This window comes from Ranitomeya imitator, chromosome 3, assembly GCF_032444005.1.
Source record: "Ranitomeya imitator isolate aRanImi1 chromosome 3, aRanImi1.pri, whole genome shotgun sequence".
Classification (NCBI taxonomy): Eukaryota; Metazoa; Chordata; class Amphibia; order Anura; family Dendrobatidae; genus Ranitomeya; species Ranitomeya imitator.
Genome location: NC_091284.1, coordinates 662,749,287 through 662,893,465, shown reverse-complemented (window position 1 = coordinate 662,893,465; position 144,179 = coordinate 662,749,287). Strand labels below are relative to the sequence as shown.

Genomic DNA, 144,179 nt, shown 5'->3' with positions numbered 1-144,179 from the left:
GAAAGTAGACCCCCTAAGGAACTTATCTAGAGGTGTGGTGAGCACTTTGACCCACCAAGTGCTTCACAGACGTTTATAATGCAGAACCGTAAAAAAAAAAATCATATTTTTTCACAAAAGTCATCTTTTTCCCACAATATTTTATTTCCCCAAGGATAAGATAAGAAATTGGACCCCAATAGTTGTTGATTAATTTGTCCTGAGTACGCTGATACCACATATGTGGGGGTAAACCACTGTTTGGGCGCAAGGGAGAGCTCGGAAGGGAAGGAGCGCCGTTTGACTTTTCAATGCAAAATTGACAGGAATTGAGATAGGACGCCATGTTGCATTTGGAGAGCCCCTGATGTGCCTAAACAGTGGAAACCCCCTACAAGTGACACCATTTTGGAAAGTAGACCCCGTAGGGAACTTATCTGGATGTGTGGTGAGCACTTTGACCCACCAAGAGCTTCACAGAAGTTTATAATGCAGAGCCGTAAAAATAAAACAAAAATTTTTTCCCACAAAAATTATTTTCTATCCCCCAGTTTTGTATTTTCCCGAGGGTAACAGGTGAAATTGGACCCCCAAAGTTGTTGTCCAATTTGTTCTGAGTACGCTGATACCCCATATGTGGGGGGGAACCACCGTTTGAGCACATGGCAGAGCTCAGAAGGGAAGGAGCATCATTTGGAATGCAGACTTAGATGGATTGGTCTGCAGGCGTCACATTGCGTTTGCAGAGTCCCTAATGTACCTAAACAGTAGAAACCCCCCACAAGTGACCCCATATTGGAAACTAGACCCCCCAAGGAACTTATCTAGATGTGTTGTGAGAACTTTGAATCCCCAAGTGTTTCACTACAGTTTATAACGCAGAGCCGAGAAAATAAAAAATCTTTTTTTTCCCACAAAATTTATTTTTTAGCCCCCAGTTTTGTATTTTCCCAAGGGTAACAGGATAAATTGGACCCCAAAAGTTGTTGTCCAATTTGTCCTGAGTACGCTGATACCCCATATGTTGGGGTAAACCCCTGTTTGAGAGGGTTCGGAAGGGAAGGAGCACTGTTTTACTTTTTCAACGCAGAATTGGCTGGAATTGAGATCGGACGCCATGTTGCGTTTGGAGATCCCCTGATGTGCCTAAACAGTGGAAACCCCCCAATTATAACTGAAACCCTAATCCAAACACACCCCTAACCCTAATCCCAACGGTAACCCTAACCACACCCCTAACCCAGACACACCCTGTTAGGACTGGCGGAACGCACCAAGTACAAGATGAAATGGAACTAGGTGCGTTCGCAGTCCGAGGTCCACCGTGCAGGTAAAAACCCTGCTGCTAGTAAGACGGACTATATGGCGGTACTACAAGTATACACGCACGGGTTAACTGCACCCTGCGTGAAGGAAGCGATCCTGTTGCGTCACAGGACCGCGGTACCGCACATAGAGCGCGAGCAATAAGTCAGCGAACTCAACCCCAACTAGGATTGAAGTCCGATTAGACACTTGCTGGCACAACACAGCAACTGGGTGTGTAAGGAAACTAAATAATAATATAAAGGCACAAGAGTGCATGCGGTGCCGCACAGACGGACGCCACTAACCACCCAGGCTTTGGTCAGGAAAGCACAGAGCAAGCGCACGGCGCCGTACAGGCGGACACAGCAACTGGTAGCTGTAATGTGTGTTACGTGCTGTTGGATAAGTCGGGCGCTAGATAGCAAACATACAACTTCCGCGAACAGACATTCAATAGGGAGGGTATTTAAAGAGCGACTTTCACTCACAACACACACACATATTTACAAGACAATACTAGCACATGGCCGTGCGGTCATGCGCAGTTTATATAGCTGCAGCACAGGAAACAGCTACAGAAGTTTTGCCCTTTCAGGACCTGCCAAAAGGACTAATGGGATGTGCTGCAGTACCTGAGCATGTGACCCTCGATCTCCAACAGGAGATCTTGCCCTGGGCATGCTCAGTGTGTGCAAATAAGGACTTAGATCCAGAAACGTTCACTCGCCGCTGCCCAGCACTGGCTTCAATGGCAGAAGCAGGAAAAGCAGCAGTAACTCTTCGCACAGAGTCAGACTGAGCGAGACGCTGGGATCGACGTCCCTGCTGAGCAGACTCCACTGCGGCTGGAGGAGAATGGGAGACCGCAGCGGAGACGGATCAAGATTCCCCCTGTGCAGCAGAGGAAACTCGACTCCTAACATTACCCCCCCTCCTAGGGCCCCCCCTCCTTGGGCCTCGCTACGTTCGAAGGCAGCAATGAGCTGCGGGGCCCGAATGTGCTCAACAGGCTCCCAGGACCTGTCCTCGGGGCCATAACCCTTCCAGTCTACCAAATAAATTTTTTTGCCACGTACCACCTTGCACCCCAAAATAGCGTTCACCTCATAATCGTCCGTAGACGATCCCGATGTCCCAGCAGATGACTCGGAGAACCGGGACATATACACGGGTTTCAAGAGGGACACATGAAAGGTGTCGGTGATACCCAGGCGTGGCGGAAGGGCCAAACGATAGACCACAGGATTAACCTGCTCGAAGACCTTGAATGGGCCCAAGTAGCGAGGAGCAAATTTAGTGGACTCAACTCGCAGCCTGATGTTACGGGCGGAGAGCCACACCAAGTCGCCAGGAGCAAAGGTCGGAGCGGGGCGCCGATGAGCATCGGCGGAGGACCTCATTCTCTCCTTAGAGGCCCGAATGGCATCCTGAGTGCGGTCCCAAATATCCCGTGCCTCCACAGCCCAGTCTGCCACCCTGGAGTCTGCGGAAGACACGGGCATAGGCACAGGTACCCGTGGATGCTGACCATAGTTGAGGAGGAATGGGGTTTGTCCAGTGGAGTCGGCTACGGCATTGTTCAGTGCAAACTCTGCCCATGATAGCAAAGATGCCCAGTCATCCTGCCTGGCTGAAACAAAATGTCGCAGGTATGTGACCAAGGTCTGGTTGGCCCTCTCTACCAACCCATTCGTCTCGGGATGATATGCGGAAGAGAGATTTAACTCAATGCTGAGAAGACGACAAAGCTCTCTCCAGAACCGAGACGCAAGCTGGGGACCCCGGTCACTGACAATTTTGTCTGGCATGCCGTGTAGGCGGAAGATGTGTCTTATGAACAACGCTGCCAAGCCCGTGCAGAACGTAACCGTGGGAGCGGCGCCAAATGCACCATTTTCGAGAAATGATCGGTAATAACCCAAATGACCGTAGAGCCGCGAGACTTGGGCAAACCCACTACAAAGTCCATCCCGACCATCTCCCAGGGCCTGTCTGCCACCGGCAAGGGATAGAGTAACCCAGATGGCCGTTGTCGAGGAGACTTATTTTTGGCGCATGAGACACATGCCAGAACATAATCTCTGACATCTCGGACCATATGCGGCCACCAGTATGTCCTCGCCAGTAGCTCAGATGTCCTCTTTGTCCCAAAGTGTCCACCCACCCTGGACGAATGAGCCCAAGAGAGAACCTCCGGTCGCAAATTAATGGGCACAAAAGTCTTGCCCAGAGGCATAGACTCTAGCGAAACCGGCGCTACAGTTCTCAGGCTCTCGGAAGGGACAATACGCCGAGGCTCCTCTTCCTCCTCCTCAGTTGACATAAGGGAGTGAGAGAGAGCGTCAGCACGGATATTCTTCTCCCCGGTGAGAAAATGAAGGGAAAAGTGGAACCGAGAGAAGAATAGGGACCATCTGGCCTGGCGAGAATTTAGCCGCTGGGCTGTCTGCAAATAGACCAAATTTTGTGGTCCGTGTAAACTTGGAAGGGAAACCGCGCATCTTCCTGAAGGTGTCTCCACTCCGAAAAGGCCAACTTCATTGCTAGCAACTCCCTGTCCCCGATGGAGTACTTTCTCTCCGCTGGCGTGAAGGTCTTAGAGAAGAAGAAGCATGGATGCTTCCGACCTTGAGCATCCTTTTGATAGAGGACTGCTCCAGCACCAACGGACGAGGCATCCACCTCCATTAGGAATGGCTTATCCACATCGGGACGATGTAAGTTGGGAGCGCTAGCAAAGTGGGACTTAATAGAAGTGAAGGCCTTGGAGACCTCTTCCGACCACAATTTGGGATTCGCTCCCTTCTTGGTGAGGGCTACCAAGGGAGCTACCAGAGTTGAGAAGTGGGGAATGAACTGGCGGTAATAGTTTATGAACCCCATAAAGCGCTGCACCGCTTTAAGAGAATGGGGCTCTTGCCAATCCATCACAGCCTGTAGTTTGCCAGGATCCATAGCCAATCCCTGGGCGGAGATGATATAGCCCAGGAAAGGTAAAGACTCCTGCTCAAACATACACTTCTCCAACTTTGCATAAAGAGAGTTTGCCCGTAGGAGGTCGAAGACTCTGCCAACATCTCTCCGGTGGGAGTCAATATCTGGAGAAAAGATGAGAATATCATCCAGATAGACTACAACTGAGGTGGAAAGCATATCCCGGAAGATGTCGTGGACAAAGTCTTGGAAAACGGCTGGGGCATTACAGAGCCCGAAGGGCATTACCAGATACTCATAGTGCCCATCTCTGGTGTTAAACGCCGTTTTCCATTCGTCCCCCTCACGGATGCGAATCAGGTTGTAAGCACCCTGCAGATCTAGTTTAGTAAACACCCTTGCTCCCCGAAGCCTATCGAAAAGCTCAGATGTCAAGGGCAAAGGATACTTGTTCTTAACGGTGATAGCGTTAAGACCCCTGTAGTCTATGCATGGACGTAGTTCCCCATTCTTCTTCTGCACGAAGAAGAACCCTGCCCCAGCAGGTGACACCGACTTCCTGATGAACCCTCTTGCCAGATTCTCTTGAATGTACTGAGACATTGCCTCCGTCTCCGGGAGAGATAATGGATAGACTCGACCCCGGGGAGGCTCAGCACCAGGCAAGAGATCAATAGGACAGTCATAGGGGCGATGGGGCGGAAGGGTCTCCGCCGCCTTTTTGGAGAACACGTCTGCATAAGACCAATATTGCTTGGGGAGAGAGGATAGATCTGCGGGTACCTCTGTAGTAGCAACCTGAACGCACTCTCGGTGACACCTACCCCCACAAGATTCACCCCATCCCAGAATTCTGCCTGAGGACCACTCGATGTGAGGAGAGTGGTACCGTAGCCAAGGTATCCCCAACAGGACCTCATCATTTCCCTCAGGAATGATGAGCAGAGATATAATCTCCTGATGGGATGGCGACATGGACAGAGTAAAAGGGATGGTCTGATGTGTTATCTGTGAGGGCAGTGTCGACCCATTCACCACTCGTACCGTTACTGGTTGAGCTAGCATAACCAGGGGTATTGCATGACGTTGGGCGAAGGCAGAAGACATAAAATTGCCCTCCGCCCCAGAATCCACACAGAGCTCTACCGAGTGGCAGAATGAGCCAATAATAATTGTCCCCTTAAAGGATAATTTGGAGGCAAACGTCGCCGTGTCTAGTGCACCTCCACCTACTACCACTAGACGCTGACGTTTCCTCGTCCGCTGGGAACATCTGGTGGCAAGATGTCCTGACTGCTGGCACACATGACAAACCTGGAGTGCACGAGCGGTCCGGGACTTAGATCCCGCTCGTGACACTACCATAGGCTCATGGGACTCAGGGGCCTAGACTGGAGATTCCAAAGGTTTGGCGAAGGTGGGAGCCAGCCGAAACCTCTGCCTACACTGGGCTCGCTCTAACCTCCGCTCGTGAAAACGGAGGTCAATACGAGTGGATACTGTTATTAATTCCTCCAGTGTGGCGGGAATCTCCCTAGTGACCAGAGCGTCCTTAACGTGGTCAGCCAGCCCCCTCCAAAATATAGGAATAAGGGCTTTATACGACCACTCCAGCTCAGATGCTAGGGTGCGGAAGTGTACGGCAAAATGGCTGACCAAGGATGAGCCCTGAGTCAATGCCAACAGTTGGAGCGCCATATCATGGGTGACACGAGGTCCTAAAAGACCTGTTTCAGAGTGCTCAGGAATAACGGAGCACTCTGCACCACATGATCGCCACGCTCCCACAGCGGCGTAGCCCACTGCAACGCCCTGTCCGACAGGAGAGACACGATAAACCCCACCTTTGCCCGCTCTGTAGGGAAACGAGAGGCCAGAAGCTCGAGATGTATAGAGCACTGACTCACGAAACCCCTACAAGACTTAAGGTCACCAGAAAATTTCTCTGGTAGCGGGAGGCGAGATAGAGTCGGAACAGGGGTGGCAGTGGACAAGGTAGCTGCAGCCACGCTAGCAGCCTGAACAGCGACAGCAGTGACATCCACAGCTGAGGTTGAACGCTCTAGAGCCGCCAACCTTCCCTCCAGCTGCTGGATGTACCGCTGTAAACGCTGATCGTCCGCCATTTACTAGCCAGACCTTGGCGCTAGTATTATGTTAGGACTGGCGGAACGCACCAAGTACAAGATGAAATGGAACTAGGTGCGTTCGCAGTCCGAGGTCCACCGTGCAGGTAAAAACCCTGCTGTTAGTAAGACGGACTATATGGCGGTACCACAAGTATACACGCACGGGTTAACTGCACCCTGCGTGAAGGAAGCGATCCTGTTGCGTCACAGGACCGCGGTACCGCACATAGAGCGCGAGCAATAAGTCAGCGAACTCAACCCCAACTAGGATTGAAGTCCGATTAGACTCTTGCTGGCACAACACAGCAACTGGGTGTGTAAGGAAACTAAATAATAATATAAAGGCACAAGAGTGCGTGCGGTGCCGCACAGACGGACGCCACTAACCACCCAGGCTTGGGTCAGGAAAGCGCAGAGCAAGCGCACGGCGCCGTACAGGTGGACACAGCAACTGGTAGCTGTAATGTGTGTTACGTGCTGTTGGATAAGTCGGGCGCTAGATAGCAAACATACACCTTCCGCGAACAGACATTCAATAGGGAGGGTATTTAAAGAGCGACTTTCACTCACAACACACACACATATTTACAAGACAATACTAGCGCATGGCCGTGCGGTCATGCGCAGTTTATATAGCTGCAGCACAGGAAACAGCTACAGAAGTTTTGCCCTTTCAGGACCTGCCAAAAGGACCAATGGGATGTGCTGCAGTACCTGAGCATGTGACCCTCGATCTCCAACAGGAGATCTTGCCCTGGGCATGCTCAGTGTGTGCAAATAAGGACTTAGATCCAGAAACGTCCACTCGCCGCTGCCCAGCACTGGCTTCAATGGCAGAAGCAGGAAAAGCAGCAGTAACTCTTCGCACAGAGTCAGACTGAGCGAGACGCTGGGATCGACGTCCCTGCTGAGCAGACTCCACTGCGGCTGGAGGAGAATGGGAGACCGCAGCGGAGACGGATCGAGATTCCCCCTGTGCAGCAGAGGAAACTTGACTCCTAACACACCCCTAACCCTAATCCCAATCGTAAATGTAATCCAAACCCTAACCCTAACTTTAGCCCCAAACCTAACTGTAGCCTTAACCCTCACCCTAGCCCTAACCCTAACCCTAATGGGAAAATGGAAATAAATACATTTTTTTAATTTTTTAATTTTTCCCTAACTAAGGGGGTGATGAAGGGGGTTTGATTTACTTTTATGGCGGGTTTTTAGCGGATTTTTATGATTGGCAGCCGTCACACACTGACAGACGCTTTTTATTGCAAAAAATATCTTTTGCATTACCACATTTTGAGAGCTATAATCTTTCCATATTCGAGTCCACAGAGTCATGTGAGGTCTTGTTTTTTGCGGGACGAGTTGATGTTTTTATTGGTAACATTTTCAGGTACGTGACATTTTTTGATCGCTTTTCATTCCGATTTTTGTGAGGCAGAATGACCGAAAACCAGCTATTCATGAACTTCTTTTGGGGGAGGCGTTTATACCGTTCCGCGTTTGGTAAAATGGATAAAGCAGTTTTATTCTTCGGGTCAGTCCGATTACAGCGATATCTCACTTATATTTTTTATGTTTTGGTGCTTTTATACAATAAAAACTATTTTACAGAAAAAATAATTATTTTTGCATCGCTTTATTCTGAGAACTATAACTTTTTTATTTTTTTGCTGATGATGCTGTGTGGCAGCTCATTTTTTGCGGGACAAGATGATGTTTTCAGCGGTACCATGGTTATTTATATCTGTCTTTTTGATCGCGTGTTATTCCACTTTTTGTTCGGCGGTATGAGAATAAAGCGTTGTTTTTTGCCTCGTTTTTTTTTTTTTTACGGTGTTCACTGAAGGGGTTAAATAGTGATATAGTTTTATAGGTGGGGTCGTTACGGATGCGGCGATACTAAATATGTGTACTTTTATTGTTTTTTTTATTTAGATAAAGAAATGTATTTATGGGAATAATATACATATTTTTTTTCATTATTTGGGATTTTTTTTTTTTTTTACACATTTGGAATTTTTTTTTTTACTTTTTTACTTTGTCCCAGGGGGGGACATCACAGATCGATGATCTGACAGTTTGCACAGCACTCTGTCAGATCACCGATCTTACTTACAACACTGCAGACTTACCAAGCGCCTGCTCTGAGCAGTCACTTGGTAAGCCACCTCCCTCCCTGCAGGACCCGGATGCCGCGGCCATCTTGGATCCGGGCCTGGAGCAGGGAGGGAGGTAGGGAGACCCTCACAGCAACGCGATCACATCGCGTTGCTTCGGGGGTCTCAGGTAAGCTCGCAGGGAGCCCCCTCCCTGTGCGACGCTTCCCTATACCGCCGGCACACCGCGATCATGTTTGATCGCGGTGTGCCGGGGGTTAATGTGCCGGGGGCAGTCCGTGACCGTTCCTGGCACATTGTGCCAGATGTCAGCTGCGATAGGCAGCTGACACCCGGCCGTGATCGGCCGCGCTCCCCCCGTGAGCGCGGCCGATCGCTATGATGTGCTATCCCGTCGAGGGTCAGATAGGCCCAGGGCACCTCGACGGGATAGTACGTCTAAGGTCAGAGAGGGGTTAAAGGGACAAAGACCAATAAAAATTGAGGAGAGAAGTGCAAAAGAGGAAAGGGGGAGGAGGTACAAAAAGTAATAAATAACCAGTAAGATAGTGAACACAAAATGCAACTATGCTATAAAATATTAAAAACCAAAATAGAAATAAAATATAATATATAGTGTAAGAATAACATGATAAATAGTGTTGAGCGATACCGTCCGATACTTGAAAGTATCGGTATCGGATAGTATCGGCCGATATCCGAAAAATATCGGATATCGCCGATACCGATATCCGATACCAATACAAGTCAATGGGACATCAAGTATCGGAAGGTATTCTCATGGTTCCCAGGGTCTGAAGGAGAGGAAACTCTCCTTCAGGCCCTGGGATCCATAGGGATGTGTAAAATAAAGAATTAAAATAAAAAATATTGATATATTTACCTCTCCGGCGGCCCCTGAACTCAGCGCGGGTAACCGGCAGGCTTCGTTGTTCAAAATCAGCGCTTTTAGGACCTGAGAATCACGTCCCGGCTTCTGATTGGTCGCGGGCCGCCCATGTGACCGCCACGCGACCAATCACAAGCCGTGACGTCACCGCAAGCTATTAACGCGCTCATTTTTAAAAATGAGCGCGTTAATGGCTTTCAAAGACGTAGCGGCTTGTGATTGGTCGCGGCCACGCGACCAATCACAAGCCGCGACGTCACCGCAAGCTATTAACGCGCTCATTTTTAAAAATGAGCGCGTTAATGGCTTTCAAAGACGTAGCGGCTTGTGATTGGTCGCGGCCACGCGACCAATCACAAGCCGCGACGTCACCGCAAGCTATTAACGCGCTCATTTTTAAAAATGAGCGCGTTAATGGCTTTCAAAGACGTAGCGGCTTGTGATTGGTCGCGGCCACGCGACCAATCACAAGCCGCGACGTTACCGCAAGCTATTAACGCGCTCATTTTTAAAAATGAGCGCGTTAATGGCTTTCAAAGACGTAGCGGCTTGTGATTGGTCGCGGCCACGCGACCAATCACAAGCCGCGACGTCACCGCAAGCTATTATCGCGCTCATTTTTAAAAATGAACGCGGTAATGACTTTCAAAGACGTAGCGGCTTGTGATTGGTCGCGGCCACGCGACCAATCACAAGCCGCTACGTCTTTGAAAGCCATTAACGCGCTCATTTTTAAAAATGAGCGCGTTAATAGCTTGCGGTGACGTCGCGGCTTGTGATTGGTCGCGTGGCCGCGACCAATCACAAGCCGCTACGTCTTTGAAAGCCATTAACGCGCTCATTTTTAAAAATGAGCGCGTTAATAGCTTGCGATGACGTCGCGGCTTGTGATTCGTCGCGTGGCGGTCACATGGGCGGCCCGCGACCAATCAGAAGCCGGGACGTGATTCTCAGGTCCTAAAAGCGCTGATTTTGAACAACGAAGCCTGCCGGTTACCCGCGCTGAGTCCAGGGGCCGCCGGAGAGGTAAATATATCAATATTTTTTATTTTAATTCTTTATTTTACACATCTCTATGTATCCGATACCGATACCCGATACCACAAAAGTATCGGATCTCGGTATCGGAATTCCGATACCGCAAGTATCGGCCGATACCCGATACTTGCGGTATTGGAATGCTCAACACTAATGATAAACAACCATAATACACAGTTTAAAAAAAACTAAAAAAATCAGAAGTATATGTAAAATAAGATAAATGTCACATTATTTAGCAAAATATTTAGAATTGAGAGTCCTCAGTGGTTGAGCTCAATTCTAAATATTTTTCTATCCACTGGCTAACACGGTACCAAGATATATTTCTTTCCTGTACATTATTTAGCCACATTTTCTATTGTGAGATTAAGTCCCTCAGGGGAGAGAGCGCCCAATTTAAAAATCCAAAAGCTCTCCCTATTGATTAATCTCCCATACCGATCAGGAACATTATCAGGTATGTAATCAATAATAATAAGTGCCTCAAAAAGTGCCTCAAAAAAGTGCCTCAAAAGCCCCCATAAAGAGGTTTGCAAAGCTGGGGGCAAATCTCGTCCACATTGCACAACCTTTCAACTGTCTGTAAGCAGCATTCTCAAATGAGAATATATTGTTGTTTAACCCCTCTGTGACCTTAGACGTACTATCCCGTCGAGGTGCCCTGGGCTTATCTGACCCTGGACGGGATAGTACGTCATAGCCGATCGGCCGCGCTCACGGGGGGAGCGCGGCCGATCGCGGCCGGGTGTCAGCTGCTTATCGCAGCTGACATCTGGCACTATGTGCCAGGAGCGGTCACGGACCGCCCCCGGCACATTAACCCCTGGCACACCGCGATCAAAGATGATCGCGATGTGCCGGCGGTGCAGGGAAGCACCGCGCAGGGAGGGGGCTCCCTGCGGGCTTCCCTGAGCCCCCCGCAGCAACGCGATGTGATCGCGTTGCTGCGAGGGTCTCCTCACCTCCCTCCCTGCTCGAGCCCCGGATCCAAGATGGCCGCGGATCCGGGTCCTGCAGGGAGGGAGGTGGCTTCACAGAGCATGCTCAGAGCAGGCACTGTGAAGCCTGCAGCGCTGCATGTCAGATCAGTGATCTGACAGAGTGCTGTGCAAACTGTCAGATCACTGATCTGTGATGTCCCCCCCTGGGACAAAGTAAAAAAGTAAAAAAAAAATTTTCCAAATGTGTAAAAAAAAATAAAAAAAATATTCCAAAATAATGAAAAAAAAAAAAAATATTATTCCCATAAATACATTTCTTCATCTAAATAAAAAAAAAAAACAATAAAAGTACACATATTTAGTATCGCCGCGTCCGTAACGGCCCGACCTATAAAACTGGCCCACTAGTTAACCCCTTCAGTAAACACCGTAAGAAAAAAAAAAAAAAAGAGGCAAAAAACAACGCTTTATTATCATACCGCCGAACAAAAAGTGGAATAACACGCGATCAAAAGGACAGATATAAATAACCATGGTACCGCTGAAAGCGTCATATTGTCCCGCAAAAAAAGAGCCACCATACAGCATCATCAGCAAAAAAATAAAAAAGTTATAGTCCTGAGAATAAAGCGATGCAAAAATAATTATTTTTTCTGTAAAATAGTTTTTATCGTATAAAAGCGCCAAACCATAAAAAAATGATATAAATGAGGTATCGCTGTAATCGTACTGACCCGAAGAATAAAACTGATTTATCAATTTTACCAAACGCGGAACGGTATAAACGCCTCCCCCAATAGAAATTCATGAATTGCTGGCTTTTGGTCATTCTTCCTCACAAAAATCGGAATAAAAAGCGATCAAAAAATGTCACGTGCCCAAAAATGTTTTCAATAAAAACGTCAACTCGTCCCGCAAAAAACAAGACCTCACATGACTCTGTGGACCAAAATATGGAAAAATTATAGCTCTCAAAATGTGGTATTGCAAAAAATATTTTTTGCAATAAAAAGGGTCTTTCAGTGTGTGACGGCTGCCAATCATAAAAATCCGCTAAAAAACTCGCTATAAAAGTAAATCAAACCCCCCTTCATCACCCCCTTAGTTAGGGAAAAATAAAAAAAAATGTATTTATTTCCATTTTCCCATTAGGGCTAGGGTTAGGGCTAGGGTTAGGGCTAGGGCTAGGGTTAGGGCTAGGGTTAGGGCTAGGGTTAGGGCTAGGGTTAGGGCTAGGGTTAGGGCTAGGGCTAGGGTTAGGGTTAGGGCTAGGGTTAGGGCTAGGGTTAGGGCTAGGGTTAGGGTTAGGGCTAGGGTTAGGGCTAGGGTTAGGGCTAGGGTTAGGGCTAGGGCTAGGGTTAGGGCTAGGGTTAGGGCTAGGGTTAGGGCTAGGGTTAGGGTTGGGGCTGCAGTTAGGGTTGGGGCTAAAGTTAGGGTTAGGGTTTAGATTACATTTACAGTTGGGAATAGGGTTGGGATTAGGGTTAGGGGTGTGTCAGGGTTAGAGGTGTGGTTAGGGTTATCGTTGGAATTAGGGTTAGGGGTGTGTTTAGATTAGGGTTTCAGTTATAATTGGGGGGTTTCCACTGTTTCGGCACATCAGGGGCTCTCCAAACACGACATGGCGTCCGATCTCAATTCCAGCCAATTCTGCGTTGAAAAAGTAAAACAGTGCTCCTTCCCTTCCGAGCTCTCCTGTGTGCCCAAACAGGGGTTTACCCCAACATATGGGGTATCAGCGTACTCAGGACAAATTGGACAACAACTTTTGTGGACCAATTTCTCCTGTTACCCTTGGGAAAATACAAAACTGGGGGCTAAAAAATAATTTTTGTGGGAAAACAAAAAGATTTTTTATTTTCACGGCTCTGCGTTATAAACTGTAGTGAAACACTTGGGGGTTCAAAGTTCTCACAACACATCTAGATAAGTTCATTGAGGGGTCTAGTTTCCAATATGGGGTCACTTGTGGGGGGTTTCTACTGTTTAGGTACATTAGGGGCTCTGCAAACGCAATGTGACGCCTGCAGACCAATCCATCTAAGTCTGCATTCCAAATGATGCTCCTTCCCTTCCGAGCCCTCCCATGCGCCCAAACGGTGGTTCCCCCCCACATATCGGGTATCAGCGTACTCAGGACAAATTGGACAACAACATTTAGGGTCCAATTTCTCCTGCTAACCTTGGAAAAATACAAAACTGGGGGCTAAAATATAATTTTTGTGGAAAAAAAAATAATTTTTATTTGCATGGCTCTGCGTTATAAACTGTAGTGAAATACTTGGGGGTTCAAAGCTCTCACAACACATCAAGATGAGTTCCTTAGGGGGTCTACTTTCCAAAATGGTGTCACTTGTGGGGGGTTTCTACTGTTTAGGTACATTAGGGGCTCTGCAAACGCAATGTGACGCCTGCAGACCATTCCATCTAAGTCTGCATTCCAAATGGCGCTCCTTCCCTTCCGAACCCTCCCATGCGCCCAAACGGTGGTTCCCCCCCACATATGGGGTATCAGCGTACTCAGGACAAATTGGACAACAACTTTTGGGGTCCAATTTCTCCTGTTACCCTAGGGAAAATACAAAACTGGGGGCTAAAAAATAATTTTTGTGGGAAAAAAATTTTGTTTTATTTTTATGGCTCTGCATTATAAACTTCTGTGAAGCCCTTGGTGGGTCAAAGTGCTCACCACACATCCAGATAAGTTCCTTAGGGGGTCTACTTTCCAAAATGGTGTCACTTGTGGGAGGTTTCAATGTTTAGGCACATCAGTGGCTCTCCAAACGCAACATGGCGTCCCATCTCAATTCCTGTCAATTTTGCATTGAAAAGTCAAACGGCGCTCCTTCCCTTCCGAGCTCTCCCATGCGCCCAAACAGTGGTTTACTGCCACATATGGGGTATCAGCGTACTCGGGACAAATTGGACAACAACTTTTGAGGTCCAATTTCTTCTCTTACCCTTGGAAAAATAAAAAATTGGGGGCAAAAATATAATTTTTGTGAAAAAATATGATTTTTTATTTTTACGGTTCTGCATTATAAACTTCTGTGAAGCACTTGGTGGGTCAAAGTGCTCACCACACCTCTAGATAAGTTCCTTAGGGGGTCTACTTTCCAAAATGGTGTCACTTGTGGGGGGTTTCAATGTTTAGGCACATCAGTGGCTCTCCAAACGCAACATGGCGTCCCATCTCAATTTCTGTCAATTTTGCATTGAAAAGTCAAACTGCGCTCCTTCCCTTCCGAGCTCTCCCATGCGCCCAAACAGTGGTTTACTGCCACATATGGGGTATCAGCGTACTCAGGACAAATTGGACAACAACTTTTGAGGTCCAATTTCTTCTCTTACCCTTGGAAAAATAAAAAATTGGGGGCAAAAATATAATTTTTGTGAAAAAATATGATTTTTTATTTTTACGGTTCTGCATTATAAACTTCTGTGAAGCACTTGGTGGGTCAAAGTGCTCACCACACATCCAGATAAGTTCCTTAGGGGGTCTACTTTCCAAAATGGTGTCACTTGTGGGGGGTTTCAATGTTTAGGCACATCAGTGGCTCTCCAAACGCAACATGGCGTCCCATCTCAATTCCTGTCAATTTTGCATTGAAAAGTCAAATAGCGCTCCTTCCCTTCCGAGCTCTCCCATGCGCCCAAACAGTGGTTTACTGCCACATATGGGGTATCAGCGTACTCAGGACAAATTGGACAACAACTTTTTGGGTCCAATTTCTCCTGTTACCCTTGGTAAAATAAAACAAATTGGAGCTGAAATAAATTTTTTGTGTAAAAAAGTTAAATGTTCATTTTTATTTAAACATTCCAAAAATTCCTATTAAACACCTGAAGGGTTAATAAACTTTTTGAATGTGGTTTTGAGCACCTTGAGGGGTGCAGTTTTTAGAATGGTGTCACACTTGGGCATTTTCTATCATATAGACCCCTCAAAATGACTTCAAATGAGACGTGGTCCCTAAAATAAAATGGTGTTGTAAAAATGAGAAATTGCTGGTCAACTTTTAACCCTTATAACTCCCTAACAAAAAAAAAAATTGGTTCCAAAATTATGCTGATGTAAAGGAGACATGTGGGAAATGTTACTTATTAAGTATTTTGTGTGACATATCTCTGTGATTTAATTGCATAAAAATTCAAAGTTTGAAAATTGCGAAATTTTCAAAATTTTCGCCAAATTTCCGTTTTTTTCACAAATAAATGCAGGTACTATCAAAGAAATTTTACCACTATCATGAAGTACAATATGTCACGAGAAAACAATGTCAGAATCACCAGGATCCGTTGAAGCGTTTCGGAGTTATAACCTCATAAATGGACAGTGGTCAGAATTGTAAAAATTGGCCTGGTCATTAACGTGCAAACCACCCTTGGGGGTAAAGGGGTTAAAATAAATTTAATGGCGTTAAGCAAAAATTCTTGCTGTGTGGGGGGCACGTCCTCATCATGGAGTAGAGATTGTTTAGTTGTTTCCAAACCACGGTCATGAGGTATGTTGCTATAAAGAGCTTGAACATCCATAGTTATCAGAATACAATCAGGATGGGCGGGCAAGGAGTGGAGAAGGTTAATTACCTGGGACGAATCCTTTAAATAGGAGTCTAGCTCAATAACATACCTCTCAAGGAAAAGATCCAAATAATGAGAAAGGTTACTGGTTATAGAACCGATACGAGAGATTATGGGGTGTCCGGGGGGGGATTTATTGGGTCCTTATGGATCTTAGGAAGAAAATAAAAGAAAGGAACCTTAAAATGAGGGATGTTACGAAATTTAAATTCCCATCTGTTCAGGATGCCAAGAAATAGAGTGTTCTTTATAAAATTATTATATTCCCCGAAGATGGATATAGAAGGATCAGGTTCGACTCTTTCATAATACTCCTGATCACTCAAAATTCTCAGACCTTCATTTTATATACCAAATCCAATCCATGATGACTACCCCCCCTCCCTTATCAACACTCTTTATTATAATATCCTTATTGTCCCTAAGGGAATTTATAGCTAATTTTTCTGCTATGGTAAGGTTAGTATTCCTTTTTTTATTGAACGATAAAGAGCGGACATCATTCAGAATGAGATGTTGGAAAGTTTCTATATGAGAGCCCCTATAATGAAGGGGGTAAAAATTACTGGATAATATTTGTGTATTAACATGTAAATAGGGATCCTCTATATTAACGAGTGAAGGGGGGTCTGATTAGTGGTTTTGTTTCTTTCTTCCAATAAAAAAATGACGCCGGATAGTCAATTTGCGCACAAATTCATTGAGATCCATGAAGAGATTTAGGCTGTGTGCACACGTTGCTGTTTTTTCGCGATTTTTTCGCATTTTTTCCCAATAAAAACGCTATAAAACCGCAAAAAAACAGCGTACAATAAGCATCCCATTATTTAGAATGAATTCCGCATGTTTTGTGCACATGATGCGTTTTTTTCCGTGACAAAAACGCATCGCGGTAAAAAACGCAGCATGTTTATTAATTTTGCGGGGTTTTTGCGGATTTCCCACTACAAAATGCATTGGGAAATGTCGGGAAAAAAAACGCATCAAAAACGCTGCAAAATCGCATGCAGATTTCTTGCAGAAAATTTCAGGGTTTTCTCAGGAATTTTCTGCGAGAAATCCTGAACGTGTGCACATAGCCTAAATGTGTTAACTGGGGCATCAGGACAAAAGGAGAGGCCGTGTTCCAGCAGAGATTTTTCCTCATTTGTTAGATTGTAACTGGACAAATTAAAAATTCCCAATTTTGAAGTAGTATTAATATTCAGATTGCTTTGGTTTTCTTCGTCGTTTGCTCTGACAGTGGGGTGGTATTTCTTAAATGATTTTCCTCTACCTCTGCGGTCTCGTTGTCTTTTTCTTTTTATTTTCGGTGGTCGTCCCAGGGCAATCTGAAAAAACGGAGTAATTTTGGCGTTTTTTGATGGGCCAACCGTTAATGAGGGATGAGACCCATTGGATGACATGGGACATGAAACAAAAGTATCAATGGAAGATGAAATGCTTATATTATTTGGTAATGAACTTACTGATTCTATTGTTGAAATTATTGGGAGTGGAGGGAGAGGAGGCTCCACAGGAAAAGGGGGGGATGAAGTAGGTAACGGATTTGTTGTTACAATAATCTGTGGGGAATAAGTGTTGTCGTAAGTAGTTATTTGAGAAAGACCCAGCAACTCCAAAGATTCTTGGGATTGTGTGGATGTAACATTAACCAAATCTTGCTTAGGTTTAACTCCGATAGGAGATACATGGGAAATGTGTTGTAAAAGATCATAGTTAGATGAAGTGGTGACAACAGTATTAGATGTTGAGGGCAATCCAGTACATAAAAGTGGGTTTTTAAAAATTAATAAGGATTTTATTGTAAAAAAATAGAAATTTAAAAAAAATCTGCTAAATGAAGTTTTAATGTTTACAATGTCAGTTGTTACTACTGTCCGTGTAAATGAGCAATAAAAATATCTTGATCATGAATTAACCTATTTGTTTATACATATGCATGTAATATATGTTTCTCTGAGTTTAAATTCACTTGCGCTAGATTAGTCACAGAAGTCTCAGTGAATGAAAATTTGTTCCATCTATCATATGAATGTAAATGTTAAATTTATCTTTGCAGCAAATATTCCACATGTGAAAAAATGTAATGTTTTGTACGTTTAGTGTAAATCGAAATTTGCCAGGTCTGTGATTGGACAATGTCGCAATATGAATAAAACCAATTTCGTTAAAAAGTCTGCACATTGATAATAATAATGGCACACTGAAACCATTAAAGAAGCTCTTCCATGAAGATTTTTAAAAAATAAATATTTCAATAAATATCTGTATCCAGTGTAGTGTGAATGTGCTAGGATATCCCCCCCCTCCCCCCCCCGTGGTGCCTTCCCTGGGATCCAGAGCAGTTCCGCTTCTCTTTTCAGTGACACCACTACTCTTTAGACTATGCAGCAAACATTATGCATGAGCCAGAAGTCTCTTTCAGGGCATAGACATCCGTGTAAATTGGTCCGACATTAGACCGCAATGTACAGACTGGCCGCGGGTCTCCTGGCACAAACGTGGCGTGACAGAAATATATGAAGCTGTTACGCTTGGGTCAGGAGACTCATGGCCAACCTGTGTATTGCAATCCAGTCTCAGACCAATTTGCATGGACATCTGAGAAGAGGACCAGTGCGGCACTGGATCCCAGAGAAGCAACCCAACTGCAATGTCCAGCTATCGCCCCATATCACTGCTCCAGTTTGCTTCAAAACTCCTTGAGCAGCATGTCCGTGCTCAACTTTCCTCCCATCACTCATCTTACTCTCTCCTTGACAACCTCCAATCTGGCTTCCGCCCCCACCACTCCACCGAAACTGCCCTGACAAAAATTACTAATGACTTAAGGTACCTTCACACATAACGATATTGTTAACGATATCGTTGCTTTTTGTGACGTAGCAACGATATCGTTAATAAAATCGTTATGTGTGACAGCGACCAACGATCAGGCCCCTGCTGGGAGATCGTTGGTCGCTGAAGAAAGTCCAGAACTTTATTTCATCGCTGGACTCCCTGCGATGTCTTCACTGGTAACCAGGGTAAACATCCTCCTGTACTGGCTGTGAGCGTCGGTCAGCCGGAAAGCAGAGCGGTGACGTCACCGCTCTGCTTTCCGGCCGCTGTGCTCACAGCCAGTACAGGAGGAGTGCAGAGCACAGTGCCGGGGACAGTCAGCAGTAGGTAAGTATGTACTGTTTGTTTTTTTTACTTTTAGGATGGTAACCAGGGTAAACATCGGGTTACTAAGCGCGGCCCTGCGCTTAGTTACCCGATGTTTACCCTGGTTACCGGCATCGTTGGTCGCTGGAGAGCGGTCTGTGTGACAGCTCTCCAGCGACCAAACAGCGACGCTGCAGCGATCCAGATCGTTGTCGGTATCGCTGCAGCGTCGCTTAATGTGAAGGGGCCTTTACTCACAGCCAAAACTAACAGAGTTCTCCATCCTCCACCTTCTCGACCTGTCCTCTGCCTTCGACACAGTCGACCACTGCCTACTGCTAAAGATTATTTCTTCCCTTGGCATCAAAGACTTTGCCCTGTCCTGGATTGCTTCATACCTTTCCGACTGCACATTTAGCATTTCCCACTCCCACACTACCTCCTCCTCCGCCCTCTCTCTGTTGGAGACCTCAAGGTTCTGTTCTAGGGCCCCTGCTTTTTCCATATATACCCTTGGCCTTGGGCAACTCATAAAGTCCTATGGCTTCCAGTACTACCTGTATGCGGCCGACACTCAGATCTACCTCTCTGGCCCAGATGTCATCTCTCTGCTGTCCAGAATCCCGTAGTGTCTATCAGCCATATCCTCCTTCACCTCTCGCTTCCTAAAACTCAATGTAGACAAAACCAAACTCATCATCTTTCCCCCATTTCGCATATCCCCCCTACCTGATCTATCTATTATGGTAAACGGCATCACACTCTCTCCCGCACCTGAAATCCGCTGCCTCGGGGTAACTCTCGACTCTGCCCTGTCCTTCAAACCGCACGTCCAAATTCTTGCCACCACCTGTCGCCTCCAACTCAAAAATATTGCCAAAATTCATCCCTTCCTCAACCCACAATCTATCAAAACTCTTGTGCATGCCCACATCATCTCCCGCCATCATCATTACTCCAACACCCTCCTCTGTGGCCTCCGCGCTAACTCCCTTGCACCGCTCCAGTCTGTCCTCAACTCTGCTGCCCACTAATCCACCTCTCTCCTCGCTACTCCCCTGCTTCTCCCCTCTGCAACTCCCTCCACTGGCTCCCAATTCCCCAACGAATCCAGTTCAAACTACTAACACTGATCTATAAAGCCATCCACCACCTGTCCCCTCCCTATATCTCTGAATTAATCTCCCAATATTTTCCTTCACGTAATCTCCGATCATCCCAAGACCTCGATCCTCACACAACCACCTCCAAGATTTCTCCCGAATATCCCCCATCCTCTGGAAATCCACGCCTCAACACATCCGATTATCCACCACCCTCGGATCCTTCAGACGGAACCTGAAAACCTATCTCTTCAGGAAAGCCTACAATAACCATTCTGCCACACCACCACCCGATCTGCCGCCTCACCACCACCAGAGCTGCCGCCTCACCACCACCAGAGCTGCCACCTCACCACCACCAGAGCTGCCGCACCCCCGACCTTCTGTCTCTTCCCCATTATTGAATAGAATGTAAGTCCCCAAGGATAAGATCTTCTCCCCTCTGTACCAGTCTGTCATTGTAAATTTGTTTACTGTAAAAGATATCTATAACTCTGTACATAACCCCTTTCTCACGTACAGCACCATAGAATTAATGGTGCTATATAAATAATAATAATAATAATAACACACTAACACTACACTACATGCACATATACACAGATTTGTTTAAGAAGAAAACCTTAATTTTTAGTGCTTCTTAAATAGACATATTGCCTTATCTAATAATTTAGTTCATGATTTGCTGGTTGAGTCGCACTAAAAAACTCCACTGTCTTTAGACATTTACTTGCACATCCTGCTGATCTCACTGCCATCAATCTGCTATCTTCTACCCATCCTACCTATCTGTGTAAACTAGGGTCCCCAACCTGTAGCTCAAGAGCCACATGTGGCTTGTGGGCCCGTGATGTGTGGCTCACGGCTGTTTGTTTGGTCTAGTAGCATCAGGTGTAGCAAACAGCTATTAAGAGCAGATCTCTAGATGGTGACTTTTGTGTAGCCATGCACAGAAGAGCAGATCTGTATGAGGATAAGATCGGAAATCCTGGAGCTTGGCACACTGCCTTATATCAGTAATGGAGGCTCTGGGTGTCAATACTAGGGTTGAGCGACCTTCACTTTTATAGGATCGGGTCGGGTTTCACGAAACCCGACTTTTGGAAAAGTCGGGTCGAGTGAAATCGGCCGATCCTATAAAAAAGTCGGGGTCGGGGTCGGCCGAAACTCGAAACCCAATGCAGTGCATTGGGTTTCCATGGTTCCCAGGGTCTGAAGGAGCGGAAACTCTCCTTCAGGCCCTGGGATCCATATTTAAGTGTAAAATATAGAATTAAAATAAAAAATATCCTTATACTTACCCTCTGACTCGCCCTGGTACTAACCGGGAACCTTCCTTCCTTAGAATCAGCCTTCCAGGACCTTCGGTGACGTCGTGGGTGACGTCGCGGCTTGTGATTGGCCGCGCGGCCGCCCATGTGACCGCTCGTGCGGCCAATCACAAGCCGCGACGTCACCCGCGACGTCACCGAAGGTCCTGGAAGGGCTGATTCTTAGGAAGGAAGGCTGTCGGAAGGAAGCAGGGCGCTTCCGAGGGTGAGTATATTCCTATTAGGTATATACTCACCCTCGGAAGCGCCCTGCTTCCTTCCGACAGCCTTCCTTCCTAAGAATCAACCCTTCCAGGACCTTCGGTGACGTCGCAGGTGACGTCGCGGCTTGTGATTGGCCGCGCGAGCGGTCACATGGGCGGCCGCGCGGCCAATCACAAGCCGCGATGTCACCGCGACGTCACGGCAAGGTCCTAGAAGCACGGATTCGAAGGAGGAAGGCTGCCGGTTAGTACCAGGGCGCGTCAGAGGGTAAGTATTGCAATATTTTTTATTTTAATTCTATATTTTACACTTTAATCTGAATTCCGATACCAATTCCCGATATCTTAAACATATCGGGAATCGGGATCGGAATTCCGATTCCAGATTCAAAAGATCGCCGACTTCATGGCCGACCCCACACTGGGGTCGGGTCGGGTTTCATGAAACCCGACCTTGCCAAAAGTCGGCGACTTTTGAACAATTTCGACCCGTTTCGCTCAACCCTAGTCAATACTGTTAGTGGGGCAGGAGCTGGATGTGGCTCTCGACCCTCTCTTAGAGCTTTATTTGGCTCTCAAGGTCAGAAAGGTTGGGGACCGCTGGTGTAAGAAGTCTAGTTCAGACCAAACATCCTGGATCAAAATCCATATGGTGCAAACACAGGCACAAGAGCTGGTTCTATAGCTCTTTACCACTGTTGATTAAATAAATCTACTTGTCAATGATCCGTCTGTGCACATGTTGCCCAAGTCTGATGTTCTAGATCTAAATGCTTTTCTGTTTCCTAAACACCTGCTTACCAGAGGAGCCATTATTTATGTTCTGCGAGGTCCCAGTGTATATGTCCTATACATGATATAAACAGATGTATCACATGAAGATAATGAATATCTTGTGGCAGTAATGGAGACGTATTTCCTATACTTAATTCTGCCTGAATAATACATAAACATTAATTAAAGTCTGGGTCATAGATATCCTGCTGTGCAACAAACTATTACTGTGTGTGTCTGGAAAGTGCAGCTGTATAGCAGACCCATTTACAGGGAAAATTAAGTGCGCTACTGTGACATTTGTCCCACTGAGAGCTGTTCTGTGCTTAATAACTCAAATAAGCAGTTCTCACAAGGTTGTGATGATATGATCCATTACGTGGTCACTGGCAGTGTAAGGGTATGTTCACAAGACATTATTTCGGGTGTTTTTGGAGTGGGTCCGCTCCAAAGTAAAGGCACTTTACAAAAATACTTGAGAGACTCTTCCTATTCATTGCTATTTGAAAACAACTTTGTTTTACGCTCAGGTTTTTGAACGGCTTGTAAAGGGAACCTGTCACCACATTTGACCAATGTAAACTCTTAATATTGGTTATAGGATGTTTTGCCCCGAGCAGTTCGCCCCCGGGTACATTTTGACCATGCACATTTTGTCCCCCATCATTTGGCCCCCAGGATGATACTTACCGGTCACAGCTGCAGCTCCTTGGGTCACTGAATGCAGTCTAGCGGTTCCCCGTGACGTCAGATGGAAACAGTTGATTTAACATGTCACAAAAGTGCAGCACTCTGTACAGTACTTATGTGAAATGTGGATTGATGATGGATGGGAACTCATGAACCACAAGGACAAACTGGCGAAACATCCAAACACAAAAGTCTTGGGGCAAAACAGAGTACAAGGGCGAAACATCCAAATCCCCTTTATTTGCATACAGGTTGTAGAATGCTGAAAAAAAGTCCTTCCTGTATGCCTCCTATCAGATGCCTTGTTGCTGAGAAATCATCTTTTATTACAGTAAGTGACCTCTTTCAGGCTCTGGGGAGAATGGTGCCTGGATATAACTCTGCCTCCAGAGCTTATTTTACACTAAGGGACATTACCAATGAGACAAGTAACTAACACAGAACAGAAGAACTGACGCTTGTCTTCTTGAAAACACATTTTTTTGCTTCTCTCTCAGCTTTGCTGTATTGCAACAATATTTCAACCCTGTCTGCTTGTTAGATGTAAGCTGAGAGGAACCTGCAGATGTGTCAGGTATAATCACACACAGCTCTGCAGGAAGATCAGGAGAGCAGAGAGTGGCCATTACACATCACACTGTTAACTCCCCCTTCATCCAAAATAATCTCTGGAGGCAGAGTTATCTTCCAGACAGCATCCTCCCCAGAGCCTGAAAGAGGTCATTTATGTAAAGTGATAAAAGATGATTTCTCAGCAACAAGGCATCTGATATGAGACACACAGGGAGGACTTTTTTCAGCAGTCTATAACCTGTATGACCATATTAATAGTTGAGATCGTTCAAATGTGATGACAGATTCCCTTTAATCATTTTAGGTTTCCAAAACACCAAGTGGTTAGGCCAGTTTCACATTAGCGTTTTGAGGAGCTGCGGAGGCTGCAGACTTCCTCCGTGATGCCCCGCCCTCGGCCGCACCTCCGCCTACTTCTGCATGCGGCCTGCGTACCTATCTTTAATATTAGGTATGCAGGTCGTGCGGCTGTATGCGAATGCTTCCGCATGCGTCGTTTTGACGATGCGGCGACCAGCGTAGGACGCAGCTGGTTGCAATTTCTTTTTTTCTCGGCATCGTCAAAACAACGCATGCGGAAGCATCAGCATACAGCCGCACGACCTACGTACCTAATGTTAAAGATAGGTACGCAGGCCGCATACAGGCCGCATGCAGAAGTAGGCCTGAATGTAAAAAAAAGATAGTGACAGCAGTGATCTTTTGGCAAAAACAGATGTGATTGTAGTTGATGAGTACATTTACTATTCTAGCCCCCATCTATGAAGAAGAATTGTACAGCAGTATACTTGACACAATGGACATGAAAGTTGCCAAACATTATATTTAATCACGAAAGGTTCAATATAGATGGCATAGAAAATTTATCCTTGACCACCTATGATTTTTTTTACAGAATAACTACTTTGTTTTTACGACTAAGACACCCCTGACATTGATCTGCTTCTGGACTCGTTGGAGGATGCCATAGAGGTAGACTTAAAGGCAAATCTGTTAGCAGGTTTTTGCCATGTAATCTTAGGACTGCATGACGTAGAGGCTACAGCGGCCGCCCTTTTCACTTATCCAGTATCACTTACAAAATGGCGGCCCCTATGGTCTTCGGTGGGAGGGTTTTAGGCAGACGCGCACGCGCCCTCTATCTTTTGCTCTTGACTTCCTGGGCGGTTATCAATAGGAGCTACACACACATAATTTGTGACGTCACCTGGCGGATTTCCGCCCCATGTGTGTGTTGCCCTGACGACCGCCGGGTACAATGGAGCTTGATTCTGGGTGTGTGCGCGCCATTATGCCTGATTACACTTGCTGTATGTGCCCTATTTTAACTCCTGTGAGAGCGGTTAACAAACAGACCCCTTTTTGAAAAAGCAGACCGCGAAACGTGCGTCAGGGGGGCTGCGTGTGGAACTTGGAAAGACATCCATACACGATGGGTAAGCTACTTGGTACTTATGAATGGTAATATCTTTGCACTGTGGCACTTTAACTAATAATTTAACTATGGGAGATTGTGGCATTTGTCACATGAAATCCTTATACTAGTGATCTTGTACTAGCAGCCCCAGGGATGTGATATATACTTTTCTTTCTGTTTCGCCGCTACCATCTGTTTCCTCCTCACTTTATCCTGTGCCATATATGTATTTACTGATGTAATGTTCTCAGAATATTGTTGATTAATAAAAAACGTATATTTTTAAATATGTGTATTGGGATCTATATACTCCGTTTTTTTGTTTTATATATATTGGGGAGTATCCTAGGCTGTCCCAGAGATTTCGGCAAAAATATTGGGAGAGATATATTTATTTTCTTTCGGCCAAAAATTTATGTTAATTTTTGTGAGTTTTGTGTGGAGACTGGTTCAAAGTTGCAATGTACAGGCAAAGGATCTAAGAAATATAATCTTGGGTAAGGAATACCAACTTGAAGTACTGAGTAAAGCACACAAACATTCATTGAAATCTGGCAGAATAGAATAGTCCCCTGTAAAAAGAGCCAATGAAACTAGACAAATCTGATTAATTGGCACATTTGATAAACAGAAGAATGTGGTTAAAAGGATACCTACAAAATACTGGATAATATTAAAAACAGACCCAGATGTCAGAGGAGTTACTTTCTAACATCCGTCAGTGACTTTTAGAAAGTGAGAGCCCATCTTTACAATGCACATGGTTGGATCAGAAAATCAGTGGTATATTTAAATGTGGAACATGTAAAGCAGGGGTGGGAACTTCCCACCCCACCCCTGCTTTACATGTTCCACATTTAAAGATATAATTGATTTTATGATCCAATCATGTGCATTTAAAGATGGGCTCTCCCTTTCCCTCCCTTTTCCTCTCCCTTTTTTCTGCCAAGGGCCATATGGAATTTTATATTAGCTTTCCGGGGCCGTAAAAAAATATTAACTTATGACCCTTTAAGAAGATTAATGCTGCATGATGCACCAGTAAAAATAGGCTCTGTGACTTTAAGAATCCATTCTTCATAAATGAAACAAGATGTGTCTCCTTATGTGTCACACATCACATGGCCAGCTAGGGTTGTTAACTGTTACAATGACATTTCCAAGTGAATGCATTTGTAGTGGTTGAAAGCAATGTTAAAGTTGAAAAATGCTTCAAAAACGCTGCGTCTGAACTAAGCCAAAGTGGGGGAAGAAATTTTTGGTCTGGGGTTAAATATTTGGCCATACAGGCAAGTCATTAACCTGCAAATGATGTACCTTGACATATTTCCAAGCAAATCCCGTTTTGGTTTCGTTCTAATGTGTTTTTTGTGGCACCGGGAAAAATGGCATGAATCTCAGAAAAAAATGACTAAAGCTGTGAACTAGGAGTCAGGAATGCTTCCAGGGGCGATCCCCATGATGTCCCTGTGTCAGTTGAGCAGTGTTTCCATCATTTTCAGACGTTTTTAGACCTTTAGAGGACCCCTTGGGGGGATCACGATAAAAATACTCGGGTCTCCCATAGACTTACATTGGGCTCGTTGATCTGGCCGAGTACCCAAGTATTCCAATCTGCTCGACCCGAGCAACGAGCACCCGAGCATTTTAGTACTCGCTCATCACTATTGTTTGTTATTTTTATTCTGAGACAGGAGACATTGGCTTCTTTGGACTGGGTGATGACATAAATATGGTTTAATTTAGATTAACTAAAGGAGCCTGTTATGACCTGGTGGTAAGGACGATAATGGACCTGGTGGTTAAGAGCACACGGAACGACCTGATAGTTACTAATAATATAGGACGAGCTCTGAGACGTGGGAACTCTGCTGACCGCAATCCCTAATCCTATCACACACACTAGAAATAGCCGTGGATTGCTCCTAACGCTCCCTATGCAACTCGACACAGCCTAAGAAACTAGCTAGCCCTAGAGATAGAAAAATAAAGCCTACCTTGCCTCAGAGAAATTCCCCAAAGGAAAAGGCAGCCCCCCACATATAATGACTGTGAGTAAAGATGAAAATTACAAACACAGAGATGAAATAGATTTAGCAAAGTGAGGCCCGACTTACTGAACAGACAGAGGATAGGAAAGGTAACTTTGCGGTCAGCACAAAAAACTACAAAAAGACCACGCAGAGGGCGCAAAAAGACCCTCCGCACCGACTCACGGTGCGGAGGCGCTCCCTCTGCGTCCCAGAGCTTCCAGCAAGCAAGACAAAATAAAAATAGCAAGCTGGACAGAAAAATAGCAAACCAGAGAAAAGCAAGCAGGAACTTAGCTTCTGCTGGGAAGACAGGTCACAAGAAAGATCCAGGAGAGAACAAGACCATTACTGGAACATTGACAGGTGGCATGGAGCAAAGATCTAAGTGGAGTTAAATAGAGCAGCCAGCTAACGAATTAACCTCGTCACCTGTGGAAGGAAACTCAGAAGCAGCAGCTCCACTCACAACCACCAGAGGAAGCCCATGGACAGAACCAGCCAAAGTACCATTCATGACCACAGGAGGGAGCTTGACAACAGAATTCACAACAGTACCCCCCCTTGAGGAGGGGTCACCGAACCCTCACCAGAGCCCCCAGGCCGACCAGGACGAGCCAAATGAAAGGCACGAACCAGATCGGCAGCATGAACATCGGAGGCAAAGACCCAGGAATTATCTTCCTGACCATAACCCTTCCACTTGACCAGGTACTGGAGTTTCCGTCTCGAAATACGAGAATCCAAAATCTTCTCCACCACATACTCACATACTCCAACTCCCCCTCAACCAACACCGGGGCAGGAGGATCAACGGATGGAACCACAGGCGCCACGTATCTCCACAACAATGACCTATGGAATACATTATGGATGGCAAAAGAAGCTGGAAGGGTCAAACGAAACGACACAGGATTGAGAACCTCAGAAATCTTATACGGACCAATGAAACGAGGCTTAAACTTAGGAGAGGAAACCTTCATAGGAACATAACGAGACGACAACCAAACCAAATCCCCAACGCGAAGTCGGGGACCCACACAGCGCCGGCGGTTAGCGAAACGTTGAGCATTCTCCTGGGACAATGTCAAATTGTCTACCACATGAGTCCAAATCTGCTGCAACCTATCCACCACAGTATCTACACCAGGACAGTCCGAAGACTCAACCTGCCCTGAAGAGAAACGAGGATGGAAACCAGAATTGCAGAAAAACGGCGAAACCAAAGTAGCCGAGCTGGCCCGATTATTAAGGGCGAACTCAGCCAAAGGCAAAAAGGACACCCAATCATCCTGATCAGCAGAAACAAAGCATCTCAGAAATGTTTCCAAAGTCTGATTAGTTCGTTCGGTTTGGCCATTTGTCTGAGGATGGAAAGCCGAGGAAAAAGACAAATCGATGCCCATCCTAGCACAAAAGGCTCACCAAAACCTCGAAACAAACTGGGAACCTCTGTCCGAAACGATGTTCTCCGGAATGCCATGTAAACGAACCACATGCTGGAAAAACAATGGCACCAAATCAGAGGAGGAAGGCAATTTAGACAAGGGTACCAAATGGACCATCTTAGAGAAGTGATCAAAAACCACCCAAATGACCGACATCTTTTGAGAGACAGGGAGATCCGAAATAAAATCCATAGAGATATGCGACCAGGGCCTCTTCGGGACTGGCAAGGGCAAAAGCAACCCACTGGCACGAGAACAGCAGGGCTTAGCCCGAGCACAAGTCCCACAGGACTGCACAAAAGAACGCACATCCCGCGACAAAGATGGCCACCAAAAGGATCTAGCCACCAAATCTCTGGTACCAAAGATTCCAGGATGACCAGCCAACACCGAACAATGAACCTCAGAGATAACTCTACTAGTCCATTTATCAGGGACAAACAGTTTCTCCGCTGGGCAACGGTCAGGTCTATCAGCCTGAAATTTTTGCAGCACCCGCCGCAAATCAGGGGAGATGGCAGACAAAATTACCCCCTCTTTGAGAATACCCGCCGGCTCAGGAACACCCGGAGAGTCGGGCACAATACTCCTTGACAGGGCATCAGCCTTCACATTCTTAGAGCCTGGAAGGTACGAAACCACAAAATCAAAACGGGAGAAAAATAGCGACCAACGAGCCTGTCTAGGATTTAACCGTTTGGCAGACTCGAGATAAGTCAAATTCTTGTGATCCGTCAAGACCACCACGCGATGCTTGGCTCCTTCAAACCAATGACGCCACTCCTCGAATGCCCACTTCATGGCCAACAACTCTCGATTGCCAACATCATAATTATGCTCAGCAGGCGAAAACTTTCTAGAAAAGAAGGCACATGGTTTCATTACCGAGCCATCAGAACTTCTTTGCGACAAAACAGCCCCTGCTCCAATCTCAGAAGCATCAACCTCGACCTGAAACGGAAGCGAAACATCTGGCTGGCACAACACAGGGGCCGAAGAAAAACGACGCTTCAACTCCTGAAAAGCCTCCACAGCCGCAGAAGACCAATTGACCACATCAGCACCCTTCTTGGTCAAATCAGTCAACGGTTTAGCAACACTAGAAAAATTACTGATGAAGCGACGATAAAAATTAGCAAAGCCCAGGAACTTTTGCAGACTCTTCACAGATGTCGGCAGAGTCCAATCATAAATGGCCTGGACTTTAACAGGGTCCATCTCGATAGTAGAAGGGGAAAAAATGAAACCCAAAAATGAAACCTTCTGAACTCCAAAGAGACACTTTGACCCCATCACAAACAAAGAATTCGCACGAAGGACCTGGAACACCATTATGACCTGCTTCACGTGAGACTCCCAATCATCCGAGAAGACCAAAATATCATCCAAATATACAATCAGGAATTTATCCAGGTACTCTCAGAAGATGTCATGCATAAAGGACTGAAATACTGATGGAGCATTGGAAAGCCCGAATGGCATAACCAGGTACTCAAAATGGCCCTCGGGCGTATTAAATGCTGTTTTCCATTCATCGCCCTGTTTAATACGCACAAGATTATACGCACCACGAAGATCTATCTTGGTGAACCAACTAGCCCCCTTAATCCGAGCAAATAAATCCGACAGCAGCGGCAAAGGGTACTGAAATTTGACTGTGATCTTATTAAGAAGGCGGTAATCAATACAAGGTCTCAAAGAACCATCCTTCTTGGCCACAAAAAAGAACCCTGCTCCCAATGGTGACGACGACGGGCGAATATGACCCTTCTCCAAGGATTCCTTTACATAACTTCGCATAGCGGCGTGCTCTGGCACAGATAAATTGAACAGTCGGCCCTTAGGAAACTTACTACCAGGAATCAAATTGATAGCACAATCGCAATCCCTATGAGGAGGTAGGGCACTGGATTTGGGCTCATCAAATACATCCCGCTAATCCGACAAAAACTCCGGGACTTCAGAAGGGGTGGATGACGAAATAGACAAAAATGGAACATCACCATGTACCCTCTGACAACCCCAGCTGGACACAGACATAGATTTCCAATCCAATACTGGATTATGGACCTGTAGCCATGGCAACCCCAAAACGACCACATCATGCAGATTATGCAACACCAAAAAGCGAATATCCTCCTGATGTGCAGGAGCCATGCACATGGTCAATTGGGTCCAGTACTGAGGCTTATTCTTGGCCAAAGGCGTAGCATCAATTCCTCTCAATGGAATAGGATACTGCAAGGGCTCCAAGAAAAAACCACAGCGCCTAGCAAACTCCAAGTCCATCAAATTCAGGGCAGCGCCTGAATCCACAAATGCCATAACAGAATAGGATGACAAAGAGCAAATCAGAGTAATGGACAAAAGAAATTTCGACTGTACCGTACCAATGGTGGCAGACCTAGCGAAACGCTTAGTGCGCTTAGGACAATCGGAGATAGCATGAGTGGAATCACCACAGTAAAACACAGCCCATTCCGACATCTGTGTTCTTGCCGTTCAGCTCTGGTCAAAGTCCTATCACATTGTATAGGCTCAGGTCTATGCTCAGATAATACCGCCAAATGGTGCACAGCTTTACGCTCACGCAAGCGCCGATCGATCTGAATGGCCAAAGACATAGACTCATTCAGACCAGCAGGCATGGGAAATCCCACCATGACATCCTTAAGGGCTTCAGAGAGACCCTTTCTGAAAATTGCTGCCAGGGCACATTCATTCCACTGAGTGAGTACAGACCACTTCCTAAACTTCTGACAATACATCTCTACCTCATCCTGACCCTGACACAGAGCCAGCAAGATTTTCTCTGCCTTATCCACTGAATTAGGTTCATCATAAAGCAATCCGAGCGCCAGAAAAAACGCATCAACATCACGCAATGCCGGATCTCCTGGCGCAAGGGAAAATGCCCAGTCTTGAGGGTCGCCACGTAACAAAGAAATAATGATTTTCACTTGTTGAACAGGGTGACCTGAGGAGCGAGGTTTCAAAGCAAGAAACAATTTACAATTATTTTTGAAATTCAGAAACTTAGATCTATCCCCAAAAAACAAATCAGGAATTGGAATCCTAGGCTCTAACATCGGATTCTGAACCACAAAATCTTGAATGTTTTGTACCCTTGCAGTGAGATTATCCATACAAGAGGACAGACCTTGAATGTTCATATCTACACCTGTATCCAGAACCACCCAGAGGTAAAGGGGAAAAGAGAGACAAAACACACTGCAAAGAAAAAAAAATGGTCTCAGCACTTCTCTTATCCCTCTATTGAGATGCATTAATACTTTGGGCCACCTGTACTGTTATGACCTGGTGGTAAGGACAATAATGGACCTGGTGGTTAAGAGCACACGGAACGACCTGATAGTTACTAATAATATAGGACGAGCTCTGAGACGTGGGAACTCTGTTGACCGCAATCCCTAATCCTATCACACACACTAGAAATAGCCGTGGATTGCTCCTAACGCTCCCTATGCAACTCGACACAGCCTAAGAAACTAGCTAGCCCTAGAGATAGAAAAATAAAGCCTACCTTGCCTCAGAGAAATTCCCCAAAGGAAAAGGCAGCCCCCCACATATAATGACTGTGAGTAAAGATGAAAATTACAAACACAGAGATGAAATAGATTTAGCAAAGTGAGGCCCGACTTACTGAACAGACTGAGGATAGGAAAGGTAACTTTGCGGTCAGCACAAAAAACTACAAAAAGACCACGCAGAGGGCGCAAAAAGACCCTCCGCACCGACTCACGGTGCGGAGGCGCTCCCTCTGCGTCCCAGAGCTTCCAGCAAGCAAGACAAAATAAAAATAGCAAGCTGGACAGAAAAATAGCAAACCAGAGAAAAGCAAGCAGGAACTTAGCTTCTGCTGGGAAGACAGGTCACAAGAACGATCCAGGAGAGAACAATACCAATACTGGAACATTGACAGGTGGCATGGAGCAAAGATCTAAGTGGAGTTAAATAGAGCAGCCAGCTAACGAATTAACCTCGTCACCTGTGGAAGGAAACTCAGAAGCAGCAGCTCCACTCACAACCACCAGAGGAAGCCCATGGACAGAACCAGCCGAAGTACCATTCATGACCACAGGAGGGAGCTTGACAACAGAATTCAAAACAGGAGCCTGTGTCATTCTTTCAATTAAAGGACTATATTCTGAGTGTGTGATTTTTTATACAATATGACAATGTGGTTAGTTATGGGGGACTCTTATAGATGCCTTTCCATTACTAACCTCTGGACTTGATGTTACCTGACAATACAAAGGTGACATCAACCCCCCATTATAGCCCCACGTGCAACCACAATGGGGCAAGTGGGAAGAGTGAGGCTAAGTGTCCGATTTGGCAAATCTTGTGGCTGCGCTATTTCTGGGGCAGCTGATGATTTCAGTTTGGGAGGAGACAATATCCATGGCTCCTTCCTAGGCTATTAATATCAGCCCACAACTGTCTGCCTAGCCTTTGCTGGTTATTAAATATAGGAGGACCCTACATTATTTTTTTGTGGTGGTTCCCCCATTTTAATGGCCGGGAAAGGCGAAGTATACAGCTGTGAGCTGATATTAATTGCCTGGGAAGCTTTATGAATATTGTCTCTTTCCTAGAATATCAACCCCCAGCTATTGGCTTTCCTTCTGCTGTTGAATGGCAGAGTGTCTAATGTCAAAATTGCGGCCTTACATCAGTCCAGTACTGGCATTGCAAAGCAAGAGAAACAGCTGCTAAGAACGCAGGTGACCTTACTGTTCTTGTTGACGATTAAAAAAGTAATTGAAAAAAAAACACGTGTAGTCCCCCACAATATTCATAATCAGAAGAAGGAAAGCCAATGGCTTGGGGCTGATGTAAATATTCTGGGAAAGAGACAATATTCATAAAACTTGACAGGCAATTAATATCAGCTCACAACTGTAGCACACACTGATCAGTGTCTCTTGTGGATGGCAGGCTATATAGTCACATTATTCAACAATGCAGCCTGCCATCTACTGTAGATGTAGCAGAGCTAGACCCTTCACAAGACAAATGGATTATTATCTTCTCAGCGGACAGGTAAGGAATGTTGTGCTTTATTATTTTAATTCTGTTACAGGAGACCATGGCTTCTGTGGGCTGGGTGATGATGTGAGTATGGGTTAATTTAGTTTCTTTAAATGAGTCTGTCATTCTTTCAATTAAATTACTTTATTCTGATTATGTGTTTATTTACAATATAACTATAGGATTAGTAATGGATAGATGGTTTATAGATGCCTCTCCATTACTAACCCATGGGCTTGATGTCACCTGACAATGCAAAGGTGACGTCAACCCCACAAATATGAACCCCATTTTTCACCGCTACAGGGCAAGTGGGAAGAGCAGTGCAAAGCGTCATAATTGGGGCAACTCTTATATCCTCTTTTTCCGGGGAAGCTATGAACTGCTATTTTTAGGCTGAGGGGACCAGTATCCATGGCCCCTTATCAGCGTGGGAATGCCAACCTCCAGCTGTGTGCTTTAGCTTGGCTGGTTGTCAGAAATGGAGGGGACATCACACTGTTTTTTTTATTATGTACTTAAATAATTAAAAACTACAGCATCGGGAGCCTTCTATTCTTGATAACCAGCCTTGTGAAGCTGAAAGCTGACTGTTGCAGCCCACAGCTGTCAGTTTTGCCTGGCTGGTTATCAAAAATAGAGGTAAAACCCAAGGTTTTTTTTTACTTAATTATTTATAGCGCAGCCGGAGGCTGATGAACACTCCCATCAGCTGCCACCTGCCCTCACTGTTAACAGTTGAATACAACTCTCAACATTGTCCCCTGCTAGTGCTGATCACACCACGAGCAGGGGTCTGTGATATGAGCTCTCTTCACTTCAGCACCCGGTGCTGGGGAGCAGTGCGAATAGTATTGCTGATTCTCACAGGGATGTGTGCACATCATGCTGGAAACACTGACATCTGAAAGCTCGTAGTGAACTCGTTCATTTACCGAACTTTGGCTGACTTTTGATGATTTTTAGAAAAAATGCTTGGGAATTCTAACATGAATTCGAAAGAGCTATGTTCTTGCAGAATTTGAGATTTTCAAATGTTTTTCAAACACGTTCGCTCTTCTCTACCCATAAGTTGATATAGGTCGAGGATAAGTGAAAGTGGCTAAGTATTTTTAACTGTAATTTTGTTTAATTCACGGAAATCGAGGCAAGGATGGAGACCACCATCCTTCTTTTTAACGAAGAGGAACCTAGCCATCACAGACTAGGAAGAAGAACAGATATGACTCTTCTGTAAACTTTTGTTTACATAGTCTTTCATGGCCATACCTTCAGGTTCCGCCAAATTGTATAGGCAAGTTTTCGGCATTAGAGGCAAAGATTTATAGCACAATCACAAGAATGATGGGGAGGTATTATCTCTGCCTCTCACTCCGAGAACACATATTTGAAGTTTTTCAGGTACACTGGTAGACCCTCCAGACTACCAGGGCAAATTTGTAAAAACGAGGACATTTTTCATGACAATTGGGGCCCCACACAATATCTTTCCGACACTAGTCTTTAACAGAATGTAAAGCGCAAATGGGGTCTTAACCAAGTAGGCAGAATTGGTAAACATATAAGATATGCTTACCTGGTGTGGTTGTCCCGAACAATTAGTCTGTTTATTATAATGACCACATGAAATTACGATGTTACTTTAATGCCATTTTACATGATATCACATGCAGAAAATGCAGAATACTCAGAAGAATGTGAGTACAAAGGTAGGGATTTCACCATGATGTTTCCACAGATCCAGTTCACAAACTTTGAATTTCAGTTTTCAAGACAGTTGTATTTTTCCCTCTTGAATCCAATGAACCATAAACCACAGTGAAATTATGGTAGAAAATATCATAGACTTAACAGTTTTGGTCTTTTTTCATTTTTAGTAGTGGAAATCCCCTTTAATCATTGAGAACAAGTCTCAGTAGCTAGTGGCTGTAGCATTATATTTAATCATTGTAAGGTTGATATGTAGAAATTTCCACCATTATGCCATCTGGTCATGGTGCAAAGATAAGCATACAATAAAATAAGGCTCATATACATCTTCTATCCATGCTATTTTACTCAGTTTAGTACATTTGCTGTGCCTCATTAACTCATTTTCTGCCTTCAGGCAAGATGCATAAGAATTCATTTTTTTTCATTTCTGCTTTTCTGTAATGAGTCACAGATAAAACAAATTATATGAATGTATTGTTGAAGATGTCATTTGATACATTATTATTTTAAAGAAATTATTAACTTCCATTTTATTGTCATTTGAAATGTCAGTTTCGATGACAAACATGGAATATTACCTATTCTAAATCTAGCTGTTTTTTAATATGCAACATAATTAATACCTTGTATGCTTATCCACATAGACACTGGAGAAGCAGACAGTTAGGGAGCAAACTTCATTGGTTGGATTATTCAAACTATAGAACGCTTGGAATATATTTTCCAGAATTGTGTTTCTTCCCTCAAAATGATGTGCCTGGAAAATTAAAAAGAAAATGTCAGAAATGTGCCTACTTTTTAACACCCCTTCACAACTGGGCGAATTTCCTTTTTTTGTTTTTTTCCTTCTCTTCTTCCAAGAGCCATGATTTTTTTATTTTCCCATCCACCTAACCATTTGAGGGCTTGTTTTTGAGGCACAAGTTGAACTTTTGAATACCACTATAAATTTTATCATGTGATGCACTAGACAGTGGGAAAAAAGTCTAAGTGGTTGAAATTGCAAAAAAATGTACCATTTTACAATTGTTTTTTTTTTACATATATATATATATATATATATATATATATATATATATATATATATATATATATACCATGGTCACTATATGGTAAAACTGACCTGACAATATGATATTCCAGGTCAGTACGATTACATGGATAAACATTAATGTGTTGCCATTTTACTTGACCCATAAAGGTCTCAATTTGTGGGATATGCAAGGAACATTCATTAAAGATTTCCCCTGACCCACTCCTTATGTACTGAGAGCAATGAAACTTGGCACAGTTATTAGTCTTTCTTTACATAGGTGCCACCTATGGACACACATTTCTCCCATCTCTTTAAGCAACTGTTAGCAACTTGCTTATAGAAGTCGACAGGTTGCTCCAAAAGCCATGTTGTGACTTCAGAAATCAGAATCTCATCATTGTGAACTCATGCATTGTCTTGCAGAAGCCGGACAGGTTTGGTGAGCATGCCACGTCTCTTGGTTTTGATGGCTTCCTGCAATTTACACAGCAGTGAAGCATAGTATGACATAGTGATCATGGTACACTTTGCTAGGAAATCCATCAATGCAATGGTCCCAAAATAATGTGAGCATGACCTTGCCTGTCGAGGGTTGGGCAAATTCCTTCTTTGGAGGCGGTGAGTCATGATACTTGCATCGACTGGACTTTAGTCTCAGGATCATAGTGATAGACCCAGCTTTTATCCTGTGTGATCCAGTCTGTTGAAAAAGTCCTCCTAGTTTCCACGGCATATCACCAATGGAGCCTGAGAGCATTCGACTCGTTCCTGCATCTGGAAAGGTGTGAGCAGCCAGGGAACCAAGCCAGCAGATACCTTATCCATGATTTTTTCCTTGGACCCCACACTAATCTTGACATTTTCAGGTAGGTGGCGAATGGTTATGCGTAAATTTTCCAAAATGGCACTTGCTGTATGGTGTGTTCATCATGAATTGGCCAAATTATGCGCTAAGCATCTCCATTTTTTCTTATTATCCAGAGCAGTAATGTTATTCATATTTCATATATTACATATGTACATGCTTTAGCACTACAGAGCGCAACTTTATTAGTTTGTTAAATAACAATTTGGACAGGTCCGTATTTTTACAATCATGTTTTTACATTGATGTGTTGATAATGTATTATTACTGAATTATTTTGTTGTTTGATTTAACACACACAATCATTGCCACTGGACAGGTGTACAGGTGGATGTTGCTCACCTGAATTTAAGGAAGCAGTAATATGCCTTTGCACAAGTAAACCTGTAGAAGCATGGTAGTAATTGTGAAACAGCCTTAATCCAGTTTTCACACTCCACTCCCTACTGCCCACCACTCCTATCGATGTCTTTGACAAATTAAAGGACTGTTTTAATTAAGCCACTGGTGACTGAGTACCACTTTTCTTCCTTTTTCCTTTTCACCACATGCAATTGCAATAATATGACTACTACATGCATGAACCAGCACATGCGCAATCAACATGCCTTAGTTTCGGAATCACTGAGCTAAAATGCGGACTAGCGGGCCATCCCATGAACCACTTATTCTGCTTTTTCCTCTTCCGCTACCGTGCTGTTATGACCTGGTGGTCAGGACAATAATGGACCTGGTGGTTAAGAGCACACGGAATGACCTGATAGTTACTGATAATAAAGGACGAGCTCTGGGACGTGGGAACTCTGCTGAACGCAATCCCTAATCCTATCACACACACTAGAAATAGCCGTGGATTGCTCCTAACGCTCCCTATGCAACTCGGCACAGCCTAAGGAACTAGCTAGCCCTGAAGATAGAAAAATAAAGCCTACCTTGCCTCAGAGAAATTCCCCAAAGGAAAAGGCAGCCCCCACATATAATGACTGTGAGTAAAGATGAAAATACAAACACAGAGATGAAATAGATTTAGCAAAGTGAGGCCCGACTTACTGAACAGACTGACGATAGGAAAGGTTGCTTTGTGGTCAGCACAAAAACCTACAAAAAGACCACGCAGAGGGCGCAAAAAGACCCTCCGCACCGACTCATGGTGCAGAGGCGCTCCTTCTGCGTCCCAGAGCTTCCAGCAAGCAAGACAACAATAAAAATAGCAAGCTGGACAGAAAAATAGCAAACCAAAGAAAATACAAGCAGGAACTTAGCTTCTGCTGGGAAGACAGGTCACAAGAACGATCCAGGAGTGAACTAGACCAATACTGGAACATTGACAGGTGGCATGGAGCAAAGATCTAAGTGGAGTTAAATAGAGCAGCCAGCTAACGAATTAACCTCGTCGCCTGGGAAGGAAACTCAGAAACACCCACCAGAGGAAGTCCATGGACAGAACCAGCCGAAGTACCATTCATGACCACAGGAGGGAGCCCGACAACAGAATTCACAACAGTACCCCCCCTTGAGGAGGGGTCACCGAACCCTCACCAGAGCCCCCAGGCCGACCAGGATGAGCCAAATGAAAGGCACGAACCAGATCGGCAGCATGAACATCAGAGGCAAAAACGCAGGAATTATCTTCCTGAGCATAACTCTTCCACTTGACCAGGAACTGGAGTTTCCGTCTCGAAATACGAGAATCCAAAATCTTCTCCACCACATACTCCAACTCCCCCTCAACCAACACCGGGGCAGGAGGATCAAAGAATGGAACCACAGGCACCACGTATCTCCGCAATAACGACCTATGGAACACATTATGGATGGCAAAAGAAGCAGGAAGGGCCAAACGAAATGACACAGGATTGATAACCTCAGAAATCTTATACGGACCAATGAAACGAGGCTTAAACTTAGGAGAGGAAACCTTCATAGGAACATAACGAGACGACAACCAAACCAAATCCCCAACACGAAGTCGGGGACCCACACAGCGCCGGCGGTTAGCGAAACGTTGAGCCTTCTCCTGGGATAATGTCAAATTGTCCACCACATGAGTCCAAATCTGCTGCAACCTATCCACCACAGTATCTACACCAGGACAGTCCGAAGACTCAACCTGCCCTGAAGAGAAACAAGGATGGAAACCAGAATTGCAGAAAAACGGCGAAACCAAAGTAGCCGAGCTGGCCCGATTATTACGGCAAAAAGGACACCCAATCATCCTGCTCAGCAGAAACAAAGCATCTCAGATATGTTTCCAAAGTTTGATTAGTTTGTTCGGTTTGGCCATTTGTCTGAGGATGGAAAGCCGAGGAAAAAGACAAATCAATGCCCATCCTAGCACAAAAGGATCGCCAAAACCTCGAAACAAACTGGGAACCTCTGTCAGAAACGATGTTCTCCGGGATACCATGTAAACGAACCACATGCTGGAAAAATAATGGCACCAAATCAGAGGAGAAAGGCAATTTAGACAAAGGTACCAAATGGACCATCTTAGAAAAGCGATCACAAACCACCCAAATGACCGACATCTTTTGAGAGACGGGGAGATCCGAAATAAAATCCATAGAAATATGCATCCAGGGCCTCTTCGGGACCGGCAAGGGCAAAAGCAACCCACTGGCACGAGAACAGCAGGGCTTAGCCCAAGCACAAGTCCCACAGGACTGCACAAAAGAACGCACATCCGGTGACAAAGACGGCCACCAAAAGGATCTAGCCACCAAATCTCTGGTACCAAAGATTCCAGGATGCCCAGCCAACACTGAACAATGAATCTCAGAGATAACTCTACTAGTCCATCTATCAGGGACAAACAGTTTCTCCGCTGGGTCTATCAGTCTATCAGCCTGAAATTTTTGCAGCACCCGCCGCAAATCAGGGGAGATGGCAGACAAAATTACCCCCTCTTTGAGAATACCCGCCGGCTCAGGAACACCCGGAGAGTCAGGCACAAAACTCTTTGACAGGGCATCAGCCTTCACATTCTTAGAGCCTGGAAGGTACGAAACCACAAAATCAAAACGGGAGAAAAATAACAACCATCGAGCCTGTCTCAGATTCAACCGTTTGGCAGACTCAAGATAAGTCAAATTCTTGTGATCTGTCAAGACCACCACGCGATGCTTGGCTCCTTCAAGCCAATGACACCACTCCTCGAATGCCCACTTCATGGCCAACAACTCTCGATTACCAACATCATAATTACGCTCAGCAGGCGAAAACTTTCTAGAAAAGAAAGCACATGGCTTCATCACCGAGCCATCAGAACTTCTTTGCGACAAAACAGCCCCTGCTCCAATCTCAGAAGCATCAACCTCAACCTGAAACGGGAGCGAAACATCTGGCTGGCACAACACAGGGGCAGAAGAAAAACGACGCTTCAACTCCTGAAAAGCCTCTACAGCTGCAGAAGACCAATTGACCACATCAGCACCCTTCTTGGTCAAATCAGTCAACGGTTTAGCAACAGTAGAAAAATTAGCGATGAAGCGCCGATAAAAATTAGCAAAGCCCAGGAACTTTTGCAGGCTCTTCACAGATGTCGGCTGAGTCCAATCATAAATGGCCTGGACTTTAACAGGGTCCATCTCGATAGTAGAAGGGGAAAAAATGAAACCCAAAAATGAAACCTTCTGAACTCCAAAGAGACAATTTGACCCCTTCACAAACAAGGAATTCGCACGAAGGACCTGGAACACCATTCTGACCTGCTTCACATGAGACTCCCAATCATCCAAAAAGACCAAAATATCATCCAAATACACAATCAGGAATTTATCCAGGTACTCTCGGAAGATGTCATGCATAAAGGACTGAAATACTGATGGAGCATTGGAAAGCCCGAATGGCATAACCAGGTACTCAAAATGGCCCTCGGGCGTATTAAATGCTGTTTTCCATTCATCGCCTTGTTTAATACGCACAAGATTATACGTCCCTCGAAGATCTATCTTGGTGAACCAACTAGCCCCTTTAATACAAGCAAACAAATCAGAAAGCAACGGCAAAGGATACTGAAATTTGACTGTAATTTTATTAAGAAGGCGGTAATCAATACAAGGTCTCAAAGAACCATCCTTCTTGGCCACAAAAAAAAACCCTGCTCCTAACGGTGATGACGACGGGCGAATATGGCCTTTCTCCAAGGATTCCTTTATATAACTCGGCAGAGCGGCGTGTTCTGGCACAGATAAATTGAACAATCGGCCCTTAGGAAACTTACTACCAGGAATCAAATTAATTGCACAATCGCAATCCCTATGAGGAGGTAGGGCACTGGCTTTGGGCTCATCAAATACATCCCGATAATCCGACAAAAACTCTGGAACTTCAGAAGGAGTGGAAGACGAAATAGACAAAAATGGAACATCACCATGTACCCCCTGGCAACCCCAGCTGGACACAGACATAGATTTCCAGTCCAATACTGGATTATGAACCTGTAGCCATGGCAACCCCAAAACGACCACATCATGCAGATTATGCAACACCAAAAAGCGAATATCCTCCTGATGTGCAGGAGCCATGCACATGGTCAATTGGGTCCAGTACTGAGGCTTATTCTTGGCCAAAGGCGTAGCATCAATTCCTCTCAATGGAATAGGATACTGCAAGGGCTCCAAGAAAAAACCACAGCGCCTAGCATACTCCAAGTCCATCAAATTCAGGGCAGCGCCTGAATCCACAAATGCCATAACAGAATAGGATGACAAAGAGCAAATCAGAGTAACGGACAATAGAAATTTAGACTGTACCGTACCAATGGTGGCAGACCTAGCGAACCGCTTAGTGCACTTAGGACAATTGGAGATAACATGAGTGGAATCACCACAGTAAAAACATAGCCCATTCCGACGTCTGTGTTCTTGCTGTTCAGCTCTGGTCAAAGTCCTATCACATTGCATAGGCTCAGGCCCATGCTCAGATAGTACCGCCAAATGGTGCACAGCTTTACGCTCACGCAAGCATCGATCGATCTGAATGGCCAAAGACATAGACTCATTCAGACCAGCAGGCATGGGAAACCCCACCATGACATCCTTAAGGGCTTCAGAGAGACCCTTTCTGAAGATTGCTGCCAGGGCACATTCATTCCACTGAGTGAGCACAGACCACTTTCTAAACTTCTGACAATATATCTCCGCTTCATCCTGACCCTGACACAGAGCCAGCAAGATTTTCTCTGCCTGATCCACTGAATTAGGTTCATCATAAAGCAATCCATGCGCCAGGAAAAACGCATCAACATCACGCAATGCCGGATCTCCTGGCGCAAGGGAAAATGCCCAGTCTTGAGGGTCACCGCGTAACAAAGAAATAACAATCTTTACTTGTTGAACAGGGTCACCTGAGGAGCGCGGTTTCAAGGCAAGAAACAATTTACAATTATTTTTGAAATTCAAGAACTTAGATCTATCACCAAAAAACAAATCAGGAATTGGAATCCTAGGTTGTGACATCGGATTCTGAACCACAAAATCTTGAATGTTTTGTACCCTTGTAGTGAGATTATCCATCCAAGAGGACAGACCTTGAATGTCCATGTTTACACCTGTGTCCTGAACCACCCAGAGGTAAAGGGGAAAAGAGAGACAAAACACACTGCAAAGAAAAAAAAATGGTCTCAGAACTTCTCTTATCCCTCTATTGAGATGCATTAGTACTTTGGGCCACCTGTACTGTTATGACCTGGTGGTCAGGACAATAATGGACCTGGTGGTTAAGAACACACGGAATGACCTGATAGTTACTGATAATAAAGGACAAGCTCTGGGACGTGGGAACTCTGCTGAACGCAATCCCTAATCCTATCACACACACTAGAAATAGCCATGGATTGCTCCTAACGCTCCCTATGCAACTCGGCACAGCCTAAGGAACTAGCTAGCCCTGAAGATAGAAAAATAAAGCCTACCTTGCCTCAGAGAAATTCCCCAAAGGAAAAGGCAGCCCCCCACATATAATGACTGTGAGTAAAGATGAAAATACAAACACAGAGATGAAATAGATTTAGCAAAGTGAGGCCCGACTTACTGAACAGACTGAGGATAGGAAAGGTTGCTTTGCGGTCAGCACAAAAACCTACAAAAAGACCACGCAGAGGGCGCAAAAAGACCCTCCGCACCGACTCACGGTGCGGAGGCGCTCCCTCTGCGTCCCAGAGCTTCCAGCAAGCAAGACTACAATAAAAATAGCAAGCTGGACAGAAAAATAGCAAACCAAAGAAAATACAAGCAGGAACTTAGCTTCTGCTGGGAAGACAGGTCACAAGAACGATCCAGGAGTGAACTAGACCAATACTGGAACATTGACAGGTGGCATGGAGCAAAGATCTAAGTGGAGTTAAATAGAGCAGCCAGCTAACGAATTAACCTCGTTACCTGTGGAAGGAAGCTCAGAAACACGTACCAGAGGAAGTCCATGGACAGAACCAGCCGAAGTACCATTCATGACCACAGGAGGGAGCCCGACAACAGAATTCACAACACCGTGCCAAGTGTTCTCACACAGGTCTCCGGCCACAGAAACTCTACTTGTTTAACCCCTGCAGATGGGGTGAGTGAGAGTCCGTCAGCTGTTTTCGCTAGTTGACATTCCTGCTGTTTTTGTTTCATAGAGCACAACATATCTTTCTCAATCCACCATAACATCTCTGCCTGCACCTCACTCACAGTCCAGCAGTTTGTCTGGTACATCTTACTCCACCCTCTCTAAGCACAGCAGCCAGCCCCCATCTCGGAGTTGTAGTCACGTAAGAGAATGTTTACTCCTGCACATGCCAAAGCTAAGAGCTTGAACTCCCCCATCTCCAATCTGTTGGCCACTTAAATGCTGCCTTTCCGCCTGGTGGATACAGATGGTTTCCGAAAGTTGATGGTCAGTCACTATTATTTCTCTAAGAAAATTGTGTCTGTGCTACGCCAGCATATCACAAACAACATCACCCGTTCCTTGAAAAGATCAATGTCTCCCAGGGTGCATTTCACCACTGACACCTGAATGAACAAACATGGGCAGGGGTGTTATATCTCGCAGACTGGGCACTTGGTGACTCTGGTGGCTGTGCGGGCAGTCGGTCAAGGGCTGCTCCACAAGTCTTTGAATCCCCAAGGGTTGCGAGACAAACCTCTGTATTTTATGTAATGAAATATATCTAGCCCTTCCTCCACTGCTTCTGTGTCCTCTTCCTCCTCGAGGGCCTCCACTTGTGCCCTCAACCTCTCCCTTAATGACATACATGTTCAATCAGTGCAGACAGAATCCATCCCAGCTCCATACTGCACAACCAAGGCTCACCACAATCAGGTAGTGTTTAAATTAATATGCCTTAGGGATAGCAGTCGCACAGCTCGAGAATTGTGGACAGCTATCCAGGTCAAGTTAGAGCAATAGCTGTCTCTACTGAACCTGGAGCAAGAGAAGGCCGCGTGCAATAATGGTGCAAACCAGGTGATGGCCCTAAGCCAGAGCAACCTCACACACGTGCCTTGCATGGCTCCCCTCCTCAACATGGTGGTACCTCAATCTCTCTGCGACTACCCCGGCCTGGATGCGCAGCAACAGAAAGCATGGCTGCTTTCCGAACGCACCCCGCAGGTCATCAACTTGCATCTCTACAGAGGTCATTCGGCATACCAGTTAACCGTTTGATTTGTGATGTTCTGGCATGGTGGAATCTGGCTGCCACAGTCATTACAACAGTGACGAGCCCTGCTGCAGTATATCCTTTTGCATAGCCTAGGCCAATACAGTACGAACGTGGTGCAAATCACACTTGTGGAGTGATCACAGATGAAGGAACTATGAACCCTTCTGCACAGTTTTGAAATGGCTACTGAGATAGTTAGCGCTGATGATGCCATCATCACCATCAATAGTCTGGTCATCTACAGTGCCTTGCGAAAGTATTCGGCCCCCTGGAACATTTCAACCTTTTCCCACATATCATTCTTCAAACATAAAGATACCAAATGTAAAGTTTTGGTTAAGAATCAACAACAAGTGGAACACAATTGTGAAATTGAATGAAATTTATTGTTTTTTTTAAATTTTTGTGGAAATTCAAGAACTGAAAAGTGGAGCGTGCCATATTATTCAGCCCCTTTAACTTAATACTTTGTTGTGCCACCTTTTGCTGCGATTACAGCTGCAAGTCGCTTGGGGTATGTCTCTATCAGTTTTGTACATTGAGAGACTGAAATTCTTGCCCATTCTTCCTTGGCAAACAGCTCAAGCTCAGTGAGGTTTGATGGAGATCGTTTGTGAACAGCAGTTTTCAGCTCTCTCCAGTGACTCCACAGATTCTCGATTGGATTGAGGTCTGGACTTTGACTTGGCCATTCTAACACCTGGATACGTTTATTTGTGATCCATTCCATTGTAGATTTTGCTTTATGTTTGGGATCATTGTCTTGTTGGAAGTCAAATCTCCGTCCCAGTCTCAGGTCTTTTGCAGACTACAACAGGTTTTCTTTAAGAATGGTCCTGTATTTGGCTCCATCCATCTTCCTATCTATTTTAACCATCTTCCCTGTGTTAGGGCTAGCGGAACGCACCAAATAATTAGAGAAAAGGAATAAGGTGCATTCGCAGCTCGGGGTCCACCGTGCAGAGATGGTACCTGCTGCTAAGCAATGATGGACTATATGGCGGTACAATGAGGATACACACGGATTAGCTTCACCCTGTGTGAAAGAAGCGAAACCTGTTGCGTCACAGGGCCGCAGTATCGCACGTAACAAAACTAATAATTAAATAGCATGAGAGTGCGAACTGTGCCATACTTGCGGACGCCACTAACCACCCAGACTTGGGCTAAAGAAGCGCTCTAATGGTGCATGGCACCATACTGGCGGTCACAGCAGTAGACGCTGTTTTGTGTGTTAACGCTGTGAGTTCAGCCGGGCGTTAGATTGCAGCCATACACCTTACGCGAACAGTCATACACAAGGGATGGGTTTTTTAAGGAACGACTTGCACTCATCAACACACACACGATTACAATTGTATACTAGCGCATGGCCGTGCGGCCATGCATACCTTTTATAGCTGCAGTATGTACAAGACCTTCCTAGAAGGATCAATGAGAGACTGCCACAGAAGTTGAGCACCTTCAGGACCTTCCTGGAGGACCAATGGGATCTGCTGCAGTATCTGAGCATGTGACCCTCGATCTCCAACGGGAGATCTTGCCCTGGGCATGCTCAGAAGGGGAAAAGCAGGACTTAGTCACAAAAGCATCTGCTCGCCGTTGCCCAGCACTGGCTTCAATGGCAGAAGCAGGAAAAGCAGCAGTAACCCTTTGCACAGAGTGAGAATGAGCAAGACGCTGAGACCGACGTCTCCGCTGAGCAGGCTCCACTGCAGCTGATGCAGAATGAGAGTCCGCAGCAGACATGGTTCGAGATTCCCCCTGTGCAGCAGCGGGAACTCGACTCCTAACACTCTGTCCCTGCTTAAGAAAAGCAGACCCAAACCATGATGCTGCCACCACCATGTTTGACAGTGGGGATGGTGTGTTCACGGTGATGAGCTGTGTTGCCTTTATTCCAAACATATCTTTTGGCATTGTTGCCAAAAAGTTCTATTTTGGTTTCATCTGACCAGAGCAGCTTCTTCCACATGTTTGGTGTGTCTCCCAGGTGGCTTGTTGCAAACTTTAAACAACACTTTTTATAGATATCTTTATATCTTTGAGAAATGGATTTCTTCTTGCTACTCTTCCATAAAGGCCAGATTTGTGCAGTGTATGACTGATTGCTGTCTTATGGACAGACTGTCCCACCTCAGCTGTAGATCTCTGCAGTTCATCCACAGTGATCAGGGGCCTCTTGGCTGCATCTCTGATCAGTCTTCTCCTTGTTTGAGATGAAAGTTTAGAGGGACAGCAGGTCTTGGTAGATTTGCAGTGGTATGATACTCCTTCCATTTTAATATGATCGCTTGCATAGTGCTACTTGGGATGTTTAAAGTTTTGGAAATCATTTTGTATCCAAATCCAGCTTTAAACTTCTCCACAACAGTATCACAGACCTGCCTGTTGTGTTACTTGGTCTTCATGATGTTTTTTGTGCTTCAAACAGAACAGACTATCATAGAGCAGGTGCATTTATACGGAGACTTGATTACACACAGGTGGATTATATTTGACATCATTAGGCATCTAAGACAACATTGGATCATTCAGAGATCCGCAATGAACTTCTGGAGTGAGTTTGCTGCACTGAAAGTAAAGGGGCCGAATAATATTGCACGCCCCACTTTTCGGTTTTTGAATTTCCACAAAAATTTAAAATAACCAATAAATTTTGTTCAACTTTACAATTGTGTTCCACTTGTTGTTGATTCTTCACCAAAAATTTATATTTGGTATCTTTATGTTTGAAGCATGATATGTGGGAAAAGTTTGAAAAGTTCCAGGGGGCCGAATACTTTCGCAAAGCATTGTACATTCCGGAGCACACTTTGAATTGGCTGCGTGAGATGGTGGTGGTCTCAGAGAAAGAGGTGGAAGCAGAGGAGGATGCAGAAGGGATAACAATATCTGAAAGTTCCGGACTGTTGTTGCACAGGCAAGTGCCATGGGAGGGTGGATTACAGTCATGGCGGGTGGCTCATGGTACCAGACAAACTGTTAGTGAAGGTGCAGGAGCCGAGGAGCAAATGGAAGAGGATGAGGAGGAAGAGGTGATGGGCTCACAACAGTCAGGAGATGAAGAGAATAATGATCCCCTCTCTGTTGTCTGTGGCTGGTGGGAGGGGACGGAGAAAGCAACCTTCAGTGCTACCCCAGCACCAACTTGAACCTCATGGAAGTGCCCGATACATGAACGCCTTCTTTCTGCAACATGATATTGTTAGGATTAGAAATAATGCTGACTTCTAGGTTGCCACTCTGTTAGACCCACAGTAAAAGAGTACGTTTTGCCAAATGCTTCACCCCCTGGAAAGGGACGTGCACATGCTGGATTATCGAATCATGCTTGTATTCAATCTTAAGAGTGGTTTTCCCCAAGACAGTAGTGAGTCACACAGTGTGCATCACAGTTCTAGACTTCCAACCAAGGGAATGTCAAGGAATCACCAGTGTAAGCCCATGCACCAGCAGAACAGAGTTCAAGTCTGACACATTGTGAACAATTTTCGAGAATGGGAATTTTAACTCTTTTGCATTTGGTCTTCAAAAAAGGAAGCGTGGCCTGAGCTTGCCTGTAATGCATTGGATGTTTTGTCATACCCGGCAGCCAGTGTTCTCCCAGAATGTGTGTTCAGTGCTGCTGGCGGTTTCCTGACTAATAAGTGAATCCGGCTGTCCCTAGAAAATGTAGACCACCTATCTTTCATTAAAATGAACCAGTCATGGAACTCTAATTACTTTTGCTCTGGATATTACCTCATTCTTTTTTTTGCAGCATTTATACCCGATTTGCGATGCACTCCTCACTCCACTCTCCTTAGCCACCGGAAGCACGCCGACATTATCCCTACTGCAGTTATATTGTTTTTTTCTGGGTGCCTTCCTTCCCTTTGGCTATTTTTTCTTTTCCAGTGATTCTTATATATATTTATGTTGTTGGCTCACAGATATACTGAGTTTCCACTCATTTTACTCTATCTTTATTTTTAGCAAATAATGCTGGTCCCTTTATAAGCCTATTGGCTTGCGGTATTCCATATACAGTATTGACCCTTTACAGGTATCATAGGTCTTTTGATATGACCGGGCACTTTATCTTTTTTCTGCACCCCCTCCATACTTTGCTGTTTTGACATTGCGTCTTGAGATGTTCGTTTTGCTCTTATATCCCCTTTTTCTTCACCTATGGACTGTTTATCTATATATAAATAAAATCTTTAAAGAAGCTTGCTTTTCTCTTTCTTTGGTTATCACGGTGTTACCTTTCTATTGGTTTTATCAGGTCCCCTCTCTTTTTTTTACACCTGTTTTTTACATTTCTTTAGTGTAATTTCTATATATTGAGTGATTTGTTCAGCCTTATATTTTTGTATGCAGCTTTTCCATGACGTTCCATGATGTTTATATGGATTGTTTACGGTGATGTTTTTCCTTAACCCCTTAGTGACTTGGTACTTGGTACAATTTGGTACTTAATGACCGAGCCAATTTTTGCAATTCTGACCACTGTCACTTTATGAGGTTATAACTCTGGAACGCTTCAACGGATCCTGCTGATTCTGAGAATGTTTTTTCGAGACATATTGTACTTCATGTAAGTGGTAACATTTCTTCGATATTACTTGCGATTATTTATGAAAAAAACGGAAATATGGCGAAAATTTTTAAAATTTTGCAATTTTCAAACTTTGTATTTTTATGCCCTTAAATCAGAGAGATATGTCACAAAAAATAGTTAATAAATAACATTTCCCACATGTCTACTTTACATCAGCACAATTTTGTAATCAAAATTTTTTTTTGTTAGGGAGTTATAAGGGTTAAAAGTTGACCAGCAATTTCTCATTTTTACAACACCTTTTTTTTTTTAGGGACCACATCACATTTGAAGTCATTTTGAGGGGTCTATATGATAGAAAATAACGAAGTGTGACACCATTCTAAAAACTACACCCCTCAAGGTTCTCAAAACCACATTCAAGAAGTTTATTAACCCTTTACGTGCTTCACAGGAACTGAAACGATGTGGAAGGAAAAAATGAACATTTAACTTTTTTTTGCAAACATTTTAATTCAGAACCATTTTTTTTATTTTCACAAGTGTAAAAACAGAAATGTAACCATAAATTTTGTTATGCAATTTCTCCTGAATACGCCAATACCCCATATGTGGGGGTAAACCACTGTTTGGGCGCACCGCAGAGCTTGGAAGTGAAGGAGCGCCGTTTGACTTTTTCAATGCAGAATTGGCTGGAATTGAGATCGGACGCCATGTCACGTTTAGAGAGCCCCTGATGTGCCTAAACAGTGGAAACCCCCCATAAGTGACACCATTTTGTAAACTAGACCCCTTAAGGAACTTATCTAGATGTGTGGTGAGGGCTTTGAACCCCCAAGAGCTTCACAGAAGTTTATAACGTAGAGCCGGGAAAATAAAAAAATCGCATTTGTTTACACAAAAATGATCTTTTCACCCACAAATTCTTATTTTCACAAGGGTAACAGGAGAAATTAGACCACAAAAGTTGTTGTGCGATTTCTCCTGAATACGTCGATACCCCATATGTGAGGGTAAACCACTGTTTGGGCGCACCGCAGAGCTTGGAAGTGAAGGAGCGCCGTTTTACTTTTTCAATGTAGAATTGGCAGGAATTGAGATTGGACGCCATGTCGCGTTTGGAGAGCCCGTGATGTGCCTAAACAGTGGAAACCCCCGATAAGTGACACCATTTTGGAAACTAGACCCCTTAAGGAACTTATCTAGATGTGTGGTGAGCACTTTGAAGCCCCATGTGCTTCACAGAAGTTTATAACGTTGAGCCGTGAAAATAAAAAATCACATTTTTTCTACAAAAATGATCTTTTTGCCCCAAAATTTTTATTTTCACAAGGGTAACAGGAGAAATTAGACCACAAAAGTTGTAGTGCAATTTCTCCTGAGTACGTCGATACCCAATATGTGGGGGTAAACCACTGTTTGGGCGCACCGCAGAGCTTGGAAGAGAAGGAGTGCCGTTTTACTTTTTCAATGTAGAATTGTCTGTAATTGAGATCGGACGCCATGTCGCGTTTGGAGAGCCCCTGATGTGCCTAAACAGTGGAAACCCCCCACAAGTGACCCCATTTTGGAAACTAGACCCCTTAAGGAACTTATCTAGATGTGTGGTGAGCACTTTGAGCCCCCATGTGCTTCACAGAAGTTTATAACGTTGAGCCGTGAAAATAAAAAAAATCGCATTTTTTCTACAAAATGATCTTTTTGCCCCCAAATTTTTATTTTCACGAGGGTAACAGGAGAAATTAGACCACAAAAGTTGTAGTGCAATTTCTCCTGAGTACGTCGATACCCAATATGTGGGGGTAAACCACTGTTTGGGCGCACCGCAGAGCTTGGAAGAGAAGGAGTGCCGTTTTACTTTTTCAATGTAGAATTGTCTGGAATTGAAATTGGACGCCATGTCGCGTTTGGAGAGCCCTGATGTGCCTAAACAGTGGAAACCCCCCACAAGTGACCCCATTTTGGAAACTAGACCCCCCATGGAACTTATCTAGATGTGTGGTGAGAACTTTGAATGCCCAAATGCTTCACAGAAGTTTAGAATGCTGAGTCGTGAAAATAAAAAATATTTTTTTTCCACAAAAAAGATATTGTAGCCCCCAAGTTTTTATTTTCACAAGGGTAACAGGAGAAATTGGACCACAATAGTTGTTGTCCAATTTATCCCGAGTACACTGATGTGCCATATGTGGGGGTAAACCACTGTTTGGGCGCACGGCAGAGCTCGGAAGGAAAGGAGCGCTGTTTTGGAATGCAGACTTTGATAGAATGGTCTGTGGGCGTTATGTTGCGATTGCAGAGCCCCTGATGTACCTAAACAGTAGTAACCCCCCACAAGTGACCCCATTTTGGAAACTAGACCCCCAAGGAACTTATCTAAAGGTGTGGTGAGAACTTTGAATGCCCAAGTGCTTCACAGAAGTTTAGAATGCAGAGTCGTGAAAATAAAAAATATTTTTTTTTCCACAAAAAAGATATTGTAGCCCCCAAGTTTTTATTTTCACAAGGGTAACAGGAGAAATTGGACCACAATAGTTGTTGTCCAATTTATCCCGAGTACACTGATGTGCCACATGTGGGGGTAAACCACTGTTTGGGCGCACGGCAGAGCTCGGAAGGGAAGGAGCGCTGTTTTGGAATGCAGACTTTGATAGAATGGTCTGTGGGCGTTATGTTGCGATTGCAGAGCCCCTGATGTACCTAAATAGTAGTAACCCCCCACAAGTAACCCCATTTTGGAAACTAGACCCCCCAAGGAACTCATCTAGATGTGTGGTGAGAACTTTGAATGCCCAAGTACTTCACAGAAGTTTAGAATGCAAAGTTGGGAAAATAAAAAAAAAAAATTTCCACAAAAAAGATATTTTAGCCCCCAAGTTTTTATTTTCACAAGGGTAACAGGAGAAATTGGACCGCAATAGTTGTTGTCCAATTTATCCTGAGTACACTGATGTGCCATATGTGGGGGTAAACCACTGTTTGGGCGCACGGCAGAGCTCAGAAGGGAGGGAGCACCATTTGACTTTTTGAGCGCAAAATTGGCTATCGTGTTTGGAGACCCCCTGATGTACCTAAACAGTGGAAACCCCCCAATTCTAGCTCCAATCCTAACCCCAACACACCCCTAACCCTAATTTCAACCCGATCCATAATCCTAATCACTAACCCTAACGATAATCACAACCCTTACCCCAAAACAACCATAATGTCAACCCTAACCATAACCCTAATCAAAACCCTAAATCCAACACACCCCTAATCCTAATCTCAACCCTAACCTCAAACCTAACCCTAATCCCAATACACCCCTAATCACAACCCTAACCTTAACCCTAATCCCAAACCTAACCCTAATCCCAAGCGTAACCCTAATGCCAACCCTAACCCTAATACCAACTCTAATCCAAACCCTAACCCCAAATCTAACCCTAACTTTAGCCCCAACCCTAGCCCTAACTTTAGCCCCAACCCTAACCCTAGCCCTAAGGCTACTTTCACACTTGCGTCGTTTGGCATCCGTCGCAATCCGTCGTTTTGGACAAAAAAACGGATCCTCCAAATGTGCCCGCAGGATGCGTTTTTTGCCCATAGGATGGCCACACGTCGCGTCCGTCGTGCACTGGATCAGTTGTGTTTTGGCGGGCCGTCGGCACAAAAAACGTTCAATGTAACATTTTTTTTTACGTCGCGTCCGCCATTTCTGGCCGCACATGCGTGGCCGTAACTCCGCCCCCTCCTCCCCAGGACATAGATTGGGCAGCAGATGCATTGAAAAACTACATCCGCTGCCCACGTTGTGCACAATTTTCACAACGTGCGTCGGTATGTCGGGCCGACGCATTGCGACGGCCCCGTACCGACGTAAGTGTGAAAGAACCCTAACCCTGAATTTAGCCCCAACCCTAACCCTAAATTTAGCCCCAACCCTAACCCTAGCCCTAACCCTAGCCCTAACCCTAACCCTAGCCCTAACCCTAACCCTAACCCTAGCCCTAACCCTAGCCCTAACCCTAACCCTAGCCCTAACCCTAGCCCTATCCCTAGCCCTAACCCTAGCTCTAATCCTAGCCCTAACCCTAACCCTAGCCCTAACCCTAGCCCTAACCCTAACCCTAGCCCTAACCCTAGCCCTAACCCTGGCCCTAACCCTAACCCTAATTTTAGCCCCAACTGCTCTTCTCCTGTCGGCCGGCAGATGGCGATAGATGGCGGGTGCACTGCGCATGCGCCCGCCATTTTCTTTTCCCCGGCAGCCAGGAGCAGCAGGAGGATCCAGGGACACCAGTAAGTATGATAGGGTCCCCGAAACCCCCTATTTCTCTGTCCTCTGATGTGCGATCACATCAGAGGACAGAGAATTACACTTTGATTTTTTTTTTGCGGTCGCCGGTGAACAGTTAATTACCGGCGATCGCAAAACAGGGGTCGGTAAAACCGACCCCAATCATGTTCTTTGGGGTCTCGGCTACCCCCGGCAGTCGAGACCCCAAAGACTCCCCCGGCGCCGGCCGGCAGGCGCACTACGCATGCGCCCGCCATTTTGAAGATGGTGGCGCCCACCTGGAGCCACGAGGAGCACCGGGGGAGATAGGTGAGTATCGGGGGGCTACCTGGGACCCCTTTTCTCTGTCCTCTGATGTGCGATCACATCGGAGGACAGAGAAATTAAAATGAGATTGCGTTTTTTTTTTTTGCGATCGCCGATAAACGGTTAATTACCGGCGATCGCAAATGCAGGGTCGGTTAAAAAAACCCCAAATCATGTTCTCTGGGGTCTCGGCTACCCCCGGCAGCCAAGACCCCGGAGAAAATCCGACTCTGGGGGGCGCTATTCACTTTTTCCACAGCGCCGTTAATTAACGGGGCTGTGGTTTAAGTACCCTTAGCGGCCGCCGTTAAAAGGCGTATCGGCGGTCGCTAAGGGGTTAAATAGATTTCCTTGAGAAAGACAATTTGCCGAAACGTTGGAAATATGATGTCTGTTGGTCTATAGTCGGCTGTTCATCAATAAAATCTACTTTTCAAAGAAAAATTATTTGAACTTATTGAGTGCCAAAGGTTACCCTTTTCTGGTATTCATATATTCCTTTGAGCACCATCTATATTTGTTGAGTGTGCCACTTCTGACCTTTATTGAATAATAACTAGTTATATATTAATGGTGGGTGCATGTCTGTATTCAGCTGTATAGTGTAGAAGTTGAGGAATAAGTGGAGAATGTGTTCTGGAAGCAGGGCTCTAGATAAATGTGTTACTTTATGCAGAGACGAGTCCTGGCTAGAAGAAGTGATGGACGTATGTGCTAGATGAAGAAGAAAAGAAAGATGAAGAACTTCAGCTAGGGACATCACTATTGAGTCAATGTGTTACCTGTACACTGACACTATACACTGTACACTATGTACAGAACTGCTGTATATAATGTCACTGGTGATCACTGCATTACCTGTACACTGACACAATATAAAGAGATCCTGGGTATAGTGTCACTGGTGATCATTGTATTACCTGTACACTGACAGTACATACAGTGCTCCTGTGTATAATGGCACTTAGTATTGTTTTTTTTTTTTACTAATGATCATTAACCCCTTAATGACGCTGGGAATTTTCATTTTTTCGTTTTCGATTTTCGCTCCTCTCCTTCGCAGTGCCATAACTTTTTTATTTTTCCATCAATATGGACAAAGGAGGGCTTATTTTTTGCAGGATGAGTTGTACTTTTGAAAGAGATAATTGATTTTAGCATGTCATGTACTAGAAAACAGGCAAAAAATTCCAAGTGCGGTGAAATTGCAAAAATAGTGCAATCCCACACTGGTTTTTTGTTTGGCTTTTTTGCTAAGTTCACTAAATGCTAAAATTGACCTGTCATTTTGATTCTCCAGGTCATTACGAGTGGTGAAAACAAATTCCAAACTTTGCTAAAAAAAGAAAAAAAAATTGTGCCATTTTCCGAGACCCATAGCGTCTCCATTTTTTCGTGATCTGGGGTCGGTTGAGAGCTTATTTTTTGCATGCCAAGCTGACGTCTTTAATGATACCATTTTGGTGCAAATACGTTCTTTTGATCGCCTGTTATTGCATTTTAATGCAATGTTGCGGCGACCAAAAAAACGTAATTCTGGCGTTTTTAATTTTTTTCTCACTGCGCCGTTTAGCGATCAGGTTAATCCTTTATTTATTGATAGATTGGGCAATTCTTTTTTTTTTTTTTTTTAACCATTCAATTTTTATTGAGAAAACAGAGTACAATTAAAATGCAACAAGGAAAGGAAAAAGGGGGAGGAAGGGGGAGGGGAAGAGGCAGACATAAATGTAAATATCCACGATCAAGAATGAAACAAAAAAAAATTACAATACATGGGCGCATACATAGCTATGATATCAAACAATTGAGTCAGCTGGCAGAAGAAGGGGGATGGTGGTCAGGCGAGGAAATAAAGGGTGAGGAGACCCAAGGGTCCCACCACGTAAGGACCTTATTCTTTTTTGCAAGACAGTCCGCAGTAATTGACTCATAACTAAAGTGCAGATTAATTTTGGATATCAATTCAGGTCTGGAGGGAATATTAGAAGATTTCCAGTGCTTTGCAATACATTGTCGGGCCGCCACAAGAATATTAGAAATAATGGGTTGAAGGGAAGATGGGAAGTCCAAGAGAGATATACCCAATACTGCTAGAGGGCCAGTTAGGTTGATAGGAAGATGGGTCACCTCTGAAAGAATCGCTTCAACCTGACGCCAAAATATTTGCACACTAGGGCAACTCCACCATACATGAGCCAGCGAACCAGAAACACCACAATTTTTCCAGCATAATGGGGAAGAGGAGGGATAAAATTTAGCTAATTTAACAGGAGTGAAGTACCATAGGAGCTGAATTTTTTTGCTTTGTTCGAGGTGACCAAGACACGAAGAGAATTTGGAAGGATGCAGCATAGCCATGCTCCAATCCTCCGGGGAAGCCTCGAAAGCAAGGGCACCCTCCCAAGTGGACATAAATGGGAGTCTCTCAGAGAAATCATGGGAGAGGAGGGATTTATAAATGATGGAAATGCCATGATCAATCCACGTGTTTGGTCTGAAAAATCTGTGGATTGGGGTCTCCATACCCAGGGGGGACACGGCCACACCGAAGGAGTTACAATGTTTAAGGAGGCTACGAATTTGGAAATACTGAAAAAAAGCCCTAGGAGGCAAGTTATAGCGAGCAGTGAGGTCCGCAAATGATCTCAGGCCCGACTCATTATAGAGATCATTCACTCGGTGTATTCCGCAGTCCCCCCAGGCAGAGAGAGACAAACCATCTATTGCGTATTCTAATGCTTGAATAGAGACGTAGTCAAATATAAAAGGGAGGTAAATAGGGCAGAGACTTGTCCAGACCTTAGTGGCGGAGCAAATTGTTTTAAGAGGGGAGCTCCGACTGGGCGGCTGGAGCAAACAGATCTCCAGCAAAAGTTTGAGGGAACCCCTAGGGGCAAAGCACGACTCAATATGGAACCACTGGAGGGAGGAGTTCCCCTCCCACCAAATCTTAAGGGGGTCTAGGAGAGCAGCTTTGTGGTAAAGGTGGATATTAGGGGCACCAAGACCTCCCCTGGCATATGGGAGAGACATTAGAGAGCGTTTTATTCTATGTGGCTTGTTATTCCAAATAAAACGGTCAATAATTGCTTGAAAAGCAGAGGTACTTAGAGGGGATAGCGAAGGGGAGGCATCTAAAAAGATATATAAGTTTAGGGAGAATTAACATCTTAGATGTTTGTATCCTAGCCATCCAGGATAGATGAGAGCAGGCAAGCTGGTCAATTTCTTTTTTAATTTCGTGGAGGGTTGAATCACAGTTAAGGCGAACAATGTTTTTAATATGGGTAATTTGAATACCTAGATAAGTGAATCCGAGCGGAGACCTTATAAAAGGGTAAATATTTTGGATTTGAAGTTGGAGAGAGGAAGAGATAAATAGGGGAAAAATTGTGGACTTGGACAGATTTAGCTTATAATAGGAGGCTTCAGCAAATTGGGTAAGAATGGAAGACACTGCAGATAGTGACTGTAGAGGAGCAGAGCAAGACAACACCACATCGTCGGCGTAGAGGCCAATTTTGTGTTCCTGACTTCCCACCATTACCCCCCTAATGTCAGGGCATTGCCTCACCGCAGCCGCCAGGGGCTCCATGACTAAAGCAAAGATGATGGGGGAGAGGGGGCAACCCTGCCGGGTCCCATTTGAAATAGAAAATATACGGGATTTAAAGCCGGCTGAGCGAACTGAGGCACAAGGATTGGAATACAAAGCCATAATAGCTGAAAAAATCTGGCCAGTAAGACCAAATTTGTGCAATGTAGATGCTATATAGCCCCAGTGCACCCGATCGAACGCCTTTTCCGCGTCGAGAGACAGGAACACACTGGGGAGGCTCCCCCTCTCCACCACATCCAGCAGGTCGATCAAGCGTCTCGTACCATCTCTAGTTTGCCTACCCGGGACAAACCCAACCTGGTCCGAATGAACCAAGGATGGGAGCACCGACAGTAACCTATTGGCCCAGACCTTAGCATATATTTTTACATCGCAATTTAAAAGGGCGATGGGACGAAAATTGCCAGGAGAGGTCATAGGTTTCCCAGGTTTAGGAAGTGTCGAAATACAAGCCTCCAGACCCTCTCTCTCAATAGTACCCATAGAGCGCCAGTAGTTAAATAAACGAATGAAAAAAGGAGAGAGGATAGTGAGAAAATGAGAGTAGTATGAGAAGGAAAAGCCATCTGGACCCGGGGCACAGCGTTTTTTGGCCTCTTTGATTATTTGGGAGATTTCAATTGCTTCTATAGGGCCGTTAAGGAGCGACAACTGCTCCGGATTAACAGTGGGGAGATTCGCTTTATTCAAAAAAGCGTTAATTGAGTCCTGAGAAGGTTGAGGAGTATTTACGTCAGAATCTAGGTTATATAATGAGGAGTAGTATGAGGCAAATTCTTCAGCAATATGGATTGGGTTGTAAATCCGAGAACCATCTGACTTAAGAAGATAAGCAATTTTGGTTTGGGCTTCTTTTTTTTTAACGCGTTTAGCTAGTAAGGCGCCTGCCCTGTCACCCATGGAGTAGAATTTGGCTTTCGATTTCCTAAGCGAATTTTCTGCTCTATGGAGGAGGAGCTGGCGAAGGCGCAGGCGTGCATCAGAAAGATTGGAAAATAATTGAGGGGAGGGGCAGGCTTTGTGGCAAGACTCCAGCCGGGCCACTTCAGCCAAGGCAGATTGAAGATTTAAGTTAAGGTACTGTCACACTAGACGATATCGCTAGCGATCCGTGACGTTGCAGCGTCCTCGCTAGCGATATCGTCCAGTGTGACAGGCAGCAGCGATCAGGCCCCTGCTGGGAGATCGCTGGTCGGGGAAGAAAGTCCAGAACTTTATTTCGTCGCTGGACTCCCCGTAGACATCGCTGAATCGGCGTGTGTGACACCGATTCAGCGATGTCTTTGCTGGTAACCAGGGTAAACATCGGGTAACTAAGCGCAGGGCCGCGCTTAGTAACCCGATGTTTACCCTGGTTATCATCCTAAAAGTAAAAAAACAATCAGTACATACTTACCTACAGCCGTCTGTCCTCCAGCGCTGTGCTCTGCTGTCCTCCTGCTCTGGCTGTGAGCGTCGGTCAGCCGGACAGCAGAGCGGTGACGTCACCGCTCTGCTTTCTGGCTGCCCGGCGCTCACAGCCAGACCAGAGAAGCAGAGCGCCGAGGACAGACGGCTGTAGGTAAGTATGTAGCGTTTGTTTTTTTACTTTTTAGGATGGTAACCAGGGTAAACATCGGGTTACTAAGCGCGGCCCTGCGCTTAGTTACCCGATGTTTACCCTGGTTACCGGGGACCTCGGGATCGTTGGTCGCTGGAGAGCTGTCTGTGTGACAGCTCTCCAGCGACCAAACAGCGACGCTGCAGCGATCCGGATCGTTGTCGGTATCGCTGCAGCGTCGCTATGTGTGACGGTACCTTTATACTTGCGTTTAGCTGTCGCAGCCATCTTAATGAAAAGGCCACGAGCCACTGCCTTGTGAGTGAACCAGAGGGAGTCCTCACGCACATCCGCCGAGTCATTAAAGGCAAAGAATTCCTGCAAAGAGTTTTCAATTAGTGTAAAGTTTGCTTGCTCAGAGAGAAGGTGGTCATTAAGGCGCCAGTGTGAAGGGGGTCTGATTGCAAGAGGGTCTTCTAGGGAGACTGACACAGGAGCATGATCAGACCAAGTGATATTACCTATATTTGCAGACATGCAGTGGGGGAGAGCGACATCATCTACTAAAATATAATCAATTCTACTGTAAGAACCGTGACGAGGGGACCAAAATGTGTAGTCTCTCTCATTACAATGGAGATATCTCCAGATATCGTGTAAATTGTAGGAGCTAATCAGCTGGGCCGCATCACCCCTGGCCACGGCCGACGATGAACAGTCCAGATTCTTGGATACTGGAATGTTGAAGTCTCCGGCAACTAATTTATGACCATGCTGATAATTACCTAAGATTTGAAATAAATTATTTAGAAATTTAACCTGACCAAAATTTGGGCCATACACAGAGGCAATGGTGTAAGGGGTATTGTTGATTAAACATAAAATTATAATGTATCTGCCCGCGGGGTTGGCTGTAGAACTAATTAGCTGGAAAGAGTTAGCCTTGCTAAAAAAAATTGCCACCCCAGCCTTTTTGGTCTTCCCATTCGCAAAAAATTGGTGGGGGTATAGATTCGAATACATTCTTATATTGTCCCGTTCTAGTAAATGAGTCTCCTGTAAGCATATAATATCGTGTTTGGATTTAGCGAGCTGACGCCAGACAATCGATCTCTTACCAGGGGAGTTGAGGCCGTTAACATTAATAGAATATAAAGAAACACTCATTGTAATATGTTACACAATTTGCTGAAGAAGATATGCAAACCCATTACCCACAAAAAAAGCATAAACATGTCGTGGGATACCTCGCAAACTCCATCTGCGACGAGGGGGGGGGGAAGAGGGAAAGGAGGGGGGAGAGGGAGGGAAGGAGGAGAAGGGAAAAACAAACATACAAAATCCAAACATTTAAACAAGGGAACATCCAGGGAAATCCTGAGTCCGAGGTGAAAATAGAAAACAGTTCACCAATGGGGCAATATGCTGAGCGGAGTCCTGCCAGGAACCAGCCTCAGCAAAAAACTCAGCAAGCAAAAAGAAGAGAAAAAAAAAAAAAAAGAGAACTAGAACTGAGTGGGAAAAAGGAAAAAATAAATTCTTCCAGCCAGGAAATGGTTAAAATAGACACTTCAGGCGACCTTCCAGTCAGGGGTAATACGGCGTCTCCGGGGACCAGATCCTCCAGGTTTGGTGGAAGCAGAGGCAGGAGTGGGCGCAGGAGGGTCAAAACCCCATTGGGACAGGGTCTTGGCTGCTTGCGACGGGGATAGGCACGTGGTAAATGAACCGTCTTTACGAATGCAAAGTTTGGTGGGGAAACCCCAGCGGTATAATATACCCTTTTCCCTCAGGATTGAGGTGTATGGTGCAAAAGCCCTGCGGAGGGCTAGAGTTCCTGGAGACAGATCAGGGAAAACTGCAATGGTAGCAAATCGTTCAGGTAGCGACGGCTTCGATCTTAGTGCTTGTAGAAATTCCTCCTTCATAACAAAAAAATGGATGCGAGCTAGTACATCTCTGGGTACCGCAGGGTCAAGGCCTGAGGGTTTAGGGATCCGATGAATACGGTCGATCACAACGTCATCTTTGGAATAAAGTGGGAGAATAGATATGATAAAGTCTTGTAGAAAGGCTCTGAGATCATCAGCCCCAATTGATTCAGCAATGCCTCTTAGTTTCACATTATTTCTCCTGGATCTGTCTTCCAAATCCAGGGTTTTAGCATGAGTTTTGGTAACAAGCAGCTGCAGGTTATCATGAGCTTCCCACAAATCATTGTGAGAAGCTACCAGTTCAGACATTTTATTTTCAAGATGATCCGTGCGGCCTCCCAGCTCCTCCACCTCCCCCTGAGCTCTGCCATCATGGAACGCATATCCTCCTGCAGGGAGGTACGGAGGTCACCAAGCATGTCTCTGAGCAGCGCTGCTGTAACTGGAGCCTCTGAGAGATCAGCCGCTGCTGTGCTTGAGGCAGAAGACTGAGAGCCTCGGCGTGCAGCTCTGGAGGATCTAGGAGAAAGCGGCGCCATCTTGGGCCTCTGAGGCTGCTGAGGAGTGGCTGCAAAGAAGTCCACAATGCGCCTGGAAGGGTCCCCTGCGCCGGCTTTAGATTTCCCCATACACTCACCGAACGGTAAGGAGCAGGAGTGGGGAGTTCTGGAGGAGAAAGCACCGTCTGTGCACTGCTGTGTGCCGCTTTATGAGTCCTGGGAATGGAGCTCCCACACTATGCAACCTGCACCATCAGAAGTCAGGCCACGCCCCCCTAGATTGGGCAATTCTGAAAGTGGTGATACCAAATATGTGTATATTTGTTTTTTTTATTATTGTTTTATTTTGAATGGAGCGAAAAGGGGGTGATTTAAACTTTTATTTTTTTTTATTTTTTCATATTTTTTTTTAAACATTTTTTTTTCCATGGGAGACTAGAAGCTGGCACAACTCGATTACATCTGCTACATAGAGGTGATGCACAGATCACCTCCATGCAGCAGAATTACTGCATTGCTATGAGCGCCAACCACAGGGTGACGCTCATAGCAATCCAGTATCAACAACCAAAGTGGTCTCAAAGGGACCTCTGGTTGTCATGCCAACGTATCGCTGACCCCCAATCACGTGATGGGGTCAGCGAGGAGCGCATTTCTGGCCAGATGGCCGGAAGTGGTAGTTAAATGCTGCTGTCAACGTTTGACAGAGGCATTTAACTAATTAATAGCGGCAAGTTAATTGTGATTCCACCTGCCGCTATTGCAGGCACATGTCAGCTGTCCAAAACAGCTGACATGTCCCAGCTTTGATGTGGGCTCACTGCCGGAGCCTGCATCAGAGCAGGGGATCTGACCTCAGACATGCTATCCCATCCGAGGTCAGAAAGGGGTTAAAGATAGTATTCGGTCAGTATGTGGTGGTAATATGTGGTCTGTTAATGGTGTGGTGGTATTTGTGCCTTGTATGTGGTATTATTTGGTAACTATGTGATGGTAATATGTGGCCTGGTCACAGTGTGGTGGTATTTGTCACTTGTATGTGGTATTAATCGGTCAATATGTGGTGGTAATATGTGGCCTGGCCATGGTGTGGTGGTATTTGTTCCTTGCACATGGTATTATTCGGTCACTATGTGGTGGTAATATGTGGGCTGGTCATGGTGTGACAGTATTTGTCCCTTGTATGTGGTATTATTCGGTCACTATGTGGTGGTTATATGTGGTTTGAACATGGTGTGACAATATTTGTCCCTTGTATGTGGTATTATTGGTCACTACAAAAAATGTATGTGAGTCATTCCTTTAACGAAAACAAATAAAGATATACCTAAAAAGAGTATCGGATATTTTAAGAAATGTTTAATAGGTTAGAGGAGAGTAGGGTGCTGCCAAAAGAGTGTACCTTGTCATATGGGTGGCTTAAAAAATCTTTTAGCCAAATCAAAAGCTGCTGGCTATATATGTGAACTGGTGTTCGATGAGAAACTGTTAATGAGTGATTCGTGAGGATGTATTGCAGAACAGGAGTTTTTCCAAGAGTGGGTGGTTGGACTGTGAATGGTTTGAGGGGTGGAGGTGGAGCTGGGGTGGAGCCTGGGTGGAGTCTCAAGGGGGCACTAAAATTTTGCATGTATAGGGCCCTGAAATTCCTAGTGGCAGCCCTACATAGACTTAATGGAAAAGAGAAGAATTATCTGGGTAGAAGTGCAAAATTAGCAATTGCAATTACACAGTGCCATACAATATGAAGATTTCAATCTATTAAGAGGATAAAAATGTTAATAGGGTTGCTTCTTTGTGTAGCTAAAATGCATGAAATAAAAGAAGAGCTTTATAAATGTTAAAAATGCAAATTCAAATCATCCAGTTTAAAAATATAGTAATAAAAATAAAAAAAAGTACCCTATATGGTAAATGCCATAAAGAGTGTAACAGGCTGGGTGGTGAAACCACTGTGTCAAAGCCCAGCAAAGACCTGGAGGAGCGTGACTAGGAGCCTCATCCAATCTGACCATGGACATGTAGCAGCTATCGACACCGAGATCCATGGAGAGACAAGGGAGGTGATCCAGGTGCTACTCCAGTACTGACCTTGGGTAGGTGGCAGCTGACCCCTAGGAATGAGTAGCTGGGATGACAGGGGAGATGTCCAACAGATGCAGGCAGGCACAGGAGATGGCAGGAACTTCAGGGGCAGACAGAACGGTCTGTTGAAGAGGTGAACACAGGCAGATGCAGTAGGCTCGGCTGCCATTGAGGTGAGCACTGGCGGATGCAACTGGCTCGGCTGCCATTGAGGTGTGCACTGGCGGGTGCAGCAGGCTGAGATGCAAGTACTGGGAACTGAAAAGCGTGTTAGGAACATACTCACAATATTGTACAAACATCTCCATGTTGGAGGAGGCACTTTAAAGGGAACCTGTCACCCCCAAAATCGAAGGTGAGCTAAGCCCACCAGCATCAGGGGCTTATCTACAGCATTCTGGAATGCTGTAGATAAGCCCCCGATATATCCTAAAAGATGAGAAAAAGAGGTTAGATTATGCTCACCCAGGGGCGGCCCCGGTACGATGGGCGTCGCGGTCCGGGGCCTCCCATTTTTTTACGATCACATCCTCTTCTTGTCAGAGAGGCCCGGCGCCTGCTCACTGCAGTACTTTGCTCTGCCCTCAACAGGGCAGACAAAGTATGCCTGCGCCGGAGCCGCAGCATGAAGACAAGAAGAGGACGTCATCTGATGAAGATAGGAGGCGCCGGACCGGACTGCGACACCCATCGGACCAGGACAGGGACCGTCCCTGGGTGAGTATAATCTAACCTCTTTTTCTCATCTTTTAGGATACATCAGGGGCTTATCTACAGCATGGTGGGCTTAGCTCACCTTCGATTTTGGGGGTGACAGATTCCCTTTAAATAGTAAGACACTTTAGAGGAATGCGCATGGCCCCTTTAAGAAAGAGGAATTGTGCGTGTGTGCACTCTAAGCACAGTGCCAAGAGACCTGCTAGGAGTGCATACACCAAGGGGAGCAGCAGACATGGAAGGAGCAGGATGGCAGCCTCGGCGGTGAGTACACTGGTGTCTCTGCAGGGAGAGAGGGACTGCAGGCAGAGATGCGGGTGCTATAAAGAGAATAAAAATCAGTTCCAGAATTGACATTTTTCAGACGACGTATTTGTCATTGTATCTGTCTGACAGTTGAATAAGAGAAAATGTTAGCTTCCCACGTAAAAAAAGCCCTCACACAACTCGATTACTAGAAAAATTAAAAAGTTATGGATGTCAAAGTGGCAACAGAAACAAAACTTAGTTTCTTGCAAAGTTCAAAATGTGTTCACTAAAATAAAAAAAATATAACATGTTTATACTGACCCGAAGAATAATACTTTAAGTTCATTTTTACCGTACAATGAAAGCCGTAATGAAAACAGTAAAAACAAAACCTAGAAAACAATGGTGGAATTGTTGCTTTTTCACCAATTCATCACATGCTTTTACATTTGTTTTCTAAATTTTCAGGGCATTGCGTGATAAAATGAATGATGCCAATCAAAACTATAACTCCTACTGGAAAAATCAAACCCTAATTTGGCTATGTCGACAGAAACATAAAAAAAGTTCCAAAGGATCCTTTATAGAATATGCTGCACTATATAGATAAATATGCTGTAGTGCAGCTTCAGTCTTACAGAATTGAAGCTAAATAGGCTATGAGTCAGGCTGCTGACTCTCACAGAGGTTCCTGGCAACTACACAGAAGCCACAATGCAGGATTAATATACCGTACATACTCGAGTATAAGCCGAGATTTTCAGCCCATTTTTTTGGGCTGAAAGTCCCCCTCTCGGCTTATACTCGAGTCATACCCAGGGGTTGGCAGGGGAGGGGGAGCGGGGGCTGTCTAGTTATACTTAACTACTCCCGGCGTGGTCCCTGCAGTCCCTGCTTCTTCCAGTGCTGCATCTTCTTCCTGTATTAAGCGGTCACATGGTACCGCTCATTACAGAAATGAATATGTGGCTCCACCTCCCATAGAGGCTGTTCATGGCTGTTGTGAAGGGGTTTCTCTTTACCATGGAGATTATTCTGCGATCATCCACCACTGTTGTCTTCCGTGGGCGCCCAGGTCTTTTTGCATTGATGAGTTCACCAGTGCTTTTGTTCTTTCTCAGGATGTACCAAACTGTAGATTTTGCCACTCCTAATATTGTAGCAATTTCTCGGATGTGTTTTTTCCATTTTTGCAGCTTAAAGGGACTCTGTCACCTGAATTTGGAGGGAACAATTTTCAGCCATGGAGGCGGGGTTTTCGGGTGTTTGATTCACCCTTTCCTTACCCGCTGGCTGCATGCAGGATGCAATATTGGATTGAAGTTCATTCTCTGTCCTCCGTAGTACATGCCTGCACAAGGCAATCTTGCTCAGCGCAGGCGTGTACTATGGAGGACAGAGAATGAACTTCAATCCAATATTGCAGCCAGCATGCAGCCAGCGGGTAAGGAAAGGGTGAATCAAACACCCAAAAACCCCGCCCCTATGGCTGAAGATTGTTCCCTCCAAATTCAGGTGACAGAGTCCCTTTAAGGATGGCTTGTTTCATCTGCATGGAGAGCTCCTTTGACCGCATGTTTACTTCACAGCAAAACCTTCCAAATGCAAGCACCACACCTCAAATCAACTCCAGGCCTTTTATCTGCTTAATTGAGAATGACATAACGGACGGATTGCCCACACCTGTCCATGAAATAGCCTTGGAGTCAATTGTTCAATTACTTTTGGTCCCTTTAAAAACAGGGTGGCACATGTTAAGGAGCTGAAACTCCTAAACCCTTCATCCAATTTTAATGTGGATACCCTCAAATGAAAGCTAAAAGTCTGAACTTCAACTGCATCTGAATTGTTTTTTTTTTATTCATTGTGGTAATGTCTATAATCAAAATTAGAAAAATGTTGACATCTGTCCAAATATATATGGACGTAACTGTATAATAAAGTATCTGCAAAGTTATGCAGATTATGTTCAAACAGCAGTTTAAATGTTCGCCACAATAAATATAAATTATATGGTTCACCAATCTGGGGAAACCATCATTAATTAACCATCTCTTCACAGTTTCAGAAAATCTGTAATTTAAAATTTCTCATTTTATCTATTCTTCAGCCTTGCAAGAGTTAAACGCCTTTTTAGACTCACCAACAATAAGCAATGCTTGTTTCCTATTTCCGTTTTTATATAGTAGTTTATTGATTGTTGGCTTTTATTTCTACAGCTCTGGAGTTGCCATTTTGACTTCTCACAGTTTAATTGCGTAAATATTTTCTGCATGCATCACAATATTTCTTCACAATAATGGTTTAGCAGTCTGTAAACGGAGCATTGACAGAAGAATAACTATGTGATGTGTAATAAAATAAGCCATTAAATCGCAATTGAAAGAGGACGGTGATCTAACGCAAAAGTTCTCTTACTAACGTATACTCTGCTATTTGCATATCTTATTTTAGTCAATCGAGAGAGTTGCACATGTTGCCATTTCTCACTTCACGGAGGTTTATGCGACCGACATCATTCAAACATTTACAGTATATCCTGTGGATGTTCCTTAACTGCCTTAAATTATTATTATTTTTCTTAGATGGAAATACCTTATTAAATAACAGTCATCGTATTTTGGCTCGCATAGCAGAATATTGCTACGATAGTGTTGTATTTCAAAGCTATGTGCACATGGAAAGAAAAATCCAGCTCCAGGAATAAAAAGTGTCAAAAATGTATTTAAACATATTAAAATTTGAAAAAACTGCCGACAAGCGAAAAATTACATCATTTGGATGGAAGCTACCATGCAGTCGCTGGATGCGTTTCGAGCACAAACGGCGCTATTAGACTTCTAAATACCTTGTTAAATAACAGTCATCGTATTTTGGCTCGCATAGCAGAATATTGCTACGATAGTGTTGTATTTCAAAGCTATACAGCAACCTATTATATACTCTTATAGTTACAAGGATATATTAATTGAGTAATCACTTTCTCCACAGATTGCAAGAAAATATACCGTACATTTAACTTTGAAAAAATTTATTTTTATGTGGGCTAGAGGAAAAAAATCAAATGAATGCTGATATGTCAACAAATAAAAACAGTGGTATTAGACATTCCTAGGACTCACAGCATATGGCTAGGGAATAGCTTTAGTATGAGGGCGGCACTGTTGTTGTTGTTGACTATTATTCACTTTACTTTTCTCTCAGACCTATCAGTGTATTACGTAGTGTAGGACACATATGGGAGGTGGGAACACACAACATCTGCTCCTCTCCTACAAAAATCAGATGATCATTGATGTATAAACAATATGCTTCAGATTTCACTGGTCAACATTTTCCTAAATATACTGCAAATTGTCTCTTCAGAGAGGAAGAGAACTAGAACTCTAGTGCCACCTATTGGAAGTAGCAATCCCAACAGTCAATGTCGACCCTTTACCTAGCCTTGTCACATAACTTAGGATAATAGCCAAACCAAACCAGAATCTCAATTTGCAGACACTGTGTTTTGGGGTACTGCCCCTCGTCAGTGCAAAGTAGAAATCTGGTTTGGCTGATTGAGAGGCGTCTGACCGGGATCCAAGAAGTATTGTTTCTCCTTGCGGAGAGTGACATGATAAGCATGTCGAGGTGAAGAGACTTAAAGCCGGATCTCCACTTTGCACTGACGAGGGGCAGTACCCCGAAACACAGTGTCTGCAAATTGAGATTCTGGTTTGGCTATTATCCCAAGTCATGTGACAAGGCTCGGTAAAGGGTCGACATTGACTGTTAGGATTGCTACTTCAAATAGGTGGCACTAGAGTTCTAGTTCTCTTCCTCTCTGAAGAGGCAATTTAGGTCTCCTCACCTCGACATGCTTATCATGTCCCTCTCCGCAAGGAGAAATGATACTTCTTGGATCCCGGTCAGACGCCTCTAAATCAGCCAAACCAGATCTTCACTTTGCACTGACGAGGGGCAGTACTCCGAAGCACAGTGTCTGCAAATTGAGATTCTGGTTTGGCTATTATACTAAGTCATGTGACAAGGCTCGGTAAAGGGTCAACATTGACTGTTAGGATTGCTACTTCAAATAGGTGGCACTAGAGTTCTAGCTCTCTTCCTCTCTGAAGAGGCAATTTGCATATTTCCCAGAGGAGCATTGCAGCTTTAAGTCTCCTCACCTTGATATGCTTTTCATGTCACTCTCCGCAAGGAGAAACAATACTTCTCAGATCCCGGTCAGATGCTTCTCAATCAGCCAAACCAGATCTCCACTTTGCACTGACGAGGGGCAGTACTCCGAAGCACAGTGTCTGCAAATTGAGATTCTGGTTTGGCTATTATCCTAAGTCATGTGACAAGGCTTGGAAAAGGGTCGACATTGACTGTTAGGATTGCTATTTCCAATAGGTGGCACTAGAGTTATAGTTCTCTTACTCTCTGAAGGGACAATTTGCATATTTCCCAGAGGAGCATTGCGGCTTTAAGTCTCCTCACCTTGACATGCTTATCATGTCACTCTCTGCAAGGAGAAACGATACTTCATGGATCCTAAATATACTAGAACACTTGTGTAAAGTATAAAGAGTTAGAGTCATTTGTTTTGTTTTATTATATATATATTTTTATCGGCCTAACTAAAAAATGATGCGTTATACAAGATTTTTAACCCCTTCACACGTAAGCGTGTTTTCACCTCCTCGACCAGGCCAATTTTTTAAATTCTGACCAGTGTCAATTTATTGTGGTAATAACTCCGGAAATCTTCAACGTATCCCAGTGATTCTGAGATTAATTTTTTGTGACATGTTGTACTTCATGTTAGTGATAAGTTTTGGTCACTATGATTTTGCTTTTATTAGTGAAAATATTGACAAAAAATTTGTAAATTTCGCAATATTCAAACTTTCAATTTTTATTTCCTAAAACTAGATAGTTACACCACACAAAATAGTCAATAAATAACTTTTACCATATGTCTATATTACAACAGCAACATTTTTAAACATATATGTTTTTGTTAGGAATTTAGAAAAGTTTAAAGATAACCCATTATCTACCAATGTCCTTTTTTTGGGACGCCTAATCTTTAGCTTCTAGCAACTAAGTTTTCATAATTTTTTTAAAATGAAACATTTTCAAAATAGGAAATCATGTCATTGTCATTTTTAATTGAATATTGGGATGCCCTTTTCTGAAAAATCCGTACTTGTAAAAAATTTAATTTGGCAAGTAATGGGTTAATCAGTAATTTCTCATTTTAAAAAAAATCCGCACCCCTCAGAATGCACATTCACTAAATGTATTAACCCTTCAGGTGCTTCATGGGAATTCCAGCAATGTGGAAGGAAAAAAATGAAATTGTAGTTTTTCTACCAAAAATATTGCATTAGCCTTAACCCCTTAGCGACCGCCGATACGCCTTTTAACGGCGGCCGCTAAGGGTACTTAAACCACAGCGCCATTAATTAACGGCGCTGTGGAAAAAGTACATAGCGCCCCCCCAGAGGCCGATTTTCTCCGGGGTCTCGGCTGCCGGGGGTAGCCGAGACCCCAGAGAACATGATTCGGGGGGTTTTTAACCCACCCCGCATTTGCGATCGCCGGTAATTAACCGTTTACCGGCGATCGCAAAAAAGAAAAAACGCGATCTCTTTTTAATTTCTCTGTCCTCCGATGTGATCGCACATCGGAGGACAGAGAAAAGGGGTCCCAGGTGGCCCCCCAATACTCACCTAGCTCCCCCGATGCTCCTTGTGTCTCCCGGTGGGCGCTGTCATCTTAAAGTGTAATTCTCTGTCCTCTGATGTGATCGCACATCAGAGGACAAAGAAATAGGGGGATTCGGGGGACCCTACAATACTCACCTGTGTCCCTGGATCCTCTTGCTGCTCCTCCTGGCCGCCGGCAGAAGAAAATGGCGGGCACATGCCCAGTGCGCCTGCCATCTGTCTCCATCTGCCGGCCGGCAGGAGAACAGCAGTTGGGGCTAAAATTAGGGTTAGGGTTAGGGTTAGGGGTAGGGTTAGGGTTAGGGGTAGGGTTAGCGGTAGGGTTAAGGGTAGGGTTAGGGGTAGGGTTAGGGTTAGGGGTAGGGTTAGGGTTAGGGTTAGGGGTAGGGGTAGGGTTAGGGGTAGGGTTAGGGGTAGGGTTAGGGGTAGGGGTAGGGTTAGGGGTAGGGTTAGGTGTAGGGTTAGGGGTAGGGTTAGGTTAGGGTTAGGGGTAGGGGTAGGGTTAGGGGTAGGGTTAGGGGTAGGGTTAGGGCTAGGGTTAGGGCTAGGGTTAGGGCTAGGGTTGGGGCTAAATTTAGGGTTAGGGTTGGGGCTAAATTTAGGGTTAGGGTTGGGGCTAAATTTAGGGTTAGGTGTTGTGAGTTCTGTTTTTGGGCTCCCTCTGGTGGTTACTGGTGGTACTGGGTGACTTGTGTTCTCTGCGGTCTCTGGTGTCCACTAGAGTTGAGCGACCTTGACCTTTTTAGAGTCGAGCCGGGTTTCGCGAAACCCGACTATCTCAAAAGTCGGGTCGAGTGAAATCGGCCGATTATGACGTAAAGTCGGGATCGACCGAAACACGAAACCCAATGCAAGTCAATGGGGCAGCATAGTCGGCAGTGAGTGGGGGCCAGGAAAACACCTAGAGTGCCCATTTTAATGTCAAAACCATCCATTCTTCTTAATGAAGCTTGTCAAGCGTAATTTACCTTATAATAATTGGAAGGCATTTGAAATTGGGGGTCATTTGGCTAAAGTTGTGTGGGGTAGGGCTGGTTCAAGTAATTAGTGGGCCCAGGAAATCTGGACCACGTCACGGCAGTGGAGCAGGGAGAGGTAAGTATTTCAACTTTGCAAGTGCTGTGATCCTGAGCAAGCAGGGGGGGCCCACTTGTTGGCATTGGCACTGGCACAGGGCCCCTCAAAGTACAGCGGTGTGTTTGCACGGCGGGGGCGCCTCCCACCGGCAGCAACACTTTTGCGTACTATGAGAGGCCCTGTGCCAGTGACGTCGCCAACTAGTATTCCTCCCCCCACCTGATGAAGGAACCTGCACTTTCATCTGCACCTTCCTCTTTGTCCCCGTGTAAGGTGGTATGGTATGCGGGAAGAGCAACCTGACTTTCAGCAGGGTCACAATGTTGTTGTGTAGCATGCACGGGGAATGTTGCGTTATGGGTCAATGTACCAGCAGACTCATCTATCACTGGCTGGGCAATGGGCACGATGAAGTGGAAACACAGATATAGGCCCAAAGAATAAAGTGGGCTAAATGCAGTTCAAAATTGGTAACACAGGAATAACCAGGGGGCATTGCAGTGGAGGACAACTGGAATGAGAGGCTGACACAGATAGTAGGGCCAAATCAGTAAGTAGTCGAAATGCAGTTCAAAATTGGCAACCGTAGTAAACAGGCGGCACAGCTTTGTTCAGTGGAGGAGAACAGCAAGGAGTGGCAGACACCGATAGTAGGCCCCAACCCAACTAGTAGGCCAAATGCAGTCTAACATTAACAACTACTTAACGAGAGCCTGAAAATGGAATTTCAGGACAGGAAACCAGGAGAACAGCAAGGAGTGGCAGACACCGATAGTAGGCCCCAAACCAACTAGTACGCCAAATGCAGTTGTTCCATTTAACCACAATTTAATGAGAGCCTGAAGATAGAAGCTCAGGAAAGGCAACCTGGGGAACACCTTGGAGTGTAACACACCATCTCTCTCCACCCCATACCCATTTTGTAGGCCTAATGCAGTGTACTTTTCTACAACTACTAAACGAGAGTCAGAAGACCGAAGCAATGGCAAGGAAACCTGGGGAACACCTTGGAGTGTAACACACCATCTCTCTCCACCCCATACCCAATTTGTAGGCCTAATGCAGTGTAGTTTCCAAGAACTACTAAACGAGAGCCGGAAGATCGAAGCTCAGGAAAGGCAACCTGGGGAACACCTTGGAGTGTAACACACCCTCTCTCTACACCCCATACCCAATTTGAAGGCCTAATGCAGTGTAGTTTCCAAGAACTACTAAACGAGAGCCGGAAGATCGAAGCTCAGGAAAGGCAACCTGGGAAACACCTTGGAGTGTAACACACCCTCTCTCTACACCCCATACCCAATTTGTAGGCCTAATGCAGCGTAGTTTCCGACAACTACTAAACGAGAGCATGAAGATCGAAGCTCAGGAAAGGCAACCTGGGGAACACCTTGGAGTGTAACACACCCTCTCTCTACACCCCATACCCAATTTGAAGGCCTAATGCAGTGTAGTTTCCAAGAACTACTAAACGAGAGCCGGAAGATCGAAGCTCAGGAAAGGCAACCTGGGGAACACCTTGGAGTGGAACACACCATCTCTCTACACCCCATACCCAATTTGAAGGCCTAATGCAGCGTAGTTTCCAACAACTACTAAACGAGAGCCGGAAGATCGAAGCTCAGGAAAGGCAACCTGGGGAACACCTTGGAGTGTAACACAACGTCTCTCTACACCACGGAAGGGCTGATTCTTAGGAAGGAAGGCTGTTGGAAATAAGCATTGCGCGTCCGAGGGTGATTATATTCTTATTAGGTACAGTGGGGCAAAAAAGTATTTAGTCAGTCAGCAATAGTGCAAGTTCCACCAGTTAAAAAGATGAGAGTCGTCTGTAATTTACATCATAGGTAGACCTCAACTATGGGAGACAAACTGAGAAAAAAAAAAACAGAAAATCACATTGTCTGTTTTTTTATCATTTTTTTTGCATTTTATGGTGGAAAATAAGTATTTGGTCAGAAACAAACAATCAAGATTTCTGGCTCTCACAGACCTGTAACTTCTTCTTTAAGAGTCTCCTCTTTCCTCCACTCATTACCTGTAGTAATGGCACCTGTTTAAACTTGTTATCAGTATAAAAAGACACCTGTGCACACCCTCAAACAGTCTGACTCCAAACTCCACTATGGTGAAGACCAAAGAGCTGTCAAAGGACACCAGAAACAAAATTGTAGCCCTGCACCAGGCTGGGAAGACTGAATCTGCAATAGCCAACCAGCTTGGAGTGAAGAAATCAACAGTGGGAGCAATAATTAGAAAATGGAAGACATACAAGACCACTGATAATCTCCCTCGATCTGGGGCTCCACGCAAAATCCCACCCCGTGGGGTCAGAATGATCACAAGAACGGTGAGCAAAAATCCCAGAACCACGCGGGGGGACCTAGTGAATGAACTGCAGAGAGCTGGGACCAATGTAACAAGGCCTACCATAAGTAACACACTACGCCACCATGGATTCAGATCCTGCAGTGCCAGACGTGTCCCACTGCTTAAGCCAGTACATGTCCGGAAACCATCTGAAGTTTGCTAGAGAGCATTTGGATGATCCAGATGAGTTTTGGGAGAATGTCCTATGGTCTGATGAAACCAAACTGGAACTGTTTGGTAGAAACACAACTTGTCGTGTTTGGAGGAAAAAGAATACTGAGTTGCATCCATCAAACATCATACCTACTGTAAAGCATGGTGGTGGAAACATCATGCTTTGGGGCTGTTTCTCTGCAAAGGGGCCAGGACGACTGATCCGGGTACATGAAAGAATGAATGGGGCCATGTATCGTGAGATTTTGAGTGCAAACCTCCTTCCATCAGCAAGGGCATTGAAGATGAAACGTGGATGGGTCTTTCAACATGACAATGATCCAAAGCACACCACCAGGGCAACGAAGGAGTGGCTTCGTAAGAAGCATTTCAAGGTCCTGGAGTGGCCTAGCCAGTCTCCAGATCTCAACCCTATAGAAAACCTTTGGAGGGAGTTGAAAGTCCGTGTTGCTAAGCGAAAAGCCAAAAACATCACTGCTCTAGAGGAGATCTGCAGGGAGGAATGGGCCAACATACCAACAACAGTGTGTGGCAACCTTGTGAAGACTTACAGAAAACGTTTGACCTCTGTCATTGCCAACAAAGGATATATTACAAAGTATTGAGATGAAATTTTGGTTTCTGACCAAATACTTATTTTCCACCATAATATGCAAATAAAATGTTAAAAAAACAGACAATGTGATTTTCTGGATTTTTTTTTCTCAGTTTGTCTCCCATAGTTGAGGTCTACCTATGATGTAAATTACAGACGCCTCTCATCTTTTTAAGTGGTGGAACTTGCACTATTGCTAACTGACTAAATACTTTTTTGCCCCACTGTATATACTCACCCTCGGACGCGCCCTGCTTCTTTATTTGGAATGAATGTTTATTTGCAATGTGGTGTTGACTTTCTCTATTATTTTGGTAATTAATGATTTTATTATTTTCATTGTTTTGCATCTTCTCGGCAATAATATAAAGAAGACGTGACAGGACAACACTCGGTGGATGCCATATCTGTGTTTTCAATTTAAAAAACCTTTCAGTTAACTACTTGCAGGAGAAAGTAATTGTAGCTGGTGGCCATTTTTAGTACTGTACCAGATTTTAGTTGTGTGTTTGTTTTTAATGTTAAAATGTCTGCATTTGATATCTCTCCAGTATTTTCTTTTTTGTAAGCAAAATACTTATTTTTATATTTTCTGATGTTGGTTCCAGGGGTACACGGGCAGCAGTGCCCTGGTCAGTGTAGTAGTAGTTGAAAGAATGGACCGCAGACAGGCATCGAAGGCCTAAAATAAAAAAATTCGGCTGGCTGTAGGCAATTTTAAATTGGTTCCAGGGGTACACGGGCAGCAGTGGTGTGGTCAGTGGAGGCCTAGTGGAAGGAGTGACCGCAGACAGGCATCGAAGGCCTAAAATAATAACACATGGCTGTAGGCAATTTTAAATTGGTTCCAGGGGTACACGGGCAGCAGTGGTGTGGTCAGTGGAGGCCTAGTGGAAGGAGTGACCGCAGACAGGCATCGAAGGCCTAAAATAATAACACATGGCTGTAGGCAATTTTAAATTGGTTCCAGGGGTACACGGGCAGCAGTGGTGTGGTCAGTGGAGGCCTAGTGGAAGGAGTGACCGCAGACAGGCATCGAAGGCCTAAAATAATAACACATGGCTGTAGGCAATTTTAAATTGGTTCCAGGGGTACACGGGCAGCAGTGGTGTGGTCAGTGGAGGCCTAGTGGAAGGAGTGACCGCAGACAGGCATCGAAGGCCTAAAATAATAACACATGGCTGTAGGCAATTTTAAATTGGTTCCAGGGGTACACGGGCAGCAGTGACCTGGTCAGTGTAGTAGTAGTTGAAAGAATGGACCGCAGACAGGCATCGAAGGCCTAAAATAAAAAAATTGGGCTGGCTGTAGGCAATTTTAAATTGGTTCCAGGGGTACACGGGCAGCAGTGGTGTGGTCAGTGGAGGCCTAGTGGAAGGAGTGACCGCAGACAGGCATCGAAGGCCTAAAATAATAACACATGGCTGTAGGCAATTTTAAATTGGTTCCAGGGGTACACGGGCAGCAGTGCCCTGGTCAGTGTAGTAGTAGTTGAAAGAATGGACCGCAGACAGGCATCGAAGGCCTAAAATAATAACACATGGCTGTAGGCAATTTTAAATTGGTTCCAGGGGTATACGGGCAGCAGTGGTGTGGTCAGTGGAGGCCTAGTGGAAGGAGTGACCGCAGACAGGCATCGAAGGCCTAAAATAATAACACATGGCTGTAGGCAATTTTAAATTGGTTCCAGGGGTACACGGGCAGCAGTGGTGTGGTCAGTGGAGGCCTAGTGGAAGGAGCGACCGCAGACAGGCATCGAAGGCCTAAAATAATAACACATGGCTGTAGGCAATTTTAAATTGGTTCCAGGGGTACACGGGCAGCAGTGGTGTGGTCAGTGGAGGCCTAGTGGAAGGAGTGACCGCAGACAGGCATCGAAGGCCTAAAATAATAACACATGGCTGTAGGCAATTTTAAATTGGTTCCAGGGGTACACGGGCAGCAGTGGTGTGGTCAGTGGAGGCCTAGTGGAAGGAGTGACCGCAGACAGGCATCGAAGGCCTAAAATAATAACACATGGCTGTAGGCAATTTTAAATTGGTTCCAGGGGTACACGGGCAGCAGTGACCTGGTCAGTGTAGTAGTAGTTGAAAGAATGGACCGCAGACAGGCATCGAAGGCCTAAAATAATAACACATGGCTGTAGGCAATTTTAAATTGGTTCCAGGGGTACACGGGCAGCAGTGACCTGGTCAGTGTAGTAGTAGTTGAAAGAATGGACCGCAGACAGGCATCGAAGGCCTAAAATAAAAAAATTGGGCTGGCTGTAGGCAATTTTAAATTGGTTCCAGGGGTACACTGGCAGCAGTGGTGTGGTCAGTAGAGGCCTAGTGGAAGGAGTGACCGCAGACAGGCATCGAAGGCCTAAAATAATAACACATGGCTGTAGGCAATTTTAAATTGGTTCCAGGGGTACACGGGCAGCAGTGGTGTGGTCAGTGGAGGCCTAGTGGAAGGAGTGACCACAGACAGGCATCGAAGGCCTAACATAACAAAAATGTCAATACAATGGTATTGTCAGTGGCAGGCATTGAAGGATGTCAGCGCATAGACTAAACATTGGTGGAGCTGTGAGATAATTTTGCAAGTGGTAGAGCACTGTTTGAGCTGGGGTGGGGGGAAACTGTCTTGTGGCCGGCGGTACAGGCCCAGGGCCCCTCATATTACATCGGTGTGTCTGACGTTGGGTGCGCACCACCACCGCCAGAGACACTTTATTGTACTAGGAGGGGCCCAGTGGCAGTGCCGTCGACCAAAAGCGGGCTCACCCACCTCTTCAGACAAACTGCACTCTCACGGGTGCTGTCGCCAAGTGTCGATACCACGGCCCCGTGTGGGGAGTTTGGCCATTTAGTGAGGTGTAAACATGTCGTATGCTGGACAATCAGGTGCTGAAAATTACGAGATTGGAAAAGGCATTCAGAATAGTCCACAGGCAAGACCTTTTCATAGGAAAGCTAGGTGTCAGCCGGGCAAGGTGGGGCAAAAGATTTCGAAATCCAGTTGTGGTTCATTTTAATGAAGGTTAGATCATCTACATTTTGGGTAGCCAGACGAGTCCTTTTTTCTGTTAGTATTGAACCTGCAGCACTGAATACTCTTTCTGATAGGACACTAGCTGCCGGGCAAGCAAGCTCCTGCAATGCATATTCTGCCAATTCTGGCCAGGTGTCTAATTTTGATGCCCAGTAATCAAATGGGAATGACGGTTGAGGGAGAACATCGATAAGGGATGAAAAATAGTTTGTAACCATACTGGACAAATGTTGTCTCCTGTCACTTTGAATTGATGCTGCAGTACCTGTCCTGTCTGCGGTCATAGCAAAATCACTCCACAACCTGGTCAGAAAACCCCTCTGGCCAACGCCACTTCTGAATTCTGCCCCTCTAACTCCTCTGGTCTGCTGGCCCCTGCAGCTCGTGTGAGAACGATCACGGGCGCTGTGTGCAGGGAATGCCAGAAGCAAACGGTCAACAAGAGTTGATTGTTTGGTTGCTAATATTAGTTCCAAGTTCTCATGTGGCATTATATTTTGCAATTTGCCTTTATAGCGAGGATCAAGGAGGCAGGCCAACCAGTAATCGTCATCATTCATCATTTTAGTTATGCGTGTGTCCCTTTTGAGGATACGTAAGGCATAATCCGCCATGTGGGCCAAAGTTCCAGTTCTCAAATCTGCGGTTGTGCTTGGTTGAGGGGCAGTTTCAGGCAAATCCACGTCACTTGTGTCCCTCAAAAAACCAGAACCCGGCCTTGCCGCGCCACCAATTTCCAGTGGCCCCGGAAAAGCTTCCTCATTAAAAATATAATCATCCTCATCATCCTCCTCGTCCTCCTCCTCCTCTTCGCCCGCTACCTCGTCCTGTACACTGCCCTGGCCAGACAATGGCTGACTGTCATCAAGGCTTTCCTCTTCCTCAGCTGCAGACGCCTGATCCTTTATGTGCGTCAAACTTTGCATCAGCAGACGCATTAGGGGGATGCTCATGCTTATTATGGCGTTGTCTGCACTAACCAGCCGTGTGCATTCCTCAAAACACTGAAGGACTTGACACATGTCTTGAATCTTCGACCACTGCACACCTGACAACTCCATGTCTGCCATCCTCTGCCTGCCCGTGTATGTGTATCCTCCCACAAAAACATAACAGCCCGCCTCTGTTCACACAGTCTCTGAAGCATGTGCAGTGTTGAGTTCCACCTTGTTGCAACGTCTATGATTAGGCGATGCTGGGGAAGGTTCAAAGAACGCTGATAGGTCTGCATACGGCTGGAGTGTACGGGCGAACGGCGGATATGTGAGCAAAGTCCACGCACTTTGAGGAGCAGGTCGGATAACCCCGGATAACTTTTCAGGAAGCACTGCACCACCAGGTTTAAGGTGTGAGCCAGGCAAGGAATGTGTTTCAGTTGGGAAAGGGAGATGGCAGCCATGAAATTCCTTCCGTTATCACTCACTACCTTGCCTGCCTCAAGATCTACAGTGCCCAGCCACGACTGCGTTTCTTTCTGCAAGAACTCGGACAGAACTTCCGCGGTGTGTCTGTTGTCGCCCAAACACTTCATAGCCAATACAGCCTGCTGACGTTTGCCAGTAGCTGCCCCATAATGGGAGACCTGGTGTGCAACAGTGGCAGCTGCGGATGGAGTGGTTGTGCGACTGCGGTCTGTGGACGAGCTCTCGCTTCTGCAGGAGGACGAAGAGGAGGAGGAGGGGGTGCGAACGGCTACAGCCAATTGTTTCCTAGACCGTGGGCTAGGCAGAACTGTCCCAAACTTGCTGTCCCCTGTGGACCCTGCATCCACCACATTTACCCAGTGTGCCGTGATGGACACGTAACGTCCCTGGCCATGCCTACTGGTCCATGCATCTGTTGTCAGGTGCACCTTTGTGCTCACAGATTGCCTGAGTGCATGGACGATGCGCTCTTTAACATGCTGGTGGAGGGCTGGGATGGCTTTTCTGGAAAAAAAGTGTCGACTGGGTAGCTCGTAGCGTGGTACAGCGTAGTCCATCAGGGCTTTGAAAGCTTCGCTTTCAACTAACCGGTAGGGCATCATCTCTAACGAGATTAGTCTAGCTATGTGTGCGTTCAAACCCTGTGTACGCGGATGCGAGGCTAAGTACTTCCTTTTTCTAACCATAGTCTCATGTAGGGTGAGCTGGACTGGAGAGCTGGAGATCGTGGAACTAGCGGGGGTGCCGGTGGAAATGGCAGACTGAGAGACGGTGGGAGATGGTATTGTTGCCACCGGTGCCCTAGATGCAGTGTTTCCTACTACGAAACTGGTGATTCCCTGACCCTGACGGCTTTGGCCTGGCAAAGAAACCTGCACAGATACTGCAGGTGGTGCGGAAAATGGTGGCCCTACACTGCCGGAAGGGATGTTGCGTTGCTGACTAGCTTCATTGGCCGAGGGTGCTACAACCTTAAGGGACGTTTGGTAGTTAGTCCAGGCTTGCAAATGCATGGTGGTTAAATGTCTATGCATGCAACTTGTATTGAGACTTTTCAGATTCTGTCCTCTGCTTAAGGTAGTTGAACATTTTTGACAGATGACTTTGCGCTGATCAATTGGATGTTGTTTAAAAAAATGCCAGACTGCACTCTTTCTAGCATCGGATACCTTTTCAGGCATTGCAGACTGAGCTTTAACCGGATGGCCACGCTGTCCTCCAACAGGTTTTAGCTTTGCCACGCGTTTTGGGCAAGATACGGGCCCGGCAGATGGAACCTGTTGCGATGTTGATGCCTGCTGCGGCCCCTCCTCCTCCGCTTCAGAACTGCTGCCGCCTGCACCCTGTTCCCCCAATGGCTGCCAATCGGGGTCAAGAACTGGGTCATCTATTACCTCTTCTTGTAGCTCGTGTGCAACTTCGTCTGTGTCACCGTGTCGGTCGGTGGTATAGCGTTCGTGATGGGGCAACATAGTCTCATCAGGGTCTGATTCTTGATCAGCACCCTGCGATGGCAATGTTGTGGTCTGAGTCAAAGGACCAGGATAGTAGTCTGGCTGTGGCTGTGCATCAGTGCACTCCATGTCAGATTCAACTTGTAATGGGCATGGACTGTTAACTGCTTCACTTTCTAAGCCAGGGACGGTATGTGTAAAGAGCTCCATGGAGTAACCCGTTGTGTCGCCTGCTGCATTCTTCTCTGTTGTTGTTTTTGCTGAAGAGGACAAGGAAGCAACTTGTCCCTGACCGTGAACATCCACTAACGACGCGCTGCTTTGACATTTACCAGTTTCACGAGAGGAGGCAAAAGAGCTAGAGGCTGAGTCAGCAAGATAAGCCAAAACTTGCTCTTGCTGCTCCGGCTTTAAAAGCGGTTTTCCTACTCCCAGAAAAGGGAGCGTTCGAGGCCTTGTGTAGCCAGACGACGAACCTGGCTCCACAGCTCCAGACTTAGGTGCAATATTTTTTTTCCCACGACCAGCTGATGCTCCACCACTACCACTACCCTCATTACCAGCTGACAATGAACGCCCCCGGCCACGACCTCTTCCACCAGACTTCCTCATTGTTTTAAAAACGTTACCAAACGAACGGTATTTGTTGCTGTCACACAACTTACACGGTGAGCTATAACGTCAGTATGATTTAGCTACCCCTTTACAGGTGGGTGAGACCACAACGAAAATCAGCCACAATGTTACACACTCTGTTGTTGTTGGCAACAAATGAGATGGCACACACGCAGGACTGTCACTGAAGCGCAAATGTAAATATTTATCTCCCACTGATTTGTGTTTGTTTTTTTTAAAAGGGAGACTTCAGAAAAAAAAAAAATTAAAAAAAAATTATTTTTTACAGAAGAATTTATAAAACAAATAAAATGAAATGATTGTTTCAGGGAGAATTTAGGAAAAAAAAAAAAAAAGGCTTTGTAGGGCCCACTGAGTGAGAGAGGACGCACACAGGAGTCAGGAGTGGCACACAAGCCCAGAGGCCAATATTAATCTCCCACCGATTGATTTAGTTATTTTTTTTGGTAGATTTTGGAACCCAAATCAAGCAAAAAAATTAATAGGCTTTCTATGGCCCACAATTGGGGAGAGAGAGAGAGATGGCACACCCAGGAGTCAAGACTGGCACACAAGCAGAAGGGGCAATATGAATCTCCCACAGATTTTTTTTTTTTTTTTTTTTTTCAGGGAGACTTGAGAGAAAAAAAAATACAAAAAAAATGATTTTTTTCAGGAATAATTTAGAAACCAAAGAAAATAAAATGATTGTTTCAGGGAGAATTTAGAAAACAAATAAAACAAAAAATAGGCTTTCTAGGGCCCACTGAGTGACAGATGACGCACACAGGAGTCAGGAGTGGCACACAAGCCCAGAGGCCAATATTAATCTCCCACTGATTGATTTAGTGATTTTTTTTGGTAGATTTTGGAACCCAAATCAAGCAAAAAAATTAATAGGCTTTCTATGGCCCACAATTGGGGAGAGAGAGAGAGATGGCACACCCAGGAGTCAAGACTGGCACACAAGCAGAAGGGGCAATATGAATCTCCCACAGATTTTTTTTTTTTTTTTTTTTTTCAGGGAGACTTGAGAGAAAAAAAATACAAAAAAAATGATTTTTTTCAGGAATAATTTAGAAACCAAAGAAAATAAAATGATTGTTTCAGAGAGAATTTAGAAAACAAATAAAACAAAAAATAGGCTTTCTAGGGCCCACTGAGTGACAGATGATGCACACAGGAGTCAGGAGTGGCACACAAGCCCAGAGGCCAATATTAATCTCCCACTGATTGATTTAGTGATTTTTTTTGGTAGATTTTGGAACCCAAATCAAGCAAAAAAATTAATAGGCTTTCTATGGCCCACAATTGGGGAGAGAGAGAGAGATGGCACACCCAGGAGTCAAGACTGGCACACAAGCAGAAGGGGCAATATGAATCTCCCACAGATTTTTTTTTTTTTTTTTTTTTTCAGGGAGACTTGAGAGAAAAAAAATACAAAAAAAATGATTTTTTTCAGGAATAATTTAGAAACCAAAGAAAATAAAATGATTGTTTCAGAGAGAATTTAGAAAACAAATAAAACAAAAAATAGGCTTTCTAGGGCCCACTGAGTGACAGATGATGCACACAGGAGTCAGGAGTGGCACACAAGCCCAGAGGCCAATATTAATCTCCCACTGATTGATTTAGTGATTTTTTTTGGTAGATTTTGGAACCCAAATCAAGCAAAAAAATTAATAGGCTTTCTATGGCCCACAATTGGGGAGAGAGAGAGAGATGGCACACCCAGGAGTCAAGACTGGCACACAAGCAGAAGGGGCAATATGAATCTCCCACAGATTTTTTTTTTTTTTCAGGGAGACTTGAGAGAAAAAAAACAAAAAAAATGATTTTTTTCAGGAATAATTTAGAAACCAAAGAAAATAAAATGATTGTTTCAGGGAGAATTTAGAAAACAAATAAAACAAAAAATAGGCTTTCTAGGGCCCACTGAGTGACAGATGACGCACACAGGAGTCAGGAGTGGCACACAAGCCCAGAGGCCAATATTAATCTCCCACTTTTTTTTTTTTCCAGGGAAAATTTATAAACCCAATAAAATAATAAAAAAATAGGCTTTCTATGGCCCACTATCTGAGAGAGAGAGAGATGGCACGCTTAGGACTGGCACACAAGCCCAAAGGCCAATATTAATCTCCCACTGATTGATTTATTGATTTTTTCAGGTAGAATTTAGAACCCAAATCAAGCAAAAAAATTAATAGGCTTTCTATGGCCCACTGAGTGAGAGATGGCACAAACAGGAGTAAGGAGTGGCACACAAGCCCTGAGGCCAATATTTTTCTCCCACTGATTTATGTTGTGATTTTTTCTGGTAGATTTTGGAACCCAAATCAAGCAAAAAAATAAATAGGCTTTCTATGGCCCACTGAGTGAGAGATGACACAGACAGAGATGGCACTCTAGCAGAAATGTCAATCTTAATCTCCCACAAAAAAAAAAAAAAAAAAAAAAGGAACTGTCCTTCAATTACTATCTCCCTGCAGTAATCTCAGCCAGGTATGGCAGGCAGCAATAAGGAGTGGACTGATGCACAAATTAAATAAAAAGTGTGGACAAACAAACAAGATAGCTGTGCAGAAAGGAAGGAACAAGAGGATTTGTGCTTTGAAAAAAGCAGTTGGTTTGCACAGCGGCGTACACACAGCAATGCAGCTATCAGGGAGCCTTCTAGGGCAGCCCAATGAGCTACAGCGCTGAGGAAAAAAAAAAAAAAAGGAGCTTCCACTGTCCCTGCACACCGAAGGTGGTGTTGGGCAGTGGAAATCGTTACAGCACAAGCGGTTTTGTGGTTAATGGACCCTGCCTAACGCTATCCCTGCTTCTGACGAAGTGGCAGCAACCTCTCCCTAAGCTCAGATCAGCAGCAGTAACATGGCGGTCGGCGGGAACTCCCCTTTATAGCCCCTGTGACGCCGCAGACAGCAAGCCAATCACTGCAATGCCCTTCTCTAAGATGGTGGGGACCAGGACCTATGTCATCACGCTGCCCACACTCTGCGTTTACCTTCATTGGCTGAGAAATGGCGCTTTTCGCGTAATTGAAATGCGACTTTGGCGCGAAAGTCGCGTACCGCATGGCCGACCACGCACAGGGGTCGGATCGGGTTTCATGAAACTCGACTTCGCCAAAGTCGGCGACTTTTGAAAATGTTCGACCCGTTTCGCTCAACCCTAGTGTCCACCTGTTCCATCAGGATATGGGAGTTTCCTATTTAGCCTGGCTTTCTTGTCATTTCCTCGCCGGCTATCAATGTAATCAGTGTGTCTTTTTACCTCTGCTACCCGCTTCTGTAATCTTCAGGACAAGCTAAGTTTTGATTTTCCTGTTCCACGTTTTGCTTTATTTTTGTCTTGTCCAGCTTGCAGATATGTGATTTCTTGTTGCTGGTTGCTCTTGTGGGCTGAAATTACTCCTCATGTTCTATGAGTTGGCACATGAGTTCAAGTAATTTCAGGATGGTTTTTTGAAGGGTTTTTCGCTGACCGTGCAGTTCACTTTTGTATCCTCTGCTATCTAGCTTTAGCGGGCCTCATTTTGCTGAATCTGTTTTCATAACTACGTATGTGCTTTCCTCTCATTTCACCGTTATTACATGTGGGGGGCTGCTATTTCTGTGGGGTGTTTCTCTGGAGGCAAGAGAGGTCTGTGTTTCTTCTAATAGGGGAAGTTAGTTCTTCGGCTGGCGCGAGACGTCTAGAATCATCGTAGGCACGTTCCCCGGCTACTGCTAGTTGTGTGTTAGGTTCAGTATCGCGGTCAGCTCAGGTTCCATCACCCTAGAGCTTGTTTTGCTTTTGTGCTTGTCCTTTTGTGATCCCCTGCCATTGGGATCATGACAGTATAGCCGGCCAAAAAGTGGTAATCGTATTGGCTGAAGTAGGAGGAAAAGTAGTCTGAGGATGTTTTTTTTTTTTTTTTTTCCTCTCCCAGAGGTTGCTGCCTAGCCTTAATTGCAGCCTGGCTGCTTCTATCCTCCTCTTAATCCTTGAATGGCTCTGACCTCAGCTGTTTATCATGGACGTCCAGTGTTTGGCTTCCAGCCTGAATAATCTTGCTGCTAAGGTTCAAAATATACAAGATTTTGTTGTACATGCTCCTATGTCTGAACCTAGAATTCCTATCCCAGAGTTTTTTTCTGGAGATAGATCTAGTTTTCTGAATTTTAGGAACAATTGCAAGTTGTTTCTTTCATTGAAATCTCGTTCCTCTGGAGACCCTGCTCAGCAGGTCAAGATTATTATATCTTTCCTGCGGGGTGACCCTCAGAATTGGGCATTTGCATTGGCACCAGGGGATCCTGCGTTGCTTAATGTGGATGCGTTTTTTCTGGCATTGGGTTTGCTCTATGAGAAACCTAACCAAGAGATTCAGGCTGAAAAAGCTTTATTGGCTCTCTCTCAGGGGCAAGATGAAGCAGAAATATATTGTCAGAAATTTCGGAAATGGTCGGTGCTTACTCAGTGGAATGAGCGCGCTCTGGCTGCAAAATTCAGAGATGGCCTTTCTGAGGCCATTAAAGATGTTATGGTGGGGTTCCCGGCACCTACAGGTCTGAATGAGTCCATGACTATGGCTATTCAGATTGATCGGCGTTTACGGGAGCGCAAACCTGTGCACCATTTGGCGGTGTCTTCTGAACAGGCACCTGAGACAATGCAATGTGATAGAATTCAGTCCAGAAGTGAACGGCAAAACTATAGGCGGAAAAATGGGTTGTGTTTTTATTGTGGTGATTCAGCTCATGTTATATCAGCATGCTCTAAACGCACAAAAAAGGTTGATAAGTCTGCTGCCATTGGTACTTTACAGTCTAAGTTCATTCTGTCTGTGACTCTGATTTGTTCTTTATCATCCATTTCCGTCGATGCCTATGTGGATTCAGGCGCTGCCCTGAGTCTTATGGATTGGTCATTTGCCAATCGCTGTGGGTTTAGTCTGGAGCCTCTGGAAGTTCCTATTCCTTTGAAAGGAATTGACTCTACACCTTTGGCTATGAATAAACCTCAGTACTGGACACAAGTGACCATGCGTATGACTCCCGTTCATCAGGAGGCGATTCGCTTTCTGGTACTGTATAATTTACATGATGTCTTAGTGCTTGGTCTGCCATGGTTACAAACTCATAACCCAGTCCTGGACTGGAAAACAATGTCTGTGTTAAGCTGGGGATGTCAGGGGGTTCATGATGATGCACCTCCGATTTCTATCGCTTCATCTACTCCTTCTGAGGTTCCTGTATTTTTGTCTGATTATCTGGATGTTTTTGAGGAGCCTAAGCTCAGTTCGCTTCCTCCTCACAGGGATTGCGATTGTGCTATAGATTTGATTCCTGGCAGTAAGTTTCCTAAAGGTCGTTTGTTCAATCTGTCAGTGCCAGAGCATGCTGCTATGCGGAATTATGTTAAGGAGTCCTTGGAAAAGGGACATATCCGTCCATCTTTGTCCCCTTTGGGAGCAGGTTTTTTTTTCGTGGCCAAGAAAGATGGTTCCTTGAGGCCTTGTATAGATTATCGTCTTTTGAATAAGATTACAGTCAAATATCAGTATCCTTTGCCATTGTTGACTGATTTGTTCGCTTGCATTAAGGGGGCTAGATGGTTCACTAAGATTGATCTTCGGGGTGCGTATAATCTTGTGCGGATAAAGCAGGGTGATGAGTGGAAAACCGCATTTAATACGCCTGAGGGCCATTTCGAGTATTTGGTGATGCCTTTTGGACTTTCTAATGCTCCTTCTGTCTTCCAGTCCTTTATGCACGATATTTTCCGTGAATATCTGGATAAATTTATGATCGTGTATTTGGATGATGTTTTGTTTTTTTCTGATGACTAGGAGTCCCATGTTCAGCAGGTCAGGAAGGTGTTTCAGGTCCTGCGGGCCAATTCTTTGTTTGTAAAGGGTTCAAAGTGTCTCTTTGGAGTCCAGAAGATTTCTTTTTTGGGGTATATTTTTTCCCCTTCTACTATTGAGATGGATCCCGTCAAGGTTCAGGCTATTTGTGACTGGACGCAGCCTACATCTCTTAAGAGTCTACAGAAGTTCTTGGGCTTTGCTAATTTTTATCGTCGTTTCATAGCTAATTTTTCTAGTGTTGTTAAACCTTTGACGGATTTGACTAAGAAGGGTGCTGATGTTGCGGATTGGTCTCCTGCGGCTGTGGAGGCCTTTCAGGAACTTAAGCGCCGGTTTTCTTCCGCTCCTGTGTTGCGTCAGCCAGATGCGTCGCTTCCTTTTCAGGTTGAGGTTGATGCTTCCGAGATTGGAGCGGGGGCGGTTTTGTCGCAGAGAAGCTCCGATGGCTCAGTGATGAAGCCATGTGCGTTCTTTTCTAGAAAATTTTCGCCCGCTGAACGGAATTATGATGTTGGTAATCGGGAGCTTTTGGCCATGAAGTGGGCATTTGAGGAGTGGCGTCATTGGCTTGAGGGTGCTAGACATCGTGTGGTGGTCTTTACTGATCACAAAAATCTGATGTACCTTGAGTCTGCCAAGCGTCTGAATCCTAGACAGACATAATAATAATAATAATAATAATTTTTACGAGACAGACTCGTTGTTCACTGTTCTTCTCCCGTTTCAATTTTGTGGTTTCATACCTGCCAGGTTCAAAGAATGTGAAGGCGGATGCTCTTTCTAGGAGTTTTGTGCCTGACTCCCCTGGAAATTCTGAGCCTACTGGTATCCTGAGGGATGAGGTGATTTTGTCGGCTGTCTCTCCGGACTTGCGACGTGCTTTGCAGGAGTTTCAGGCGGATAAACCTGATCGTTGTCCGCCTGAAAGACTGTTTGTTCCAGATAATTGGACCAGTAGAGTCATCTCCGAGGTCCATTCTTCTGCGTTGGCAGGTCATCCTGGAATATTAGGACGTTCTGTGCTAAGATGGGCATTGATTTGTCCTTTTCGTCTGCATTCCATCCCCAGACGAATGGCCAGACTGAACGAACTAATCAGACCTGAGAAACTTATTTAAGGTGTTTTGTTTCTGCTGATCAAGATGACTGGGTTACCTTTTTGCCGCTTGCCGAATTTGCCCTTAATAATCGGGCTAGTTCTGCTACCTTGGTTTCTCCTTTCTTTTGTAATTCGGGGTTTCATCCTCGTTTTTCCTCTGGTCAGGTGGAGCCTTCTGATTGTCCTGGAGTGGACATGGTGGTGGATAGGTTGCATCAGATTTGGAGTCATGTGGTGGACAATTTGAAGTTGTCCCAGGAGAGAGCTCAGCATTTTGCTAATCGCCATCGCCGCGTGGGTCCTCGTCTTCGTGTTGGGGACTTGGTGTGGTTGTCTTCTCGTTTTGTTCCTATGAAGGTCTCTTCTCCTAAGTTCAAGCCTCGGTTCATCGGTCCCTATAGGATCTTGGAAATTCTTAACCCTGTGTCGTTTCGTTTGGATCTCCCGGCATCGTTTGCTATTCATAATGTGTTCCATCGGTCGTTGTTGCGGAGGTATGAGGTACCTGTTGTTCCTTCGCTTGAGCCTCCTGCTCCGGTGCTGGTGGAGGGAGAATTGGAGTATGTTGTGGAGAAGATCTTGGATTCTCGTGTTTCCAGACGGAAGCTCCAGTATTTGGTCAAGTGGAAGGGTTATGGTCAGGAGGATAATTCTTGGGTGGTTGCCTCTGTTGTTCATGCTGCCGATTTGGTCCGTGCATTTCATAGGGCTCATCCTGGTCGCCCTAGTGGTTCTCGTGAGGGTTCGGTGACCCCTCCTCAAGGGGGGGTACTGTTGTGAGTTCTGTTTTTGGGCTCCCTCTGGTGGTTACTGGTGGTACTGGGTGACTTGTGTTCTCTGCGGTCTCTGGTGTCCACCTGTTCCATCAGGATATGGGAGTTTCCTATTTAGCCTGGCTTTCTTGTCATTTCCTCGCCGGCTATCAATGTAATCAGTGTGTCTTTTTACCTCTGCTACCCGCTTCTGTAATCTTCAGGACAAGCTAAGTTTTGATTTTCCTGTTCCACGTTTTGCTTTATTTTTGTCTTGTCCAGCTTGCAGATATGTGATTTCTTGTTGCTGGTTGCTCTTGTGGGCTGAAATTACTCCTCATGTTCCATGAGTTGGCACATGAGTTCAAGTAATTTCAGGATGGTTTTTTGAAGGGTTTTTCGCTGACCGCGCAGTTCACTTTTGTATCCTCTGCTATCTAGCTTTAGCGGGCCTCATTTTGCTGAATCTGTTTTCATAACTACGTATGTGCTTTCCTCTCATTTCACCATTATTACATGTGGGGGGCTTCTATTTCTGTGGGGTGTTTCTCTGGAGGCAAGAGAGGTCTGTGTTTCTTCTAATAGGGGAAGTTAGTTCTTCGGCTGGCGCGAGACGTCTAGAATCATCGTAGGCACGTTCCCCGGCTACTGCTAGTTGTGTGTTAGGTTCAGTATCGCGGTCAGCTCAGGTTCCATCACCCTAGAGCTTGTTTTGCTTTTGTGCTTGTCCTTTTGTGATCCCCTGCCATTGGGATCATGACAGTTAGGCTTCTTTCACTCTTACGTCGGTACGGGGCCGTCACAATGCGTCGGCCCGACATACCGACGCACGTTGTGAAAATTGTGCACAACGTGGGCAGCAGCTGTAGTTTTTCAACGCATCCGCTGCCCAATCTATGTCCTGGGGAGGAGGGGGCGGAGTTACGGCCACGCATGCGCGGTCAGAAATGGCGGATGCGACGTACAAAAAAACGTTTCATTGAACGTTTTTTTGTGCCGACGCTCCGCCAAAACACAACTGATCCAGTGCACGATGGACGCGACGTGTGGCCATTCGTCACGATCCGTCGGCAATACAAGTCTATGGGCAAAAAACGCATCCTGCGGGCACATTTGCAGGATCCGTTTCTTGTCCAAAACGACGGATTGCGACGGAATGCCAATCGACGCAAGTGTGAAAGTAGCCTTAGGGCTAGGGTTAGGGTTGGGGCTAAAGTTAGGGCTAGGGTTGGGGCTAAAGTTAGGGTTAGAGCTGGGATTAGGGTTAGGGTTTGGATTAGGGTTGGTATTAGGGTTAGGGTTGGCATTAGGGTTACGCTTGGGATTAGGGTTAGGTTTGGGATTAGGGTTAAGGTTAGGGTTGTGATTAGGGGTGTATTGGGATTAGGGTTAGGTTTGAGGTTAGGGTTGAGATTAGGATTAGGGGTGTGTTGGATTTAGGGTTTTGATTAGGGTTATGGTTAGGGTTGACATTAGGGTTGTTTTGGGGTAAGGGTTGTGATTATGGTTAGGGTTAGTGATTAGGATTATGGATCAGGTTGGGATTAGGGTTAGGGGTGTGTTGGGGTTAGGGTTGGAGCTAGAATTGGGGGGTTTCCACTGTTTAGGTACATCAGGGGGTCTCCAAACACAACAGCCAATTTTGCGCTCAAAAAGTCAAATGGTGCTCCCTCCCTTCTGAGCTCTGCCGTGCGCCCAAACAGTGGGTTACCCCCACATATGGGGCATCAGCGTACTCGGGATAAATTGGACAACAACTTCTGTGGTCCAATTTCTCTTGTTACCCTTGTGAAAATAAAAACTTGGGGGCTACAATATCTTTTTTGTGAAAAAAAAAATATTTTTTATTTTCACGACTCTGCATTCTAAACTTCTGTGAAGCACTTGGGCATTCAAAGTTCTCCCCACACATCTAGATAAGTTCCTTGGGGGGTCTAGTTTCCAAAATGGGGTCACTTGTGGGGGGTTACTACAGTTTAGGTACATCAGGGGCTCTGCAATCGCAACATAATGCCCACAGACCATTCTATCAAAGTCTGCATTCCAAAAAGGCGCTCCTTCCCTTCCGAGCTCTGCCGTGCGCCCAAACAGTGGTTTACCCCCACATATGGCGCATCAGCGGACTCGGGATAAATTGGACAACTATTGCAGTCCAATTTCTCCTGTTACCCTTGTGAAAATAAAAACTTGGGGGCTACAATATCTTTTTTGTGGAAAAAAAATATTTTTTATTTTCATGACTCTGCATTCTAAACTTCTGTGAAGCACTTGGGCATTCAAAGTTCTCACCACACATCTAGATAAGTTCCTTGGGGGGTCTAGTTTCCAAAATGGGGTCACTTGTGGGGGGTTACTACAGTTTAGGTACATCAGGGGCTCTGCAATCGCAACATAATGCCCACAGACCATTCTATCAAAGTCTGCATTCCAAAAAGGCGCTCCTTCCCTTCCGAGCTCTGCCGTGCGCCCAAACAGTGGTTTACCCCCACATATGGCACATCAGCATACTCGGGATAAATTGGAAAACAACTATTGCAGTCCAATTTCTCCTGTTACCCTTGTGAAAATAAAAACTTGGGGGCTACAATATCTTTTTTGTGGAAAAAAAAATATTTTTTATTTTCACGACTCTGCATTCTAAACTTCTGTGAAGCACTTGGGCATTCAAAGTTCTCACCACACATCTAGATAAGTTCCTTGGGGGGTCTAGTTTCCAAAATGGGGTCACTTGTGGAGGGTTTCTACTGGTTAGGTACATCAGGGGCTCTGCAAACGCAACATAATACCCGCAGACCATTCTATCAAAGTCTGCATTCCAAAACGGCGCTCCTTCCTTCCAAGCTCTGCCGTGCGCCCAAACAGTGGTTTACCCCCACATATGGGGTACCAGCATACTCAGGACAAATTGGACAACAACTTTTGGGGTCCAATTTCTCTTGTTACCCTTGTGAAAATAAAAATTTGTGGGCAAAAAGATCATTTTTGTAGAAAAAATGCAATTTTTTTTTTTCACGGCTCTACGTTATAAACTTCTGTGAAGCACATGGGGGTTCAAAGTGCTCGCCACACATCTAGATAAGTTCCTTAAGGGGTCTAGTTTCCAAAATGGTGTCACTTGTGGGGGGTTTCCACTGTTTAGGCACATCAGGGGCTCTCCAAACACGACATGGCGTCCAATCTCAATTCCAGCCAATTCTACATTGAAAAAGTAAAACGGCGCTCCTTCACTTCCAAGCTCTGCGGTGCGCCCAAACAGTGGTTTACCCTCACATATGGGGTATCGACGTATTCAGGAGAAATCGCACAACAAATTTTGTGGTCTAATTTCTCCTGTTACCCTTGTGAAAATAAGAATTTGTGGGCGAAAAGATCATTTTTGTGTAAACAAAAGCGATTTTTTATTTTCACGGCTCTACGTTATAAACTTCTGTGAAGCACTTGGGGGTTCAAAGTGCTCACCACACATCTAGATAAGTTCCTTAAGGGGTCTAGTTTCCAAAATGGTGTCACTTGTGGGGAGTTTCCACTGTTTAGGCACATCAGGGGCTCTCTAAACGTGACATGGCGTCCGATCTCAATTCCAGCCAATTCTGCATTGAAAAAGTCAAACGGCGCTCCTTTACTTCTAAGTTCTGCGGTGCGCCCAAAAAGTGGTTTACCCCCACATATGGGGTATTGGCGTATTCAGGAGAAATTGCATAACAAAATTTATGGTTACATTTCTGTTTTTACACTTGTGAAAATAAAAAAAATGGTTCTGAATTAAGATGTTTGCAAAAAAAAAGTTAAATGTTCATTTTTTCCTTCCACATTGTTTCAGTTCCTGTGAAGCATGTAAAGGGTTAATAAACTTCTTGAATGTGGTTTTGAGAACCTTGAGGGGTGTAGTTTTTAGAATGGTGTCACATTTCATTATTTTCTATCATATAGACCCCTCAAAATGACTTCAAATGTGATGTGGTCCCTAAAAAAATGGTGTTATAAAAATGAGAAATTGCTGGTCAACTTTTAACCCTTATAACTCCCTAAGGCTACTTTCACACTAGCGTTAACTGCAAACCGTCACAAAAACGTCTTTTTCCCGAAAAAACGGATGCGTCAAAAAACTGCAAAACGTATGCAACGCATACAGCATTTCGACGGATCCGTCGCAAATCCGATAAACGGTTCCGTTGAAATGCTGGATGCGTTGCATACGTTGCATACGTTTTTACCATCCGTTGCATACGTTTTTACGACGGATCCGTTTTTAAAATGGGAGGCACCAAAATTTGATTGGCTACTGGAAACTAGGGAAATCTATATACTGACTGTATTTACAGCACATCTTTGAGGGTTTTAGTTTAGTGGCAAGGATGGATGGTGTAATTGGGAGGATTTCGAGTTTGGTTACTGAAGTTATATTTGAGACGAATCGCCTGGATATCATAGTGCGTGAGAAGGAGGCGGCAGCAGAAAGACGGAGGATGCAACGGAGAAGGCGACGATTCTGGATACATCCAATCAATGAGCTGCGGATGACCAGGGGTGTCCAGTCCACTCTTTATCTGGAGTTGCGGTGCAACCCACAGAAATTCTACAATTATGTACGGATGAGGATGGAACATTTTGATTTTTTGGTTGGAAAACTAGAGGATGTCATCCAAAGGCAGGACACAAGGATGAGGCTTGCCATCACACCGGCGGAGCGGCTCCTGGTGACACTGCGGTAAGCATCTTTTTTTTTATGTCATTGCTCATATTGAATGTTATTACATGCTGCAGAGAAAACTGCGCTGACACATTGCGCTGCATTTACTGCAGCATGTAATTTGTTGGTTTATTTGAGGCCATTCCACTGCTTTTTTTTTCTTGTGTCATTGCTCATATTGAATGTTATTACATGCTGCAGAGAAAACTGCACTGACACATTGCGCCGCATTTTCTGCAGCATGTAATTTGTTGGTTTGTTTGAGGCCATTCCACTGGTTTTTCTTGGTTGATGGTCTGTGCAATTTTTTTTTACATTTTTTTTTTTTCCCTGCAGCTTCCTAGCTACGGGTGAGTCTTTGACTTCACTCCATTTCCAATTCCGGCTGGGGATTTCCACTATTGGCGGAATTGTGAAGGACACATGTCGTGTGATTTGGGACACTTTACAGCCGGAGTATATCCCACAACCAACAATGGAAATCTGGCTGAGAAGTTCCGAACAATTTGAGCGAATGTGTAATTTTCCAAATTGTGTTGGTGCCGTGGACGGCAAACACATTAGGATTGCAAAACCGGCAGGAACAGGATCCGAGTACTATAACTATAAAAAATATTTCTCAATTGTACTCATGGCTATTGCTGACGCCAACTGCCGATTCCTTGCTGTGGACATAGGAGCGTATGGCCGGTCCAACGACTCCCAAGTGTTTAAAAACTCTGCAATGGGTCGCTGCCTGTATGGAGATACCTACAATTTCCCGCCAGCAAGACCGCTCCCAGGAACAAGTGAACCAGCCATGCCATATGTGTGTGTAGGTGATGAAGCCTTTCAACTGTCGCCGTACCTACTGAAACCATACAGCAGCCGCGAATTACACCGTACCAAGCGGGTTTTTAATTACCGTCTTACCAGAGCAAGAAGAGTGGTAGAGTGCTCTTTCGGTATATTGACGGCAAAGTGGAGAGTTCTGCTGACGGCAATAAAACTGGAAACAAAAACTGTAGACGATGTTGTCAAGGCATGTGTGGTGCTCCATAATTTTGTTATTTCAAAGGAGCCTGTTACCTTGGATGACGAACAATTGGAGACAACCTTGTGGGATTACCGCAGTGCCTCTGTTCGCTCCACCAGTTCGGTTACTATGATGAGGGACCAGTTTGCGGATTATTTTTTGTCACCTGTTGGGCGGATTCCATGGCAAGACATCATTGTGTGACATGTTTTTCTTGGTTTTTGTTGTTTGTCAAAATTGTTTTTGTAGCAACCCCCAAAAAAAAAAAAATCCACAAAGTGTGGTTTGCTAATATAAAACCATTTTGTTATACCTTGAAAACGTCTGGTGTTTCTTTTCACTTAACCTTTAATATTTACCTTAAAGGGAACCTGTCACCCCGTTTTTTCAGATTGAGCTATAAATACTGTTAAATAGGGCCTGCGCTGTGCGTTACTATAGTGTATGTAATGTACCCAGATTCCCCATGTATGCTGAGAAATACATTACCAAAGTCGCCGTTTTCGCCTGTCAATCAGGCTGGTCTGGTCAGGTGGGCGTGTTCACAGCGCTCTTTTCTTCTCCAGCTTTCCGTTGGTGGCGTAGTGGTGTGCGCATGTCCAAGGTCCGAATTCCCTGCGCCCACGTGAAGACACAGCGCGCGATCTGCGCTGTAATCCCTTGCATCGGTGGGGGCGGCCATCTTCCTGGGGCCGCGCGTGCGCAGATGGAGTGCTCTGCTGCACGGGGCTTCAGGAAAATGGCCGCGGGATGCCACGCGTGCGCATTAGAGATCGCGGCGGCCATTTTCCCAAAGCCGAGTTTGCATCTCGGCTTTGGAAAAATGGCCGCCGCGATCTCTAATGCGCACGCGCGGCATCCCGCGGCCATTTTCCTGAAGCCCCGTGCAGCAGAGCACTCCATCTGCGCACGCGCGGCCCCAGGAAGATGGCCGCCCCCACCGATGCAAGGGATTACAGCGCAGATCGCGCGCTGTGTCTTCACGTGGGCGCAGGGAATTCGGACCTTGGACATGCGCACACCACTACGCCACCAACGGAAAGCTGGAGAAGAAAAGAGCGCTGTGAACACGCCCACCTGACCAGACCAGCCTGATTGACAGGCGAAAACGGCGACTTTGGTAATGTATTTCTCAGCATACATGGGGAATCAGGGTACACTACATACACTATAGTAACGCACAGCGCAGGCCCTATTTAACAGTATTTATAGCTCAATCTGAAAAAACGGGGTGACAGGTTCCCTTTAATGAATCAACACACACACAGTAGATTGTAAACCAGAAAAATTTTTATTTCAAAAATATAATTTTTTGGGGGAAATTTTCCCAAAATTTTTTGATTTTGATAATTTTCAAAAACTTTTTTTTTTTGGCAACAAAAGAATTTTTAAGTAAGTTTCACAGGTCTTGGTAGTGTCGGGTGGAATAACTATGGGAGGAGGGGCTGGAAGGTTGGACCACGTCGGTAGGTGGGATTGGGGAAACCCTACCTGTTTGGTCTGCAGTGGAAGGGGGGTGGAAAACAGGAGGCTGACCAGAGGGGGGTTGTGTTGGGGTAGGTGGAAAACTTCCTGGGGAAGGAAAGCTGGGCAAAGACGAAGAAAACACGGGTGAATACATTTGGGTTGTGGGCCGGGTTGGGTATTGGTACTGATGTGGATATTGGGACTGATGTGGATATTGGGACTGGCGGTGATATTGTGGGGCATGGTGTTGAAATTGGGACTGGGATGTGTGGGGAGGTGTGGGGGTAGATTGTGGTTCATTGATGACCTGCAGAAGAGCGTTATGGCAGCTATTCATTACCCGCATCTGCTGATCAAAAGAAAGCTTCTCCATGCTCCTGAGCATGGACTGAAAAAAAAGATTTGCTGGAGCTTAACTTACATCTAAATGCAGCCTATCCAAGCGACTGCTGATTTCATGGTGGTTTTCACTCATGCGAGATTGCACCATGCTGAAACCAGCAGTCACTTGTTCTCCCAAAATTTTAAATGAATTTTGGAAGCCTGCATTTAGATGCAAGAACTCAGGAGCATAGCTCCTTTCCTGACCCCTCTGACGCTGCCGCCACAAACCTAACGGTGGTGTAGAGGTGGCAGGGTCTGAGGGGTGGGGTAAAGGGAACGCTATCTGTTGACCATCAGATGCGAATAAGGAAGGCTGCGCTCCACTGGTAGAGGTGGATGAAGTGGAGGGGACAGAGGGGTGAGAGGTGTGGGGCCTACCGACGTGGTCCCCGGTGGCGGACTCAGGAGGGATCGCTTCAGAGGGCGCAGAGGTAGATGCAGGCGCACGGTGGCTGGAGTAGGTGCTGTGAAAGAAAAAAAATAAATTAATATATTGATATGAAAAAGCCCGGACTGAAACAAAAGTTTTGTGATTAGACAGGTTCTTACTGTGATGTTGAATACTTACACTCTACTCAGCATGGTTTGCCTCAGGAAGGAGAGGGCAGGGCCGTATCTATACCTCCTCTTCTTCCTTCCTGCTGAGCCACTCGGGGCCTGCATCTCCTCGTTGAATTCCCTCTTAAAGCGATCCCTCAGTGACCGCCACCGCTTCCTAACCTTGCTGCCTGTGAAGACAGGAATGAAGAAAAAAAAAATTATTGGTAAATGCAAGACATTACATTCAGCTCTAAACATCACTGAAAAGTGAATACTTACATAGTTTGCTCTGCTGCTGTGGAAGAAGGTCCTCCCACCTCGCAAAGATGTTCCGGCATACTTCCAACCAGAGCCGACGGGTGACACTGGTATCAGCATGCCTGCGGTCAGCCATGTTCCACAGTGGCTCCCGCTCACGAACCTCCTCGATGAGGGCTTCGATATCAATGTCTGAATCATATGCGGGAGCACACTGTGAAGCCTGTGAGAAAAAAAAAAAAAGAAAGAAAGAAAAATTAGTAGACTGAAACAAAAAAATTAACAATTGAAGCCCCTACAAAAAAACAACTCACTGATGGCCGACCGCGGTGCAGAGTCTGCCGACTCTGGGAGTGCCTGGGAGAACCTTCATGCTGTGCTGGACTGAAATAAAGGATAAAAAAAATTAGCTTTAATGTATGTATATGTTTTGTGTGTTACGTTATATATGAAATTCTGTTTTGTGTACGGTGCAGTGTGATGTGTGAAGCAAGTGTTTCGCCACTACTTACACTTGGTTCCTCCTCCACTTGGATGTCTCCACCCGTCTCGGTCCCTTCCGACAGCTCCTCATCGGATTCTGATTCCTGTTTAAACATAATAAATGCATGTAGTGAATAAAAATGATGTAAATTTAAAAAGAAAAAAAAAAATTTTTTTACTTACCGATACGCGCTGTTGCTGTGGAGGAGGGCTGCCGGAAGACGACATTGTGTGGCTGTGGTCCAGGTGGCTGTGGTCCAGGTGGCTGTGGTCCTGATAGGTCTGTAAGTTAAAAGACACTTGCAATCTGCTCTACACATTGAAGTAGCAGATTTGGGGTCTTCAAAACTTACTTTTCAGAATTTCTGGATGCGGTCAAGGTGGCTGTGGTCCAGGTGGCTGTGGTCCAGGTGGCTGTGGTCGAGGTGGCTGTGGTCCTGGTAGGTCTGTAAGTTAAAAGACACTTGCAATCTGCTCTACACATTGAAGTAGCAGATTTGGGGTCTTCAAAACTTACTTTTCAGAATTTCTGGATGCGGTCCAGGTGGCTATGGCTAGTGGCTGTGGTACTGGTGGCTTCTGCCGGTCGGTGTGGTCCCTACTCTATCTGCAATATAATAAGTATAATGGATTGATAGTTAGACCACCGCAGAAATAGGTAATGTTTACCAATAAACACCCTGTTAAAATGAGAAAAATAGGTGAACACCCAAACCCAAAAACAGGTGCACGTTATACCATTCTTTTCCATGTCCCAAAAAAAAAGGTAAAATGTGAGACACCTTTAAAAATATTTTTAAGTTTAAAAAAAAAAAAAATTACCTCCCCGAAATAACCTTTCAAAGGATAACCTTTATTAAAAAATGACCCCTCAACCAACTCTGTATTGCATGTGTAACCATTGGTACATACACCTGTTTTAAATTTACCTTTATGAAATTATACTACGGACAATTTGTTAATAAACATTTTATTTATTAATTTTTTATTTTTTTTTAAATCATAATGGAGCAGAAATGCTCTTTATTTTAAATACAAGTACATCAACTGGGAATGGTTTAAACAGTAAATTAAAAAAAACAACATTATAACCACAAGCTGCAGACCACTAGGCTTTGCAATAATACATCCGATTTAAAAAAAAAAAAAAAACACACATGCTGCACAAACCACTATACTAAAGGTACCGTCACACTGAACGATATCGCTAGCGATCCGTGACGTTGCAGCGTCCTGGCTAGCGATATCGTTCAGTTTGACACACAGCAGCGATCAGAATCCTGCTGTGATGTCATTGGTCGCTGCAGAAAGTCCAGAACTTTATTTCGTTGCTGGACTTTCTGTAGACATCGCTGAGTGTGACGCCGATTAAGCGATGTGTTCGCTGGTAACTAGGGTAAACATCGGGTTACTAAGCGCGGCTATGCACTTAGTAACCCGATGTTTACCCTGGTTACTGGCATCGTTGGTCGCTGGAGAGCTGTCTGTGTGACAGCTCTCCAGCGACCAAACAGCGACGCTGCAGTGATCCGGATCGTTGTCGGTATTGCTGCAGCGTCGCGAAGTGTGACGGTACCTTTAGTAAATACATCAAAAATCAACATTAACCAGTATGGCATTGACAAATGCACATGCAACCAACAAGACGCACACAAACATACCTGCAAGCAGAGTCATAACGCAAGCATAACACATGAAAAGGCATAATATTGACGAAGGCATAATAAGGTGCAGGCACGTGAACACATACATACAAAAGCACACAGCAGTACAAAAATACACACACACACACACACACACACACGGCCATCAGTCCTCCGGCTGGAGCTTGATATCTTCACAGTGGCAGGCCTCACGGTGGATCTGGACTGTAGCAGGGCACTGGCTGTTGCAGGACGACGGCAGGCCTTAGGTTGGATTCAGGTTTTAAAAGCTCTTGCTGTAGTCAGTACGTCATACACAAATGCGCACACACACACACACACACACACAAATGGCAATATACTCACACTGTTGTAGTGTGTCTGGTCCTTGCGGCCAGGCTGGGGTCTTGGTGTCCGGCTGGGCTATTGGGGTCCAGGCTGGGCTCTTGGTGTCCGGCTGGGCTCTTGGGGTCCAGGCTGGGCTCTTGGTGTCCAGCAGGGCTCTTGGTGTCCAGGCTGGGCTCTTGGTGTCCGGCTGGCTGGAGGCTTCTCTTCTTGTCTCTGGGTCTTGCTGGCATATGTGGGGGTTGAAGGCCCAGACCAGGTTTACAAAGATTTGGGGATGTCTGGCCAATTAGATAAAAAATCCTGTTTCTGAGCATGCTCAGTAGAAAAAAACGTATTGCAGCGCTGCATTGCGTCGTACGACGTGTCTCGACGCATCCGTCGCTCATAGACTTTCATTGTAGCAAAAGACGCATGCCGACAGATGCGCCGAGACACGTTTTATTGTCGGAGCCAAAAAACGTTACAATCTACGTTTTTCCAGACGATGTGTCGCCTCTTTTCGACGCATCCGTCGAAAGACGTATACCGACGAATGCAAATCCGTCGCAATGCGTCGCCAATACAAGTCTATGGGAAAAAAACGCATGCAGCAAAATATTTTGCTGCATGCGTTTTTTCGGCAAAACGACGCATTTTAACATATTGCAGTTAACGCTAGTGTGAAAGTAGCCTTACAAAAAAAAATTTTGTTTCCAAAATTGTGCTGATGTAAAGTAGACATGTGGGAAATGTTATTTATTAACTATTTTTCGTGACATATCTCTCTGATTTAAGGGCATAAAAATACAAAGTTTGAAAATTGCAAAATTTTTAAAATTTTCGCCATATTTCCGTTTTTTTCATAAATAATCGCAAGTAATATCGAAGAAATGTTACCACTAAAATGAAGTACAATATGTCACGAAAAAACAATCTCAGAATCAGCGGGATCCGTTGAAGCGTTCCAGAGTTATAACCTCATAAAGTGACAGTGGTCAGAATTGCAAAAATTGGCCTGGTCATTAAGTACCAAATTGGCTCTGTCACTAAGGGGTTAAATTTTGCATTTGTTGTGCAATTTCTCCTGAGTACAATACCCCATATGTGGTGGAAAAATACTGTTTCGGTGCATGCAGAGCTCAGAATGGAAGGAGCACTATTTGACTTTTGGAGTGCAAAATTGGCTGGAATAGATAGCAAATGCCATGTCACATGGGTCATGTGACATGATATATTATATATATTATTCCCTGGGAAGAACAAGTTAAATGCTTTCTAATGTCAATTTTTTTTTTGAACCATCCATGTTCGTGAAAGAACATGCCTTTTTCATACATATACAAGCTTTGCAGAGTCCGCATGGAAAGAAACCATTTTGTAGCGGTCTACATCCAGATTGTGAGGCCGGGTCATAATGACTGTGTACCAATAAATCCCTAAGGTTGCAGCTTCTTTTAGCCACTAAAGAGGGAAATGGAGGAAGAATTTTTTGTAATATGGGGTTGGTCATAAGTATCTTCCAATGTTTTTTAAAAGTTGATTTCATGTCCTCCCACTGATTGTTGAAAGTAGAAATAAACCTGACCTGATCATTGTTTTTTTCTTTACGTTTATTGGGTATGGAATACAGAAGATGTTCTCTAGATGCTTTTTTTGCTGTTCTATATCCATTTTTTATACAGCGTTTACTGTAACCTCGATTGAGGAATCTTTTTGTTAAATCTGCCTACTGATATTCAAAATCTAGATTTTCCCAGCAGATTCATCTGGCTCTTAGAAATTGGCCTATTGGTATGGCCTTGATAGTTGTGGAGGGGTGTGATGAAATGGCATGTAGTAAGGAATTAGTAGCCGTGGGCTTTCTGTACAAATTTGTGCTGACTACACCTTCTCTTGAGGCCTTGATTTTAAGGTCTAGAAAGTCAAGTTCCCTTCCAAACTTATAAGTAAGGGTAATGTTAAGATTGTTGTTATTCAATTTAGTCACTATTGTTCCTACCCACACAAACTACACGTCATCAATATATCTCATCCACCCTTGTACTAGATGCATTTCTGCCAAAGTGTCTCCATGAAATATTTCTCTCTCCCATGCCCCCAAGAAGAGGTTGGCATAAGAGGGGGCACACGAGGCCCCCATGGCAGTAACTTGGGTCTGCCGATAGATTTGTTTGTTGAAAGTAAAGACATTATGTCTCAAAATATAATTTAAAAGGGTGAGAACTACTGTAGATCAGATATTGCAGGTTCCAGATTACTTGTTTGAAGGTACCATGCTGCCGCTTTGAGACTATCTTTGTGTCTGATAGAGGTATATAAGGCCTCTGTCAGCTGTAACCATTATCATGTGCTCATCTAAGCAGAGATGATTCAACTTTTGAAGGGAAGCAGTGGTATCCTGGATATAAGATGGAAAAATGAGTACCAGTGGCTTAAAAACTAAATCAATGAAGTTGGAAATGACTTCACATAAACTTCCATTGCCAGAGATGATAGGCCAGACAGGTGGGTCTTTGTGTAATTTAGGAATTAGATACAGGGTCGGAAGTTTAGGATGAAGGTTATGAATAGTCTCCACCTTTTTTAGTGACAATGCCTTCTTCAAAAGCTTTTTCAATAAATTACTTTACTGGGTTTATTACCACTTTTAATATTAGACTGTTTTTTCATCATTATTGAGTGTTATATATGACGCTGGTTATCCTCGCCCCTTTTTTGGAGGTCCCATACCCCTCCCTGTCTGTTTTATTGTTGAATTTTTTTACCTTGTATAAATAAAAATTATATTTTTTTATATTGAACTCCTTTTGCTCTACTTCACTTCTTTGTGTCTTTTGTGGCACCTTTTTTCACAATAGACTATGTTTATCAGTTATCTACAGGTGTAGTGAGAACCTTGAACCCACAGGTGCCTCATAGAATTTTTTAACATTGAGGCATGAAAATAAAAAAATTAGGTAAAAATGTTGCTTTAGCCCTAAATATTTCATTTTTACAAGAGTAACAAAAGATAACTGACTGTATAATTTGTTGTGCAATTTCAGTGCAGTACACCGATGCCACATATGTGATGAAAAACTACTGTTTGGGTGCACGACATGGCTCTTAAGGGACGGAGCACCATTTGACTTTTGGAGCACAGAATTAGCTACAAAAGATACAATGGGAAAATAAGTATTTGATACACTGCTTATTTTGCAAGTTTTCCCACCTACAAAGAATGGAGAGGTCTGTCATTTTTATCTTTGGTTAAATTTAATTTTATTGCATGAAATAAGTATTTGATCACCTATCAACCAGCAAGAATTCTGACTCTCACATACCTGTTAGTTTTTCTTTAAAAAGTCCTCCTACTCTGCACTCATTACCTGTATTAATTGCACTGTTTGAACTAGTTACCTGTATAAGTGACACCTGTCCACACACAATCACACTCTAACATCTCCACCATGGCCAAGACAAAAGAAACACAAGATGACTGTCAAACCTCCTTGTTTTGTGCTCCATGCAAGATCTCGCCTCCTGGCATAAGAATAATTCTGAGAAAGGTCAGGAATCAGCCTATATCTACTCCAGAGGACCTGGTCAATGACCTTAAGAGATCTGGAACCACAGTCTCAAATATTACCGTTAGTAGCACACTAAACAGTCATGCATTAAAATACTGCAAGGCACGTGTCCAGGCCCGTTTGAGGTTCACCAATAACCATTTGGATGATTCAGAGGAGGCATGAGAGAAGGTCATGTGGTCAGATGAGACCAAAATAGAACTTTTCTGTATCAACTCCACTTACCGTGTTTGGAAGAAGAAGAAGAAGAACGAGTGCAACCCTAAAATCACTGTCCCAACCATGAAGCATGGTGGGGATAAACATTATACTGTACTTTGGGGGTGCTTTTCTGCAAGAGGACAGTCACAGGACAACTGCACCGTATTGAAGGGAGGATGGATGGAATCATATATCATGAGATTTTGGGAGACAACCTTCTTCCCTCAGAAGACCTATATGGAGGAGTGGGCCAAAATTCCTATGGCAATTTGTGCAAACATGGTCAAAACTACAGGAAATGTCTGACCTGTGTAATTGCAAACAAAGATTTATGTACCAAATATTAAGTTCTGCTTTTCTATTGTACTCTGTCTCTCACAGTTGAAGTGTACTCACGGTAAGAAGTACAGACCCCTACTCTTTGCAGGTGGGAAAGCTTTGGCAGTGTATCAAATACTTATTTTCCACATTATAGAGGACGCTATGTCACATTCGAAGAGCCCCTGATGTGCCTAAATAGTAGAAAACCCCCACAAGTTACCCCATTTTACAAACTACAGCCCTAAATGAATTCAGATAGGGGTGCAGTGAGCATACCATAGGTGTGTCATATAACTTTATACCATTGGCCGATGAAGAATGTATACGTGTTTACCACTAAAATTTTGTTTTAGCCCTAGGGTTTTCACTTTTATAAGGGGTAATGTTAAAAAATGGACTGTACAGTTTATTGTGCAATTTCTCTTTGTTGCTCCAATACCCTACATGTAATCAAAACTACTTTTCAGGCATAGCGGAAAGCTCAGAAGGGAAAGAGCACCATATTATAGAGCAGATTTTCTGTAAGGGGTTGTGCACACGTTGCAGATTTGATGTGTTTTGGGTGCTTTTTTTGCCATGCAGATTTGCTAGCAACACCTGAAGCAATCCTGACGCCAGCAAAGTGAATGAGGAACTTGAAGTGTCATGCACATGATGAGCATTTTTGACTTGCAGATTTAGTACAGAAAATTCTCAAACATGTCAATTCTCCATGTGTTTTTGCCAGCATTTTTCACAATTGACTTCACTCAAATCACTCAAAAACGAAAGACCAAAAATGCAAGCAAAAACACATCAAAAGCACGTGTTATTACAGCTGTGTTTTAACTGTCAAGAGATGCAGAAATGGTGCAGAAATTTCTGTATCCATTTACCAAACATGTGCACATAGCCTTAGGCTATCTACCCATATTACAAATGCAGCAGCACTCTAGATGCAGCGTATGTTCGCTGCGTCCAAACGCTGCGTTCTAATGAAAGCAGGTAAATCTGCATGTGTTCACTGAAACATGCAGATTTACCAAGTTCAAAACATTCTATTGATGTCATTTCTTCTGCAGAGACTAGCATCTCTTACAATTGGCTTTTTATTGGTACCAAATTCGGGCTAGTTGGGACACACAGTTCCGGAGAAATCCGTACTTTTTTACCTGTTGGAATTAGAGGCTCGCGCTTACAATGGCTGATAGATCCGCCGATGGAGATTGGCAAAATGGACTTATTATTTTCCTAGCCAAAATCATTGGCCCAATATCTTACAATATTAGAACAAAGAACTTCCTGTCTTTAGAGAGATTCTATACCAGTTCTAGCTGGAGGGAGGTTTGAGCCTACACCAGCGCAATTGCCCGGACCCTGGAATTTACAGCTAGAGCAATAAAACCTCTTCTACACACACACACATTCCAGAAAGCAAAATACAGAGCGAAGGGGGGTCAACGCCCACCCTATCTGTGCTGGCAAGAGAAACAAAACTTATATTATACATTATCCTCACAATCACACATCTAGATAAGTTCCTTAGGGAGTTTACTTTCCAAAATGGTGTCACTTTTGGGGGTATCCTCTGTTTAAGCACATCAGGGCTCTCCAAATGCGACATGGCATCCTATCACAATTCCAGCCAATTTTGCATTGAGAAGTCAAATGGCGCTCCTTCCCTTCTGAGCTCTGCCATTGACCCAAACAGTGGTTTACCCCCACATATAGGGTATCGGCGTACTCAGGACAAATTGTACAACAACTTTTGGGGTCCAATTTCTCCTGTTACCCTTGGTAAAATAAAACAAATTGGATCTGAAGTAAAAAATTTTGTGAAAAAAAGTTAAATGTTAATTTTTTTTTAAACATTCCAAAAATTACTGTGAAACACCTGAAGGGTTAATAAATTTCTTGAATGTAGTTTTGAGCACCTTGAGGGGTAAAGTTTTTCGAATGGTGTCACACTTGGGTATTTTCTATCATATAGACCCCTCAAAGTGACTTCAAATGTGATGTGGCCCCCTAAAAAAATGGTGTTGTAAAAATGAGAAATCGCTGGTCAAATTTTAACCCTTGTAACGCCATAGCAAAAAAAATGTTGGTTCCAACATGTGGAAAATGTTACTTATTAAGTATTTTGTGTGACACATCTCTTTGATTTAAGGACATGAAAATTCAAAGTTGGAAAATTGCGAAATTTTTGAAATTTTCACCAAATTTCCGTTTTTTTCACAAATAAACTCAAGTAATGTCAAGGAAATTTTATCATGAACAATATGTCATGAGAAACATTGTCAGAATCACCGGGATCCATGCAAGCGTTCCAGAGTTATAACCTCATAAAAGGACAGTGGTCAGAATTGTAAAAATTGGCCCGGTCATTAACGTGCAAACCACCCTTGGGGGTAAAGGGGTAAAAAAAAAAATTAGGCCACATATTGAGCATTCTGGTATCTCTGTCAGATGCCTGATCTATTTGTGGGTTACAAATTTGGGCATTTCAGGCCTCCATTCCACTGTATTTGCTGTCTGTTATACTAGTTTTAAACAGCATTGTGGGGTAAAAAAAATCAGGCCACATATTGAGCATTCTGGTATCTGTCAGACGCCTGATCTATTTGTGGGTTACAAATTTGGGCATTTCAGGCCTCCATTCCACTGTATTTGCTGTCTGTTACCCTAGTTCTAAACAGCATTTTGGGGTAAAAAAAACAGGCCACATATTGAACATTGCAGTGTTAGGAGTCGAGTTCCCGCTGCTGCACAGGGGGAATCTTGAGCCATGTCTACTGCGGTCTCCCACTCTACATCGACGGCAGTGGAGCCTGTTATGGACCTGGTGGTTAGGAGCACCCGGAACGACCTGATGGTTAAACTCACACAGGACAAGCTCTGGGAAGTGGGAGCTCTGCTGACCGCAACCCCTAATCCTATCACACAACTAGAAATAGCCGTGGAGCGTACCTAACTCTGCCTAGATGCCTCTTCACAGCCTAAGAGCTAACTAGCCCTAGAGATAAAAAATAAAGCCTACCTTGCCTCAGAGAAATTCCCCAAAGGAAAAGGCAGCCCCCCACATATATTGACTGTGAGTAAAGATGAAAGTCACAAACACAGAAATGAAACAGGTTTCAGCAAAGGGAGGCCAGACTTACCAAACAGACTGAGGATAGGAAAGGTATCTTTGCGGTCAGCACAAAAAACTACAAAAAGACCACGCAGAGTGTGCAAAAAGACCTCCGCACCGACTCACGGTGCGGAGGTGCCACTCTGCATCCCAGAGCTTCCAGCTAGCAAGGCAAAATCATGATAGCAAGCTGGACAAGGAAACAATGAACAAATAATTAACTAGCAGGGACTTAGCTTCTGCTGGAGTAGACAGGTCACCAGAAAGATCCAAGAGCGAACTGAACCAGTACAAGAACATTGACAGCTGGCATGGAGTAACGATCTGAGTGGAGTTAAAGGGACACTGTCACCTGAATTTGGAGGGAACAATCTTCAGCCATGGAGGCGGGGTTTCTGGGTTTTTGATTCACCCTTTCCTTACCCGTTGGCTGCATGCTGGCTGCACTATTGGATTGAAGTTCATTCTCTGTCCTCCGTAGTACATGCCTGCACAAGGTGCAATCTTGCCTTACTCAGGCGTGTACTATGGAGGACAGAGAATGAACTTCAATCCATTATTACAGCCAGCGGGTAAGGAAAGGGTGAATCAAACACCCAGAAACCCCGCCTCCATGGCTGAATATTGTTCCCTCCAAATTCAGGTGACAGTGTCCCTTTAAATAGAGCAGCCAGCCAAAGAATAAACTACGTCACCTGTGGAAGGAACCTCAGAAGCAGCAGCTCCACTCACAGCCACCAGAGGGGAGTCCATGGACAGAACTCGCCGCAGTACCATTCATGACCACAGGAGGGAGTTCGATAACAGAATTCACAACAGTACCCCCCCCTTGAGGAGCGGTCACCGAACCCTCACCAGAGCCCTCAGGCCAATCAGGACGAGCCAAATGAAAGGCACGAACTAGATCGGCAGCATGAACATCAGAGGCAAAAACCCAGGAATAATCTTCCTGACCATAACCCTTCCACTTGACCAGGTACTGGAGTTTCCATCTCGAAATACGAGAATCCAAAATCTTCTCCACCACATACTCCAACTCCCCCTCGACCAACACCGGGGCAGAAGGATCAACGGAGGGAACCATAGGCGCCATGTATCTCCCCAATAACGACCTATGGAACACATTATGGATGGCAAAAGAAGCTGGAAGGGCCAAAAGAAATGACACAGGATTGAGAACTTCAGAAATCTAATACGGACCAATGAAACGAGGCTTAATCTTAGGAGAGGGAACCTTCATAGGAACATAACGAGACAACAACCAAACCAAATCCCCAACACGAAGTCGGGGACCAACACAGCGCTGGCGGTTAGCGAAACGTTGAGCCTTCTCCTGGGACAATGTCAAATTGTCCACCACATGAGTCCAAATCTGCTGCAACCTGTCCACCACAGTATCCACACCAGGACAGTTCGAAGGCTCAACCTGCCCTGAAGAGAAACGAGGATGGAAACCAGAATTACAGAAAAAAGACAAAACCAAAGTAGCCAAGCTGGCCCGATTATTAAGGGCGAACTCAGCCAAAGGCAAAAAGGACACCCAATCATCCTGATCAGCAGAAACAAAGCATCTCAGATATGTCTCCAAAGTCTGATTAGTTCGTTCGGTTTGGCCATTTGTCTGAGGATGGAAAGCCGAAGAAAAAGACAAATCAATGCCCATCTTAGCACAAAAGGACCGCCAAAGCCTCGAAACAAACTGGGAACCTCTGTCCGAGACGATGTACTCCGGAATGCCATGCAAACGAACCACATGCTGGAGAAACAATGGCACCAAATCAGAGGAGGAAGGCAATTTAGACAAAGGTACCAAATGGACCATCTTAGAGAAGCGATCACAAACCACCCAAATGACCGACATCCTTTGAGAGACAGGGAGATCTGAAATAAAATCCATGGAAATATGCGTCCAGGGCCTCTTCGGGACCAGCAAGGGCAAAAGCAACCCACTGGCATGAGAACAGCAGGGCTTAGCCCGAGCACAAGTCCCACAGGACTGCACAAAAGAACGCACATCCCGTGACAAAGAAGGCCACCAAAAGGATCTAGCCACGAAATCTCTGGTACCAAAGATTCCAGGATGACCCGCCAACACCGAACAATGAACCTCAGAGATAACTCTACTAGTCCATCTATCAGGGACAAACAGTTTCTCTGCTGGACAACGGTCAGGTCTATCAGCCTGAAACTTCTGCAGCACCCGCCGCAAATCAGGGGAGATGGCAGACAAAATTACCCCCTCTTTGAGAATACCCGCCGGTTCAGGAACACCCGGAGAGTCAAGCACAAAACTCCTTGACAGGGCATCAGCCTTCACATTCTTAGAGCCCGGAAGGTACGAAACCACAAAATCAAAATGGGAGAAAAACAGCGACCATCGAGCCTGTCTAGGATTCAACCGTTTGGCAGACTCGAGATAAGTCAAATTCTTGTGATCCGTCAAGACCACCACGCGATGCTTGGCTCCTTCAAGCCAATGTCGCCACTCCTCGAATGCCCACTTCATGGCCAACAACTCTCGATTGCCAACATCATAATTGCGCTCAGCAGGCGAGAATTTTCTAGAAAAGAAGGCACATGGTTTCATCACTGAGCCATCAGAACTTCTTTGCTCCAATCTCAGAAGCATCAACCTCGACCTGAAACGGGAGCGAAACATCTGGCTGGCACAAGACAGGGGCAGAAGAAAAACGACGCTTCAACTCATGAAAAGCCTCTACAGCCGCAGAGGACCAATTGACCACATCAGCACCCTTCTTGGTCAAATCAGTCACCGGTTTAGCAACACTAGAAAAATTAGCGATGAAGCGACGGTAAAAATTAGCAAAGCCCAGGAATTTCTGCAGGCTCTTCACAGATGTCGGCTGAGTCCAATCATAAATGGCCTGAACTTTAACATGGTCCATCTCGATAGTAGAAGGGGAAAAAATGAAACCCAAAAATGAAACCTTCTGAACTCCAAAGAGACATTTTGACCCCTTCACAAACAAGGAATTTGCACGAAGGACCTGGAACACCATTCTGACCTGCTTCACATGAGACTCCCAATCATCCGAAAAGACCAAAATATCATCCAAATATACAATCATGAATCTATCCAGGTACTTTTGGAAGATGTCATGCATAAAGGACTGAAACACAGATGGAGCACTAGAAAGCCCGAATGGCATAACCAGGTACTCAAAATGGCCCTCGGACGTATTAAATGCTGTTTTCCATTCATCGCCCTGTTTAATTCGCACAAGATTATACGCCCCTCGAAGATCTATCTTGGTGAACCAACTAGCCCCCTTAATCCGAGCAAACAAATCAGACAGCAGCGGCAAAGGGTACTGAAATTTGACTGTGATCTTATTAAGAAGGCGGTAATCAATACAAGGTCTCAAAGAACCATCCTTCTTGGCCACAAAAAAGAACCCTGCTCCCAACGGTGATGACGACAGGCGAATATGACCTTTCTCCAAGGATTCCTTTATATAACTCCGCATAGCGGCGTGCTCTGGCACAGATAAATTAAACAGTCGGCCCTTAGGAAACTTACTACCAAGAATCAAATTAATAGCACAATCGCAATCCCTATGAGGAGGTAGGGCACCGGATTTGGGCTCATCAAATACATCCCGGTAATATGACAAAAACTCAGGGACTTCAGAAGGAGTGGAAGGCAAAATTGACAGCAATGGAACATCACCATGTACCCCCTGACAACCCCAGCCGGACACAGACATAGATTTCCAATCCAATACTGGATTATGGACCTGTAGCCATGGCAACCCCAAAACGACCATATCATGCAGATTATGCAACACCAAAAAGCGAATATCCTCCTGATGTGCAGGAGCTATGTACATGGTCAATTGAGTCCAGTACTGAGGCTTATTATTGGCCAAAGGCGTAGCATCAATTCCTCTCAATGAAATAGGATACTGCAAGGGCTCCAAGAAAAAACCACAGCGCCTGGCAAACTCCAAGTCCATCAAATTCAGGGCAGCGCCTGAATCCACAAATGCCATAACAGAATAGGACGATAAAGAGCAAATCAGAGTAACGGACAAAAGAAATTTAGACTGTACCGTACCAATGGTGGCAGACCTAGCGAACCGCTTAGTGCGCTTAGGACAATCGGAGATAGCATGAGTGGAATCACCACAGTAAAAACACAGCCCATTCTGACGTCTGTGTTCTTGCCGTTCAGCTCTGGTCAGGATCTCCTGGCGCAAGGGAAAATGCCCAGTCTTGAGGGCCACCACGCAACAAAGAAATAATGATTTTTACTTGTTGAACGTGGTCACCAGAGGATCGGGGTTTCAAAGCTAGAAACAGTTTACAATTATTTTTGAAATTCAGGAACTTAGATCTATCCCCAGAAAACAAATCAGGAATTGGAATTCTAGGTTCTAACATCGGATTCTGAACCACAAAATCTTGAATGTTTTGTACCCTTGCAGTGAGATGATCCACACAAGAGGACAGACCTTGAATGTCCATATCTACACCTGTGTCCTGAACCACCCAGAGGTTAAGGGGAAGAGAAAGACAAAACACACTGCAGAGAAAAAAAATGGTCTCAGAACTTCTCTTATCCCTCTATTGAGATGCATTAATACTTTAAGCCAGCTGTATTGTTATGGACCTGGTGGTTAGGAGCACCCGGAACGACCTGATGGTTAAACTCACACAGGACAAGCTCTGGGAAGTGGGAGCTCTGCTGACCGCAACCCCTAATCCTATCACACAACTAGAAATAGCCGTGGAGCGTACCTAACTCTGCCTAGACGCCTCTTCACAGCCTAAGAGCTAACTAGCCCTAGAGATAGAAAATAAAGCCTACCTTGCCTCAGAGAAATTCCCCAAAGGAAAAGGTAGCCCCCCACATATATTGACTGTGAGTAAAGATGAAAGTCACAAACACAGAAATGAAACAGGTTTCAGCAAAGTGAGGCCAGACTTACTAAACAGACTGAGGATAGGAAAGGTATCTTTGCGGTCAGCACAAAAAACTACAAAAAGACCACGCATAGTGTGCAAAAAGACCTCCGCACCGACTTACGGTGCGGAGGTGCCACTCTGCATCCCAGAGCTTCCAGCTAGCAAGGCAAAATCATGATAGCAAGCTGGACAAGGAAACAATGAACAAATAATTAACTAGCAGGGACTTAGCTTCTGCTGGAGTAGACAGGTCACCAGAAAGATCCAAGAGCGAACTGAACCAGTACAAGAACATTGACAGCTGGCATGGAGTAACGATCTGAGTGGAGTTAAATAGAGCAGCCAGCCAAAGAATAAACTACGTCACCTGTGGAAGGAACCTCAGAAGCAGCAGCTCCACTCACAGCCACCAGAGGGAGTCCATGGACAGAACTCGCCGAAGTACCATTCATGACCACAGGAGGGAGTTCGATAACAGAATTCACAACAGGAGCCTGCTCAGCAGAGACATCGGTCCTAGCGTCTCGCTCAGTCTGATACTGTGCAAAAGGTTACTGCTGCCTTTCCAGGCTCTGCTGTTGTAGCCTGCACTGGTCAGCGGCGAGCAGGCTTTTCTGGGACTAAGTCCTGCCTTGCACACACTGAGCATGCCCATGGTAAGACCTGTTGTGAATTCTGTGGCTGAATTCACTCCTGTGGTCACAAGTGGTACTGCAGCTTCTGAGCTTCCTCCCTCAGGTGTTCTGGTGAGCTCGTTAACTGCTTCATTACTTAACTCCGCCTGATGCTGCTATCCTTGCTCCTTGTCAATGTTTCAGTGTTGGATCTGAGCTTCCCCTGATTGTTCCTGTGACCTGCTGCTCTGTATAGCTAAGTGCTTTTTGCTTTTTTGTTTCTTTTTTTCTGTCCAGCTTGTCTTTTGTTTTGCTGGAAGCTCTGAGACGCAAAGGGTGTACCGCCGTGCCGTTAGTTCGGCACGGTGGGTTTTTTTGCCCCCTTTTGCGTGGTTTTGCTTTAGGGTTTTTTGTAGACTGCAAAGTTCACTTTACTGTCCTCGCTCTGTCCTAGAATATCGGGCCCCACTTTGCTGAATCTATTTCATCCCTACGTTTTGTCTTTTCATCTTACTCACAGTCATTATATGTGGGGGGCTGCCTTTTCCTTTGGGGAATTTCTCTGGGGCAAGTCAGGCCTATTTTTCTATCTTCAGGCTAGCTAGTTTCTTAGGCTGTGCCGAGTTGCCTAGGTAGTTGTTAGGCGCAATCCACAGCCGCTTTTAGTTGTGTTTAGGATAGGATCAGGTGTGCAGTCTACAGAGTTTCCACGTCTCAGAGCTCGTTCTTGTATTTTTGGGTATTTGTCAGATCACTGTGTGCGCTCTGATCGCTATGCACACTGTGTTTCTGGATTGCCTTCATAACACCTGTCATTAGCAAAGTTAACAGTACAAGGAGCCCAACTAATGATTCTCAATAGAGGGAAAGAAAAAGTTCTGACATCATTTTTTTTTTTTTCTGCTCTGTGTTCATTTTTTTTTTTCCCCTAGACATTTGGGTGATTCTGGACACAGGTGTGGACATGGATATTCAGGGTCTGTGCTCTTCAATGGATAATCTCGTTATAAATGTACAAAAAATTCAAGATACTATTGATCAGAAATCTATGTTAGAACCAAGAATTCCTATTCCTGATTTGTTTTTTGGAGATAGAACTAAGTTTCTAAGTTTCAAAAATAATTGTAAGCTATTTCTGGCCTTGAAACCTCATTCTTCTGGTAATCCTATTCAACAGGTTTTGATTATTATTTCTTTTTTGCGCGGTGACCCTCAAGACTGGGCATTTTCTCTTGCGCCAGGAGACCCTGCCTTGAGTAGTGTCGATGCGTTTTTCCTGGCGCTTGGATTGCTGTACGATGAGCCTAATTCAGTGGATCAGGCTGAGAAAAATTTGCTGGCTTTGTGCCAGGGTCAGGATGATATAGAAGTATATTGTCAGAAATTTAGGAAATGGTCAGTACTCACTCAGTGGAATGAATCTGCGCTGGCAGCTTTGTTCAGAAAGGGTCTCTCTGAGGCTCTTAAGGATGTCATGGTGGGATTTCCTATGCCTGCTGGTTTGAAGGAGTCTTTGTCTTTGGCCATTCAGATCGGTCGACGCTTGCGCGAGCGTAAATCTGTGCACCATTTGGCGGTACTGCCTGAGGTTAAACCTGAGCCTATGCAGTGCGATAGGACTATGACTAGAGTTGAACGGCAGGAATACAGACGTCTGAATGGTCTGTGTTTCTACTGTGGTGATTCCACTCATGCTATTTCTGATTGTCCTAAGCGCACTAAGCGGTCCGCTAGGTCTGCCGTCATAGGTACTGTACAGTCCAAATTCCTTCTGTCCATTACCTTGATATGCTCTTTATCGTCGTTTTCTGTCATGGCGTTTGTGGATTCGGGCGCTGCCTTGAATCTGATGGATTTGGATTATGCTAAACGTTGTGGATTTTTCTTGGAGCCTTTGCGGTGTCCTATTCCATTGAGAGGAATTGATGCTACACCTTTGGCCAAGAATAAACCTCAAAACTGGGCCCAGCTGACCATGTGCATGGCTCCTGCACATCAGGAAGTTATTCGCTTTCTGGTGTTGCATAATCTGCATGATGTGGTCGTGTTGGGGTTGCCATGGCTACAAACCCATAATCCAGTATTGGATTGGAATTCCATGTCGGTATCCAGCTGGGGTTGTCAGGGGGTACATGGTGATGTTCCATTTTTGTCGATTTCGTCATCCACCCCTTCTGAGGTCCCAGAGTTCTTGTCTGATTATCAGGATGTATTTGAAGAGCCCAAGTCCGATGCTCTACCTCCGCATAGGGATTGTGATTGTGCTATCAATTTGATTCCTGGTAGTAAATTCCCTAAAGGTCGATTATTTAATTTATCCGTGCCCGAACACGCCGCTATGCGCAGTTATGTGAAGGAATCCCTGGAGAAGGGACATATTCGCCCATCGTCATCACCACTGGGAGCAGGGTTCTTCTTTGTAGCCAAGAAGGATGGTTCGCTGAGACCGTGTATTGATTACCGCCTTCTTAATAAGATCACTGTTAAATTTCAGTATCCCTTGCCATTGTTATCTGACTTGTTTGCTCGGATTAAGGGGGCTAGTTGGTTCACAAAGATAGATCTTCGTGGTGCGTATAATCTGGTGCGAATTAAGCAAGGCGATGAATGGAAAACTGCATTTAATACGCCCGAGGGTCACTTTGAGTATCTTGTGATGCCGTTCGGACTTGCCAATGCTCCATCAGTGTTTCAGTCCTTTATGCATGACATCTTCCGAGAGTACCTGGATAAATTCCTGATTGTGTACTTGGATGACATTTTGATCTTCTCGGATAATTGGGAGTCTCATGTGAAGCAGGTCAGAACGGTTTTTCAGGTCCTGCGTGCTAACTCTTTGTTTGTGAAGGGATCAAAGTGTCTCTTCGGTGTACAGAAAGTTTCATTTTTGGGGTTCATCTTTACCCCTTCTACTATCGAGATGGATCCAGTTAAGGTCCAAGCCATCCAGGATTGGATTCAGCCGACATCTCTGAAAAGTCTGCAAAAGTTCCTGGGCTTTGCTAATTTTTATCGTCGCTTCATCTGTAATTTTTCTAGCATTGCCAAACCATTGACCGATTTGACCAAGAAGGGTGCTGATTTGGTTAATTGGTCTTCTGCTGCTGTGGAAGCTTTTCAGGAGTTGAAGCGTCGTTTTTGTTCTGCCCCTGTGTTGTGTCAGCCAGATGTTTCTCTTCCGTTCCAGGTCGAGGTTGATGCTTCTGAGATTGGAGCAGGGGCGGTTTTGTCACAGAGAGGTTCTGATTGCTCAGTGATGAAACCATGTGCTTTCTTTTCCAGGAAGTTTTCGCCCGCTGAGCGTAATTATGATGTGGGCAATCGAGAGTTGCTGGCCATGAAGTGGGCATTCGAGGAGTGGCGTCATTGGCTTGAAGGAGCTAAGCATCGCGTGGTGGTATTGACTGATCATAAGAACTTGACTTATCTCGAGTCTGCCAAGCGCTTGAATCCTAGACAGGCCCGTTGGTCGTTATTTTTTGCCCGCTTCGACTTTGTGATTTCGTACCTTCCGGGCTCTAAAAATGTGAAGGCGGATGCTCTGTCTAGGAGTTTTGTGCCCGACTCTCCGGGTTTATCTGAGCCAGCGGGTATCCTCAAGGAAGGAGTCATTGTGTCTGCCATCTCCCCTGATTTGCGGCGGGTGCTGCAAAAATTTCAGGCGAATAAACCTGATCGTTGTCCAGCAGAGAAACTGTTCGTCCCTGATAGGTGGACTAATAAACTTATCTCTGAACTTCATTGTTCGGTGTTGGCTGGTCATCCTGGAATCTTTGGTACCAGAGAGTTAGTGGCTAGATCCTTCTGGTGGCCATCTCTGTCACGGGATGTACGTACTTTTGTGCAGTCCTGTGGGATTTGTGCTAGGGCTAAGCCCTGCTGTTCTCGTGCCAGTGGGTTGCTTTTGCCCTTGCCGGTCCCAAAGAGGCCTTGGACACATATTTCGATGGATTTCATTTCTGACCTTCCCGTTTCTCAAAAGATGTCAGTCATTTGGGTGGTCTGTGATCGCTTTTCTAAAATGGTCCATCTGGTGCCCTTGGCTAAATTGCCTTCCTCCTCTGATTTGGTACCTTTGTTCTTTCAGCATGTGGTTCGGTTGCATGGCATTCCTGAGAATATTGTTTCTGACAGAGGTTCCCAGTTTGTTTCAAGGTTTTGGCGAGCCTTTTGTGGTAGGATGGGCATTGACCTATCCTTTTCCTCGGCTTTCCATCCTCAGACTAATGGCCAGACCGAACGAACCAATCAGACCTTGGAAACATATCTGAGATGTTTTGTTTCTGCAGACCAGGATGATTGGGTGTCCTTTTTGCCGTTGGCTGAGTTCGCCCTTAATAATCGGGCCAGCTCGGCTACCTTGGTTTCTCCATTTTTTTGCAATTCTGGGTTCCATCCTCGTTTCTCTTCAGGACAGGTTGAGTCTTCGGACTGTCCTGGTGTGGATTCTGTGGTGGATAGGTTGCAGCAGATCTGGACTCAGGTAGTGGACAATTTGATCTTGTCCCAGGAGAAAGCTCAACTTTTCGCTAATCGCAGACGCCGTGTGGGTCCCCGACTTCGTGTTGGGGATCTGGTTTGGTTATCTTCTCGTCATATTCCTATGAAGGTTTCCTCTCCTAAATTTAAACCTCGTTTTATTTTTCCGTATAGGATTTCTGAGGTTCTCAATCCTGTGTCTTTTCGTTTGACCCTCCCAGACTCCTTTTCCATACATAATGTATTCCATAGGTCGTTGTTGCGGAGATACGTGGCACCTATGGTTCCATCTGTTGAGCCTCCTGCCCCGGTTTTGGTGGAGGGGGAATTGGAGTATATTGTGGAGAAGATTTTGGATTCTCGTGTTTCTAGACGGAAACTCCAGTATCTGGTTAAATGGAAGGGTTATGCTCAGGAAGATAATTCCTGGGTTTTTGCCTCTGATGTTCATGCTTCCAATCTTGTTCGTGCCTTTCATGCGGCTCATCCTTGTCGGCCTGGGGGCTCTGGTGAGGGTTCGGTGACCCCTCCTCAAGGGGGGGGTACTGTTGTGAATTCTGTGGCTGAATTCACTCCTGTGGTCACAAGTGGTACTGCAGCTTCTGAGCTTCCTCCCTCAGGTGTTCTGGTGAGCTCGTTAACTGCTTCATTACTTAACTCCGCCTGATGCTGCTATCCTTGCTCCTTGTCAATGTTTCAGTGTTGGATCTGAGCTTCTCCTGATTGTTCCTGTGACCTGCTGCTCTGTATAGCTAAGTGCTTTTTGCTTTTTTGTTTCTTTTTTTCTGTCCAGCTTGTCTTTTGTTTTGCTGGAAGCTCTGAGACGCAAAGGGTGTACCGCCGTGCCGTTAGTTCGGCACGGTGGGGTTTTTTTGCCCCCTTTTGCGTGGTTTTGCTTTAGGGTTTTTTGTAGACTGCAAAGTTCGCTTTACTGTCCTCGCTCTGTCCTAGAATATCGGGCCCCACTTTGCTGAATCTATTTCATACCTACGTTTTGTCTTTTCATCTTACTCACAGTCATTATATGTGGGGGGCTGCCTTTTCCTTTGGGGAATTTCTCTGGGGCAAGTCAGGCCTATTTTTCTATCTTCAGGCTAGCTAGTTTCTTAGGCTGTGCCGAGTTGCCTAGGTAGTTGTTAGGCGCAATCCACAGCTGCTTTTATTTGTGTTTAGGATAGGATCAGGTGTGCAGTCTACAGAGTTTCCACGTCTCAGAGCTCGTTCTTGTATTTTTGGGTATTTGTCAGATCACTGTGTGCGCTCTGATCGCTATGCACACTGTGTTTCTGGATTGCCTTCATAACACCTGTCATTAGCAAGCATTACAAAGACCTCTCATTGGAAGTCAGGGGTCTCATGCTCAGGTACTGCAGCAGCTATCACTGGTCCTCTAGGAAGGTCCTGAAGTTGCTCAGGTACTGTAGCATCTTCCATTTGTTCCCTAGGAAGGTCCTGAAGCTGCTGCAGCTATAAAAGGTTTGCATGGCCGCACGGCCATGCGCTAGTATCACCTCATGTCATGAGCATGTTATTTGTGGTCGCGCCTGTATGTGTGTATTCAGGGACCCGGCTGAAATAAACCCCTAGAATACCGGCACCTCCGGTGAGGAGTGTTTTTGTGCTTTTCTGGGTGCGTGACCACTGACTGCCATCAGCTCAGCAGTTAGCTGTGTTCCCCTGTGACACTAACAGGGCACAGCATCTTATTTCTAGCTACTCTGTGGAGTTAAAAAAAAAGCAGGCTACATATTGAACATTGTGGTTTCTCTGTAAGATGCCTGATCTATCTGTGGGCGTATGTCTGCTCTTTCAAAGTTGTCCACAACTCTTCAGCATTATGCGGTTTGTCACCTAAGCATAACCGCTTCAGCACAGCCTGTTGCCGCTTAGCTGAGGCAGTGCTTCAGTGCTTCCAGCTTGTGACTGATGTGGTCATTTTGGAGATGGAGGCTCAAGAGGAGAAAGAGAAGGTGCAGGAGCTGTACATTGTGGGGGTAACCCACATTGACGTAGGTCCCGCAATCCTCAGTGTCGTGAGGTGGTGTTCCATACAAAGTACCATTATTTCACAGCTTCTAATCTCTGCAAGGCCCTTCATTGGCTTCCTATTGCCCAGAGGCTACAGTTCCAGACCCTAACTATGACATACAAAGCCATCCACAACCTGTCTCCTCCATACATCTGTGACATGGTGACACAAGGTCTGACTGGGTGTGGACTTTCACTGTTAACCCAGTGTGGCAGCAGCAAGATGTACCATCCCTGACCACAAACAATTGTCCACGTGCCCGTGGTTAGGTGGACTTTCCCAGTAAAAGCATGCTTGAGGGCCCGGGTAATGTTGTGGGACACGTGCTTGTGTAATGCTGGGACGGCACAGTGGGAGAAATATTGGAGAGGTGGAGACTGAGTACTTTGTGATGGTTGACACAATAAAGTTGAGTCAAAAATCATTCTCCACCAGCCTAAAAGGCAACATTTAGAGCGCAAGCAGTAGAAAAATGTGGGAATTTAGTAGTGTGGTGTGCAGGGCATTGGCTCCATATTTTCACTTGCATTACAAGGACTGGGGTAGGGACAAATAAATGCTGCGCCATGGATAGGGTATTGGCTTGCATGCATAACAGTGGAAGAAGCAGTGGTATCACCCACAGACACTGTTCCTTAACCCTGGGGTTCGGGCAAAAAAGTCGGGTGGTTTGCTGCCATGTGCCTGATCATGCTGGTGGTGGTCAGGCTGGTATTTTTGCGAGCCATGCTGATGCAGGCATACCAGGTGGTACAAAAGGACTGTTTCTGGTTTTCAGCAGAGTCTATAAAAAACAACCAAACTCAGTTGTACTGAGTTGTACAGTTGTACTGCCAATTTCCGTTGTGTTGGTGTTACGGGGACATTCAGTGTCTCCCTCTCCCACACCACCTTCTCACCTTGCCCCCTGTCTGTCAGTGTTCCCGAAGGCTCAGTTCTAGGACCCCTAGTCTTTTCCATGTACACTTTTGGCCTGAGGAAGCTCATAGGATCCCACAGTTTGCAATATCAGCTCTATGCTGATGAAACGCAGATCTACCTATCTGGACCTGACATCACCTCCTTCCTGACCAAAATGCAACAATGTCTGTCCGCTATTTCAACCTTCTTTTCTGCTCGCTTTCTAAAACTGAACATGGACAAAACAGAATGCATCATCTTTCAACCATCTCACTCTACCCCTTCACCAGACCTATCCCTCAATGTTAATGGCTGCTCAATTTCACCAGTTCCGCTTGCTTGATGCCTGAGGGTTATCCTCGACTATGCCCTCTATTTCAAGCCACATATGAAAGCCCTTGCCTTCTCCTGCCGACTACAGCTCAAAAACATTTCACGGATCCGTACATTCCTTGCCCAAATAACAGCTTTAACACTTGTGCACGCCCTCATCATCTCCCGCCTCGACTATTGCAACCTTCTACTCTCTGGCCTCCCCTCTAGCACTCTTGCACCACTCCAATCTATGCTAAACTTGGCTGTATGACTAGTCTACCTGTCTCACCGTTATTCCTCAGCCTCTACTCTAAACCTTAAAACTATGACATACAAAGCCATCCACAACCTGTGTCCTCCATACATTTGTGACATGGTCTACCAGTATTTACCTACACGCAACCTTCGATCCTCTCAATCTCTTCTTCTCTACTCCCCTCTTATCTATTCTTCCCACAACCGCATACAAGATGTTTCCCATGCTTCACCCATACTCTGTAACTCTCTACCCCAAAACATCGGACTTTAGCCTATCATGGAAACATTAAAAGCAAACCTGAAGAACCATCTCGTCTGACAAGCCTTCAACTTGCAGTTATCCTCAGTTGACTGAACTGCAACACAACCAGCTCTACCCTCTACTATTCTATCCTCACCCATCCCCTGTAGACTGTGAGCTCTTGTGGGAATGGTCCTCTCTCCTTCTGTACTTGAATATCACTTGTATTGCTCATGTTTAGTGTACTTGTCTATGTATGCCCCTTTTTCACATTTAAAGCGCCATGTAAAAAATGGCGCTATAAGAAGGATATATAACAAAGCAGGATACAATCCACAAAAAAGAGTAGTAGAATAGCAATGGACCTAAAACTTAACTTTTATTATCTCCAAAAAAAACAAAAAACATATAGAGTGCCTGTTTAAAAACACCTAAGTGAAAAAAATCACGAACATGACACCACAAGACACAAAAAAGGGAGGGAATAAAAATACTGATGTCAATGGAATACTGTGTTCTGGGAGACGCTATTGAGGCTCATTATCCACCCCCCACTAGTGAAAGCACATGTAACCTTGCAGCAACATGGTACAGCTTCTCCGGGAATTGGGTGAGATCTAACCTTATCACCGCGTGTGATTGGAAGCAAACACAGTTGTTTATTATCCCTGTTTCGGTGCTATCTGAGTATGTATAGGGGGTGTTTGGTCTTTCAACGCAGGTGAAGGCATGTGGCTACTTACAATATCGCATTAAGTTTCCCTGGTTAAGGTATGCAAATTATGGGCTATTTGCCCGTCATATATATGGTTACCTGGGTATGCTATTTGCCACTCTAAGCCGCAAATACATTTTTGCTTAGCTTTGCTGCTATTTAGCATACTGATGTACATGTGTGTGCTTCATGTCATTTCCGTTCTATGTTTACTAAGTGCATGGTACGATTATAAGTGCATTCTCTTACACATAGCTGTAACTATATAGTGTCTATGGGTCATTACTTTGCCTACATCTAAACAGCATATTGTGTTTAAATATATATACACTTTTCATATACCCCTTGTTCATCCTGGTCTGGGGTTAGGTCCCAGCGATATCTTTTTCATACGCTGGTATAGTCCTATATAGCACTTGTGAACATTTTCATACGGTCTGATATTGTGCCTATTGTACCTTGTGTGGTGATTCCCTCGTGGCTTGTATCTGTCCAGGTTGGCACCGGCTATGTACTATTGAGCCTAGAATCACATTCTCACACTTATTGGGACAGGCTCCCATTGGAACACAGTATTCCATTGACATCAGTATTTTTATTCCCTCCCTTTTTTGTGTCTTGTGGTGTCATGTTCGTGATTTTTTTCACTTAGGTGTTTTTAAACAGGCACTCTATATGTTTTTTGTTTTTTTTGGAGATAATAAAAGTTAAGTTTTAGGTCCATTGCTATTCTACTACCGCTATAAGAAGGACTAAGAATAATAATAATATAATCCACCACCTCGTCTTCTACTTATGCACCCTGGTCCTCCTCCTGACGATCTGGAAATTGTGTCTCATTATCGTCCACCTCTGGTGACACTTTCCCACCGTCGCCTTGTGACGGTGGCTGCTCAAATATTAGGGCATCGCTACATGCGATAGCATCTTACCCCACTTCAAGTGGACCAGGCAAGCGTGCCAAATCTATAAATGGAAAGGTGAACAGCTCTTCGGAGTGTCTAAGAGTGGGATCAATTGTCTCTGGGCACTCTGCATGGTGGGAGGAAGGAGGCTCAGGGTGAGGAATATGCAATTCAGATTCATGGATACTCAGACTTGACGATATGGAAGACAGGGTTCAGGTGGTAGTGGCAAAGTGACTGGAATTATTATCTGCTTTCCAACTAACAACCTTTTGACAATGCTCTGGTTTCAATAGTGGTGTGCTGCTGCGGTCCCATAGTAATTGGGATTGGAAGGTGGAGTGAGAAGATGTGGATGTTTGTTGTGGCCCAGCTTGCCCACGGCCTCAGCCTCTGCATGCACATCACCATCACGTCCCCTTTCCCGTCCCTTGCCATGTGCCTTGGCCTTTTTAAATCGACTACAATATTTTCCACGTTCACTACAAATGGACAAATGATATGTGATCCGTGTGCGTATAAACCACAGTTTAAAATGTGTCCTGTCATGAAATTTTTTTTTAAAGGGAACTGGTGTCAATAACTATGGTAAGACACTGGAAAAACAGTTCAATGGAGGACTCAAATGCCACAATGTTTAGCCCACAGATACATGAGGCGTCAGACGGAGAGAGCCCACTTTCAAATATCTTGGCTATTTTTTTTTATATTTTTGGTGATGAAAAATTGTGTGAATAAGTAGGCTAAGACACAATCAAAACAATTGAGGCCAATAAGGAGGCCTGAAACCTTCTGCAGATTAAAACAGAGCTGGGTCACCTGATCAAAGCCGGGATGAGAAGACTAACCCTTTTTGTGCTGCCTGTCAGCAGGTCTCACAAAGCATTTAAAATGCCGAATCAACATAAAAATACACAGCATTTTTATGAAAACACACAATATATCCGGTATCCCATAGAAAAGGCCACTTTATGGGATACCACACATCCTCCATGTCTCTTGTGACACCACCACTATAACACCAGGGTTAACGTGTTCCGTGATGCGGTATCCCATAGAAAAGGCCACTTTACGGGATACCACATATCCTCCATGTCTCTTGTGACACCACCACTATAACACCAGGGTGAACGTGTTCCGTGATGAAACAGCCACGTTATTGTTTGCAAGGGGTGTTTGTGGTTCACCCGTGTTTTTTGTGTCTGCCCCTCCCCCTCCCAATGAGGAGTAGAAATAAATATCAATTTACAAAACAATTATAAGGTTGGACATTAAAAGAAAATAGATAGTCGTGGTATGGCACGGCACCCTGCCAACATTACAGTAACTTTATTTTAATTACCAGTATTACATAAAATCTTTTAAAAGTATCTGAAGTTGATAGAAAAGCGCAATCTGTGTCCTCCCAACATTCCTATGTACACATCTCTGTATTTAGATCACCATTACTGTGATCTATTTCCCTTCAGCATTTCTCTATCTTCAGATCACAGATATCACAAAATGCTTCAGCCGCAGGGCAACAACTATTGCCAACGATTTAACATTTCTGGATTACATTTGTACTGTGTGAAACATTAATTAGTCATAAAAAAATTATTTGTCTAAAACACAGTCGGTGGACACTTATTGATTCACCCCCCCATTTAAAGGAATATGAAGGTCTTCAGATCCATTTGTAAGAATCAAGATATTTAAACTACAAAACAACAAAGCTTATCTTTTAAGTTGAAACTGATTATTTAAGAAATATAAGCAAGTTATTCAACATTTATTTAGCCTCCCTTGACAGAACTGTAGAACCATAATCGTGCTGTATCATAATACTAGAGCGAGGGGAAAACGGTAATTCTTGATCCAATAACGCAACTGGCCCACAACGAAGGATAACAGGATAAATTGTCAAATGTCTGATGGCAGACTCCTTCAAACATCAACTACCTGCTGATCATCAGCACTAAACTAAAACCAAATAAAAAAAACTGAAGTTTTTTTTATTTAAAGTGGTCTCTGGGCCCATATGTGAATTGTGAATCTCTCTTATTACAGTCTCCAAGTTGTATTGGTGTCATCAGAGCTTAATCTGAAATGCAGGTGGTTGAATGACTAAAAGAGTGCTTTTAAGATAGTATGAAGATCAACTTCAGCTGTAGAATTTTAATCCACACTGAAGGAGGAGGAGGTTGTGTTTCTTCTAGATTCACCTTCCTTCTTTGATGGGGCGTCACTTAACCCCTCTGTGACCTTAGACGTACTATCCCGTCGAGGTACCCTGGGCTTATCTGACCCTGGACGGGATAGTACGTCATAGCCGATCGGCCGCGCTCACGGGGGGAGCGCGGCCGATCGCGGCCGGGTGTCAGCTGCTTATCGCAGCTGACATCCGGCACTATTTGCCAGGAGCGGTCACGGACCGCCCCCGGCACATTAACCCCTGGCACACCGCGATCAAAGATGATCGCGATGTGCCGGCGGTGCAGGGAAGCACCGCGCAGGGAGGGGGCTCCCTGCGGGCTTCCCTGAGACCCCCGGAGCAACGCGATGTGATCGCGTTGCTGCGAGGGTCTCACCTCCCTCCCTGCTCCCTCCAGCCCCGGATCCAAGATGGCCGCGGATCCGGGTCCTGCAGGGAGGGAGGTGGCTTCACAGAGCCTGCTCAGAGCAGGCACTGTGAAGCCTGCAGCGCTGCATGTCAGATCAGTGATCTGACAGAGTGCTGTGCAAACTGTCAGATCACTGATCTGTGATGTCCCCCCCTGGGACAAGGTAAAAAAGTAAAAAAAAAATTTTCCAAATGTGTAAATAAAATTAAAAAAAATATTCCAAAATAATGAAAAAAAAAAAAAATATTATTCCCATAAATACATTTCTTCATCTAAATAAAAAAAAAAAACAATAAAAGTACACATATTTAGTATCGCCGCGTCCGTAACGACCCGACCTATAAAACTGTCCCACTAGTTAACCCCTTCAGTAAACACCGTAAGAAAAAAAAAAAAAAAACGAGGCAAAAAACAACGCTTTATTATCATACCGCCGAACAAAAAGTGGAATAAAACGCGATCAAAAGGACAGATATAAATAACCATGGTACCGCTGAAAGCGTCATATTGTCCCGCAAAAAAGAGCCACCATACAGCATCATCAGCAAAAAAATAAAAAAGTTATAGTCCTGAGAATAAAGCGATGCAAAAATAATTATTTTTTCTGTAAAATAGTTTTTATCGTATAAAAGCGCCAAACCATAAAAAAATGATATAAATGAGGTATCGCTGTAATCGTACTGACCCGAAGAATAAAACTGATTTATCAATTTTACCAAACGCGGAACGGTATAAACGCCTCCCCCAATAGAAATTCATGAATAGCTGGCTTTTGGTCATTCTTCCTCACAAAAATCGGAATAAAAAGCGATCAAAAAATGTCACGTGCCCAAAAGTGTTTTCAATAAAAACGTCAACTCGTCCCGCAAAAAACAAGACCTCACATGACTCTGTGGACCAAAATATGGAAAAATTATAGCTCTCAAAATGTGGTATTGCAAAAAATATTTTTTGCAATAAAAAGGGTCTTTCAGTGTGTGACGGCTGCCAATCATAAAAATCCGCTAAAAAACTCGCTATAAAAGTAAATCAAACCCCCCTTCATCACCCCCTTAGTTAGGGAAAAATAAAAAAAATGTATTTATTTCCATTTTCCCATTAGGGCTAGGGTTAGGGCTAGGGTTAGGGCTAGGGCTAGGGTTAGGGCTAGGGTTAGGGCTAGGGTTAGGGCTAGGGCTAGGGTTAGGGCTAGGGTTAGGGCTAGGGTTAGGGTTAGGGTTAGGGCTAGGGTTAGGGCTAGGGTTAGGGCTAGGGCTAGGGTTAGGGCTAGGGTTAGGGCTAGGGTTAGGGTTAGGGTTAGGGCTAGGGTTAGGGCTAGGGTTAGGGCTAGGGTTAGGGTTAGGGCTAGGGTTAGGGCTAGGGTTAGGGCTAGGGTTAGGGTTAGGGTTGGGGCTAAAGTTAGGGTTAGGGTTTAGATTACATTTACAGTTGGGAATAGGGTTGGGATTAGGGTTAGGGGTGTGTCAGGGTTAGAGATGTGGTTAGGGTTACCGTTGGAATTAGGGTTAGGGGTGTGTTTAGATTAGGGTTTCAGTTATAATTGGGGGGTTTCCACTGTTTCGGCACATCAGGGGCTCTCCAAACACGACATGGCGTCCGATCTCAATTCCAGCCAATTCTGCGTTGAAAAAGTAAAACAGTGCTCCTTCCCTTCCGAGCTCTCCTGTGTGCCAAAACAGGGGTTTACCCCAACATATGGGGTATCAGCGTACTCAGGACAAATTGGACAACAACTTTTGTGGACCAATTTCTCCTGTTACCCTTGGGAAAATACAAAACTGGGGGCTACAAAATAATTTTTGTGGGAAAACAAAAAGATTTTTTATTTTCACGGCTCTGCGTTATAAACTGTAGTGAAACACTTGGGGGTTCAAAGTTCTCACAACACATCTAGATAAGTTCATTGAGGGGTCTAGTTTCCAATATGGGGTCACTTGTGTGGGGTTTCTACTGTTTAGGTACATTAGGGGCTCTGCAAACGCAATGTGACGCCTGCAGACCAATCCATCTAAGTCTGCATTCCAAATGATGCTCCTTCCCTTCCGAGCCCTCCCATGCGCCCAAACGGTGGTTCCCCCCCACATATCGGGTATCAGCGTACTCAGGACAAATTGGACAACAACATTTAGGGTCCAATTTCTCCTGCTAACCTTGGAAAAATACAAAACTGGGGGCTAAAATATAATTTTTGTGGAAAAAAAAAAAATTTTTATTTGCATGGCTCTGCGTTATAAACTGTAGTGAAATACTTGGGGGTTCAAAGCTCTCACAACACATCAAAATGAGTTCCTTAGGGGGTGTACTTTCCAAAATGGTGTCACTTGTGGGGGGTTTCTACTGTTTAGGTACATTAGGGGCTCTGCAAACGCAATGTGACGCCTGCAGACCATTCCATCTAAGTCTGCATTCCAAATGGCGCTCCTTCCCTTCCGAGCCCTCCCATGCGCCCAAACGGTGGTTCCCCCCCACATATGGGGTATCAGCGTACTCAGGACAAATTGGACAACAACTTTTGGGGTCCAATTTCTCCTGTTACCCTAGGGAAAATACAAAACTGGGGGCTAAAAAATAATTTTTGTGGGAAAAAAATTTTGTTTTATTTTTATGGCTCTGCATTATAAACTTCTGTGAAGCCCTTGGTGGGTCAAAGTGCTCACCACACATCCAGATAAGTTCCTTAGGGGGTCTACTTTCCAAAATGGTGTCACTTGTGGGGGGTTTCAATGTTTAGGCACATCAGTGGCTCTCCAAACGCAACATGGCGTCCCATCTCAATTCCTGTCAATTTTGCATTGAAAAGTCAAACGGCGCTCCTTCCCTTCCGAGCTCTCCCATGCGCCCAAACAGTGGTTTACTGCCACATATGGGATATCAGCGTACTCGGGACAAATTGGACAACAACTTTTGAGGTCCAATTTCTTCTCTTACCCTTGGAAAAAAAAAAATTGGGGGCAAAAATATAATTTTTGTGAAAAAATATGATTTTTTATTTTTACGGTTCTGCATAATAAACTTCTGTGAAGCACTTGGTGGGTCAAAGTGCTCACCACACCTCTAGATAAGTTCCTTAGGGGGTCTACTTTCCAAAATGGTGTCACTTGTGGGAGGTTTCAATGTTTAGGCACATCAGTGGCTCTCCAAACGCAACATGGCGTCCCATCTCAATTTCTGTCAATTTTGCATTGAAAAGTCAAACTGCGCTCCTTCCCTTCCGAGCTCTCCCATGCGCCCAAACAGTGGTTTACTGCCACATATGGGGTATCAGCGTACTCAGGACAAATTGGACAACAACTTTTGAGGTCCAATTTCTTCTCTTACCCTTGGAAAAATAAAAAATTGGGGGCAAAAATATAATTTTTGTGAAAAAATATGATTTTTTATTTTTACGGTTCTGCATTATAAACTTCTGTGAAGCACTTGGTGGGTCAAAGTGCTCACCACACATCCAGATAAGTTCCTTAGGGGGTCTACTTTCCAAAATGGTGTCACTTGTGGGAGGTTTCAATGTTTAGGCACATCAGTGGCTCTCCAAACGCAACATGGCGTCCCATCTCAATTCCTGTCAATTTTGCATTGAAAAGTCAAATAGCGCTCCTTCCCTTCCGAGCTCTCCCATGCGCCCAAACAGTGGTTTACTGCCACATATGGGGTATCAGCGTACTCAGGACAAATTGGACAACAACTTTTTGGGTCCAATTTCTCCTGTTACCCTTGGTAAAATAAAACAAATTGGAGCTGAAGTAAATTTTTTGTGTAAAAAAGTTAAATGTTCATTTTTATTTAAACATTCCAAAAATTCCTATTAAACACCTGAAGGGTTAATAAACTTCTTGAATGTGGTTTTGAGCACCTTGAGGGGTGCAGTTTTTAGAATGGTGTCACACTTGGGCATTTTCTATCATATAGACCCCTCAAAATGACTTCAAATGAGACGTGGTCCCTAAAAAAAAATTGTGTTGTAAAAATGAGAAATTGCTGGTCAACTTTTAACCCTTATAACTCCCTAACAAAAAAAAAAATTGGTTCCAAAATTATGCTGATGTAAAGGAGACATGTGGGAAATGTTACTTATTAAGTATTTTGTGTGACATATCTCTGTGATTTAATTGCATAAAAATTCAAAGTTTGAAAATTGCGAAATTTTCAAAATTTTCGCCAAATTTCCGTTTTTTTCACAAATAAACGCAGGTACTATCAAAGAAATTTTACCATTATCATGAAATACAATATGTCACGAGAAAACAATGTCAGAATCACCAGGATCCGTTGAAGCGTTTCGGAGTTATAACCTCATAAAGGGACAGTGGTCAGAATTGTAAAAATTGGCCTGGTCATTGACGTGCAAACCACCCTTGGGGGTAAAGGGGTTAATCTTAGAAGTATGGGCTGTTCTGATGTTACCACTAGTGTTGAGCGATACCGTCCGATACTTGAAAGTATCGGTATCGGATAGTATCGGCCGATACCCGAAAAATATCGGATATCGCCGATACCGATATCCGATACCAATACAAGTCAATGGGACATCAAGTATCGGAAGGTATTCTCATGGTTCCCAGGGTCTGAAGGAGAGGAAACTCTCCTTCAGGCCCTGGGATCCATAGGGATGTGTAAAATAAAGAATTAAAATAAAAAATATTGATATATTTACCTCTCCGGCGGCCCCTGAACTCAGCGCGGGTAACCGGCAGGCTTCTTTGTTCAAAATCAGCGCTTTTAGGACCTGAGAATCACGTCCCGGCTTCTGATTGGTCGCGGGCCGCCCATGTGACCGCCACGCGACCAATCACAAGCCGCGACGTCACCGCAAGCTATTAACGCGCTCATTTTTAAAAATGAGCGCGTTAATGGCTTTCAAAGACGTAGCGGCTTGTGATTGGTCGCGGCCGCGGTCTTTGAAAGCCATTAATGCGCTCATTTTTAAAAATGAGCGCGTTAATAGCTTGCGGTGACGTCGCGGCTTGTGATTGGTCGCGGCCACGCGACCAATCACAAGCCGCTACGTCTTTGAAAGCCATTAACGCGCTCATTTTTAAAAATGAGCGCGTTAATAGCTTGCGGTGACGTCGCGGCTTGTGATTGGTCGCGGCCACGCGACCAATCACAAGCCGCTACGTCTTTGAAAGCCATTAACGCGCTCATTTTTAAAAATGAGCGCGTTAATAGCTTGCGGTGACGTCGCGGCTTGTGATTGGTCGCGGCCACGCGACCAATCACAAGCCGCTACGTCTTTGAAAGTCATTAACGCGCTCATTTTTCAAAAATGAGCGCGCTAATAGCTTGCGGTGACGTCGCGGCTTGTGATTGGTCGCGTGGCGGTCACATGGGCGGCCCGCGACCAATCAGAAGCCAGGACGTGATTCTCAGGTCCTAAAAGCGCTGATTTAGAACAACGAAGCCTGCCGGTTACCCGCGCTGAGTCCAGGGGCCGCCGGAGAGGTAAATATATCAATATTTTTTATTTTAATTCTTTATTTTACACATCTCTATGTATCCGATACCGATACCCGATACCACAAAAGTATCGGATCTCGGTATCGGAATTCCGATACCGCAAGAATCGGCCGATACCCGATACTTGCGGTATCGGAATGCTCAACACTAGTTACCACACTACCATTTAAAGGAAGATTGCATTTCATTGGTTATCTAGGTATATCTGTTGTTGCATTTTTTATAGACACCAACTGCATCTTCCTTTCTTACAAACACAACCTCTGCAACTCAGGAACTCAACAAGCGGTAGCGCTTCAAGGCACTGCATACACAGAAAAGCTCCACTCTATCTTCCTCTGTGACTCTTTGATGCAAATTAGAAATGGTAATTTTTGGGCATTCTAAAGGGCTAAAGACAGACTTATTTGCAGCGGGCCCTACTGATGAACTGCCCTCCTTTGTGACAAGTGTCCATGACACATTGGTTAGAGTCTTTGTGTGCAATAAAGGTGTCTCGTGCTGAGTAGACATGGGAGCTGTGTATGCATAATTCTGTACCACTTTAGTAAGAAGTAAAGTTTGCACAAGAGAAAAAGATTTTCAAGACATTCATGGCCTTTTTTGCACATTGTATGAAACTGTCATCTTTATCTTCTTGGTGGGGATGTTGGAAAATTCAAAGTTGTCATCAATACCACCATCGTCCCTATCTTGTCAATAGGAAATCTGCTGTTTCCCAGGGTTGTGGTTAACTATGTTTATTGGCATTCCTTTAACAGTGTTTGTAACACTGGAAAAATTTTTTTTAGGATGTGACATTTGGATATTCTTGGTAAGATGTATGGGTGAAGATGAAGAACAGGACCGGACTGAGCATCGGGCACTTCGGTCAAATGCCAGAAGGGCCGGTGCTTGTAGTGGGCCGCTCGATCGGCGCATGCTGGCTGAGTGGCAAGTACCAGCATCAGAGAACAGCAGCACGCAAGCTGAAAGGTAATACCTGCCTGCGAAACTGCTTCCTTAGCTCTCACTGAAAGCACACAGTCAGCACACCACAGTGACATTATCTCCTGCTCTGATCTGCTTTCATTCTGGGCAGAGAAAGAGAGACCGGGGGAGGTGCCGGGACAGGGCTGCTGCTGCTGTCTGTGAGCAGGAGGACCTGAAGAGCTGCACATGGACATCAGTCTGCTCTGCACCACAGAAGTGTGTGTGTGTGTGTGTGTGTGTGTGAGTGTGTAATACATGAGTGCATGGTATCTGTAGTGTGTGTGTAATGTGTGTGCGGTATCTGTAGTGTAATACTTGTGTGTGCGGTATCTGTAGTGTGTGTGTAATGTGTGTGCGGTATCTGTAGTGTGTGTGTAATGTGTGTGCGGTATCTGTAGTGTAATACTTGTGTGTTCGGTATCTGTAGTGTGTGTCAGGGGCGGACATACCATTGGTGCAACCTGTGCGGCTGCACAAGGGTCCAAGAGGTAAGGGGGCCCATTTCTCACTCGAAAGCAAGTGCAATTTCACTTTTTTAGGAGTTCTCGGGCTGCAAAGGGCCCATATATTGTTCTTGCACAGGGGCCCTTTTCGGACTGTGTCCGCTAGTGGTGTGTGTAATGTGTGTGCGGTATCTGTAGTGTGTGTGTAATGTGTGCGGCATCTGTAGTGTGTGTGTGTAATGTGTGTGCGGTATCTGTAGTGTAATACTTGTGTACGTGGTATCTGTAGTGTGTGTGTAATGTGTGTGCAATATCTGTAGTGTGTGTGTGTAATGTGTGTGCGATATCTGTAGTGTGTGTGTAATGTGTGTGCGGTATCTAGTGTGTAATGTGTGTGTGGTATCTGTAGTGTAATGCTTGTGTGTGCGGTATCTGTAGTGTGTGTGTTTAATATGTGTGCGGTATCTGTAGTGTGTGTAATGTGTGTGGGTTATCTGTAGTGTGAGTGTGTAATGTGTGTGCGGTATCTGTAGTGTGTAATGTGTGTGCGGTATCTGTAGTGTAATACTTGTGTGTGCAGTATCTGTAGTGTGTGTTGTAAGACTCATGCTGGTGTGGTAGTTGGAGGCAGATATATCTCTCCCAGGTGTTTGTCCTATGTGAATTAGGCCACTCAGTATCTTCAGGGTGCTAATGGGTTAATGATTGCAGGAATAAAAGATGACCAGCTGGGTGTTTCCAGTGTCTGCCTGGGGCACACAGATTGCCTGCCTGTGTGAGACAAACGTGAGTGAAGAGCTCTGCTCAAGAATTGTGTGATGTTAGCTGGGTGGGAGAAGCCCCCCCAGTTGTTGAGATAGCAACGTATTTGTTTAGTTAGTGCCGGACAGGCTAGGATTTATTTTTATGTTTTGTTTTTTGTGTTGCTTTCACGTTAATAAATCTGACCTGAGGTCAGCCTGCTCAGAAACCTGCTGTACGCCTCAGATTCAATGCACAAACCACGTGTCCTTTGACCCCAGCAAAGGCGATCCCAGAGTGTTTTGTCACATTGTGGTGGAGAATACGGGCATACCGTGGCACAGGCGACAGCATGGAAGACGTGGTGAAAGCCTTAGTACAGTCCACTGCCGTACAGCAGCAGGCCACTGCCGCACAGCACGAAGCTAATCGCTTGATGGCCGCACAGCTGAAGGAGTTACTGGACATGACGGTTGCAGACCGCCAACTTCTCCAACAGGTGGCGCAGCGCCTGGTGAGCATGCCTGACGCTGACCCGGAAGCAGAGTCCAGAAGGATCCATGTGAGTCGATACTGGCAAAAGCTGACTGCAGAAGATGACGTCGAGGCATACCTGACAACGTTTGAGCGGACGGCATTGAGAGAGAAGTGGCCGAAGGCACAATGGGCCGATTTGATTGCCCCGTTTCTCTCCGGCGAGGCCCAAAAAGCTTACCATGATTTGGACCCGGAGGTCGCTCAGGACTTTGAGAAGCTGAAAGCTGAGATCCTGGCCCGGCTGGGTGTGACGACGGCTGTCCGTGCACAGAGGGTACACCAGTGGACATACCAGCAAGATAAACCGCCGAGGTCCCAGATGTTCGACCTGATCTACTTGACAAACAAATGGCTGCAACCCGAGGTACTGACAATACCCGAAATAATCCAGCGGGTTGTCCTGGACAAGTACCTGAGAGTACTACCCCCAGCGCTGAAAAGGTGGGTAAGCCAAGGAAATCCCACGACAGCGGATCAACTTGTGGAGTTGGTTGAGCGTTATTCCGTGGCAGAAGGACTTCCCGACGACACCGCCAACCCCCGGTCTGTGCCTCCTCCTCGTGGAACCGGTAAGACTGTTCCAGGGACCACGGGTGAAGGAAAATCGCTTAAAACTGTGGGGGAGGAGTCCGGGACTGCTCGCACTCCGAGACCAAGAGTATTGGACGGTGGTCTCAGTAGGGGACCTGTTAGGTGTTTCCGCTGCCATGAGAAGGGTCATGTTTCTGCGAACTGTCCTGTTACCGCTGAACCCATGCAGTGCGACGTTATAGACTCTAGAAAACGCATGTCTTTGGTTACACAGCTAGTGAGTGTGAATGCAGGTCAAAATGATACAGTGAAACACCTGTGTGAATTATCTGTTGATGGGAAAAATGTTGTGGCATTACTAGACTCTGGAAGTGTGGTGACTCTGGTGAAAGCTAGTCTGGTGGCACTTCCGTCTGGTCCGTCTGACAAGTTTTCTGTGACGTGTGTGCATGGTGACACCCGCTCGTACTTAACAGCGGTCATATGGATTTCTACTCCCTATGGGTCAGTGCAGCACAAAGTGGGACTCGTCCCCGCATTGTTACAGGATGTAATCCTGGGCAGGGATTTTCCCTATTTCTGGCAGTTGTGGGAGAATCAGTTGCTCCTTCATGGTAGCTGTACCCGTGAATCTTCTCCAATGCCATCTGGAGGTCCCGAGTCCCTAGAGGAGACCCCACAGGAAGATGTTGCTGGGGAGGTTGGTGAATCTAACCTTCAGTACCCCTTCTCCGTCATGGCGGGGGAAACAGAGGAAACTGAGGAACCTCAGAGAGAGGCGGAGGCAGACAGCCATCCGGCACCCTGCCTGCCAGATTTGGGAGTCCAGGTGGATGACTTCCACAGCGAGCAAATGAAAGATCCTACCCTAACTCCGGCTAGGAAAAATGTAAAAATGATAGATGGGGTACCCGTAGAACCTGACACTAGGCTAGCGTACCCGTATATGGTTCTTGAAAATGATTTGCTCTACCAGGTAGAAAAAAAAGGGGAAGACACAGTGCAACGGTTAGTGGTACCCAAACCTTATCGGCGGAAGGTACTGGATTTGGCCCACGGACATATAATGGGGGGACATCTGGGGGTACAGAAAACCACAGAAAGGATATTGCATTGTTTTGTGTGGCCTGGAATACATTGTGATGTGCGTAACTATTGTGAGTCCTGTCCAGAGTGCCAAATCGCGGCCCCTAAATCTCAGTTCCGTAGCCCTTTGGTACCCCTTCCTATCATCGAGGTCCCTTTTGAGAGAATTGGGATGGATTTGGTTGGGCCCCTTCCCCGATCCGCACGTGGGCACCAACATATCCTCGTCATCATGGACTATGCCACTCGTTACCCGGAAGCCGTCCCTTTGCGTAACACAGCTACCAAGACGATTGCCAAGGAATTGGTACAAGTGTTTAGTCGGGTGGGAATTCCAAAACAGATACTCACCGACCAGGGGACTCCCTTTATGTCGAGGGTAATGAAGGAGCTCTGCAGGCTCTTACAAATAGACCCGTTGCGTACGTCTGTCTATCACCCTCAAACAGATGGCCTGGTTGAGCGCTTCAACAAAACCTTAAAACAGATGCTCCGGAAGGTGATAGACAAAGATGGGAAGAACTGGGATTACTTGTTACCCTATTTGCTGTTTGCCATTAGGGAAGTTCCCCAGTCTTCCACAGGGTTTTCGCCTTTCGAACTGTTGTACGCCCATCGTCCCCGGGGACTGCTGGACGTCGCAAAAGAAACCTGGGAAGGTCAAGTCACTCCCTTTAAAACGGTGATCGACCATGTAACACAAATGCAGGATTGTATTGCCGCTGTCATGCCCATTGTTAGGGACCATATGTTACAGGCCCAGGGAGCCCAGAGGCAAAGTTATGATAGAGGCACTAAGGTCCGTACATTTGCACCCGGCGATAGGGTGTTGGTCCTAATCCCTACGGTGGATAGTAAATTCCTGGCGAAATGGCAGGGCCCATTTGAGGTCCGAGAAAGAGTTGGTGAAGTGAACTATAAAGTGTACCAGCCGGGTAAGAGAAAACCGGAACAGATTTATCATGTGAATCTGATAAAATCCTGGAAAGACCGCTCTGCCCTAACGGCGGATCTGCCCCGTCCGGTTTGTTCACCTACTGTACCAGAGGTGCAGGTTGCTGAGACTCTCTCAGAACGACAAAAATCTGAGGTTAAGCAATTTTTGTTACAGAACCGAAAGTTTTTCTCCGAAAAACCTGGCCGGACTAAGTTGGTGAAACATGAGATTGTCACAGAGCCTGGCGTCACTGTTCATGTGAAGCCCTACCGGATTCCGAAAGCCTGCCGTGAAGCCGTCTCCCGGGAAGTGATGGCAATGTTGGACTTAGGAGTCATTGAGGAGTCACACAGCGCCTGGTCCAGTCCAATTGTGTTGATACCTAAACCGGATGGCTCCATCCGGTTTTGTAATGACTTTAGGAAACTGAATGCAGTTTCTAAATTTGATGCGTACCCTATGCTGCGTACCCTATGCCCCGGGTCGATGAGTTGATCGACCGGCTTGGTAAAGCCCGATACATTACGACCCTGGATTTAACAAAGGGGTACTGGCAGATTCCTCTGGCCGAGGCGGCCAGAGAGAAGACGGCATTTGCTACACCGGAAGGTCTGTTCCAGTATGTCTATATGCCGTTTGGACTTCACGGAGCTCCCGCAACGTTCCAGAGATTGATGGATCGAGTCTTGAGGCCTCACAGACAGTACGCTTCTGCCTACCTGGATGACATCGTAATTTACAGCATGGACTGGGAAACTCATCTCCAGAAGGTACAAGCGGTGATTGATGACCTGCGAGATGCAGGTTTAACGGCAAACCCCAAGAAATGCCACATCGGGCTTGAAGAAGCCCGATACTTGGGCTACGTGATTGGCCGAGGAGTGGTTAAACCCCAGATCGACAAAATACAGGCAATTCAGGGCTGGCCACAACCAGTGAACAAGAAACAAGTGCAGGCTTTCCTGGGGATTGCCGGCTATTATCGCCGGTTCATACCCAATTTTGCAGCCATGGCTACTCCCTTGACGGATCTTACCAAGGGGAAGGGTTCCGTCATGGTAAAATGGACCTCAGCTGCTGAAGAGGCCTTCCACAGCCTGAAACGGGCTTTGTGCTCTCAGCCCGTACTAGTGACTCCTGATTTCAGCAGCGAGTTTGTGGTACAAACTGATGCCTCTGATACTGGTGTCGGAGCTGTACTTTCCCAGGTGAGGGACGGAGTCGAACACCCGGTCCTCTATCTCAGTCGGAAACTGAATGTACATGAGCAGAGGTATGCGGTGGTTGAAAAAGAGTGCCTAGCCATTAAATGGGCTCTGGACTCCCTCAAGTATTACCTGGCTGGTAGGAAGTTTAGGCTGGTCACAGACCATGCCCCTCTCAAGTGGATGCACCTCCACAAGGACCGTAATAGTCGGGTAACCCGGTGGTTCCTTGCCCTGCAGGCTTACTCTTTTACGGTGGAGCACAGACCTGGGGTGCAGATGGGGAACGCCGATGCCCTATCCCGAGTGCACTGTTTCAAAAGTGTTCTTGCTCGACCGGAGTGGTCTGAGCAAGGGGGGGGGGATATGTAAGACTCATGCTGGTGTGGTAGTTGGAGGCAGATATATCTCTCCCAGGTGTTTGTCCTATGTGAATTAGGCCACTCAGTATCTTCAGGGTGCTAATGGGTTAATGATTGCAGGAATAAAAGATGACCAGCTGGGTGTTTCCAGTGTCTGCCTGGGGCACACAGATTGCCTGCCTGTGTGAGACAAACGTGAGTGAAGAGCTCTGCTCAAGAATTGTGTGATGTTAGCTGGGTGGGAGAAGCCCCCCCAGTTGTTGAGATAGCAACGTATTTGTTTAGTTAGTGCCGGACAGGCTAGGATTTATTTTTATGTTTTGTTTTTTGTGTTGCTTTCACGTTAATAAATCTGACCTGAGGTCAGCCTGCTCAGAAACCTGCTGTACGCCTCAGATTCAATGCACAAACCACGTGTCCTTTGACCCCAGCAAAGGCGATCCCAGAGTGTTTTGTCACAGTGTGTAATGTGTGTGCAGTATCTGTAGTGTGTGTGTAATGTGTGTGCAGTATCTGTAGTGTGTGTGTAATGTGTGTGGTATCTGTAGTGTTTGCGTGTGTGTAATACTTGTGTGTTTGTGTGTAATACATGTGTGTGTTAAGGCTAGGTTCACATTGCTTTAGTGCAATCATTTAAGTGCATACGCTAACGGAATGCGCTAACGCAATGTACAAAAAGGGATTGTGTTTAGCGATCCCGCTAGCGCAGATGCCCGATCTGCACTAGCGAGAATAGACCCAAAAATGCTGCAAGCAGCGTTTGAGGTCCATCAGAAAATAACGGGACATCGCTAACGCATGCCAAAAATGGCATACGTTAGCGATGCGTTAGATACATTGCGGCCAATGGGTGTGCTAACGGATCCGTTACATTGCGTTAGTGGCGCTATGTAACGGATTCCGTTAGCGGACTGCCACTAACGCAATGTGAACCTATCCTAATACTTGTGTGTGTGTGTGTGTGTGTGTGTAATAATGAGTAATGTGTACGTAATGAGCCTGTGTTGTCCACCATGTGTGCTGTGTACATGTATGATGTGTGTGTCTGTGTGACTATATGAAGTGTAAGTAACGAGCCTGTGTTGTCCAGCATGTGTGCTATGTACATGTATGTGTGTATCTGTGTGACTATTTGATATGTATATAATGAGCTTGTGTTGTCCAGCTTGTGTGCGGTGTACATCATATATGAAGTGTATGTAATTCATTGTATGTGGGCTGGTTAATTTTTTTTGTGCCAGGGCTGTTTTTTGGTCCCAGTCCGGCCCTGATGAAGAACCTTGGGCCACGGGTGTGTTGATAGTTATGACGGTTGCACTCCGCTTGAAAATTAGTTTTAAACGAGCATCCATCACTTTGTTTAGTTTTCCTCCAACAATGATCTGTTGCTTTATAGAATTAAGCATCTTGCACTTTACCCTTTATATGGACACCTGCGTCTTTGGCAACCTTTTTCTCACGGGCATCTTTTATGCCAAGCTTGAGATGCGCATCTCTTACACCGATCTTCTGACGGGCATCAAACACATTCTGTTAATTGTGGGTGGGTAAATGACTAATCATTGTAGGCTGGATCCTGGATCTCATGCGTCCCATAGCCCCCGCTATTAATAATCCTGTATGTTCCCATTCCTGCCATCACAGGCCCCTTTTCATGATCTCTTCATCCAACGACTCATCCGCCATATTTCTGCAAAAATCCTGCACCTTCCCAGCAGCAGCTGTGTTGGAAACTACATTATTGTTTTCAAGGGTGTTTATGATGCCCATGCCAAAAAAGTTTACACACTATGTTGATGTTTCCCCCCCATGGTGAAATGTTTTTCAGCCCATACACTTAGTGTATGGGCATTACAAGTATAGGAGATCCACTACTACTGGGAAAACATTTTTCGGAGGCCTTCCTCCATGTCTGTTAACCCCTTTACCCCCAAGGGTGGTTTGCACGTCAATGACCAGGCCAATTTTTACAATTCTGACCACTGTCCCTTTATGAGGTTATAACTCTGGAACGCTTCAACGGATCCTGGTGATTCAGACACTGTTTTCTCGTGACATATTGTACTTCATGATAGTGGTAAAATTTCTTTGATAGTACCTGCGTTTATTTGTGAAAAAAACGGAAATTTGGCGAAAATTTTGAAAATTTTGCAATTTTCAAACTTTGAATTTTTATGCAATTAAATCACAGAGATATGTCACACAAAATACTTAATACGTAACATTTCCCACATGTCTCCTTTACATCAGCATAATTTTGGAACCAAATTTTTTTTTTGTTAGGGAGTTATAAGGGTTAAAAGTTGACCAGCAATTTCTCATTTTTACACCACCATTTTTTTTTTAGGGACCACATCACATTTGAAGTCATTTTGAGGGGTCTATATGATAGAAAATACCCAAGTGTGACACCATTCTAAAAACTGCACCCCTCAAGGTGCTCAAAACCACATTCAAGAAGTTTATTAACCCTTCAGGTGTTTAATAGGAATTTTTGGAATGTTTAAATAAAAATGAACATTTAACTTTTTTTCACAAAAAATTTACTTCAGCTCCAATTTGTTTTATTTTACCAAGGGTAACAGGAGAAAATGGACCTCAAAAGTTGTTGTCCAATTTGTCCTGAGTACGCTGATACCCCATATGTGGCAGTAAACCACTGTTTGGGCGCATGGGAGAGCTCGGAAGGGAAAGAGCGCCGTTTGACTTTTCAATGCAAAATTGACAGAAATTGAGATGGGACGCCATGTTGCGTTTGGAGAGCCACTGATGTGCCTAAACATTGAAACCCCCCACAAGTGACACCATTTTGGAAAGTAGACCCCCTAAGAAACTTATCTAGAGTAGTGGTGAGCACTTTGACCCACCAAGGGCTTCACAGAAGTTTATAATGCAGAGCCATAAAAATAAAACAAAATTTTTTTCCCACAAAAATTATTTTTTAGCCCCCAGTTTTGTATTTTCCCAAGGGTAACAGGAGAAATTGGACCCCAAAAGTTGTTGTCCAATTTGTCCTGAGTACGCTGATACCCCATATGTGGGGGGGGGGAACCACCGTTTGGGCGCATGGGAGGGCTCGGAAGGGAAGGAGCGCCATTTGGAATGCAGACTTAGATGGAATGGTCTGCAGGCGTCACATTGCGTTTGCAGAGCCCCTAATGTACCTAAACAGTAGAAACCCCCCACAAGTGACACCATTTTGGAAAGTAGACCCCCTAAGGAACTCATCTTGATGTGTTGTGAGAGCTTTGAACCCCCAAGTATTTCACTACAGTTTATAACGCAGAGCCGTGCAAATAAAAAATATTTTTTTTTCCACAAAAATTATATTTTAGCCCCAGTTTTGTATTTTTCCAAGGTTAGCAGGAGAAATTGGACCCTAAATGTTGTTGTCCAATTTGTCCTGAGTACGCTGATACCCGATATGTGGGGGGAACCACCGTTTGGGCGCATGGGAGGGCTTGGAAGGGAAGGAGCATCATTTGGAATGCAGACTTAGATGGATTGGTCTGCAGGCGTCACATTGCGTTTGCAGAGCCCCTAATGTACCTAAACAGTAGAAACCCCCCACAAGTGACCCCATATTGGAAACTAGACCCCTCAATGAACTTATCTAGATGTGTTGTGAGAACTTTGAACCCCCAAGTGTTTCACTACAGTTTATAACGCAGAGCCGTGAAAATAAAAAATCTTTTTGTTTTCCCACAAAAATTATTTTTTAGCCCCCAGTTTTGTATTTTCCCAAGGGTAACAGGAGAAATTGGACCACAAAAGTTGTTGTCCTATTTGTCCTGAGTACGCTGATACCCCATATGTTGGGGTAAACCCCTGTTTGGGCACACGGGAGAGCTCGGAAGGGAAGGAGCACTGTTTTACTTTTTCAACGCAGAATTGGCTGGAATTGAGATCGGACGCCATGTCGTGTTTGGAGAGCCCCTGATATGCCTTAAAAGTGGAAACCCCCCAATTATAACTGAAACCCTAATCCAAACACACCCCTAACCCTAATTCCAACGGTAACCCTAACCACACCTCTAACCCTGACACACCCCTAACCCTAATCCCAACCCTATTCCCAACTGTAAATGTAATCTAAACCCTAACCCTAACTTTAGCCCCAACCCTAACTGTAGCCCCAACCCTAACCCTAGCCCTAACCGTAGCCCTAACCCTAGCCCTAACCCTAGCCCTAACCCTAACCCTAGCCCTAACCCTAACCCTAGCCCTAACCCTAGCCCTAACCCTAGCCCTAGCCCTAATCCTAGCCCTAACCCTAGCCCTAGCCCTAACCCTAGCCCTAACCCTAGCCCTAACCCTAGCCCTTATGGGAAAATGGAAATAAATACATTTTTTTTTATTTTTCCCTAACTAAGGGGGTGATGAAGGGGGGTTTGATTTACTTTTATAGCGAGTTTTTTAGCGGATTTTTATGATTGGCAGCCGTCACACACTGAAAGACGCTTTTTATTGCAAAAAATATTTTTTGCGTTACCACATTTTGAGAGCTATAATTTTTCCATATTTTGGTCCACAGAGTCATGTGAGGTCTTGTTTTCTGCGGGACGAGTTGACGTTTTTTATTGGTAACATTTTGCGGCACGTGACATTTTTTGATCGCTTTTTATTCCGATTTTTATGAGGAAGAATGACCAAAAACCAGCTATTCATGAATTTCTACTGGGGGAGGCGTTTATACCGTTCCGCGTTTGGTAAAATTGATAAAGCAGTTTTATTCTTCGGGTCAGTACGATTACAGCGATACCTCATTTATATCATTTTTTTATGTTTTGGCGCTTTTATACGATAAAAACTATTTTACAGAAAAAATAATTATTTTTCCATCGCTTTATTCTCAGGACTATAACTTTTTTATTTTTTTGCTGATGATGCTGTATGGCAGCTCGTTTTTTGCGGGACAAGATGACGTTTTCATCGGTACCATGGTTATTTATATCTGTCTTTTTGATCGCGTGTTATTCCACATTTGTTCGGCGGTATGGTAATAAAGCGTTGTTTTTTGCCTCGTTTTTTTTTTTTTTTCTTACGGTGTTTACTGAAGGGGTTAACTAGTGGGCCAGTTTTATAGGTCGGGCCGTTACGGACGCGGCAATACTAAATATGTGTACTTTTATTGTTTTTTTTTTTTTTATTTAGATGAAGAAATGTATTTATGGGAATAATATATATATTTTTTTCATTATTTTGGAATATTTTTTTTTATTTTTTTTTACAGATTTGGAAATTTTTTTTTAACTTTTTTATTTTGTCCCGGGGGGGACATCACAGATCAGTGATCTGACAGTTTGCACAGCACTCTGTCAGATCACTGATCTGACATGCAGCGCTGCAGCCTTCACAGTGCCTGCTCTGAGCAGGCTCTGTGAAGCCACCTCCTTCCCTGCAGGACCCGGATCCGCGGCCATCTTGGATCCAGGGCTGGAGGAAGCAGGGAGGGAGGTGAGACCCTCGCAGCAACGCGATCACATCGCGTTGCTGCGGGGGGCTCAGGGAAGCCCGCAGGGAGCCCCCTCCCTGCGCGGTGCTTCCCTGCACCGCCGGCACATCGCGATCATGTTTGATCGCGGTGTGCCAGGGGTTAATGTGCCGGGGGCGGTCCGTGACCGCTCCTGGCACATAGTGCCGGATGTCAGCTGCGATAAGCAGCTGACACCCGGCCGCGATCGGCGGCGCTCCCCCCGTGAGCGCTGCCGATCGCTATGACGTACAATCCCGTCCAGGGTCAGATAAGTCCAGGGCACCTCGACGGGATAGTACGTCTAAGGTCACAGAGGGGTTAAGACACGACACCACCAGTAGATGACTATGGTGAATGTGTTCCGTGCTGCAACAGCCACGCTACTGTTGTCAAGGGTGCTTATGATGCCATTATAAAAAATGCCTACCCCCCCAGGGGGAAATGTTTGTCAGCCCATACACTTAGTGTGCATTACAAGTAGAGGACACCCGCTCCTTTAAACTGGGAAAACGTTTTTCGGAGGCCATCCTCTACATTTCTTCCTTGGTTGATTGGAGTGCTTGTAAATTTGGGACAGGCCTTGTATTCACTTCAAACTTTATGTGACTTCTAAAAATTATAATAATGGGAACTTTGCTTTCATGTGACCATCCAGGATGTCTTTTCAAAGGCTTATTGGGGAGCGTGTTACTTTGCGGCAGGGCAGTCCTTGCATTCAATACATAATCAACCAGTATGGCAGTAACAAATGAATAATGTGAACTAGGTTTTCCAGTGGCCATCCAGTACCTGGCTGCAAAGGCTTATTGGGGTGCATGTAAATTTGGGGCAGGGCAGGCATTGCATTCACTGCATAATTAAACAGTATGGTAGTGTAGGAAGATGGATCAGGTTAGTAGTCTCTCTCGCGTGTCCGGGCTGGATCTGTCAGGGCTATCACCATTATTGCTGAGGGAAGGACGACTTTCTGACGAGAGCAGGCCTTGGCACCTGACTGTTGGGGGCGGGTCTGATATAAAAAAGACTGAGCGCGAGAGAACGGGGCTTTTGGCGGGTACCCATCGTGTGTGACAAGAGAAGGTTGACTCCCTCTCCGCTGACCGACGCCAACTGACAGGCCTGCATTGCAACCTTCCATCCCCGGCGCATACAGACTGTGCATCTCCAGATACCATCTCCCTGTTACTCTCTGACCTCTACAGTACTAACCAGACAACTGCCGGTCCTACTGTGCATGCAACTTGTAGTAGCGAGACTGTGGCCTCCATTCCAGGACTTTGTACACCATTTGCGGCGCTTCAGACCTCCCCTTAGTCAGCACCTCGTTCCAGGACCACGAGACCACATGAAGGAAGACCAGGATACTTCGTCGCCGTTCAGAGACAATGCTTCAGTTTTCTCCAGGACCGGCTCAGAGACATCTCACTTCACCTACGGCGCCATCATGGGACTTTCCAGCCTCCATCATCCAGGAACCAGAGACTGATAAGTTGACTCGCTATTTGACCCTTTGTTATTACTTCAT

General features: G+C 45.0%; 1 long non-coding RNA gene and 1 pseudogene across 1 annotated transcript; both read right to left on the bottom strand.

Moving 5' to 3' along the window:
• Positions 1-96,743: 96,743 nt before the first annotated feature.
• On the bottom strand, positions 96,744-97,493 carry LOC138672251 (uncharacterized). Its single transcript, XR_011319669.1, has 3 exons — positions 97,287-97,493; positions 97,040-97,195; positions 96,744-96,935 (listed from the first exon to the last, which is right to left on the bottom strand). It is a non-coding gene; the product is annotated as an uncharacterized lncRNA (long non-coding RNA).
• Positions 97,494-122,596: 25,103 nt separating this feature from the next.
• On the bottom strand, positions 122,597-131,285 carry LOC138671716 (polymerase delta-interacting protein 3-like; annotated as a pseudogene).
• Positions 131,286-144,179: the final 12,894 nt, after the last annotated feature.